The sequence below is a fragment of the Melitaea cinxia genome, chromosome 11 (genome assembly GCF_905220565.1).
Source record: "Melitaea cinxia chromosome 11, ilMelCinx1.1, whole genome shotgun sequence".
NCBI lineage: Eukaryota > Metazoa > Arthropoda > Insecta > Lepidoptera > Nymphalidae > Melitaea > Melitaea cinxia.
The window spans coordinates 9,486,373-9,630,551 of NC_059404.1; the positions used below are offsets into that span (position 1 = coordinate 9,486,373).

The 144,179-nt window shown below is 32.5% G+C and overlaps 3 protein-coding genes, 1 long non-coding RNA gene and 1 pseudogene across 4 annotated transcripts in view; 3 read left to right on the forward strand and 2 right to left on the reverse strand.

The window, feature by feature from the left end:
* Positions 1-643: 643 nt before the first annotated feature.
* LOC123658060 (piggyBac transposable element-derived protein 2-like) lies at positions 644-2,831 on the forward strand. Its single transcript, XM_045593543.1, has 2 exons — positions 644-679; positions 1,329-2,831. Exons 1-2 carry the CDS (start codon positions 644-646, stop codon positions 2,829-2,831), a joined length of 1,539 nt encoding a protein of 512 aa, XP_045449499.1.
* Positions 2,832-24,939: 22,108 nt separating this feature from the next.
* Positions 24,940-115,834, reverse strand: LOC123658062 (lachesin-like). Its single transcript, XM_045593544.1, has 8 exons — positions 115,771-115,834; positions 111,174-111,295; positions 63,442-63,627; positions 62,235-62,424; positions 27,546-27,677; positions 27,194-27,313; positions 25,907-26,086; positions 24,940-25,124 (listed from the first exon to the last, which is right to left on the reverse strand). The coding sequence occupies exons 1-8, from the start codon at positions 115,832-115,834 to the stop codon at positions 24,940-24,942; spliced, it is 1,179 nt and encodes a 392-aa protein (XP_045449500.1).
* On the forward strand, positions 71,444-72,631 carry LOC123657785. Its single transcript, XR_006743766.1, has 2 exons — positions 71,444-71,788; positions 72,018-72,631. It is a non-coding gene; the product is annotated as an uncharacterized LOC123657785 (long non-coding RNA).
* Positions 115,835-140,793: 24,959 nt separating the features above from the next.
* Positions 140,794-140,914, reverse strand: LOC123658128 (annotated as a pseudogene).
* Positions 140,915-143,309: 2,395 nt separating this feature from the next.
* The window catches only part of LOC123658063, a 1,929-nt gene continuing 1,059 nt past the window's right edge, over positions 143,310-144,179 (forward strand). The window contains exon 1 of the mRNA XM_045593545.1: positions 143,310-144,179. This exon is cut by the window's right edge and continues 1,059 nt beyond it. Within this exon, the coding sequence (XP_045449501.1) occupies positions 143,310-144,179 (870 nt within the window).

The following is a 144,179-nucleotide window of genomic DNA, read 5'->3' on the forward strand; positions in this document are numbered from 1 at the left end:
ATGGAAGATAAGACGATTTTAAAAACTAAGAAACATAAAACATTTTTGTATACACACTACTCTTACACGATGAGGAAAACAGTAACAAGAACCGTTTTCAGCAGAACGACCTCTTCGAATTATATGGCTGTTAGAGTCATATTACTGAATATCATTCCATAAAAAGGTCGAATTCGAAAGAGGCGAAAGTAAACGTGCATGCATTTTTGTGGTTTATTGGCGTGGGGACAGGTGTCGCCTCCATTATCAAATACGTTGAACGATCGCTACTTATCGTTCCGCTGTCACTTTAACCAATTTATTGCTGTTCCATTTGAGCCGAAAGATTATTGAACATTTTATATTACTTACGAAAATGGCCTCTTTGACTTAAAGGTTATTATGTATTAAATTCATTCCAGATTTATAAGACACAAGATTCAGGCTCAATTTTATTCACTTAGAGTCTGCGGATTTAGTTTTCTTTAACCCTATTCTTGACACTGTGTACAATTTGATACGTTCAACTTTTAGAAAATCCCGAGAATTTCTCAAACAAGTTTTTAAAACTTTTATTGTTTAATATGGTAGAAAATACACTTATATTTCCACCAAAAATAACATTTAAGTGCTTGCAACACCAAAATCAGCCATTGAACGCAAGATGGCGGACCGATCGACTGCGTCTACGCATCGCAAGGTAAGAATAATCAATATTTTTTATATTTTGTTCAAATTGTTTCCAAAAGTAGTCCAATTGCCAAAGCTTATTATATACTCTAATCATTAACGCTATTTTCTCGTACCTAAATGAATTGTAAGTGCGTGTAATCTTTTGTGTTTTTTAAGTGTAGCAAATATGATACATTGCCAGATGGCGAACATTCTAGACTATTTTTGCTATGTATCAGATATGTAACATTGCCTGATTTGTATAGATACTACTTGGGTTTGCTTTCCAAGCCACGCTTCTAACTAGGCTACGATTGGATTGGCCATTGTGGCCAGAATGTGGTCAAGATGACAATTTTATTACAATTACTAGCTGACCCGGCGAACTTCGTATCGCCTAACACAAACTTTATCGTATGGTATTAAAGTTCAAATTGACTTTTAAGTATTATCACAAATCTTTTGTATGGGAGTATAGAAAAGTGTTGTTTTTAGACTTTTTCAGGAAATTTAATTTTTTTTTTGAATTTTTCTCTCCGTAAGAACCATCCTCGTACTTCAAGGAATATTTTAAAAAAAGAATTAGCGAAATCGGTCCAACCGTTCTCGAGTTTTGCGCTTAGCAACACATTCAGCGACTCATTTTTATATTATAGATTTCTTATTTTCATTCGCAGGTACTTTCTCACCTTAGTATGCAACAACAAAGAAGAGCTCGGCAACTCGTAGCTCTTGTTCCGAAACCGGGAGCAAAATCAGATTTGGACGAAAGCGAATCGTCTGAGGATGAAGTTCAATACTACACGCGCCTTGTACACTCTGACAGCAGTTCACCACCTCCATCATTGCCATCTTCAATAGAAAACCTAAACCTTCTCTCCGATGATGATATTGAGGTTAACCAAGTGGTTGCTTCAAAGTCTTTGGTACAGTCATATAGTCAAGAGTCATCACCATTGATCAACCCTTGTTCCCCGTCAATTTTATCGCCTAATCTATCAGCAACTGAAACTAGACCTTGGTGTCCGATACCATCACCCTCATCTCCATCTATACTGGGTACTCCCTCACAGGTACCTTCACCACGAGTTAGTGACTTGAAGCGACATCATCAGTCACCACCGCCGTCGCCATTATTTGCATATTTTCCTTCAACAGCTACTCGTTCAAAGAGACCTACACTTGTCGCAGTGAAACGCAAAGTAATACCACCTAAAAGGTTAGAACCTAATTGGGGTCGCTTCAAGTTTACTGGTTGTGCGGAAGTGGATGATATCGCGTTTGAGCCAAGTGAAGAGAAAAGTCCAATTGAATACTTTAGGCTGTTCTTTTCTAATGACATCATTTCTCTTATAGTGCAACAAACAAATTTATATAGCACACAATTAAAGGGCAATTCAATAAATATTACAGAAGATGATATCAAAGATTTTCTGGCAATTCTTGTATATATGGGTGTCAATAAATTGCCATCTTATACAGATTATTGGGCTAAACTTACGCGATGCGACAAAGTAGCTGATATAATGACCCTCAAGAAGTTTCAATTACTGAGGCGTTATTTGCATTTTAACGATAACTTAAAAGACGATGGTGATAGATATTTCAAAGTGAGGCCAGTCCTTCAAATAATACGTGATAATTGTTTAAGAGTACCAGAAGAATCACATTTCAGCATCGACGAAATGATGGTTCCACATAAAGGAACAAGAGCAGGCAGCCGTAAACAGTATGTAAAAAATAAACCGAAAAAATGGGGTTATAAAATATTTGTTCGTGCTGGTGTCTCTGGGATAGTTTATGACTTCTTGATCTATGGAGGTGATGACACGTTTAGGTTTCACTCCTTTAAGGATGAAGAAATTAGTATGGGTCTTGGATCAAAAGTAGTTTTAGCGTTAGCAAAATCTATTCGACAACCTGCTTGCAAAGTCCTGTGTTTCGATAACTTTTTTACGTCTATTGAGCTGTTACAATATTTACGCAATGAAATCGGCATTTTTGCAATGGGTACAATCCGAGCAAACAGGCTCCGAGGAGCGGAGAAAAAACTACCCACGGATAAAAATCTAAAAAAAAAGGTAGAGGATCTCATGCACAAGTCGTATGCAATAAAAATAAGATTGCTGTTGTTAAATGGTTTGATAACAAATGTGTCACTGTTGCAAGTACCTTTGTAGATGCGTATCCTACCCAGACTGTGGTTCGTTACAAGAAAGAACAAGGTAGAAAAATACCAGTGACTTGCCCCAATTTAATAAAAAAATATAACACTTACATGGGCGGTGTTGATCTCGCCGATATGTTAGTCGCTCTATATCGTACACCATTCCGAGGCCATCGTTGGCATTTACCAATATTTTCTCAAATGCTCGACATCTGTATAAACAATTCTTGGCTTCTATATCGGCGTGATAGAAAAGCCAGGATGGATAACAAAAAACAAAAAACCCTGAAAACCTTTAGAATTGAAATTTTTGAAAGCCTACGGAGATTTGAAAGAACTGATATGAGCGATATCAGCAGGCCTGGTATGAAATCAACCAAGACTATTCAGAATCCAGTAGCTGAAAGACCGCCTGATGCTGTTAGATATGATCAAGTTGCTCATTATCCAACTGTAATAACCAGCAGAGGAAGGTGTATGTATTGCACAAAAGGGTTAACTAAATTTTTTTGTCAAAAATGCAAATTGAGGTTGTGCTTATTGCCAGAACGTAATTGTTTCGTAAAATATCATACCAAAAAATAATACTTCATAAATATTATTATAAGGAACCTAACTTTAAGACTGATTTTTGACTTGATTTTAATGATTGATCTCAATTTACCAAAAATTTAGATTTATAATATACAAAGGCTGTTTTTATATTAATTTTTATATTTATGTAGAAGTATAAAATAATTGTGTTTTATATTTTGTTATTTCACAGAGAATATTGACATTATAGGTTTTATTTTGTTACAATTATTATGTTTAAAACTCATTTATTAGCTTTACTCAAAGACTGGCAGTGTAGCAAATTGGATACGTAGACTTTATAGTGTTGATTGTTAAGGGCTTGGCAATGTATCTAATATGATACACTCAATAAATGTTGAATTACTTATATTATATTTTTTTTATTTTTTTTTATCCCTTCAATAACCACATATAAACATGTTTTATTAAAAAAAATTTAATATTTCTAAAATATTTTTTCTTGCCAAGTATAGGGTTAAAAAATAATTTGAGATTTTTATAAATATGTATATCGTCAAAGGATGTAAACTCTGTTTATTCTTAAAAAAAAAAAATATTTTGCTTTTATTTATATGTACACACATAAACATGCATGATGAACTTATTTATATTTTTTATTTACTCTCTTATAACTAACCTTTCGAAACATTCTGTAGTGTATGCAAATACAGTCTCAAAGTTTTTTATAAAAAATTTCAGGTCCTACTCGATTCATTTAGGATTTTCTTATTAGTTAAGGACTTACTAATTTATTACATTTCGATGTTTTTTTTTTCATTTTAAACTTATTTGTATAAAGATCTAATAAAGCTTTTAAAGCAGTATCTAGATTGAACAATTTGAAACAACTTACGATTAAAGAACGTTAGTTCACATACGTATATCTTTGTCTTATAACACATTTTAAAACACCTGCACCCTCTAGTTTTGAGAAATACAAAGAACAAACACTGCTTTTTATTCTTAGTCGTATTTAGCTTAGTTCAAAGTCACTTAAAATAAAAGGAACACGTTCTAAAGAGTGTAAATAACTATTTCAGTTTGTTCTACCAACTGTACAGTATGAAAATTTGTAATTCCAATCGTCTTACATTTGTAAACTACACACGTCTTGGCACACCTTTGTATGGTACTTTAAACTTCACAATATAGTAAAGTTTCTTAACTTGAAGCTAGAAGTATAAGACAGATCAGTTTAACACTAGTTGCCACAGAATGGGCTAAAGTTTAAATGTTGTGATTTGTTAAGGGATTCAGTTAGTGAATATTAAATTTAAAAAAAAGAAAAAAAAAACGCCTCACACTCTATGGCCTCCAGTAGGATTTTCTCCTGTGTGGGGGTTCGGAATCTCCTGTTTTTATCCGCAGTTTTCATACTTGTTAATTGAAACTTTAAAATGTTCTATAGATTTATTATTTATTTTTTTATTAAACATAATTATGTAGTATTGATTGTAAAATGTTTATAACTTTAACATTATTAACTTTTACATAATTTGTTTAAAATATGCCTTTTGTTATGAGATAAAATAACTTTTCAAACTTCCGACATTCTGTAAATTGAGACCCCAAACGGATATGAACACAGGGTTGGATCAAAGAGTGACATAAATAACCTACTTTAGTGGTAAAACTACGAACAACAGGGGGTATTTAATTAACATAAAATCTTTTAGTTTGGCATAATACAAGCATCTCTTGATAATATCAAGTTACAAAATTAATATGCGTGATATTATATATTTGTACGTTTCCATTTATAGACCTTCGTCATTTTATAAAAGTTGAAAGTTTCTCACCACATTTTCCCAACACATGTTGTAGCAATAGGCAAATATGAAGTTTAACTCGTTAGTGGCTTTAGCTGATACCAGGTATTATAGGCCAAGTACAAAATTGCTTAGCGCTCAGTATGAGTTCAGTAGGAGTCTCGTTAAACGCTTAGTGTGTGTGAGTATCACGGCCAACAACCACAATTGCCCGGCGCTTGGCCTCAATCCCAAAAATTCCAAAAGCAGAAGAAATCTACCATTGATTGCTGCTGCTTCAGTCTGTAATATCCCACTGCTGGACATAGGTTTCTTTACCTATGTAAGAAAAGGATCAGAGCTTAATCCACCACGCTGCTCTAATATGAGTCGACGGATATATTCCTTACTATGAGTAACGATCGCTATCAGGTGTGCATGATAACAACCAGGACCGACAGACTAACGTGTTCTCCGAGGCACGGTGGGGAGACCTACAAAGACTAACAACCAGAACGGAAATAAATATTAGTATAAACACAAATATCCTCTCCGCGACCGTCGGTGTTTAGGTGCCGCCAACACGGCATACGCACTATTATTCGGTCCGGTATAGCAGTCGTTATTGATTACTTAGCCCCACAAAAATTGCAGGAATTCTGAATGGAGTAAGAGACAACAGCAACCATGGCGACCGCTTCATTATAATGAGTGAAATTCGCGTAAACATAAGAAAATATAAAAATAGTTAAAAGTCAGAGCTAACGGAAAACTGATAATAACATATATAGAAAGGTTTTACGCGATAAAATCAGAACATAATGTTATAAAGGTTAATTATCGAAGTATTATTGTCAGCGAGTTTTCAGTGTGTATTTGATAATGTAGGCGACACCTGTCTCCGTGGCAATAAACCACAATAACGCATGTCGTTTAGCTTTTATGTCTGCTGAGAAGCAATATGACGACCCTTTCCAAGAGAAAATGACGCGTCAGGCGTTCACCTTGATATTGCTCTTCTAAATATTTTTCTCATAACTTTTCTATTACTTTTCAGAATGTGATTAGAGAAAAAAGCATTATATTAAGTAAGATACGAGTTGAAACGCAAACGGTTTTTTTGTTTTTTTCTACATTATAATATTTTTAAAATTTTTATCATTGTGTTGGAACAATTGTAAAGAATTCATAGTACCATCATATATAAAATTACATTTTAGTTCTTAATGGAAATAATAACATAATATAATAGACCGCCTTTACGGATTTTTGCTTTCGTTAAATTGATCTGAATAATTGGAAATTATTTGTTATTTTAAAGTTCCTTTTTTAATCTAGTTAACGACATTTCTATCTAACACTAATTACGATAATTATCTCTGGGAGTAGCAGCGTATTGTAATGATTTTGTAAAGTTTATTCGATAAGAAACTATTTAAAGTCCCTGCTATCATAAAATATGGGGAATGAAATCGTGTGAAACAACTGCCGCGTGACAGTGAAACTTCACAGCGCATTTAGCAGTGTAAGACGAGTTCAGAAGATGTGTGAACCAAACAACTGTTGCCATAAGACTACTTAATTAAAATAAAAAAAAAATGTTGCAATAGTTATAGTATTTATACATAATTATGAATACATATTCATAGTACAAACTGTTCATATGTTCATAAAAGAAAAAAAATCCATTATTAAATATGTATTTTTTTGTATATATAAATATCTTACAATACTCAAGAATAACAAAGCCAAATATTCTCACTTAAAATACAATTTTGTGCGGTTTTTACAAATCAATTCATTTGACCGTTTTTCGTTATTTCTACATTTGGTGGTCTATTTTTAACTACTGTATATGGACCTAAATACATAGAACTTAACTTATTACCTGTTTTATTTTTTACTAAGACTAATTCATTTACATTATAGCATACAGGGTTAGTATATTTATCATATTTAATTTTCCTATTCTATTTTATTATTATATTATTATTTCCTATACCTGTATCATCCTTCTCACTCCTGCATGACCACTTCTAGGCAACAGATGGAACATTCCTATCATCTTTGTCATATATTATTTATTATCCACACGCGTCTACCGGTCCTATCTTTTATAGATTTAACTTCTTCTATTAGTTTCTTCATAAATTCTTTATTACCATCCTTTTCGATTATATATATTTAATTAACGTTTATAAACTTACAAAACTCACCTAGTTCTCTTACAAATTCATGTAGCGCCCTTCGATAGTCAAAGCTTATTTAATAAAAATTATCTTTTTCCTTTCATCATAACAAAACATGTTACTTTCTTTATTGATATTTTTTTTAACCGACTTCCAAAAAAGGAGGAGGTTCTCAATTGGACTGTATTTTTTTTTCTATTTTTTTTAATGTATGTATGTTATGTTACATCAGAACTTTTGACCGGGTGAACCGATTTCGACAAATTTTGTTTTAATCGAAAGGTGGTGTGTGCCAATTGGTCCCATTTAAATTTATTTGAGATCTAACAACTACTTTTCGAGTTATATCTAATAATGCGTTTTTACTTGACGCTTTTTTCGTCGACCTACGTTGTATTATACCGCATAACTTTCTACTGGATGTACCGATTTTGATAATTCTTTTTTTTTGGAAAGGCGATATCCCTAGTTTAGTACCGTGATAAGGAAACCAGGATCTGATGATGGGATCCCAGAGAAATCGAGGGAAACTCTCGAAAATCCGTAATAACTTTTTACTGGGTGTACTGATTTTGATAATTTTTAATTTAATCGAAAGCTGATGTTTATCATGTGGTCAAATATAAATTTTATCGAGATCTGATAACTACTTTTTGAGTAATCTTTGATAACGCGTAGTTACTTGACTATTTTTTCGTCGATCTACGTTGTATTACTTGTCGATGTAATTGAAGTCGGTTTTTTTTTTCGTTTGCGAGCAAACACAATTATTTTTTCAAACTTTGTATTTATAATCTTTATTTTATTATTGTGTTGTTCTCATCTTTGTATACAGACTGGTTGCATTTATGTTTTCGCTATCTGAACGCAAAGTCTGACTATGTAACAATAAACTAATTTTTGGGGAAGACACTGTGGCCTGTAACACAGCTTTTTTTAACTAGCACGGGTCGCAGGGCTTCTAAATAATGTAAACAACATAATTTGAGCAAAATAAAAACATTTTTTTTTAATCTGGGACCCGTTTATATTAAACGTACTTCGATTATTTGACGCGTTGACTGTCACTTTCCTTGAGTCCTGATGTACTGCCCTTGATATAAAACATTCAAGTGTGTATATAGATTTGTTATAAAAATTCCAAGGGTTATGAAAATTTCTTTTGTATATACCTCTCCAGCTGTTGGTGATCTTAATCTCTTCATTTTGGACTGGTTTTTTAGCGTCTATCAGGGAGCTATAATTTCGTAAGCTATTGATAAACTATTTGATAGCTTGTTTTTTAACCGACTTCAAAAAAGGAGGAGGTTCTCAATTTAACTGTATTTTTTATGTATGTCTGTGTTATGTAATATTATTTGTAAAATGTTTATAAACCTAACATTAAAAAGAAAATCAATTCAGGAATTCAAAATGGCCAATAATTTGTTTAAAAATTCTGAGGTAACCTCAGAACTTTTTACTGGGTGAACCGAATTCGATGATTCGCTTTTAATCGAAAGGTGGTGCTTGTCATGTGGTACCATTTAAATTTAATCGATTCGACACAACATCGATCGATTTGACAAATACTTTATGAGTTATCCTAATAATGGTCCAGTCATAATCCCAAAGGTTATCTGGAAGAAATCGCTATTTAGCGATAAGATCGCCTTTGTACATCTTCTATTGTATCTTTCTTTATATGTGTCTGTATTTCAATGTACATTAAGAATAAATAAATAAATAAATAAATAATATTATAGACGCGAAAGTTTGTATATATGGATGTATAGATGTATGTATGTTTGTTCCTTTTTCACGCAAAAACTACCGAATAGATTTTAATGAAAGTTTAAAATAATATAGCTTGCACATTGGAATAACATATAGGTTAATTTTTTTAAAGATAGTATATGTATTGTCCAAAATATAACGATAATTGTCAAGTAAGTCGGAAAAAATATACCATCTGCGAGCTATTCTGGCGTACGCTGCAAAAACAGTAGAGTTACACGTATATAATGTATAAGAAAAATGTTTATCATTTTTTATAATGACGACATATATCTAAGCCATTATTTCCAAAACAGTGAACCATAAATACACTAAAAATTCACAATATATTTCTAATGCACATTTGGTAGTAACAAATTGATTTTTATATCGCAGAATAAATTTTGATGAATTTTGGTATAAAGATATTGAAAACATAATAAGCTACTCGAAGTACTTACTAATCCTGTGCAGACGAAGTCGCGTTTACCAGCTAGTATCTAATAATGCGTATTAACTTGACTATTTTTTCGTCGCCCTACGTTGTGTTATACCTTATAACTTTCTGCTGGGTGCACCGAATTTGATACTTCTTGTATGAATCAAAAGCTAATACTTGTCGTGTGGTTGCATTAAAATATTTTTTTGAGATATAATGAATAATTATATCTTTGATGAAGTGGATTTACGTGACGGTGCGGGGTCGTGCCTGTGGTAATGTTCAATACTTGGTCACGACGGCATCTGTTGGAATATAATGAGTACTTCTTAAGTAATCTTTGACGTGAATTTACTATTTTTCGTCTACTTGCGTTGTTGTACTGGTCGGTGTAATTGTAGTTGTTTTTTTTTCGTTTGTAAGCAAACTGAATTATGTTTCTAGGCTTTAAAATACTATAAGCTGTTGTCGTTGGCCTGCGATATCGTAAGGTCCAGGCAAGTACGGCAAACAATTCTGTTATTTGTTTCCCATAGTTACAAATAGACATTTCATTTTGTCCTGAGTTTTTATAATTTATTTTAAACTAGCTGACCCGGCGAACTTCGTATCGCCTAACAGTGACTTTTAAGTATTATCACAAATCTTTTGTATGGGAGTATAGAAAAGTGTTGTTTTTAGACTTTTTCAGGAAATTTAAAATTTTTTTTTTTTTAATTTTTCTCTCCGTAAGAACCATCCTCGTACTTTGAGGAATATTTAAAAAAAAAGAATTAGCGAAATCGGTCCAACCGTTCTCGAGTTTTGCGCTTAGCAACACATTCAGCGACTAATTTTTATATTATAGATTACACTTGCACTTGCTTGCTTGCTTGAGCCTAATTTTCAATATATTTCCTGTACATCTTAAAACCGAACCGAGTATTCGATTTTTATTAATGTTCTAACTTCTTTTAATTGCTCAAATAATTGTTCTAAAGAAATGATCATAACTTACCACCAAAGGTATATTATGTTTTTAGTATATTTTTTAACATTTGAAATGCAGAAGCATTGAATAATTTAATGTCCGATTAATATATTTACACTAATAAAATCGTTTCATTACGAGTGTACAAAAATTAAAATCGTCAGAAAGCGCCTAATATGACATTTTTGTAAGTGCTATACCTATAGTACTAGTACTACACGAAACTGAATAATCCAGTAAAAGAGATTGAGTGATTCTTCCAATCTTTTATGTAGAAACGCATGATCGGGTAAAGTAAGCTTATTTAAATCTCTTTATATCAGAAGAGGGCGATTTACTTCTTGAGATAGGATCGTATAAAACAGTCACGTATTTTTAGTGTCAGTGGCTTCGACGCTTCTCGGTTTAACAATATCATAACTAACCTGGCAATACAGGCACTCGCGTCTGAACGAAAAGTACCTACACAATAAAAGTGACGGCTATGAACTATTTCCATGCGTTGATCGGCATTTATTTACTATTTAAAAATAAATTATTCTAAAACTAAATAAAAAAAGGAATAAAATATTAGTTGCCAAATTACTTAAAAATAAATGCTTTTGGGTATGTTTCATTGAAACGCCCTTTAGTTTTGTTATTTTTTTTTAATGAAATACTTTATAATACATAATGTACAGACTCTGATGTAATTACTTTCGGTACTGTATGTATTTTTAGCTTAAATTACAATAAAATTTACATCTATTGGAACCCGAAGTAACAAATTTATTCTCTAAGAACCTTCCAAAATCGTTTTTATTTGTTAAAGTTGACTTTAATAAATGGGTTTGACATATTTTGTCCTTGTCGGTCTTCGCAGAACTGTTCAAAATTTTATTTTAGGTTTTTGTAACGGTTTAATAAATAATAAATTACAAATGGAATCATATCGCTTGTCGTTTACGTTCGCTAGCATTCCATGTACCTACACAACAATTTCTTGGTGACGATTACATGAATCATGGGATGTTTTACGATGCAACTGAATACATATACGAGTACGTTCTCTATTATTTGTTTGCTCGATTCTATGCTTGTTAAATTATTAAATGCACTTTTTGCCAACAAGTGGTACACGTAGTGATGATAATTAGTAGTAATACTCTGGTTTATCGGTTGCTCACTAGCAGTGACTCTCTCGGAACGCAATTTTATACCAAGTTGTATCATAATAATTGTTTATTGATTTTGTCGTCAAAATTCTTTGTATTTTGTTTAGATATAAGATACAGTTAAAATCAATATATTTTGAAAGACTATAAAATAATGTGTAATATTGAAGGTTCATTTAATAACGAGCTATGAGCGAATACCCATCAAGGCAATGAGTCGTCGAGTCATCTCTTTTAGGATTTTTCGTGCACTGCTACTCCGAGGTCCAAGTGTGTCGACTGCGAATGGCACAAATATATAAACTGGATTTAGTAACGAATATTTATTCCATTTAGTGATTTCTTTTGTAGCGGCTCCCGCTCTTAGGGCTGTTCTCATATATGACTAGGTCGGCAAACAAGCGTACGGCCCACTTAATGCTAAGCTGTTATTGTAGCCTATACACGCCTGTAATACCAGAATACCCTATCCCTGACCCTTCCCAGGAGCTCTGTCCATTTTACTCACCACAGGAACACAACACTCGCTTTAAATGTTTTTTTAAATATTATTTTGTGATATGCATTTGTGTACATATGTTGTATATGTATGTATATATCTATGTATGTAGGTGTGTATGTATGTATTTGGGTGTGTGTTGTAAGTATTAAATATGTGTACCTATATTCTTACGTATGGTTTATGTAAATTAATTTATTCTCATGATTTTGTATGTTTATTTTTATTCTTTTCATTTCATTATTTTTATTTTTTATTTTTATTCGTTTCATATATTTATAATTATATTTATATTTACCTACTTTTACGCAATCCCGCACTTTGTTATTTATAATCTCCTTTTACCTGGAGTTGTCTGAAAGAGATTGCTTAAAGCAATAAGACCGCCTTTGCATGCTGTCATTGTGACAACTTCTTGTTTAATTTTATTTCTGTACTGCTATTTTTTCCTTTTCTTTACTATGCAAAAATGTTTGACTATATTTATGCAAGAATAAATATTAACACTAGTTGTGAGCTTGTATTATTTAGCTGTGATCTTGTGTTATTAGTGTGTGATGTGACGTACTTCCCCAGACAGGCTGCACCAGATATTGAACAGGATATATCTGATGTGCCCTATCTTAATAAAATGTTTCTCTTACATTGGACAGAGCTAGTGTGTCAACCTAGTTTGTGAATAAAAGTGTACTTTTCATCTTTCAATTTTTCTTGTCTTCCCAACTACTAGTAGGCTTGATAATTATATATATTATAAATTACTGATGGCGGCAAAAGAGCCGAACTCTTACCTGAACTATTCTTGCCTCCTCAATCAACATCTTTTCCGCACATGTGTTCCAGGAACAGTATTATTCGAATCGTTGTAATATTTTAATCCAAAATTGTACATACTTCTTTTTACCATACTAAGACTAAGTTTTGTGATTAATTATAGTTATTAATACTAAATTTACTCAATAACTATAAGTTATTTCGATTTAAAGCTTAAAACTTTTAAATTATTATTTAAATAACGTTATCGTCGAAAAATCATTAAATGTGTTTTTTAAACACTTTGACGTAAATAATCATAATTTGAGTAAATTTTCATAGTTTATTTTTGTTAAAACAAAAACTGAACAAAAATAGATGAAAATATTTCACGATTTCATAACGTGAACGTAACATATAAAACAATCGTGTTTAGAAAGAGTGATATCGCGTCGCTTTTTAGCAATATCATAACCGTCCTGCCGCCATTGGGAAAGGGTGGCGATGCTTATTGAATTCCTACGTGAAAAGGGTTCGAGATTTGTGAATGCCTATTTCGATGTTTAAACAGACGATGCAATCTTATGTACTGCTGATTTTTTTCTGGTGTCTACGTTAAAAATATAATTTGTGAAACAACTTTTTCGGATTTAATTTTGGAACAATAGCATTTTATTTTTTAATAAACCGCGATAAAATGTAACTAATTCGCGTAAACATTAGAAAATAATATAATTTGTTATTTCTCGTATAAATTATTTAAGTATTTTGGTTTTACATCAATTATTGAAACAAATCATATCATCAATTTTTTATTGTAAGCATTTGTAGTAATTGATAACAAAAAGTACTTTTTAAATTCATAATTTAGTCTTGAGTTGTAGATCTACAGTAACCGGAAATTATTGTCTACTCTAGAGAAAATATAAAAAAAACTTGAACAAAATGCGGATTGCAATTTTAATCTATAATCTATAATATATATAAAAGCGAAAGGTCACTCACTCATCACGAAATCTCCGAAACTATAACACCTACAAACTTGAAATTTGGCAGGTAGGCTCCTTATAAGACGTAGACATCCGCTAAGAACGGATTTTACGAAACTCGACCCCTAAGGGGGTAATACAGGGGTTGCAAGTTTGTATGAAAGTCTTATATTTTTGAAGTAAGAGACTTGAAATTTAAAATGTTCGCTCTTTAGATGGTGAGAAGGTGTCCAAATAATGTATCTTTAGAAATCAACTCCCTTTTGGGGTATAAACTGGGGATGGTAGGTTGACTCCCTCATCACAAAATCTCCGAAACTATAACAGCTACAAACTTGAAATTTGGCAAGTAGGTTTCTTATAGGACGTAAACGTCCGCTAAGAGCTGATTTACGAAAATCGACCCCTAAGGGGATAAAACGGGGGTTGGAATTTTGTATGAAAGTCTTATGTTTTTGAAGTAAGAGACTTGAAATTTAAAATGTTCGCTCTTTAGATGGTGAGAAGGTGTCCAAATAATGTATCTTTAGAAAGCAACTCCCTTTTGGGGTTAAAACGGGGGATGGTAGATTGATTCACTCATCACGAAATCTCCGGAACTATAACAGCTACAAACTTGAAATGTAGCAGGTAGGTTTCTTATAGAGCTTAAACGTTTGCTATGAATTGATTTTACGAAACTCGGCCCCTAAAGGGATCAAACGGGGGTTGGAAGTTTGAATGGAAGTCCTATGTTTTTGAAGTAAGAGACTTAAAATTTAAAACGTACGCTCTTTAGATGGTGAGAAGGTGTCCAAATAATGTATCTTTAGAAATCAACTCCCCTTTGGGGTTAAAACTGGGGATGGTAGGTTGACTCCCTCATCACAAAATCTCCGAAATTATAACAGCTACAAACTTGAAATTTGGCAAGTAGGTTTCTTATAGGACGTAAACGTTCGCTAAGAGCTGATTTTACGAAAATCGACCCCTAAGGGGATAAAACGGGGGTTGGAATTTTGTATGAAAGTCTTATGTTTTTGAAGTAAGAGACTTGAAATTTAAAATGTTCGCTCTTTAGATGGTGAGAAGGTGTCCAAATAATGTATCTTTAGAAAGCAACTCCCTTTTGGGGTTAAAACGGGGGATGGTAGATTGATTCACTCATCACGAAATCTCCGGAACTATAACAGCTACAAACTTGAAATGTAGCAGGTAGGTTTCTTATAGAGCTTAAACGTTTGCTATGAATTGATTTTACGAAACTCGGCCCCTAAAGGGATCAAACGGGGGTTGGAAGTTTGAATGGAAGTCCTATGTTTTTGAAGTAAGAGACTTAAAATTTAAAACGTACGCTCTTTAGATGGTGAGAAGGTGTCCAAATAATGTATCTTTAGAAATCAACTCCCCTTTGGGGTTAAAACTGGGGATGGTAGGTTGACTCCCTCACCACAAAATCTCCGAAACTATAACAGCTACAAACTTGAAATTTGGCAAGTAGGTTTCTTATAGGACGTAAACGTCCGCTAAGAGCTGATTTTACGAAAATCGACCCCTAAGGGGATAAAACGGGGGTTGGAATTTTGTATGAAAGTCTTATGTTTTTGAAGTAAGAGACTTGAAATTTAAAATGTTCGCTCTTTAGATGGTGAGAAGGTGTCCAAATAATGTATCTTTAGAAAGCAACTCCCTTTTGGGGTTAAAACGGGGGATGGTAGATTGATTCACTCATCACGAAATCTCCAGAACTATAACAGCTACAAACTTGAAATGTAGCAGGTAGGTTTCTTATAGAGCTTAAACGTTTGCTATGAATTGATTTTACGAAACTCGGCCCCTAAAGGGATCAAACGGGGGTTGGAAGTTTGAATGGAAGTCCTATGTTTTTGAAGTAAGAGACTTAAAATTTAAAACGTACGCTCTTTAGATGGTGAGAAGGTGTCCAAATAATGTATCTTTAGAAATCAACTCCCCTTTGGGGTTAAAACTGGGGATGGTAGGTTGACTCCCTCATCACAAAATCTCCGAAACTATAACAGCTACAAACTTGAAATTTGGCAAGTAGGTTTCTTATAGAACGTAAACGTCCGCTAAGAGCTGATTTTACGAAAATCGACCCCTAAGGGGATAAAACGGGGGTTGGAAGTTTGTATGAAAGTCTTATGTTTTTGAAGTAAGATACTTTAAATTTAAAATATATGCTCTATAGATGGTGAGGAGGTGTCCAAATAATGCATCGTAATCTATATATCTAAAAGAGAAAGGTCACTAACTCACTCATCACGAGAACTCAAAAACCTCTGGATGGTCTATCCATCCAGGTTGAACCAACATAAAATTTGGCAGGGAGGTAGATTATAGTTAGTAAACTTCCGCTAAGAACGAATTTTGTGATATTCCACCGCTAAGGGGGTTAAATTGGGGTTGATAGTTTGTATGAAACATATACATTTGTATGTTATTTATACTGCAGCCTAAAAATAAAACTAAAGATGTGGTGTATAGAGAGGTTTTATTAATATAACTATTAAATTATACTAAATTGTGGCTTTTAAAAAGTTACCCAGTGTGTAAGCATTTCAAGTGACTGAAATAAAAAAATAATTTGCGTTTAACATCTTAATAGTAATGCATATCTTCATAACCGAGCGAACGTAGTCGCGGGCAACAGTTAGTGTATTATAAAACAAAGTCCCCAAAAGTGTATGTGATCGATTCCCTCAAAATCTATTGAACAGATTTACATGCGGTTTCACCAATGGAGAGAGGGCTTCAAGAGGAAGGTTTACGGAACGGCTAAGCCAATTTTGATAATAGTTTCACTGGAAGTTTACCGGGAAAACTTTGTGACACACTGATTTCAACGCGGGCGAAGCCGCGGGCACAGCTAGTTTTCCTATAAAGGAGTTTAAAGCTACGAGTAGCTCAAAGGTAATGAAGATAATTTTCAGAGTCATAGTTGAAGTCTTGTCTATCCCTTGTCGTTCAGGAAATGTTTAGCTTTTTTTTTAATTATTCCGTCTGTCTATTGACTCGAATACTTTAATTGCACGGATAATTAACGTATGGTTTTAATTTTCTTTATTTAGTAAGAAGAAATAAAGTTTTCTTTTACCGTTAAGTTAACTATAACTACATAATTATAATTATTAATGTATAACTAAGTCATTTAACTACATTAATAGTCTATATTTAAAAATATATTTTCTACAATAAGTGAGCATATTAAACAAATCCAAATAAATATTTCTATATTTTTCAATTATTTTATTCTAATATATAAAATTCTCGTGTCGCGGTGTTTGTAGTTAAACTCCTCCGAAACGGCTTGAACGATTCACATGTTGAGGTCTGAGAATCGAACAACATCTATTTTTCATCCCCCTAAGTGTTAAGGGTAGTCCACCACAATTTTTTTTTTAATTTTTAGTTCATTTTTTTTATAATACAGCATTAAAAAATACACACAACCCTAAATTTTCAACCATCTACGATCAACCCCTATATTTGTTACTTTAATAAAGTTTAATTTATTAAACTAAAAAAAGGCACTTCATTGTCTACAACGCTTTCGATTATAAGTAAATACCCGCGCACTTATAGTGAATAGTTTATTGGCAAAACAACGTATGCCGGGTCAGCTAGTATATTATAGTGACAGCAAATATGATTAAAAATAAGTATTGATGTAAATAAATACCACTAGCTCAATCGCGTTCTCAATAAAATTGTAAAAGTGTTAGAGAAAAAAATTAGTGTTACGTAAATAATAATTTATCATTCATTTTCACACCTTGCGTCGTACATTATTGAGTGAGAGCCGCAGCGATCCAATATTTCCGTTGTCCATCGATGTCAGTCCTGTTACGAGGATAGATTGATCACCGTCTGATGTCCCCAGATCCCGGTAAGTCTACGATACGCTTCTATAATATTATTACTTTATTTACTACGAGAACTAGTCCGGTGTTAATGGACAATTTTTGTGAAACTATATTCAAACAAAACTTTATTTTGTTTTGTATAATGCGTGGAATACACGTTATTTCTATGAATATCCTCTAAAACATAACTTTTTAATGGTTAGTATCACTTTGCTTATACCATTGTATACGTTTTCGTGTATAACAGTTTTTTCTATTTCATATTTTCAATACACATTTTTTGATAAACACATACACACATCTGTTTTCGTATATTTATATTTTAAAATAATAAATTGTGTGACGTGAACTCAAACATTATGTTTTAACAATATTATAAACATCCAAATTAAAATAAAATAAAGTTTAATGCCCTAATTGTGGTCGTATCTGTATGAAACCAGTGTTGCTTGTAATTAGTGGAGCGATTGTCTTAAAATAATCTAATACAAAATGTATAATTGTAACATATAAAAAAAACCTATCAAACTATTTAACACTAGTATTGTAATAATAACATAAATAAGAATGACTCCTACAAAATATATCTCTTATATGCAGAGAAAACTGTGATTTGCGGTATTTCGCTTCGTGCATTCGTCTGCATGGACAGCTCTGTCATGTGGCAGTAATTCTTTAAAACGTTCCTGACAGCTTCGCCATCAGGTACGTCAGCGTTTGAAAGGATTTACTGCGTCAGGAACGGAAATATTTCATTTAGACTGAAAATGGACTCGTAGTTATTATTAGAAAAATATGAATTATATTGTAGTACGTTTTTTTTGAAGTGAAACATCTTTAGCATGTGGGTAAAATTTTTACGGATAAAACGGCTACGTTTTGATTGTCGAACGGCGAAAATCTAAAGCTTTAGATTTGTATAAATATAAACGAGAATAAAATTAGTTTGCCAAAAAATTTTCACTTCTGACGTGTGTATTTTGTACGCACACACTTTTTTTTTCAGAAGCTTGTGGTTTTAAAGTCCTATAAAAGTTATATAATTGAGTTTTCTTAAGAAACTATATGCCCATGGTATAAAAATGTAGAAGTAGAAGAAGGTATGAAAAAATATGGGGATTGAAATGGTGTGAAACAGTAATTCTGAGCAGTGACGCTGACAGTGCCATTTTACCACACAACGTCTCTTGCGCACCTTTGAATTTGGAATCACTATACATTTTTAAATATCACGGTAATCGTTCTTAACGAGCAAACCTTAGTCGTGTGTTGGGGAGTTAGCTGGTGAATGCGTGACGAGAAAGTTACGAAAAGTGTGATCGGGCGAGACGAACGGAAGTTGAGAGGGAGATATATGTTAATGGAAATAGAAAGAGAGAGAGTTTCGTAAGTTTTACTTCAATCGTGTGGTCTAAAGCGCACTCGTTTTTTCTCGTTATAATTAAAATTAAATCAAGAATTATATATAGTAGTATTAGTACGTAGAAGTGACTAAGATTATGAAAATACTCATTGAAAATACTTTTAATTAATTCTTAACTTGTTTGATATATTTAATTAGAATGTAATATAAATAAATAGATTCTAGTCAGTTTAGGTATTCTACAGGAATAGTTACGTTTGGCATTCGATGACTTTATTAAACTTCGGCGCATCTTTGTTGGGGTGACGCTAAAAAACTACGTGACTGAATTGTACAATTGACATTTCTCCTCTGAAAAATCATCCAAGCCAAACCCGGGCCTACGAGTGAATAAAATAAAAATTACAGTAGCTCTCCCCCGGGACACTTACCGCATAAGTAACCTACATAAATTATACGAATAGAAGTTTTCGCTTCTGTATTAATATTGCACGTGCGTCACGCAAAATTCAGTAAATTCTCCCCGATATAAAGTGGCTGTACTGGTTGAGTGGTATTTTTAGTAATTTAAGTATTTTATTTAGTACGTTATCGAATTTTAATACTTTTGGTTTTGTAGGTGGTAATTTTTAGAACATTTTTATCGAAACGATATCAAATAGATATGGCGTATCGGAACCTGTTTTTTTAAGTACTCAAAGAATATAAGTTCAAATGTTTTTTATAAAATTTTGCTAAACCTTAGACAATAAATACCTCCTTTTCAATAAACTAACACAGTTTAAAGTATAAATTGCTTTTTATAATGTGTTTTGACTATGTATTACAAAATCAATCAAAAAATATTCTGAAACCGTCGTGCGTTCTGAAGTTACAGTATTATTAATTAAATATTAATATCTTATAAGATACCACATCATGACTACTAAGTAAGTTGATAACTACAAAGGAATAAAAGTAGCTCTTAATTTTACTTCATATAGCATTGAATATACTGATTAATCTTTGTTAAATCTGCGTCCGTTTTTTTAATATCCTAACTAGTTTTTCATAAAAATGAAGAGTAAATATGGGTATTAAATGAGGAATTGATTTGTAAAAAAAATCGGTTTATTCAGCAAAGTTCTGCAGAGACGTGGCATGATTAAGAATAAGACATCAATCGGAAATCAAACTTCACTGATTTTGATTCGTAATTTCTAGATTACAGATTCATCGTGTCGTATTTCTTTGACTTTTTTTGTTAAGATGAATTCTACCAAATAATATATACTCGTATTTTATGTTTTTATGTGATCCGAAATATTCGTAAAACTTTTGTATTGTAAAGATTGAAAAAATAAGTTATTCTTTCTTTTTATAGAGCGTAATTAATTCTTAAAAAATGGTCACCAGAATAAAACGTTGACGCATTAATTCAAGTGCAACACGAAAAATGCATTAGTGGGCGATGGCTATTTGTCATTGTCCTCGCTTTCTTTTGGACTACGCTAACCTACAGAATATTGCCGTGGACGTTAAAAATCCATTGTGACTACCAATTTTTCAAAGAATTGTAAATGTACACTAATCAACTTAGAAGTTATTGTAATTGTATATGTTGTTCTTTTTGGTGTTTAAAAAATCGATATTGTTTATTTCAAGTGAATCAACTTTTCACTGAAGCAATACTCGGTTCTTTAAGTTTTTTTTAGGTAAGAAGCTTAAACAATTCATTAAAATTGTCTGAATTTAAATAGCTTGAGATCCTTTACTACCATTTTTATTTCGAAAATAATTATAATTTTATACAGAGTATTTATGAGTGATATAATAAGAAATAGTGTGCTATCTGTCAAACCGTTAAATTCTCTAGTGTGCGCGGTTTTAAGTAAAATGAATGCAAATCTATTGCCGACTGAAAAAGCTGACCATGCAAAATGTTTATGGAGTATGTACTTTTAAATGGCTTTGTTTCACTTGTAAAATATGTTCAAATTAGTATATTAAAAGACATACGAATCAATTAGTAAGAAAATAGTTAATAATTTTATGCTCTCCGACTGTCTTTTTGTTGTTCGCTAAAAATAGTATTTGTACTTCGTAAGCAACGTACGCTGTTTAACTTGGCGTTGACAAATAATCTTCTTATTATGAGCAACGATCGTTGATGGGTGTCTATGATAAAACCAAGACTGATGGGTTTACGTTCTCCTAACCTTAAAGCGTACGTCCCTGGATGTATGTCCTAGCAAGGGAGTACAGCTAGGTCAAAAACAATTTTTGCACTAGTACAGTAGGGAGCGGGGTGCAGATGGCTATGTTTTTCGTATCTTGGCTATGAGAGCTATTTTTTAAACATTTGCGTACAATGCAACATTACTGATCGATTTTGACTATCGATTTTTAATAAAATTTTGGTCAAACCTGTGAAGAACTCTTGTAAAAACGACCTAGAATATAAAGTGACGAGTGCCATAATTAACCTCGTGATTGGTGTTAGTTGTAACAGACTTAGGGTAAATTTTAACAGTAGGAATTGAAAACCAGTTTTATATTTTTCAAAGATTTATTTAACATTTGATGCTTTAGAATACTTAGCCTTTTCAATTTTATTCTTAATTTGATAGAAAAACATTAAAAAGTCATCTAAAACGTGTTGTTTCTAAATAACTCCCGTTGGGTAATGTTGAGTTTACTTAAGGTTATTCCGGTTTCTCTGGGTTTACGGCATAAGTTTTTTGACCAATTTTTGAAACCAATTTTTGAACCAATCAGCAAGCAGTTACGCACATATTTTAACTTCCTCTTCCTCTTTAAGAACTAATCTGGGTTTGATATGATATTTGATTTGTCACTCTCCTTTTTTTATACATAATACAAATGAAAATATTTTGCAGCTTTTCGTGCTGTACTTTTTTTCTAGTCTTCAAGAAAAGCGAATTTGTATACATCTCGGCTTTAGAAAGCACGTGTCGTTTTTTTAGTTGTCTCATTTTGAAAGAGATAGCACTAATTAAAAAAGTACTAAAAATACGTTTTTTACCCTTCTCCTCATGAAAGTGTTATCTCAATGCTAAGTTTTTTGAAATAATTGCTAAAAAATATAGTTCTCATTTAAAAAGAAATTGTAAAATCACAGTTAATATAATAATATCATATTAATATTTATCGCATTTGAATCGATCGACAGCAGCTAAATTACTGAAGTCAACTATAATAAATTTTGCATAAACGAAAAAAGTTCCATTAGCTCGCCTTTTCGGAGCGCCTGGTCACCACTCTGTCAACTGAACCGGCAAAGTACGCTCATATGATTGAATAGATTTTAAATAATATATCGAGCTACAAATTAAAAATTTTGTATTATCAAAGTAAAAAATGCATTTGATATTTGTTCTGAGCGGGAATCGAACCCGCCCGGCGTTTAAGGCGTGATATTTATCGGTCTGCTTCGATTTTTATTTTTTAGGGGATTTATTCAAAAAACAGAGTGAAAGTAGCAGTCTTCTTGTTGTTTTAAGTAATGTTTTTTGTTGGTTTTAGTATTAGGTATGAATTAAAAAAAAAATTTTTTTGTTGTATTTTATTTCAAATTTACACCAGTTTTTTTTATTACACATTTATTGTCAAAGTCAACGTAACATTACTAGCGCAAGAGTTAAAAGTTTGAAATAACCATACAATAACATTTAAGAGTATACATATTATGTTTCAGAGCTTTAGTGCTTTGTATAACACATCCAGTAACATCAACACTTGAGAAATAGCGACATTTATTAGAGCTATATCGATAATGACTTCCATAATTTTTTTTCTTTTTTTTTTAGTTCCAAGAGTTATATTAGGAAACCAATTAGTTTCCTTACTTTATGTAGGTTATTACACAAAGATGACGGCCATAAATATTGTAAAGCCTCTCTTAATATACATACATTTCTTTTTTGTGTCCAATTGATTCAGCCTGTAACATCTCACGGCTGGGTATAGGCCTTTTTCCTCATGTGAAAAACCAGAAGGGTCTGCATTAATTAAAATGTAAGTAAATTTTTAGCTACATATCACAATAAGTATGTATATTAAAATGAAATATGTAACTAACATTTTAACATTGGTTACAAATCTATTTCGTAACTTCGTTTAATAAAAAAATATGATGTGAAGGTATTCAAATCAAGTCATTTGGTATTGCGTTAAAATTCTTTAAGTTTTTATTAAACATTAACAATATTCACGTATATTTTCACATAAAATCCAGTACCCTTTCTAAAATTTAGATTAAAAAGAATATTAGTTATATGAAAGTTTTGACCCTTATTTTTAATATGTATATTTTATATAATGCAGAATTTTTTTACCTTAAGTGGGTATATAATAATGTTGACTGTCTTTTGGAATTAGATCATTATTTTATTTGTTACTAAAAATGTTATTAATTATATTACTATCTTATTATATATTCTGTTGACACGTTTATATTTTTATATTTGTTTAATACCTAAATACGAGTACTAAGGCAACGTACAAACCACGTCATATTCGTTTAATATTTAGGAGTTTACTGATTTATAATAAAGTTTCAAATATTATAATAACAAATAAACTTTTTTTTTATTATAATATTTAATTTATAAAGTTATTATAATATATAATTTTGTTATTATAAACTTAAAGTACTGTTATTTAAATTTACTTTCTGATTTTTTTAAATACATTTTTTATTCACGAAATTTTGTGATCAATAAAAATATCGCCGTCTGAACGTTGCCTAAACAAGTGTCTTTTTAGTTTATAAATTTCATAATGTTTTATATAAATGTACATAGCGCTACGAATATTTTTGTTTTTGGATGGAAAATCTAGGTTACTTTTAAATATACGTCGTACATATTTACATAAACGCAAAACGAAGGAAATAACAAAGGGAATAAAATGGAGTAATTTTTTATCAATTAATTAAGACAGTAAACAGAATGCATATACAGTATACAATAAAAGGAACTTTTGTAGAAAAAGGTTAAACCTTGGAATAAAGCATAAATTTTATTGTTAGACTTATTTTTAATGAGGCATAATTCAGAGGAATTTTTTGTATGATTGATTACGTAATGCGAATTTTACTAGAAAATAAAATAAAAAACGACTTAATCAACTTTTTTTTCATTTCTTAGTACAGTAATTATTAGAAGATACTAAGGCTACCATCTATTTAGTATTTTTGTCTTACATTGAAAAGCATCCAGAGACCGTCTGGACGTTTGAGTGTTGATGATGTTTTTATTTTAGGGTTACCCCGTTACCCGAATTAAATGAAATATATTACGATGAAAACCATTTTTTATATAAATTTGTATTCTAAAATTAATTCGTACTTCTTATTTTGTCCTTGGATAAAATTCAATTTTACCCAAATGTTTTGGGTTTACACAGGTATGTTGGGGATCACTAATTTAAGTGATAGTAGCCCTAGGGGAAATGTTCTATAAAACTTTGGTAACACGTATTCGACAGGTAAAATCAAAGTACATATTTGTAGTGTCTTTTGGCATGAAAATAAATTGTGACAAAAATATACGAGTATAAATAAGCAAAACTTTACAATTGTTTTCAATTCACTGGACAGCATAAATATTATTGACTTGTACATACGTTTATCTATAATAACAACAAAAACTTATTACGTTTCTTTATAAATAAAATACCAACAATTGTAAACATATAAACAATTTAAAAACCGTACTAATAATTCGGTTTAGATTAAAATGTAAAATAAAGTAGGAAAAATTGTTGTGATTGCTGCATAGCATCATTATATTTATACACATATATTTTATATTTATAATTTTAAATAGTATGAATATATCGAAGGGTTGTTAAAAGGATAGCGTATAGTTGTGGTGGAAGATGTTTCAGATATTGGTGCGCGTGTGACGCCGCTGGTCGCGTGGCCGGCAAGTTGCGCGCTCGCTGCCACGCCGCTCCCGACACCATTGGCTCGTCTGCGTATCCGTTCATGCTGAGCTGTAGTTCTAATTAAACCAAAGAACAAAAACTGTTATTTTCAAAATATCTTTATTTATATCAACGAAATTTGCATTAAACCGTGCTACCTGTTCTGGAGGTTGTATTTATTTATGTGCTATTTATATTGTATATCCAATTCAGCCTATCGCAGTCAACAGCTGGACATAGGCCACCCCAAGTTCATGCCAAAAATGGCGGAAACTCGTGTGTTTTGACTATAGTCACCACGCTGGGCAGGCGGGTTGGCGGTTGAATAAAATAAATGATGTTTATGTTACGAGTGCTCCACTGCGTCTAATTTATTAGGTATTAATTTTATCGTTAGTGTTACAGCTGAACTGAAATTAAAAGTAGAACAATAGCGAGGCTTCTTATGACATAAAGTAAAATATAAAACGTAGGTTATTTAACCGTACAGTTTTTTTTCTCTTTGTAATTATGTGCTGCTTTTATAAGTTTCCTACTTTATTGACTTTATTACGTTTGCTGTTTTTAATTACTGTCGTATTTATTTGTCATTATTTTAAAATTTCAGGACGGTATTGTATTATTCATAATTTTATCAGATTGCTTTGTTTGTATTTAATAAACAAAAGGTTCGTACAATATACTACAGGAAAGAATAAGAAAAAATACAATAAACTGGGTTTTACGAATTTCACACAATTAAAGGAACAGCATATTTATTTGCTAAAAAAAAATGAGTAAACAACATTACCAAACAATAACACTTATATTTTTTTAACTTCGTTTTTCGTGTTATTAAGGCGTTATATATTTAACTTACTGTGTAGGCTAACTTGGCTCTCCATCTTCCCCAGCGCGTTGACTGAAGCGCACACGTAAGTCCCAAAATCTCCTGGCGCTAGAGACTTTATCGTGAGGTTCATCCACAAGGAATACTCGTTCACGATGGTCTCCATGATGCGAAATTTCGGATTTTCCATCAATTTGTCACTTACTAAAGCTGTGAAATTACAGAAAATTTGTCACTGTCTAAATCAAATGACTTATATAAAGTAAAGTACCCGTAATGTAATGTACCTGTAAGGTACCTAAAGTATTTTTATATGCATCGATATAATTCTTTTTTTTATTTAGCAAATCATTAGTCAGAAAATTTCAAACCACATACATGTTAAAACAAGCAAGAAAATAAATTCTATTTAGTAAATGAAAATCTATCGGTTTCTATGATATATGAAAAATAAATTTGATATAATATTGTAGTGTAAGATTACTACTAGGGAACAGAAGGTACGTAAATACAATAAATAATTTCATAACAAGCTAATTACTTTATAAAAATAATGTTTAATAGACATAAATAATATTAGTGCATTCAATTACTTGCATGACGACAAAATAAAGTAAAACTCTTGTACGTGGGCATAGGTCACGGGCATAGGTAAAATTTTAAATAAAAAATAAAAATATCGATTTATTGAAGATTTAGAACATTAGGTAAAAGAAAGGTGCTCGAATATTCAATAGACTAGACGTTAATGTTGTTCGAGTAATCTGTCTGCCCATTTTCTGGCGGTACTCCAAGTTCATTTTGGGTGAATATTTAATAAAGCTATTACGCACTACATATGTTGTTCAAAGAAGGGAATATCATTAATTACATAGATTTTGCTTTGTTACGTGAATAATCGCCTGCCTCTTATGTAATCGTATGCCCTCGCTTTAAGTAAAGCCATCTATTCTTGTTTATCTGATTTCCTCACGTTAATAAATCTCGGGATGGTATACTTAAATTGTCATTGATACAGTAATAAGTTAACTGTCAGAATATAATAATATATACAGTCATAAAAACGGATGATGTTAACATATTTAATTTATATCTACGGTATTATTTAATTAAAATAAACAAGTCATTTCTTACACAACACACAGTTCTACGGTTACCGTAAAAATGAGTAGCATTCATATGTACTAATTAGTACATACGAATTTACGTATCTATAAATTAGTGATCAGTCGAAATCAATATTTTGCCTTCTTTTCTTTAAATATTTAACTAACTAATATATCTATACCAATAATACCTAAACTAACTATAACATACCATCCTCACGATACCAAGAGTTCATAGCTTTAGGGGATGCTTCTATATAACACTGGAGTGTCACATTGCTTCCAAGAGGCGCACCAACCAATTGATTCGTAACCTTTACTTGTGGAATAACTGTAGAAAGAATTTTAAGATTAATGTTATTATTAATATTGAATAAGATTAGATAATTCAATTAATATATTTATTATTATTTGTTGTATAGCAATAAGTAATAGTGTATACAGTCGATATTTAAACAGCGTTATATTGCATAGTTTGTAATTTGCTTTATTAATAGTCTACGATGTAGCCTGCACGAATTTCGTAAATACATCGAAGCAGTCTGCCATAATGGATGACTTACAATGCACTTGCACGTGATATCGGCGACTGACGGTGGGCGGCACCCCGTTGCTCGCAATGCAGTAATACACACCCATGTCTTGTCTTTGCACGTGGGATAGCTCAAGGCTCTCTCCTTTGTAATTTTCCACCACTATTGAAAGAAAATAATAAGTGATAATTGTGTTAATCACTACTGAGATATATTTTGAAATTCATCTGTATATTTTCATTTTTCATAAACATCTTAACAGACAACATAGCTGAAAATATTACGTCTGGCATAATAATAACGTTAGTAATTACGTACGTATATAAGACGTATTTTTGTGATTGGTGTACAAAGAAATGAAGAAAAACATTTAAAGTAATTCAACTTTATTTTGAAATCATTTCAAAATAAGTCTATTTTTAAACCAAGAGTGTTGTGTAGGTATAATTACTTTTAACCTACATTAGAGAGGTAACCCTTTTTTATATAAAATATTAAGGTTCTCATCCAACGCGTATCCCAAAATAAAGCACTAGAATATTTTATATGGTTAATGGTGCTTTTATTATTCAGAGTAATTTATCAATACACGAGAATACTCTCATAATGGTTTTATTTTTACTGTTAAAATTCCGAATAATACCTTGAGCTGGTCCAATTTAATTAAATTTACTAAATATTTAACAGGTTCGTACTTTTCAATAACATCATGTAGGACAAATCAATATTTGTTTTAAGACAAAAGGTAACATGTGACAAGCGTAATATTTTTTAAATTGTAAATGATAATAAAAATCTTTTTTTGTTAACTGAAATTAAAAGTTGTAAAAACTTTTTTTCTTACTCCATATATAATACCGATACTATACTCGTATATATAATTGTTTTTGCTCGCAAATGAAAAAAAGCGACTTCAATTACAAAATTAGTAATAAGATATCGATCAAATTTAAATACACAGCCACAGCAAGCATCAGCTTCGATTAAAATAAGAATCATCAAAATTGGTTGAAAAGTTATGCGGTATAATACAAACGTTGATCGACAAAATAATAGTCAAGCAAATACGCATTATTAGATATAGCTTGAAAAGTACTTGTTAGGTCTCAATTAAATTTAAATAAGACCACCTGACACGCACCACCTATCGATTAAAAAAGAATCATCGAATCGATCCACTCAGAAAAAAGTTATGAGGTAACACATTTAAAAAAATACAAACGAATCCAGAACCTCCTCCTTTTTTGGAAGTCCGTTAACAACGGTAGGAAACGTCCTTATAAACGGTAGCCATTTCATTTACTCATATACATTTCTTATTTCTAATTACTGCGGGACTTTCCGAAAATAAATTTACTAGAAAATTAAAACGCTGCTTCTAAATGACGAAAATAACGTATAAACTTTTGTGTAGATAGCTCTGTGCTCGTTTAAGCCCGACAGTATTTAAGTAATCGACATTTTGTTTGTGTGATGTTTTCACCGCTCCAATGCCGAAATTCTTATTCAGTGAAGCGTGAAAAAATATTCGGACTAAGGGAAATAGATGTAGCCACGAGATGTCGACTGTGGCTTTTAACATTCAATAGAAATATAGTCCTTTTAGAAATCGCTTTCAATATAATTCCTTTATTATGCTAACACGGTTCATTTAACGCGACATTGAGTGAATTTGTCGAACATCGTGTAAAAAACGAGACGAAGAACAAGATACTTATTATGATCGTTTGGAACTTTATATTATTATATATACTAGCTGACTCGGCAAACGTTGTCTTGCCGCTAAACGCTATTTAAAAATAAGGGTTGGTGCTAGAAGGGTGAAAATTCAGGGTTGTATGTATTTTTCAGCGCCAAATCATAATAAAATAAAAAATAAATAATATCTAAAAATTAAAAAAAAACTTAGCGGTGGACTACCCTTAACATTTAGGGGGATGAAAAATAGATGTTTTTCGATTCTCAGACCTTCTCAATATGCACACAAAATTTCATGAGAGCTGGTCAAGCCGTTTCGGAGGAGTTTAACTACAAACACCGCCACACGAGAATTTTATATATTAGATTAGCACTCGCATTGAAATACACAACCTAAATTTTTAGACGTACATTGCGTTCGTTTTATACGAATTTGGTATGGTTTTAGGCATATAAAAATCTAACCACTATTTGATGAACATAATTCGCGAATGAAGTTCATATTTTACCTGAAATTTAAATTAAACTGGCGATCAATGCTAAATTTTGATCCGCAGTGGTAAACCACTAGCAAATAGTGTTACTGATAAACCTAATTTTGATATTCGTAATGTTACCATATGTAAATTCTAAAACGGATAAACAACATTATATTATTTAAAAAATTTAATTCAAGCTACATGAACTGCATGGAATGCATTTATTAAATGTAATAAAAAGATATAATAAATGGAACTTATAAAGGTGACTGATGGCGGGATAGCCATCCAACTGCTGGCTTTGAAATACACAAGCCGAAGACAGGCAGCAGGGTCTTAGGTGCCACAAAGCCAGCCCTGTGGTCACCAACCCGCCTGCTCAGCGTGATGACTATGGGCAAAACACATGAGTTCACGCCATTTTTGGCGCGGACTTGTGGAATCCTATGTTCGGCAGAGGACTGCAATAGGCTGAGGTGATGACACTTTAACATACAGTAACCATTTTAAATAAAACTTTAAGTATATATAAGTTATAATTAATAATTTTCGATCTCGACGGATGATTTAATCTTACATATTTTTGTCGCATTTTCTCCAATTAAACCATAGACCACGTTCAAAATGGCGTAATTAATATGATATATGCATGCGATGGTATTAAAGACGAAAACAACCAAATTGGTATATTACAGTAGCCACTGTTGTAATAAAGATATTTTAAAGACAAAAGCGGTCATTAATAAACACTGCTATATATATTTAACGAAGTGATAATCAGACGTTACAAATTGGTCACAGATAAACATTGAGCAGTATATTTATAATGTCAACTCCATTGTTAATAAGCTCTGTTATATACAAACTGAAATAGACGATTAACATAAACACGGTATAATTATGCTATATTATCTAACAGTTCAATAGTAATTTATTAAAAAAAACACACTAACACACACATTTCAGGCTATCGCAGTCCACTACGGAACATATGCCTCCACAAGTTCAATTTATTACAAAATCATTATTATTATTATTTGGTGCCTGCATGGTCTTATACTACAGCAGTGTAAATGAAAATATGTAGTTATAATGTGTAAAGGTAAACAAACACTTTACACCGCTGTGAAAATCTGCTCAAGAATAATATTTAAGATTTTGGCCTTATTCGTAAGGTAGTAAGTTAAGTAGTCGTAAGTAATGTGTCGCTTATCAATTAAAAGTTCTTGAATAAATCTCTTTCTTTTTATAAGTATTATATAAATTTACAAGGCCGTATAGAAATTAATCCTGTTTCGAAATCTACTAGCCAAGATAATGGTGATATATGTGTAGGACAATACTCACCACATAACAGAGAATGTTACTGAAACTATTAAAATTCGAAATTGTGGGTCTAGATGCTGTAGTGCAAAGGAGCTGATTTGGTATTTAAAAACTATACAACTGTTATAAAAAATAAAAAAATAAAAAAAACAGTCACTGTCAAATGATTTATTGGTGAATCTTGAATATAATTTACATTTACGGCTTGTGCTCTCATAAGATACAATTTCTTTGCAGCAATTCAGCTGCTACTGACGTTTTAATCCAAAAAAAGAGACAATTCCAGCCGACTATAAAGTCGTACGTGACTAAAATAAAACAATGATGTTAGTCTGATTCGTATATTTTCAGAGTTTGATAAAATCTTGAACGCGGATGACGCAAATTAAAATTTACTTGTGGTTTTATAACAATGATCAATAAGTTAGAGTAAATTTAAAAAATGAATATGCCTTTTAACTATTTTCTATTTGTAAAAAAATACTTTTAATATACTTTTTATGAGCCTTTTAAGAGGTAAAACGTAACAAAAAAGTAATTAAGGTCGATTCCTACCTAAGACATAAAATGAATGAAATTGCTGGAAGAAAATCCTACTTAACTATGTTGGGTCCTCTGTTTTCTTACACAGTGACTTAAACTTATTCTCATGTATAGCTTAACAACAAATTTTGACATCATTATATTTTTATTACAAGCATAGATTGAAATTTAAGCTTATGGTTTAAAGAAATATCGTCAATATAATATACAATATATAAAGACAACTTGTCAAAAAAAAAAAAAAAAAAAAACATAAATGAAAAAGTATTATGTGGATATTTTTTTATATAGAAAGATGGATTTGTCCGTGGTCCATGGATAGATAAAGTATAGTTTTTGCCGCTTTGTGTTCCCGTCCACCCGTCAATCATTCTGTCATCGAGGCAAAACTTTCACACATTTGATGCACACCGGAAAAACAAACACAAAGTTTCGCGGCTCGCAACGATACCGGCAAACGATGTTTTAATTATACCAAGCAAAAAATAGTTTTATGGACCTTTTTCAGTCAGGAAATAGTGTATATTTCTTTTTCGGTTATACTGGCGTTGCCAGAAAATTACTTTCGACATCCATACTATTTCAAATGGCTCTAAATGATGTTTGCCTTTATTCATTAATAACAAAACGAATATATTATATAATTATAATAGTATTACGGCATTGAAAGTTTTTTTTAACCGACTTCCAAAAAAGGAGGAGGTTTTTAATTCGTTTTTTTTTTTTTTTTTTTTTTTTTTTTTTTTTTTTTTTTTTATGTATGTTACATCAGAACTTTTGCCCGTGTGGACCGATTTCGACGAATTTTGTTTTAATCGAAAGGTGGTGTGTGCCAATTGGTCCCATTTAAATTTATTTGAGATCTAACAACTACTTTTCGAGTTATATCTAATAATGTGTTTTTACTTGACGCTTTTTTCGTCGACCTACGTTGTATTATACCGCATAACTTTCTACTGGATATACCGATTTTGATAATTCTTTTTTTGTTAGAAATATTAATAATAATAATAATGAATATTTCTAGTTTGGTACCGTGATAAGGAAACTAGGATCTGATGATGGGATCCCAGAGGAATCGAGGGAAACTCTCGAAAATCCGTAATAACTTTTTACTGGGTGTACCGATTTTGATAATTTTTAATTTAATCGAAAGCTGATGTTTATCATGTGGTCACATATAAATTTTATCGAGATCTGATAACTACTTTTTGAGTAATCTTTAATAACGCGTAGTTGCTTAACTATTTTTTCGTCGATCTACGTTGTACTATTACTTGTCGATGTAATTGAAGTCGGTTTTTTTTTTCGTTTGCGAGCAAACACAATTATATTATTGATAGTAAATATTATAATATCTATACATATAACAAAATGGTAGGAAAGTCAAAACTGTACATTGAATATTTTTTTAAAAGAATACTTGGGGTGTGATCTACAATCAATACGGAAGCCAAAAATATAGTTTTTAGAATTTTTGTCTGTTTGTCTGTATGTATGTCCGGGACAAACTCAAAAAGTACCGCATGGATTTACTTCAAATTTGGCACGAAAATAATATTATTAAGAAGTCGGGTCAACATATAGGCTACATATTATCATGCTATCACCTACCGGGAACGAGCAGTGAACCTTTATTTCCTCAACGCATTCTGTAACAACGTGTAATCTAAGGACGCATATTTGAATGTTGTTGTTATTATGTTAATAACCATGCTATATAAGCTAGCTTCACACTATAAAAATCACGCAATATAAGTAACTAAGCCGATAAACATAATTAAATGAATATAAGTAGACAAGACAATTTTAAATCAGCGCCATCTATGAGATTTTTCTGTAGATATGAAATGTAAAGAAGTAACGGGTAAATGAATGTTATTATAAAAGATATAATCGTAGGTATTTTTGGTGCTGTATAGCGTTCATGCAGACGACGTCGCGGGCAGCAGCTAGTAAGTAAATATAAATATCTATAACACACACAGTCGTCTGTTCCTGAAGTAGGCAACTTACTGCTTCTGATATAGGAAACAGCCGAAAGATTTTTTTTTTTCGATAAATACATACAATAAATACTTAAATAAGTATATATATTACTCCCAAATACGACTCGAAAATCGAACCGACAACTTCCAGAGCAGAAACAGGGTTTCTGGTAACTGCACCAACGGGCTAGTAAAAGACGCAACTGGAGTTTACTGCCAAGACTATATTTAAAAAAATGTTTGTTCCTCGCAAGAGACGTTGCACGGTAAAACGTTACTCTCGTCGTCATAGCACAGTATTAGGTACTACTTATTACAATTTCACTGCCCATGTTATTTTCATACCAAGGGCCAATCATTTTCAGAAGTAAACTACAACAAATTATAAATTGAATAAATTTACGAACATAAGAAACAATTTTTGCCCCTGTAAAATTCCTTCTAATTTGTCTCTGACTTGTACAATCAAGGTCACTATCTAAACTATTATTAAATAGTTTATAGTTAGAAAAACATAGGATACGCGCCAGCATTATACGCTATTCCATGAATATTACATTAAATGCCGAAGGAGACCTTACGCATAAAATAAATTATAGTAGAAAATTCGAACGACAGGAAGCCAAAGTGTACGCGATCTTATCGCGCCGGCATCGCGGTTATGACATTATTAAACTAGACCGTACATATCTACAGACTCTAAAAAATACGTGACCGTTTTACTCGATTTTTCTACGTTGAAAAACAGCGCTCACAAATTTAAGACCCGTACTGACAGCCGCGAATAAATTATGTTAATGAACGGTTTGAAAGTGCATCCGTTGATTCGGACGGTGGTGTGGCGCTTTTTCCAAAATTTACATACTCAATTACCGACTGTATTCTGTGAATGTGGTTGCATTGTTATTTAGGAGCGAGCGGTAAATTCTTAGAAATTATACAAACTCACCTTATTTTACCGTACGGTACAATGAAACCGTACTGTAGTACAGGAAAAGGTAGTTTGTTTATTATGAAGTGTTGTATTAACGTTTTCATTCTTGTGTCTTTTTGTATGAGTTGGTATATTCAATGGTTCAAAAATAAAAAGATGAAGATACGTACGATTATTTTGTATGATAATTATTTGATGTACTTTAGTTTATCTTAATTTTTTATCACATCGGAGCGAGATATATTGGAGCTAGTTTCCTGGAAACGTACGGTAACCTAAATGCATTTTACACGCTAAATCCATTAGGATTATGTTCATAAGTGAATAGTCATGTATGCGCCCGACCGTGGATATATAGCTGTTTTTTGTAACAGTACCTTTTCCACTACGAAGCACGCATGTACATTGATGATTTTTTTAGAAATCATCAATATTTTTAGTACAAATCAATATTTATGTACAATAACAAATAAAACAATACAGAAAAAGTAAAAAGTCATTAGATGCAAGTTATAAAAATAAACCTAGCGTATTTAATTTACTAAAATTGATTAAGGAGCCTTAAACAATTTTACAGATACTCAATTACACCTGCAATTACATAAAAAAGTATACACACCTAGTAAACAAAGAGTTATACATTTACATAATATAACATAAAAAAGGTCACATTAATAATTTATCTATACAAACATATTTTATTAAATAAATATTATGTGGTGTCATGGGACACCAGGTAGGAACGAAGTTCCTTCGGATAGTATAGAACAACACAATTTGAATAAAAAAGTTGAATTTTATATATATTTTCTAGTTCTTGATTTTTTTTTAAATTTTTTGATTGGTTTCTAATTAAGTACATAAAAGTTTTTAGGAAATTTAGTATTTTAGAAAATAACAAACACCGTAAAATAAAATAAATCAAACAAAATAATAATAATAACAATTCAAACTATTAAGTGAAATAAAAAAAAAACATGTCTTTATTTATTTTTGTTGACAGTATAAAATTAAATAAATAATTTAAAAAAAGTTTACGAGTAATATTTTAGTTTTACAAACGTCATATTATACAGTCGTGTGACTGATATTACGTCACTTCCGTTATATATTTTTCTAACGGTTTTAGTATCACATTTTTTTCAGTTCGGTCGCCCAGCCAAATGTCAAGCCTGCCGTAAGGAACTTCGTTCCAAAAGTGTAAAATCATTTTCGGTTATGTAAGCTTTTTGATTAGAACAGCCTTAGTTTTTAATTTTTTCCCTTTAAATACTACTCAAACTTAATATTTCAGAAATTTATCATAAGTTCAGTTAATCCTAGTGATAATCATTTATATTCAAAACTCAATAATACAGTAATCATGTTATTTTAAATACATAAAACTGCGTACACTGTATAATATATGTTTAGGTCACTGAGATAGATATAAAAAATATAGATGATAAAAAAAACAGTCAAGTGCGAGTTGGACTCGGGTACCGAGGGTTCCGTATAAACAAAATTACTAAAAAATTTTTATTATATGATGTAACTAAAAATATTTTTCCATTATCTGTGCTATAAGACGTTGCATCGTACTAAATTTCAAGATTCTGAGTTAACGGGAAGTTGTTTTGATTTCCTTGTAACTGTCGTAAATTTGCAGCATAAACGGCTGTATCTTTTGATTGTGTTCGCTTAGAAGTTTGATTTTTTCACATCTACAAGGGACAGTAAACCTGAGTATCTGATATGAATTTTAGCTCGAAACCGTTACTGAGAAAAAGGGTCTTAACAGACAGACGGACAACAAAAGTTATCTTATATTAATAGTTCCGGTTTTTTCAATTGAGGTACGGAACCCTAAAAAACAAAGATAGGTATTTTTCATATATATATTTAATTTAATTTAATCTACCTTTTTTGTTCTATTTTGTAATAAAACTGACGAAACATTTATTTTATTTTATTAGAACACTTAAGTATTGATCACGTTTAAGCTCAATATTGTTAAATCAACTGGTTGAAGTGATTTTATATCAACTCATTAAAATTAGATATACAGTTGATCGTGGGATTGGTCGTGGTGTAATTGTGTTGAGTGTTTCCGGACCCCTAAACATACGGATCCTAATGGCCGTTTAATGTGAAGCATTTATTATTATTGCTTTTAATACAATGTTTAAAGAGCGACGTACATTTTTACAATTTATATGAAATCGAGTTTTTGTTTATTTATTTATTTTCAAAAGCACACTTACAACATACATATAAAAAAAATTAAAATTACAAATATATAATAACAAAGTATCTGATATGCATGTCACTTACAAGTGTACATAACATTTTGGAATACCATGTTTAAAAGCACAAAAAATCACAAATAATTAAAATATTTGAACTTTAAATATACCTACATTAATATAGTTCAACACTTACAATATTCAAAAAAAAAGAGTGACATCTCATCATCATCATCACAACCAAAATAATCAAAATCAAAAATAAAAATAAAAAACATATTATTATCATATACATGTATAAAATTAAACAATTGGACAATTTAATCAAAATAACGATTAGAAACAAATTATCATTATCATTTTGTTGTTTTAGAATATTAAACTTTTTCTAAAAATGACTAACACAGTATTAAATTAAACTATTATTATTATTATAGCAGTTAGATACTTCATTTCTTTTAATAGGTTAGGACAGTGTACAGTTGTTACTTGTTGAAAATTCATATTATTATTTTCCACATAAAAGAAAGCAAAATTAAATGAAATTGTTTATAAGTGTTTAACTGGTCACTCCACTGTTAAAATTACATATATCTAACAGCCGAGAGAGGCTATTGTGGCGAATACCAATTTTATAAGTTAGATTACTGTGCGAATGTCACCGCAGTAACCATAACGTTTTAGTGCTCGTTTACCCCTCGTTGGAACACTCCGTATTTTTAATATAAAAAAAGTTATATAGTTTTCTTGGAACTAAGAATAGTAGAAGAATAACGCCTTGGTATTTTTAATTTTTAAAATTAAATTGCTCTTAACAATTACTAAAGGAGGTCATAAAAAAATTTACGGTTCGAATTATTTCTTTTGAAACGGTCGGTTGTAGGTAGGTCGGTCCTTTGAAATGGAAATTTTATTTTATTTCAAGTAACATTGACGTAAATTATATTATATCTAAATATGCAGATAATTTATGAAAGTGACCTGTCTTTTTATATGTCGATATAATTTCATGGTCTTTTGCTCTTAAATTAAATATAAATTATGTTAAAACGTCATAAATAAGAAATAACTGTATTAACACTTATCACGCTTATATATAACAATATTGCTACATTTGTTAGTTGATGGCAATCTGTTGCAAAGGGCTCTAAAATTGCTCGTAAACCACCTCATATAACGATAAAAAAATTAGATAAAAGCTAGCAATTAAACTACTCATTACTTTGTCAGAATAAAGCACATGATTTAGAGGTTGTCCGATTTAATTTATACTAGTAGTCGCCCAGTGGTCACCCAGTGGTCGAAATTTGACCATAATTAATTTAAATTATAAGTTTGAACATTTTTGAGGTTCGGTTGTCAAAGACTATATATACTTCCAGAATAATAAACAAAAGAGTATATGCGTCTGTCAAATACGTGGTGGTGTGTGTAATGTTTTTATTTATTGATTTAATTTATTGTTTATGGATAATTAAAAAAAAAGCATTTTGCACTCCTGCTCTATATAAATTGACTAGTCCGTTGGCGCAGTTTGTAGTGAGCCTGCTTTCTGCTCTGAGAGTGTGGGTTCGACTCCCATCCCGAGTCTGGGTGAAATTTATATATTAATACTATTAAGCGAGCAATTCTTGTTGTGTATATATATAGATATATATCTTTAGAATCTGAATCTCGGAAACGGCTTCAATGATTTTCATGAAATTTAGTATGCAGAGGATTTCGGGGAAGATAAATAAATCTAGCTAGGATTCATTTTTAGAAAATAACGTTTTACCCCAGTTTTTAGACAGTAAAAAAAATGGCTACAATATCGTAAGAATACGAAGGTAAATTTCGCACTTGTCAATAAAGTTGTAAAAGCTCAGGTGGGAAATCGGCCGCTCGCGATCGACCGAAAAGTCCACGATTCAAGTCCTCAAATTGTCAGATCGATTAGTATTTTTTTTTTTTCTAATTTCACTCGTTATTTTTTATTGAAATAACCAGTTATTATTTTTTATTATTTTGTCGGTAAAATCGAAAAATATTATTTATAATTTATCATTATTATTATTTATTTATTTTTGATTTTTTATATTTACTTATATTTTTTATTATTGTTGGTAAAAAAAAAAATATTATTCATATTTTATAAATATGTAGGTAATTCGTATTTAAACATGATTTCCATAAAACACGATTTACTAAAAATACCGAGCTAATATTATTTATATGTATGTTTATTGAAAAAAATCTAGCTATACCAGTCGGCTGTTACCTATAACACACGCAATAATTTGTTTATTTTAGGAAAAGATGACCGTGTGTATGTTGTACCTAAATATCTATTTATTTATTATTATTTTATATATAAACTATAAGTGTGTGAAATTTTACACAATTATACACGGTACAAAGTTTTTGCTTCAAGTAATAATACATATATAGATAAAAATCCATTGAATTTGCTTAAGCCTTAAAATAAATTGTTCATAACTCTGTGTGGGTTACGTGTAGGTGTATACTTTCTACTAAGTCTACCCCTTACTGTATTTTAATCTAGAAATAATCTGGCGATTTCATAGGTCTTGATAGAGAACCTCACAATTTTATTTAATTAATAGAATATGATAAAAGCGGGTAACAAAGAAATATTTTCTTTAAAAAAATTCTAAGAAAACACTAACTAAATTGTCGAAGTCTGGACCTGAATACTTATTAAATTAAATTGAAGGTTAAAATATCAATCATCACCTATTTCTTTTTAGGGATGGGCATTTTATTTGAAAAAAAAAAAAGAAAAACTGAATGATTCGGTATATAATACATGTCTTCACGGCAATATTAAAAGCCATGTAATTTCAATAATTGTGAAAATAATGTAGAAGCTAGTCGACACCGGCTTATATTACGCTCAAAAGAGAAATATTGCTATTTATTAAAAGGGGCTGAAGCGTGGAATGATAGTGAGGGGAGCGTGAGCTCCTCGCGCCTTCAAGCTTTGTTCAAGATTTTTTTACGTTTTATGCTTATTAACTAAAATGTTAGCCACTATATGTTTAGAACAGCTTTTTTTAATTATGAAATTTTTTCTACACTTTTTTAGGGTTATTAGGGTAAGGTAAAGTATTTTTTTTTTTGATAATAGTAATATTACAGAAGAGGACAAAAGAATTCGACATATATTTTTAAATGTTTATTTCATATCAAGTAACCTAGACTTATTTTTGTTGGTAGCAGTTTAACTTCACAATTATGTCAGTATTTGACCCCAGCTACTTTGATGTGCAACCTTACACCTTCATTCCATTATATATAGGGCATAAATGAATAACATATTAAATACTATATAGCTTCGGAATAGATTACGATATCCGGTTGCTAATGATATATAAGATACAAAGGACATTATGATTAGAAAGGCAACGTTAAAGTAATCAATAATAATAATATAAAATGTGTATTAAATTTATCGGTAATGTTCATAGCACTTCACTACGTTTGACCCGCGCTCTAAGCTTCACCTACTACAAATAGAGAATAGTGGTTTCAGTAATAATGGCGTACAGACTGCTCGTCGAGCGTTAAATTCTTATTAAAACGTTCTGCTCCGATCTACAAACAAAGTCGGCCATCTTTAAGCGACCACAGTCTACCTCGAGATACACCAAAACATTACATTAAGTTTAAAATAAAATAAAAATGTAATCAAATTATCAACATTTAAAAAAATTTCGTTATTAAATTTTACTATTTAAATAGTACTGTACAAGTTATAAAACAAAATCCTCGTCACGTATGTCAGTATAATCGTCGCGATAAACTCAAGATTGACTTGACAGATAGCCAGATACAGATACGGTTTTCGCCATTATATAGAACTTTAGATAGAGACCAGGACGTATATAATTTGTTAAGGTTCGTGAATTGATTGTAATATGACGATAGATGTTACTAGGGGTCGGAATAAATTATTTTGTCTTGTTGCCTTTAATCGAAAACGCTGTACCTCTTAAATATAACAAAACAATATATGGTCGAATTCTTCTTCATTATCGCGGATTTTCTATGAAGAAAACAATACTCCAAAAAAATTATACGATGGCTTATATCTATCTTTTATGAATAGCGTTCTATATCCTTTCGAATTTCTAAATAAGCAGTCACGTATAATGCGACCTGTTACTTTACGAGTACCTTAAACATTTCCAGAATAATATATAAAATTTTATACTACTCAATTTAAATGAATATCATAGGAGTTACCGTTTAATAAAATAAAAAAATCCCGGGAAAATAAATTCGATTGTTTGCCTCACACGGGACTCGCTTGAGGCGACCACCCTGCGCCGCGCCTTCTCTGTCCCACTAGGTGTCACACTGATTAATATATTATACACTAACTGTACTATAAATAGCACACTAGTAAAAAATGAATATAAAAAGTCGTGCCGACTTGTTCTTCCAAACGAAACGTATATTTGCGAGATGTATGCGATGATAGATTGCGAAGAAGAAGAAGAAGACTAATAATATCAAAATTTTAAGTTGACGACTTCTTATGCTAACTGATAATTACTGGATAGGGTAGATAAAAATCAATCTTATAATTCGTTGAGTTTCATTGACATCCTTTTGACTAGAGTAAATCTTTTATAATATATTTAACGTGATTGAGTTGTTTTGATCTTTGATTGAGCTTTTAAGCTGAATAGCGTACTTTTAGAAAATCAGTGCTAAAAGTTAGCAAAGTGTTTCAATAAACGTTTTAAATCGCTGCCAGCAAAGCGAATATTTTGAAGTTTACGAATTTACTAAAATATCCGACTCGAAGCTGGTAATAATTTATGCGTATTTTAAAACTTGGTCCTTGAAACCATAATTTTCTACGATTTTAAAACTGTAGCTTTAATTGTGCTATTGGAAAGAATTTTTGATATAACGGCGTAATTTTGTAGGAAATAAGTCATTTGTTAAGTTTTATTGTTCGAGTTTATTATTTTATAAAGTGAGTTATCATAAATTTAATAAAACGATAATACGGTTAATTTTTATAGAAATATTATAACGTTGCGATGTGATATAATGGGCAGCAATTATTCTAAGTATGGGTTTTAGAGTAACTTTTATTAATATTACACCCCTCATACCCTTCTAGGTAAAATATAAATACCTGTAATTAAATGAAGCTGACGAAATTTGATTTTTAAGGTCTCAATCATTACCGAATTTATCTAATGAATTTTTATTATTGCGTATGTTTGAGTATTATTAAACTTCACTTAAAAATATAAAAGATTAAGTTAACCATAAACATGAATTGTTTGCCAAAACTCAATCCCTGACGTGGGTAAATTGGACGTATTATATGACATTAAGGTACACGTTTTGATAAGCCTGTATACGTTCGACGTGACAGGAATGTAATATTGTATTATGTATAATTTTACGGTATATTATATGATCAAATTTAATATCATAAGCTGAGAATGTAATGTCTGTCAAGATAACACATCACTCAAGCCATGGTTTATTTCTGTAACAATCAGGTAACACAATAGCAAGGCCCTAATGACTACGACTCGAGAATAGGAAACTTGATTCTTTGTATAGACTTGTTATATGAGAAATTTTAACTTTAAAGATGACAGTAATAAGAAATTCATAATTGTATCTTAAATAAACAAGTGATGAATTTTTGGTTTTAGTTGAAACAAAAATAAAGTCCAATATTTACATTTAACTGGATCTAGTTTGTTAGTATTGTGTTTAACATACTAACATGTCTCATGAGATCATCAGCACAAGATTTTCCCTGCTGCCAGTACGGCTTTTATATTAAAACATCCACCACCTATCTTCTTCTCTTATCTGATCTTATAGTATGTAATATTTGTAAATGGAAAGTGACCACTGATTAAAACGTTGGTCAAATGACGCATCGCCTCACACTGTGGAGAATGTTACCGAAATGTCATAGCAGTTTTCTTTGAAAGAATGATTTTGAATTTTTACGTCAACAAGTATAATGTTGTGTTTTTGTCATAAGTAAGATGACTAGAGCTCTAGGGGTGAAATTAGGAGTGTATATGTACTGCAGGCATCTGTAAGATACGGTAATCGCTTAACATCAGGTAAGTCAACCAAATGAGTAATGAGAAAAATCAACTAACTAGATTTCATTGACCGCCAGTATTGCGGAATTATTTGGTGAAATTGCTTACCTGAACACCGATGTAATGAATTAAACAGATGATTCAGTAAATTCGCTATTTGGTTTATACTTATTTTGGCTAAGCTTTAGACTAGGAAAAGCCGAATTTTGGGGTTTTTAGGGATGGAGGGTGGAGGGTGTAGGGGAAGTTATACAAGGTAAGACTGCCACACTTCGAAGCTCCATGGTTATGGAGATATCCATGGTTAAAGTTTTGAGATTAGAGGAAGAATTTAAAGCTATTATAATACCTTTGAGCTGCGCGTCTGACTTCACCTTAGCTCCGGCGCTGCGGGCAGTGCAATCCATACGCCGTTTTGCTTTCACAAGTTATTGTTTTCACACGGTTTTTTAACAAACGATACAACTGATGTTTAATGACTGAGATATAGATGCTTTAAAAAAAAAGACGCGCCACTTATAGTTTCGCTCCAAAGCAATGAAAGCATAAACTCCCTAATATATCTGACTTCAGAAAGGGGCCGTTTCTAGGCATAATTCCGTTACAAAAAAACCCTAACTAACTAATTTAAAAATTTCACCGTTTATCGACAGTTTTGTTACAAAAAAATAAAATAAAAATAACCCTAACCTAACTAATTTAAAAATTACAGCGTTTATCGACATAGTTTTGTTACAAAAAAAAAATAACCCTAACCTATCTAATTTAAAAATTACACCGTTTATCGGCGTAATTTTATAGCAGTAAATAAATAAAAATAAAATATATTTAATTAAAAAACATAACATGAATCAAGGCTGTATGGTCTTAGACCTTTGCCTTTACAATTATTTAAACAAAAACAATGAATTTATGCTTACATTGCTTTGGAGCGAAACGATAAGTGGCTTGTTATTTTTTATTAAAACATCTATCTCGCAGTTGTTAAACATCAGTTGTATCGTTTGTTACAAAACCGTGTGAAAACGTTAAATTAATGTGTGAAATGTTAAAATCATGTGCGAAATGTGAAAATAACATGCGAAACTACGGAACGGAGCATGAGTAACGTAAGTTGTATCGTTTGTTGATCTTGGAGTCGAGATCGTTTTTACGTACTCCTGTTTGAAAATAACTTATGAAACGTGAAAATAACGTGTGAAATGTGAAAATAACGTGTAAAATGTGAAAATAACGTGTGAAATGTAAAAAACGCTTGTGAAATGTGAAAATAACGTGTGAAAGCTACGAAATTCTTCTACTGACCTCAAAACTTTAACCATGGATATCTCCATAACCATGGGGTTTCGAAGTGTGACAGTGGTACCAGGGGTAGCGTTCCCCACCTTCCTCCCCCATTCCCCCCACGATCCGAATTTCGCTTTTTCCTAATCTAAAGCTTTACCCTTATTTTTTCCACTACAAAGCGTCTAGACACCGTAAGTAATGGCAACTTCAAAGATTTGTTAAGGAGTTGATTTTTAGTACCTTCATACAAACGCTTAAAAATATCTCTGATAAACACTGAATAGCTTTGACAGGATTCGTATTTATATCACTGAGTATCTGGGAATTTCCCAGCAAGCATTTACTAACTTATCTATTCACTGGTCAATATGCAATCTAGTCAGTCACTCGCTTAAGTCAGCTCAATTTGTAAATAAATTTATACGACTACCTACGTGCTTGGATATATTTATGAAATCGTCCATTAATTTGTTGTATAAATTTGTAACTAATCAGAATGACAAAAGTTTTAAAATTATTTCGACACTTCTTATATAAAATAATAAATGACTGAAATACAAGTAAAAATTTACACTGATTATATTATAGTACCAGCCGTGTCCGCATCTTCGTCCGCGTGGTATTAAAAAAATCTTGCTCAGCTAGCAGAGTTACAAAATAAAAATATTTCTAAAATAAAAGTAGCCTCAGTTACTCTTTATTACATCAGCCATCTGCCAGTGAAAGTCCCGTCAAACTCGGTCAAGCCGTTTCAGAGATTAGCCGGAACAAACAGACAGACAGATAGAAAGCCAAAAATTTAGAAAAAAACCATTTTAGTATATGTACCATGTATACATTAAAGCGATATAGTAAAAAGCGATTATTTTAATATTACAAACAGACACTCCAATTTTATTTATTTCTATAGATGTATAAATTTGTCATTATGTTTGAATTGTAAAGCGTTTAAATATAACAAAAACTTAAGGTGTCTTTGGTTGGACGCACTAATTACGGTATCTCCAGTCCTTGCATTTCGAAAATGCAGATTATCGGCTGTATTACGATTTCAAGGAGCTTTTAATCATTTTCTTTTATCTGTTATTTTAGTTCCCTTGAAACATCGTGTCATTTTCTTCTTGTATTTTGTAATTAACTTCATTTATTCGGATGAAATATAAGCAAATTTGAACTAAATTGAAGAAGCCAAAGTAAATCAATCAAAGTAATTGTTCCCTTATTGGGTGGCGAACCATCTGAAATTTAGTAGAGGATAGAACCATCGTTTGCCACGCTGTTTAGTTACAAGTTGACTAAAAATTTCCCTACCACGAATAATTAAGGTAAGATATCGCTGTATTTGATAACAAATACGACGAACGGCTTTACTTACAAGTATGTTCTGGTTGTTATCGTAAATACCTGATAGCGATCGTTACTTTTAGTAGGGAACAACATATCCGCCAACCCAAAGTGCAGCAGTGAGGTGGACTAAGCTCCAGTCCTTCTCCTACATGGAGAAAGAAGCCTATGCCCAGCAATGGGATGCTACAGACTGAATCGTATCGTTAAGTTTCTATACGTTCTTTTGGGTCTTCCTACCGTGTCTCAGAGAGCACCTAGAAATCGCGTCGGAACTTAGTCATTATAGTAATATCATGATTATTCCTTAATTACAACTGCTACGATATTTGTAATATTTGTTTTTAATATGAGATTGATAACTAGGAATGGGAAAGCATTTAATGGAAAACGAAGCTTTAATATGATTAAGTCATTGGAAAACCGAAATGTACCTTCAAGACACCGCCGCTAAATTAACCTAGTAATAAAAAAAATAGAAAGTTTATGCGTTCCTTTTTAATTGCAGATACAAATTTAATCAACGTTCAAATAAATGCGAGGTACCCAAATACAAAACAAACAAGCAAATTACAATTTACAAATTGCGAAACAACGCATTTACATTAAGGCAACCAATGATATCCGTTGCTTCTGTTACGTGAAATTTCCATTTGGTATTTGGCAGTTTGCAGAGTGAAATTATTAGGCAATTGTTTGTTTAGCGGTTCGGCTATAGCCTAAACAACATCGTTATATGTGCATCGTTGCGATAATGAGTTCTATGCGCATGTTGTCATGGAACTGGAATGTTAATACGACGCCCGGGGTAGAGGCACTAAAGAATGTGTTATTGCAAATTTTGCACTTACGTATTCACCTAAATAGTTATATTAAATATCGCGAAATTTTGTTTTTGTAAAACCGTAATATATTTTTAAAAATAAATAAAAATGACTTACCCAACTCAAAAATAATTCAGTTAATTTGTAAAAAAAAATATTAAAATTTTCTCGTAAACTAAATTGCTCTTACAATTTCTATAAAGAGGTCATTACTCCTGTTGTCTACGGTACCGTAACTTCAGGTGCAATTTTAAAGAAACAAACAAAAAATTCATAAAAATTCCGTGGAGAGCGCAGTTGTTCTTTTTGGTCCTCCCGTGAACGGCCCGACGTAAAAGAGTCTGACAGAAAGTTGTTCGTAGAAGTCGATTTAAGTTACGAAGAATGATAAATTACATTTCATGAAATAATGTTTAGGAAAGAAGACACAAATTTTTAAGAAATTTCTGCCAGAAAAATTAGGTTATCTTTATTCTGGATTTTATATTCGATTTTCTGAAATGCAAGATGTAATAAAATTATTTATCAACTAGCTGTACCCCGTGGTTTCACTGGTGTTAATTTAAGGAAAAGATAGCCTATAAGCCTTCCTCGGTAAATGTCCAACACAAAAGAGGTTTTTAATTTGAATCAGTATTTCCTGAGATTAGCGCGTTGAAACAAAAAATTAAACTTTTCAGATTTATAGTATTAGTATAGTGTGTATAGGTTTGCTCACAAATACTGTCGCTTTCAACTGACAGGCAATAAAATTACAATTAACAAAAAAGTATTTTGCACGTATTTACCTTGTTAAACAAGCATAAAAACATTTATTTTTCAATAAGTAAACTGATAATTAGTGTTAGGATACAAAAAAAAAAAAAGAAATAATATAACTGGAATATATTATTCTATGTATTATAATATGTATCGTATATATGTATGTGTGTATTATAGGTAAGAGTATCATAATTATTATTTGTATCTACGTGTGTATACATTATTATATATGTATGCATTTTGTATAGTTCTGTATTTATTATATATTATATTATTATTCTCAATATCCTGAGATTGTACACGCTAATTTTGTGACTGTTTTATAATTTTCCTGTGGCAGGACTACTGGAAGAGATTCCATCATGGGTTAAGTAGTGCCTTTGTACCAGCATTGTTTATAAGGGATATTTCCTATTGCTATCCTAGTGTACATAAATTGTTAAATAAGTAAATAAATAATAATGAGGTTCGAATTACCTTCGAATATAAATGATATAGGTTATATAATGAAGTACTAATGCACATATATATGTATAAGCTTTTTACTGTGTTTATATAAATTGAGGCAGGGCACAGCAGGAATTTCCTGCTCAAAATCTGGAGCAGCCCGACTGGGGTAGTACCTCGACCTTACAGAAGATCAACTCACTAACTAACTCAACTGGCTCAGTGACCCGAAGTGAGTCTTGGCCTCCGAAACAAGATTTCTCCACTTTGCACGATCTTGCGCGATTTCCCGCCAATTATTGGCTTGGATCTCACTCAAGTCTGCTTCAACCATGTCCCTCCAGCGGTACCTGGGGCGACCCACTGGTCTACGTCCAATTGGTCGACCCAGATACGCTCTCTTAACTGCTCGATCCTCCCCCATGCGTTCGACATGACCGAGCCACCGCAACCGATGGGATTTGGTAACTCCAATGATGTTTGGTTCAGACACCAGGTTTGCAATTTCTTACAGAAGATCACAGCTAAATAATACTTTATAATAATTGGGGATTGGGTCGGTAACGCGCTTGCGATGCTTCTGGTGTTGCAGGTGTCTATAAGCTACGGTAATCTCATACCACCAGGTGAGCCGTACGCTTGTTTGCCGACCTAGTGATATTAAAGAAAAAAAAACTTCATTTTATTTTTATATTTTTTGAAAATATTTTTTAATACACGTCAAAAAATTATATTTTACATTTAATTATTATTATTTATACATATACCTATTTACTTTAAGTTGTTTTACTCTAAAATAAAAAGTTCATAATTCATTACATCTGCAGTAAAAGCTTTCCGTTTGCATCAATAATGCCAATCTATCAAAAACATGGCAACTTGCACATTATTGCTTTGAAATTTTCTTTAAATGAATTTTAAATTTTCTTTCAAACGAATACTCTCTCTCGACTTCTCTCGATTGGGATAAATAGCCAGCCGGGAGACAACTCAACTAGTTTATTAGGAACCAAAAACCTGATGTAGTTGCTTGCACGTTGCTTAAAATGCAAAATAAAAAGGCCAATTATAATCTAATTGCAGACTGGTAAATTAGAAAAAGAATTTAAATTGTACATTTTTTTTATAAAGAGCTTGAAAATCCTTTTCGTTAAAATTGTCTTCAACAAATATTAAATATTCGAAGCATCACAATCGAGTTGCGAGTATTATTATTTACACTTTTAACAAAGTATTACGCAAATAAAACCCAACGATGACTATAAAGTCCGCAAATTATTCGAATCATTTCAAAGGAATCCTACTAAAAGGAACGGAGAGTAACTCAAAGCTTTTATATCTCGTTTTGAACCGCCTTATTGTCTTCTACGATATATGTATTAGAGCTTGTTTTCTCTTGCGTAAATAAAATCCATTGGAGATAAAAGTGCTTAGGACAAGTGCAAGGGGGGCAGGCGGCAATCGGCTAGGTGTAATGCTTCATGTGAGTATCGAGGACAATGCAAAGTAGATTGAATTGAAAAAAAAAGAGATATTCAGACATTATGTTCACTGGGAAAATAGAAACTCATAGTAAGGGGTTAACAATAGAAAGAAAATCCGTTAGATAACCTAATCCTAATTTAGATGGTACGAGAGCAGCTTTTATTTAATAAGCCGCTTTTATACTTAATCCGTTCATTAAACAATGTTTTTCAGAAACATTTAATGTTCGCTAGCAAATAAAATTGCTCTATAAAGTAGTACTATTTTTTTTTTTTTTTTAACTGCTTAACTAATTTCTAAATTTAAATCCAGTAATATTTTAATTCTTAGGTACAATATTATCACACAAGTAAGACGTAAGACGCAAAAAGAGTAAATCATGACTTAAAAAAGTGCTAACGACGTTATTCCCACAGGTGCTAACTCAAGACGTTGTTCTCACTATCCGCCCCATAAGTACCATAAATATTCATGTTAAAATACTCAAACAACAGCGACAAACACGTTCCGTAAAACAGCCACAACTTGCAAAACTCACATTGTTACATAAGACTTTTGTTTTAAACACAAGAAGAGAGAACACGTCTCGCGTCACTTTTTAATAGAATAGAGAGACAAATTAATAAATAATAGCTTATATTAAATCATTATTGGTAAAAATATAGAATTTAAGTACATATACGTTTAAACCACGTAAAATACAAGAAAAACAAAGGCGACAAAAATACAGTAATATATTTTTAACCGACTTCCAAAAAAGGAGGAGGTTCTCAATTCGACTGTATTTTTTTTTTTTTATTTATGTTACATCAGAACTTTTGACCCGGTAGACCGATTTCGACAAATTTTATTTTAATCGAAAGGTGGTGTGTGCCAATTGGTCCCATTTAAATTTATTTGAGATCTAACAACTACTTTTCGAGTTATATCTAATAATGCGTTTTTACTTGACGCTTTTTTCGTCGACCTACGTTGTATTATACCACATAACTTTCTACTGGATGTACCGATTTTGATAATTCTTTTTTTGTTCGAAAGGGGATATCCCTAGTTTGGTACCATGATAAGAAAACCAGGATCTGATGATGGGATCCAAGATAAATCGAGGGAAACTCTCGAAAATCCGCAATAACTTTTTACTGGGTGTACCGATTTTGATAATTTTTAATTTAATCGAAAGCTGATGTTTATCATGTGGTCACATATAAATTTTATCGAGATATGATAACTACTTTTTGAGTAATCTTTGATAACGCGTAGTTGCTTGACTATTTTTTTGTCGATCTACGTTGTATTACTTGTCGATGTAATTGAAGTCGGTTTTTTTTCGTTTGCAAGCAAACACAATTATTTAGTTTCCTTATGAATATACATGCTTTTATGATTATTATTTAAAGTTAAGAACATTAAGAAGAAGCAGTAGAACAATTTTATGCGATAGAAATGGCACGGTTGCTAGAAAAATGAATATATTTTCAAAGTGAAGTTAGTTAATTCCAGTGTTGAGGATTAGTTCTCTTGGAAGAGTAATCTCCTTAAAGGGAGATTAATTTGTATTCAGGTCATAGTAAATGTAGTTCTAACAAATTATTTTCAGATAAAATAAATAAAACATGCAAGAAAATTATGAGGTTACTAATAAAGCATTTTTAATTGTTAATTTATGTTATGTATAATATAATGTGTCCTCCTATATACATTAGATGGTACGTTCAACATTGCGATAGTATTATCTCAGTGACTTTGCTCAGAACGGAACTATGCTTAAGATATATTTATTTATATTTTAGACTAGCTGTGCGCACGACTTCGTCCGCGTGGAATTAAAAAAGATATTCTTCAGTTCGCAGAGTTACAAAATAAACAAATTTCTAAAATAAAAGTAGCCTATGTTACTCTTTAGCCGGAACAAACAGACAGACAGACACATAGACAGACAAAAATTGTAAAAATATTGTTAGCATAATCTCGATTATTTTAATACGTTTCGTGAAGTCATGCAACAGTGTTAATAAAAATAATTCCCTACCCGCTAATACGTTTTGTAACGTCATGCAACAACGTCAATAAAAGCAGTCCCTACCCGTTCAGAGGGCTCTTTTGCTTCTCGGCTTTCGGAACGATAGGTCGTTGTTTCATGACGAGTGCGTTGATCATTTTTATATTCAAAGTAACAGTTGTTTGCTTGGTTTATTTAAATTGTAATTCTCGGTCATTATTTTCGATTAAGTGAGTGGTTAAGGTTAATTTTTGTGATAATTGTTATATTTGTAAAAATGAGTAATACATAGAAGTTAAGTGTTCGGTTTTCTGTCTTTTTTTTTAAATAAATAAGTTTGTTTCTCCTAAAATCAGAAGTGGGATTGCTCCTTACGACACCACTGCATAAGCAAACAGCTGTTAATTTGAAATCGTCATGCCGCGTTCACGATCGTGCGGTTCGTGTTTACATAGTCGATCAGGTAGGACTCCTAGCCGTGAAAATAGGCAGTCCCGCGGTAAATCTATAAGGAACGAACAAACGCGCAATAGGCCGTCACGGGTAAATCGCCGTCGTCATAGATCGCGAAGTGAATCTGACGATGAAAGGTTATCTCAGGTGTGTGCAATCGTAGCGAGTGGGCGTCGTGTCAACTTACTGAACGTTCCATGCGACCACACAGGCTGTGTTCGGAGAATCGCGAACGGTTATCACGCAGTAGCAGTGAGTATTCGTTACTTTGGGTAGATCTCGTTCGCGCAGATGTAGTAGTTCGATTACGATATACGATAGATGCGATTATGACTCGTCTGTCTACTATCGAACAATCGACAGTCAACTCATCACGAAATTCATTGCTTAAACCAAGCCGCAGAGTTATTATGTCTCCAATTTTGATCCGGCTGTGCACGATTTTGGAGTGTGGAAGTAAATAGAACGAAGTGAATTAATAATTGGGACGATTTAGTGCGTATCGCGAGTCACTAATTGTTTTAAGGGCGATGCCAAAATTTGATTAAACGAGAGGACCAGTAATGATCGTTCGTCGTTTAATTTCTGTCGCGAGTTTAGGTCGTGTGGCTAGTTGTTTACGGGATGAAGCCCAGTCGTGGTTAAATGATTGTGTGATGCACGATAGAACGTGAAGCAGCTTTAAGTAGAGTATCTTTTTAGAAACAGGTAGAATATCTTGGTTGATTAATTTACCAAGGTCAGGTGAGGCCGAGCTTTAGTAAAATTGAGGCACTTATTCAGTCACCGAAGCCTACCAACGCAAGACAGGTTAACCAATTTCTAGGTCTTACAGGCTATATCTGTATTGCCAAATTATTAAGAAACGGCGAATCTTTGCTGTAGAGGACCTTGTCTTTGTGATTAAAATCTAGCAAGCACTTACAGTGTGCTTAGCGCACTCCCGCATAACCGATACGAGTTGGAGTTACTAGCAGGCTCCTATGGTAAGACGATACGAGCAGCTTCTGAACACATGGTTCAGTGGCTCGGCGAGTGGACGCCGGACACGTGCTTCGTATTCTTCGATAGCGGTTGGTATACACCGCCATGGTAGCAGTACGGGTAAGCAAACGTGGAGCCTCTGCTGTCATTATCATTACAGCCTATACAGTCCACTGTTGGGCATGGGCCTCCATAAGTTTGCGCCAAGCGTGGCGTGAACTTGTATGTTTTGTCCGTGGTCGCCACGCTGGAGAGACGGGTTCGTGGCCGCGGGGCTGGCTTTGTCACGCCGGGGACTCTGCTGCCCATCTTCGGCCTGTATATTTCGGGGCCAGTGGTTGGATGGTTGTCCCGCCACCGGTCGGCTTTTTGGGTTCCATGGTGGTGGCGGAACTGTGTTGTCCCTTGGTCGCCTCTTACGACACCCGCGGGAAGAGAGGGGGTGGCTATGTTCCTTAGTACCGTAGCCACACAGTACTATATTTACACTGCTATATTTTTCATGAATTAGCAAGCTAACCAATTGCCGTATTTTACAGCAATGTACATGAATAGTGTGATATGTGAGATGCCTTCACGTGTGGTCACGCATGTCGGCGTAGTCATGTGTGTGGTGGCTCCGTATAGGGGTGCGGTGTGGTGCGGAGCTGTACACGTGCGATGGCACCTGCACGTTGCTGGCACGACGTCACAAAATAACCGTTTTGTTATTTGAGACAAGCGTAATACTGCCTCTGTATACTTTCTGTGATGGGTATTGCATAATACTGCCTCTGCCCAAGGGATATCGCGTAATACTGCCTCTGTCCCTGGATCACATAGTGGGTATCGCGTAATACTGCCTCTGCCCGTAAGGTAAAGTAAATGTTGTGTGATGGGTATTGCTTAATACAGCCTCTGCCCAAGGGATATCGCGTAATACTGCCTCTGTCCCTGGATCACATCGTGGGTATCGCGTAATACTGCCTCTGCCCGTCAGGTAAAGTAAATTTTGTGTGATGGGTATTGCGTAATACAGCCTCTGCCCAAGGGATATCGCGTAATACTGCCTCTGTCCCTGGATCACATCGTGGGTATCGCGTAATACTGCCTCTGCCCGTAAGGTAAAGTAAATGTTGTGTGATGGGTATTGCGTAATACAGCCTCTGCCCAAAGGATATCGCGTAATACTGCCTCTGTCCCTGGATCACATCGTGGGTATCGCGTAATACTGCCTCTGCCCGTAAGGTAAAGTAAATGTTGTGTGATGGGTATTGCGTAATACAGCCTCTGCCCAAGGGATATCGCGTAATACTGCTTCTGTCCGTTGATCACATAGTGGATGTTGCGTAATACTGCCTCTGTCCGTTGATCACATAGTGGATATCGCGTAATACTGCCTCTGTCCCTGGATCACATGATGGATATCGCATTATGGATGGATATTACACCTAAACTGTCTACATATATACCATTTCCTTTACCCAAAGGTTGCCTGGAAGAGATCGCTCATTAGCGATAAGGCCGCCTTTTGTACTTAACTCCTGTTTTTATTTTTGTATTTTTGCTCACTTTTGGTGTACAATAAAGAGTTTTTATTATTATTATTATTATTATTATTATATCGCGTAATACTGCCTCTGTCCGTTGATCACATAGTGGATATCGCGTAATACTGCCTCTGTCCGTTGATTACATAGTAGATATCGCGTAATACTGCCTCTGTCCTTGGATCGAATAGTGGATATCGCGTAATACTGCCTCTGTCCCTGGATCACATGATGGATATCGCGTAATACTGCCTCTGTCCGTTGATCACATAAGTCTGCTACAGACGACGAATGTGACAATGCTCAGCTTGGGCCTTCGACGGCTCCCGCTACTACTTCCCCAGGAGTTCTCCCTGGAGACGGCGAGCTCGAGTCCTTATCAGCGTCCACTGACTAGCCAGCGCTCGTGGTGAAAATGTGCACCGGGGACGGCGCACGGTCAGGAGAGGCCGTGTTAACATAATCTCGATTATTTTAATACGTTTCGTGAAGTCATGCAACAGTGTTAATAAAAATAATTCCCTACCCGCTAATACGTTTTGTAACGTCATGCAACAACGTCAATAAAAGCAGTCCCTACCCGTTCAGAGGGCTCTTTTGCTTCTCGGCTTTCGGAACGATAGGTCGTTGTTTCATGACGAGTGCGTTGATCATTTTTATATTCAAAGTAACAGTTGTTTGCTTGGTTTATTTAAATTGTAATTCTCGGTCATTATTTTCGATTAAGTTAGTGGTTAAGGTTAATTTTTGTGATAATTGTTATATTTGTAAAAATGAGTAATAAATAGAAGTTAAGTGTTCGGTTTTCTGTCTTTTTTTTTAAATAAATAAGTTTGTTTCTCCTAAAAATATTATTTTGGTATATGTACCGTGTTTAAATCCATTTGGATTTAGTAAATAATGGTTATTATAATATTATAAACAGACACTCCAATTTTATTTATTTGTATAGATTACAATGTCTTAACGATGTTCAGAAAGACCTTCTGTCATTTCGTTTACCATAAGTCTGTGTTAAAGGGATTTTTACTTCATGCCGATTAGTGAATCGTATACATCTCTAGTATAAATAAAAACTAAATAATACAGTTTCAAGTCTAGCTGCTAGTAAAAACATTCTTCAACGCTAAAATGTTATCAGAAACTGCAAAACATCTCCCATAAGTTATAGGACAGCAGCTGTAACAATTTTTTTTAACCGATTTAGCACGAGTCGAAATCATTGCAGGCGAAGCACGTGGAACGACCTATATGGAACATCTTGAGTTAATTGCTAACTATATTTACAAAAGTTTGCATGTAACTCTGTTGGAAAAGCACTAAGATGATTATTTTCCGTCTTATAAACGTAACGAAAATTTAAGTATGAATAATAATAAAATCAAAATAAGCTTAAAGTCGCTTGTAGCTGCTTGACTCGGGTTAGGTATCCTAGATATCTGACTTAACCTATCTATTTGATTAATTTACTGATTTACTAAAGAGACTAGGGAGATGGAATGAAATTCGAAATACTAAGAATTATAATTATTAAATATAAATAAATTACAAAAATTAAATTTCAACAATACGACAGTTAGTTAAGGTTAAATCTATTCGGTGTAGAAAATGAAGTGCGTAGTGCTGATGTGGTGTGAGGTCCTTTTATAGTCCCTGTCGCTCTTCAGTATGGTGTCCAGTGTAGTGGGAGATCAGGTGATCCTCGTGAACACTTGCCACTTTGACGTCACTCGCTTGAGTAGGGTTACGAGACAATAGCGCGGACATGGAGGTGGAGCGAAGAACAAAAGGCGCAGGCGCATCTATCTTGCTTGAAGGCGGGTGCACGTGCACTATCGTATGATCATCGTATGATTTGCATGCTTGGCCCAATATTATAAACGGCAGCGGAAGCGGTAGCGAATTGGGACATTACACGCTCAACGTGCAATGGAACGGGCTATGCTTAGGATTTTTCTTAAAGATATGATTAGAAATGAGTCTATTCGCGAGAGAACGAAAGTAACCGACATAGCCCACAGAATAAGCAAGATGAAGTGGCAGTGGGCTGGGCACCTGTGTCGCGGATCGATGGCCGTTGGAGCAGAAGTTTCCTGCAGTGGAGACCGCGTCTCGGCAAACGCAGTATGGTATGTCTTCCGGCCCGCTGGACCGACGATGTACGTAAGATTGCCGGTGTAGGCTGGATGAAGGTTGCGGAAAACCGAATTGTCTGGCGCGAATTTGGGGATGCCTATGTCCAGCAGTGGACTGCGAAAGGCTGAATTAGTGTGAGTGAAGAATAAAATAATTTTGCAAACAATACAATAACTGTAAATTGTTACCGCTGTGAATATTTTAAGTTTTTTGATGTTATTAATTTTCATTATTTATCGTTGTGTCCATTTGTTATAAGTATTCTTTGACGGTTCGCAGGAAAGTGGACATAAGGTGCCAATCAAACCACTAATTGCAAATTCATGCGACGTTTCGATCCTTTATTGGATCATCATCAGGCATCTACAATTTGTAGTTAGTTATTGTAGATGCCTGAGTGGTTTGATTGGCACCTTATGTCCACTTTCCTGCGAACCGTTAAAGAATAGTTATTAATTTTTTAAATAATTTATGACAAAAACTATTTTTAACGATGTTGCTAGTTACTATTTATAAACGTGTCATTTTATTTTAGCTGCTTGTTAAACTTGTATTAAATAAGCTACAATAAAGTTAGATACATTTTAAAATAAACGTTTTCATTGTCAACAACAAGGAAAAAGGGAAAAAGGCGTTGACAACTTGACATAAATAACTTTCTTTCTTTGTGCGGTCTCTACAGACAATTTTATTCTACTTCGCTATAAAATACTATAGAAACATTTTACTCCCAAACTAGAATAGATACGAATATAAGAAAGTACCTAAAAATATTTAAAAAATATACAAGTGATAAATTTTATGCGTTTTATTTATACGTCTCACTAGAAAGCTTGTGTTAATTTCCCTAGGAAGTTTTAAAGTGTGCACTTAACTGAATAACTATTTTGAAAATATGCAGTAATGAAGGAGTTGAATTGAAAATTCTTTTCATAACGGAGTAACTAGTGGAACAATGGAACAGAACGTTTAAATTAATGAGCTTTATAGTGATTTTATAAGACGAATTATTATTGATATTAAATATGTAAGAATAAATGAAAATAAAGGGTGATGGGTATGAAAGAGTTCTGGGTACGTTTAGGGACGAGAGAGTGAATGACAATGGGAAAAGCCTGCTTGAAGTATACTTGGAATGGAATCTTTGCGTGGCCAATACAATGTTTGACCACAAAAAGATCCATTTGAATACAAGAGATGAGGGTGAGTCCAGAAGTATGATTGATTTTATAATAGTGGATGAAAGACTGAGGAAGAAAGTGCTAGACACTCGGGCATACAGCGGTGTAGGCCTCGACACAGACCACTTCCTGGTCGTAGCCCGAATACGTGGCCTCTTTAAGCGATGGCGACACCGAAGGGCCGAGCCTACGAGTGTTTTGGACAGAGTGAAAGTGGAAAACCTACAAGAAAAGGAAAAGAATGACGAGTATGTAGAGAAACTGAAAGAAAGTTTTAAAGGCATAGAAGAGATAGGTGTGATTGAAGATTTGTGGGATAAATTTAAGAAAGGGGTCGTGAATGTTGTTATTGAGGTATACGGGGTAGCTAAATGAAGGAAAAGAAGAAAGAACTATAATGTGTGGATCGAGAAAGCATGGTTGGATTGGTTAGCGACAAAAGCTAACCAAAAAGTTCAAAAGGCAACGTATGACGAGATAAAGGAAGCAAGAACGAAGTATAAATGATTGAAATTAGCGGCGAAAGAAGTTGTGTAGAAAGAAAGAAGAACGAAAGAATGATTTTGATAGAGGGTTCACTGAAGATTTCCAGTCAAACATCAAGTTTTTCTGGAAATCAATCAAAACCACCCGAGGAAAAACCTCTACTTCGGAACTGAGTACAATCAGGAGTCAAGATGGGAGCATTATAAAAGGAGAAGAATGTGTGTTAAAGAGATGGAAAGAGTATTTCGAAAGTTTGTTCGAAAGAGAGGAAGTGCAGGTACAACATACGGCACCTTCCATGGAAGAGAGTATAAATGGTGATGAAAGTGAGATAAGCATGATGAAATAGTGAAAGCGTTGAAAAGTATGAGATTAGGTAAGGCTGTAGGGTATGACAGGACTACCGTCGAAATGTTGTAGGCTGGACATGGCATAGTGGCTAGCCAGCTGTACCTTTTCAATTTGAGCTGGCAAAATGGGCAAGTACCAGGAGACTGGTGCAAAGCCGTAATCGTCCCATTGTACGAGAAAAAAGGGTCACGGCAGGACTGCAGGAATTACCGTGGTATAAGCCTCCTCAGCGTCGTTGGTAAACTGTATGCAAAAGTGTTGATTGAAAGGGTTGTGCATGAAACAGACTAAAAAGTATGGGATGCACAAGCGGGATTTAGAAAGGGAATGGGATGTACGGATCAGGTCTTTTCTTTGCGGTACATAGCCGAAAAGTGTTTGCCCAAAAACAAAAAAGTCTATCGCGCGTTCGTGGATTTAGAAGAGGCCTATGATAGAGTGATAAGGAATGAATTGTGGTCAGCATTGTCCGTGAAAGATGTGAGCAGTGTCCTCATACGAGCATTGCAATCTCTTTATAGGGATTCTAGTACTTGTGTGAGGATAAACGGGGCATACACTGAATGGTTTAATATCGAAAAAGGTGTTAGACAGGGATGTGTAGCGTCACCTTGGCTGTCTAATCTGTCTTTAATGTCTGTTGATGGCCATTGTTTAAACAGATTTAAATGAGAATGAAAGTGGGTTGAGAATGAATGAGTTAAACTCGTCAAATGACTTCTCTATGCTGGTGACCAAGTATTACTTGCGTCTTCGGCCGAGGAGTTGCAGGAGATGGTAACTGCTATGAGTGGAGCTTTTGTAAGAAAGGGAATGAAGATGAATGTAAAGAAGACGAAAGTGATGGTGTTTGAAAGAGATGAGGCAGTGACAGACTGCAATATCGTGATTGGAGATGAACAAATTGAACAGGTGAATGAGTTTATGTATCTGGGTTCAAAGTTTACAAGAGATGAAAAGCGTGAGAGTGATATTGAAAGAAGAGTGAATGCAGGAAACAGGGTGAATGGGGCTTTGCAATCCTTTATCGTTGGCTCGTTTAGATGTGCATGAGGGGGTGTTGGTTCCGATACTCATGTACGGAAGTGAAAGTTGGGTATGGCAGAAGAAACATGAAAGCAGAATAAATGCAGTTGAGATGAGAGCATTAAGAAGTATGATAGGAGTTAAACTGAGTGACAGGATAAGAAATAGTGAGATAAGGAAACGTTGTGGTCTGAAAGAAGATCTAGTGACAAAAATTGAGAAAGGTATGCTCAGATAGTTTGGCCATGTCGAGAGAATGAGTGAAGAACGATTGACGAAAAGAGTGTATAAGGTGAGTGTGAATGGAAGGGTTGGAAGGTGTAGACCTAGGCGGACGTTCCGAGACCAAATAAAACCGTCTTGAAAAAAAGCCAGGCTAAGAGTACCCTAAACCGAAGAGCAGTATGAAGGGAATAATGAAAGTGGACGAAGCGAATGAAGTATGTAAGGATTGTAGCAAGTGGAAAGAAGTGGTCTCTGCCTACCCCTACGGGAAAGAGGCGTGATTATATGTATTTATGTATATGTAAATGAAAATATTGCCAGTTTACAGTTTTTTTATAAATATCGTCAAGAAAAACAATGAATAAATGCTAATCGAGTAAATATTTACCATTTACTTATGGCCATAATTAATTAATAAAAAAATATTATATCTGAATATCTACTGTTGTTTTACGAGGTTTTATAGTATTATGTTTACGAAAGCCTTTGTTGATATTTTTCTTACAATGAAATAACTTCTACTTATACTAAAATGGTATTTTTTATTTATTTATCGATTATGAACAGATCTTTCTCGTAATATTTGTAAAAAAAATTATTTTCAATTTACTGAAGTGTTTTCTGGAGCTAATAAAAAATCTGCTCGCTTGTTTTAGTTTATAAATAAAATATACATAATTATACCTTTTTTTTTAGTAAATTACTAAACATTTTGGGTTTTTGACGGTTGCAGATACCTATTATTTTAACTCTAATTTTTTTTGTATATTAATTGGATGAGTTAATAATTAAGTACACATGATTTACATTATGTATAGTAACTACGCACGTAATGCGGCTTCAACTGCAATAAAATGAGAAACTAGCCATTTAAAGGCCTTTGCTGCGCTGCTGTGCCTCGTAAAGTGAAATTTTAAACGGTAATCTTCCTCATTAAAGAGAATAAATAAACCGAAGATACCTTATCTTGTAAACAATGAAAATTTTATTAATTACATTTTATTTTATTTAGCTTTATATCATAGATTTCAACATTGTCACATAAAGATTTTTTTGTACATGTAAATGTATTAAACGATACGCCTAATAAAATAAAATATAAAATAAAGTAATGCTAAATAAAAAAAAAAAACAAATCCAAATATTGAGTTAGTAATTCATAGCATTTCATTTAGTTATATAAATAGTAACCTATGTAATATATTATTAAAAATAAATCATAACTAACGAAGAGGAAAGCCAAACTTAATTTTATTTATTAGTCTTCATGTGCCATTTTAAAGAATTTGGAACAATAAACAAGGCAGAAACAATCTGTAATATTTTTCAACCTTCCTTCTAAGACGGAACAAATCGTTACTCTCTGTCTTTGTTAGAATTTTCTCTACATTAGATACTTACAATCGCAGGCGACGACTCATTAACAATCGGAAATAGTAGTTTGGACATATTGTTTATGGATGGGTGGTTGAACAAAAACAATTGTCGGAATAATAATACATATCTGATCGTTAAAGCTATAATGTTATTCTTATAGAAAGTTCTCATAAAGTAGTAATCTTTATTCGGTTTGTAACATCCAAATACTGGGCATAGGCCAATTTCTCCATTAATAAGAAGGGTCAGTGCATGATCTACTACTTTTTTTCAATCATTATATTTTAATTATAATACCCTAGAAGTTTCTACATTCACCTACCGTCTCTTAGTGTATGACATCACACTTGCGTAAATATGCCAAAATTTGGCTTGATCAAACGACAGCAAGTAATCGAAAATTGATTGGAAATTGTGAAGAGAAACACACAAATATCGATTTAAATTCCAATCTGAAAACTACGTATACATATAATTAAGTAAATTATTATACCACTACATTCAATAAAATGCTAAAACTTTGTAAACGAATAAATAACATTATATGGATAAAAATGAATATTAAACACAAGATAAAAAGAAGCTTAAGTTCTCTTTAGATGCAATACTGAAATAACAATGTAGCTGCCGTAAACGATAACAACTTTACATAAATCTGAGCTATAAGTACAGTGCACGCTATAATGAAATGAGTGCCCCAAGAAACTTTTAAGTTTCAATAAGACTAAATACATTCACGATTGAAATAGAATATTTTTGTACAGTAATTTTAAAGATTATTTATCGTCGTTAAGATAACTGATAAAATTGTTACTGAGGTAAGGCACTGCAGAAAATATCCTGATCAAAATTTGAAGCAGCCCAGTGGTGACCAAAGCGCCTAGGGGGGATTAGGGGTAGGATAGGCAACGCGCTTGCGATGCTTCTGGTGTTATAGGCGTCTATAAGCTACGGTAATCGCTTATTATTAGGTTAGCCATACGCTTGTTGGCCAACCTACTACGATAATAGTACTGAGTTGGTATGGCAAAAAAAAATAGTTTTGAAATAATATTATAGTTGGTATTTCTTAATAGGACAAAAATGTACTAGAATTTCACCAAAATTATTTATTTATTTACAGAAAAAAAAAAAACAATTTATGTAATAAACAGTGTAGCGAAAACCATTAAAAGGGTAACGGTGCACTGTGTTTCTAAAGTAATACTAATATATAAAAGATATTAGAAACTATTATGAAAATATGGCATTAAAGTAAAAAATAATAATAAGCTTGTATTTCTATTTTATTTGTATCTTTTTTTACCATACCATATAAGAATATTCACATGTGGTCATTTCATTTTTCTTTCTATAATGTTAATCAAAAAAAAAAATCTAAAAGGAGGAGGTTTACAATTAGACTTTTCTCATGTGTCTCATAACTTTTTACTGGGTCGCTTCAGCTTGTGATATCCCACTGCTGGAGGCTATATATATAGATGTAAGCATAGAATATTAATAAATTTTTTCACATTGAGACATCAACTTACCTTTTTTTTCTCTCCCACCGTCGTACCTAAATACAATAGGCTTATAATTCTCCCTCCGCCAGAGCACGGTAGGTGGTGGGACACCAGTTGCACTACATGTCAAACGAACGCTACCACCTTCTCTCGCAGAACTGCCTTCGGTTACAGAGTCTACTATATCAGGAGGAATAACCACCGATAGGTGACCCATCTGGAATAAAATACGATCGTCAAACTTTACCGATACGATAAATTGTAAGATTATTTAAATGTTGTATTTCTAAGCAAACGTAATCGCAGATTTTTATTGTTGAAATAAGTAACGTTGAGCTATTTAAGTTCAAGAAGTGGTAGTCTAAAGTCAAAAACAAAAGGAATTAAGTGGTGTAAAATCGTCAAAAAATGAATTTTTATATGGTAATCTACATATTAAGAATCTTAAAAAGGCACCACCAATCCAATTAACCAAATTAACCAATTTTTTGTTCTTAAAATAAAAATTATCGTATGCTATATTATTCACAGTGCCAGTTAAAATTTCTGTGACGTTGATGTATTATTAAAGCAAATTGTTGTGGCCTATCAGATTAATTGAGACGGTCTCAACGTTAAATTCTATTAACTGTCAATTCCAGATCACAAACGTTGGGTTCTGAAAGCCATAGTAATTACGCTTGGAACCCTTTAATGTTTTTACTTAAAGCTAAAGACATTTTAAGCAATTCTTATAAATAAAATAGAATGAACAAAACATTTTTATTTGTGTCCATACTAAATTTTCAATTTGTTCGTTTTTGTTTTAGGGATCAATAAAATGGGAGAATATATAAAAGAGGAAAAAAATATTTTTAAGAAAATTATCTTAAATACAATAAATTCGTAAAGTAGTAACTATTAGTAAAAATAATTTAGATGAGTTAAATAAAAAAAAAACCAAAAAAAAAGTATCGGTTCAGTTTGATGAAGATAAATATGATCGTACAAAAAAAAAGACGAAATAAGCTGCTTTATTAAGATATTATAATTTTTCGGTGGTGCCTTCAAATGAACTAATTTAATTGCTAGATTATTACAGGGTAAATAAAAGAAAAAATTTGAGATTTGAGAGGAACAATAAAGGCCGTTTAGCTTAACAAATTTAATAAAGATTAAAATTTAAGGTATGATACTAATTATAACAAAAATTATTATTTTAAATAATATAATTAATGAAACAAATAGGGGTTACCTGACTCTTCATCGGATCAGTATTGACTTGACACATATAAGTGCCGGAGTCATTTGCTTGGACGTTACTGACGCGTAGCTTCCAAGTGTTGTGGTTATTGTAAGTGACAGACAGTCGAGGATTTAATGCCACCATGTTTGTGTGAATTGCAAGGATTGCTTTGGAATCCGATTTAATCCACGCTACCTGGAATCAAAATGATGCTAAATTCACTGGTACTAGTAGATTATTTAACTGTAGTGACCTAGTAACCGTTAAACAAATTATTGAAGTGAAAACTTTTTTTGGCGCATCGCACACACATTTTTTCGTAGGTAGTAAGTTAGACTGATCCGTCACGCTCTGAAGTGAAATCTCGATCGCGTGAACTCAGGACCGCCGAGTGTACCGAGCGAGAAAGATACAATCAAATGCTCTCCGCTGTTGTGTCGCTGTTTTAGTATATTCAATTAATACATAATAATGTTCATTATCAATTTTATAATTATTATTATATTATAAATTGATTGCGATTGCTAATGAAGTTTTTAATTCTGCCGTGCAGTCTTACGGATAATTGTTTTTTAACAAAATCACTGAAACGTTTACACGCAGTGATGTACAATGTACATATTACCATTATATTGTCAACCGTTCTAGTTTTATGAGTCATAGACAGGTAAATAATTTATTCACCAGTATGATACGGGTTGTTTGAGTTTATTTCATTGCGACGCTTATAGAAGTGAAAAAAGGAAATTGGTGTTATTAATCGCTGCACAGTGGTCTTTTAAAATGTTAAGAAAAAAGTGTTCGTAGTTTATTCATCACGCTGCTTCATTATCAGTTTGCGGAAATAAATGTCTTAAAATTTCACTAAATCGAATGTTTCCTGTGTATTCCGTCGAAACACCGTATTTAAGAAACCGTATTTCAAGACAATTTTAATGTGACAATGTCTTGTTCAGAACAATATAAACCATGTGCTTATATGCAATTCTTAAGAAGAAAGAAGTAATTTCTATTCTAAGAACTTTTTTAATTGAAGCAATTAGTTCCTTTGTTGTTGTTCTGATTCTAATTTAAGGATGTGATTAGAATCAGTGTCGGCAAAACAAACCGCCCGGGATTGCATACGAGCGTGAAATTTCATTTAATGTCTGGGATTAATGTCATAAATTGCTCGCAATTTTCTCGGTGCTTCTCCAAGTTTTAAATCGTTTGTATTGTTCAATGTAAGAGGCAAAACGTAATATGACTTCAACTCTATAGCGATGGCGAGCAGTAAAAGTGAGGGTGTGACATATAAAATTGTACCGTGTTTCTACCAAGGAATGTATGGCGTCTCATCCAGCCGCCTCCACGTATTTTTCATGTGACATCTCCCTTTGTTGCGGTTGGAAAATAAATTAGTAACAATTTCATTGTTTGCGGAAATTATTTCAGACTAGCGTTGAAGCACACATTTCTAGCAGTGTTCTCGTGAACGTTATTATGAACGGGTTCTGTTTGTATATTGTCACGACAAAGTCATTATTTTGTTGCTTCGCTTAAAGTATTATTTTACTTAACGGCGTCATTTGACTTCAGGTTGTAAAAATGAATTTGTTTACTATTCAAGTTTTTGTTGCAGTTTTTGTTATTGTTAAAATAATAACATTTAATTGTTGGAAAAATAATTAAAATTTCGTCTATTCGCTCTCGTGAATAAGTAAGTTTCAGTAACGTTTAATTAACGATAATTTGTTTTATCAATAAAAAATAAGTAACTCAAAGAACAACTTAATATACTATAAATATATGGACCATGTATGAAATAATATTTTCTTAAACCTCTATATTTGGTTCATTCATAATGCAAAATTGTATTGCTAAAGATCACCAAACTTACTGCTTTCATTAGTTGAAAGAAGGTGGATTCAGTTTCAACAGAATGCTTTTATATCTTCTCTTGCCGGGTTTAAAGTATTACATCGAGGAAGCTACTGAGCTGTTGTTACTTTTGCATAGAGCTTGTTGCTTAAAAAAGTATTATGTTAATGAAACACTGTGTTGTAACACTTGCTGTTTATAGTTAATAGAAAATTAAAACATGCATTGAAATCGATTGTAGTCATTTTACTTTTTATTGGAAATATTTTAAAGTAGCTTAATTAAAGAAATAACTTAGAAATTAACAAAACATTCGACACGGATTCAACTACCTCTAGTATCGTAATTTGTCAGACTGTTTGATATTTAGAAAGAAAACTCCATCTTATGAGCCATTATGTCGCAGTTACTATATTTTTTTTCTCCATAAATTCAAAGAAAAGAAAATATCTTTTTAGGTTCATCGGTCTTTCGTGCCCCGGAGAGCACGTTAAGCCGTCAGTCCCGGTTGTTATTATAAATACCTGATAGCAATCAATACTCACAGTAGGGAACATATCCGCAAATCCGCAGTGGAGCAGCGTGGTGGATAAGGCTCCAATCCTTCTCCTACATGGAGAAATAGGCCTATGCCCAGCATTGAGATAGTAATTTAACTTAAATCTAAAAACACTACGTAGGTAATTAGAATTACGTCATTACAAATCCAATGGTTACATACATATACAAATTAAAAGACGGTTACAATATGCGTGAAACCTGTTTATAGGTATGAATGAAGACAAGTCTGATGTCTATAAAGGCTTAACGCGTGATAGATGTGTGTGGACTCGTAACGATGCACAATAATTTATTTTATTGAACAAATCTACACATTCATTTTTATTATGACAAATGTCAAAAAGCAACATAGCCCTGCAGAATATATAACAGATCCTGCTGACTAAGCCTATATTTACCAAACAGCTCTGAATATGATATACGTTTACAATAATTCAACAACACAAGTGAATTCGCCGCAAGATATTTTTTTAATAGATTTATTGCTTTTCGTAAAGCGAGTTCCATATCGCTACCCCAGCTGCGGCCTAATAACTGACTAGTACAAGTAAATAAAAGCGGAAGACTTTCTAAACTCTAAAGCAGATCTCATAACGAAGTCATATGTATATTTTGTAAGCCTTAGAAATCATATTATCGATGTGTATGTTAAAGTAATTAACTTAAGCTAACTTTTTCCAGATCAGCATTGCACAGCGAATAGGAATGGTTACTCACATTTCTACATATATTTGATACTACTAATATTCTAGATTGTAGTTCATTCTACGACGCAAGGGGCTAGACTTTATACTTTTTATTCCAAATGCCGTAATCCAATTATTTTTACATGAAATAACATTTAAAATTTTGTCTCATAAATATACTGATAGTAAAATTCATCACAATTTGTTATTTTATTTTATATTTGCACATTACGAGATATTGTTGCAATATTTAAGCCTTTTTTCATATTATTTAACATTTGTTTCTATTTCTCACGTAAAAGTTATTTTCCTATCATAATTTCTATTTATTTTATAGAAGAACGTCATTACGAAGAAGACATTAAATTGTGCCATGAGAGAGATTAATTACACCACATTAATAAGTTTATGACTCTGTCCCGGTGAAAAAGCTTGCAATTAACGTGACACGCAATAAAGTTTATTCCTTGCAGAAGAAAATTAAAATTTTGATTACGTATTGTTTAGTTTAGATGAAAGTTTAACGTCTTGATAGAAACTCAGGAGTACTAAATTGAAAGTTGCAATGTTTTTGGATAAAATTTGTTCTTTTAAAAATTGAACACGGAGAAAAACTTTTAAAAGTTATATTCAGTGTATACGACTTGTGGTATATGAACGATAGAAATATAAAATAACTAGTTAAATACGAATATTGTCTATTGTCTGTCTTTCTGTTTTTTTTTGGTCCAATCGTCGGAACAGCTAAACCAATTTTTGTGGGACTTTCACTGGAAGATAGAAGAGGTTGTGCAATAAATAGGCAACTTTTTATCCCGGAATTGCCTCAAACCCGCGTTTACCGCGAGTAAGTACTTACCTACCGCCCATATAGATATGAAATAACCAAATACTTTTCAATTGATTTATTAAATATGACAATTTTTGAGCACAAAAACAACTATAATCCCGAAAGGCTTAAGTTGTAAAAAATATAGTAAAAAACAAATAAAATTAAAATACTACATTCTGCATACTAAAATTTTACTACGGTTTGTTAGGTATTTATAGTTTACTAGCTTTTATCTCAACAGTCAGGATTTTATAAGCGAAGAGTATCTAGATAGAATAAACAGACTACATGATTTTCAGAGTTTCGGTTTAAAATATTACAGTAAAATTGTTAAGTCACTATTAAATGTTAAAATAATAAACGTTAAAATAATACTCTATAAAATTTGTCAAATATTATGACTGACTGTCAATATGAAGAATGGCTTAATGTTGAAGTACGTCATACTACTATCACAGTATTTTTTTTTATGTCACTAGGTCGGCAAACAAGCGTACGGCTCACCTGATGGTAAGCGATTACCGTAGCTTATAGACGTCTGCAACACCAGAAGCATCGCAAGTGCGTTACCGACCCAATCCCCAATCCCCCCATCAGCTCTGGTCACCTTACTCACCAACAGGAACACAATACTGCTTGAAAACAGTATTATTTTGCTGTGATCTTCTGTAAGGTCCAGGTACTACCCCAGTCGGGCTGCTCCATATTTTGAGCAGGAAATTCCAGCTGTGCCCTTCCTCAGTTAATCATAATAATAAATAGTTTATTTATTTATCTAATCAAATAAATGAACTTGGAATGTCTGTTTGTAACATTAAAATAACCGCTTTTTACTATAGTCGTTACAAAACAAGAGGCCCGTTTGGACATTTGACAAATACCCTAGAACGTAAATTAGTACGAAACTGTAAGAAACTATAAAAGAATTATTATTAACATAAAGTGTTTTTAAAACATACGTAAATATTTTGGCGCGTTAAATAATATGATAGAATATATTGGGAGTATTCTTTTCGCTTACTTTATAGCATGCAATTTCTCATTATTACGAAATGTCTCAAAAACAGTTACGGTCTAAGTCTTTTTTTTTTTAAACTAGTGCTGTAACTAATTAATTATTGAATTTAACCAGCTTCATTCGATTTTAATCGTAAATAAATGTTGTGTCGTGATCTTTACTGAAAAAAAGAGCTTGGCGCTCAAAGTCGTAAATAAAATTTTGATTTGGCTAATAAACCGCGATAATATCCGAAAAAATAATTTCATTATAATGATTAAAATTCGTGTAAATAATAGAAAACAATATAAAAATATAAAATAAAGACAAATTGACCTTTTGTACCATTGTATTATTTCAAATTTCCTATAATATTAAAGTTTAAGTTAAATTTTCGAAACAAAATTTTAATCAAATGCACTTTACATTACATAATCAAATCGACCAAATACTCATACATCGATTGATGAATCGATTACTAATAAAATACTTAATACTCATGAATCGATTTATCATGAGTATCGAATACAGAGTTGTATTCGATACTCACGATAAATCGACTACTTATGTACTTCGCTATTTACGTCCCGATGACATACGTCCAAACGGATCTATTATTTTGTGACGCCTATAAATGGCTTTGGATATATACACGGTATATATACCAAAATAACTCACTTTTGTGCAAAGAAAATATTCACTTTTGTGCAAGAACTGCGAAGATGAATACCAAGAGTCCTCGTCCGAGATCAATATTGGTGAAGTTTAGTAGTCCTAGGCTGCGTGACGAGTTCCTAGCAGCAACTATTAAATATAACAAAAATAATAGTAGTGATAAGCTTACTACTGGTCATTTGGGAATTGCAAGTGATAAGAAAACTCCGATATATGTTGTGGAAAATCTCACGCCTGAAGCGAAAATTCTTCATGCTGCAACTCGTCGTAAGGCTAAGGAAGTTAGGTTTCCAGTTTGTATGGATTCGTGATGGAAAGATTTTTGCCCGAAAATCTGACGGATCAAACTACGTACATATACGGAATCATGACACTAAATAATTTGTCATAGACTAGCGCTAAATTTTGTTAACGTTATTACTATTGGGCCCATTACAAAATAATATTTCTATTTACTACCAAAATGTTCGTGGTTTAAGGACAAAGACAATTGATTTATTTAATAATGTGGTTTGTAACTCTTATGATATTGTAATAATGACCGAAACGTGGTTGAATGCGGGCGTCTTCGATTCTGAGATTTTTGATGATCGATATATTGTTTACCGACGTGATCGGGAGAGTAGCGGATTTCACGCCTCGAGTAACGGCGGAGGTGTGCTCATAGCAGTGTCTAAGCAATTTGAGTCTGCAAGGTTTTTAAATTTTGAATCTGAGTGTGAGGATCTTTGGGTTTGCATGACTGTAAGCGATATAAATGGAAAGCGTAAAAGGCTTTATATATGTGCTGTTTATATCCCCCCACCGGTACAAAAACATATCTTTAAAAATTTCATTGATAATTCCTGTCGAGTATTGGAGTCGCTCAATGATAGCGTACTTATTGCCGGCGATTTCAATATGAGTAGTATTACATGGTCGCGGGGATCACATGGGCATAGTCTTCGTGCTGAGCTCTCCAACAGCTATTTACAAAATCTATTAACTGATTTCCTCTCATACAATGACATGTACCAGTTTAACCACATAAAGAACATTAAAAATAATATTCTTGATCTCATTTTGTCAAATATTGAAATTGAAGATGTTCTCGCATGTCCTGACGCTCTGTCGTGTATTGATCCTTTTCACCCACCACTGGTTTTTTCCATTAATTTTGTTGATACAGGTTCACTAGTCCCTAATTCCGCGTTTGCAAAATTTTGTTTTCACAAGGCTGATTATGGAAATATAATAAGGTGTCTTGATGGAATTGACTGGAGGGAGATTTTGAGTCATTGCCCTTGTGTTGATGCGATGGTAACATTATTCTATGACCGGGTTCGTGAATTAATACGTACATATGTTCCCATCAGGAAACCTCGCAGTCAAAAGTACCCTATTTGGTTTTCATCGAGTCTTATTAAGTGCATTAAGGAAAAATATAAATATAGGATAAGGGTTCGCAAATACGACAATCCTCGTGATAAACTTGCTTTTGAACTGTTAAAGAAAAGGTGCGACAGATTGCTAAAGCTCTCTTATTATAAATATATAGAACGACTCGAGCTTTCTTTAAAGTCTAATCCAAAGTTAATTTGGTCATTCATAAAGCAAAAGAAAGGCAGAAGCTCTTATCCTTCGAGACTAAGGGGTAGTGATGGATTTACTGCCGATGGGACGCACATCTGTAATATTCTTGCTGACCATTTTTCATCAGTATATGTCGGAAAAGGTAAAAATGATGCTGTTGGTCATGGCAATAGTAATAATAGAAAGAAAGAAAGAAAGAAAGAAACACGTTTATTCGGAGCATCACTCAAAAACGCAGACAGTTTTTACACAAAAAAAGACACACTTAAATAGACATAATAATAATTAATCAATAACTAAGTACATATAGAAAAAAGAAATTTACATGACCAGTAATATAGACTACAAAAAACTATAACATCAAAAAAAAAAAAAGTAAAAAAAAATGTACATAAAAAATTCCAAAGAAGTTATGAAAAAAAAAGACGAATAAACAAGAAATGTGAAAATGTGTGATTATATGACCAAATAATACCGCCTGCGGCTAAGTGCTGTGCCCCAAAAAGGTATATCACTCAGCTTGGTGTTGGCTTTCATAAAAAACAAAAACCAACGCTGATTTTCAGTGATACCCCTGTTTTGACTAGCGCGACAAGTATCATTCCTTTCTTCTAGCAATATAATTATATACGCATACATACACCACACACACATACATACACATACACACACACATAAACATATAATACACATACACACATATACATATCCGTACATGTATATAACAAATATTATAAATAAACATGTAAAATGGAGCAAAATAAATAAATAAGTAACAACAGAGAAGATATATTTTGCATAAATAAATAAATAGTAGTGAAATTATGTGATGTTACGTCGTCGGGTGCACGGAATGCAGGTAAGCTCAGACCACCGCACGCGCCGGACATGGGAAGACGTAAGCCCGACGACGCACGCTTCCATTATACTCGTATAATATATAAAAGGAGCAAAGCTACGAATGAGGCTATTTATTAAGGTAAGATCATATTTCTTTAAAATCGTTCCCGTGCCTAATTTATCTTACACAACCCTGCATTTACAGGCTATAAAAAAAAAAAAAGAGACGATGGCATACATAAAATAAAAACAAATGACGTCAACGTCGACGAGGCTGTCACCGAAGCACGTGCTGAACCAACCTACCGCCCGCGACGAAGTCAGTTCAATTAGGTACTGAGAATTTCTTATGTATTTGCCTTGTTTTACAAATATGCACAATGAATTAAAAAAAAATAATCATATATTATTAGTAATTATATTAACGTACCTATACACAAATTTAAAAATGACTATACATTCCTATTCCTTATTCTACTTTCTAGATGGTCTGTGACGATTGAAGTTGTAAATTATATAAATGCATTTTGTATTTGTAACGAAAAGTATTCTTGGTTTTCAGGATCCGAATCGGAGGCGGCAAGTTGTTCCAACACTTCGTCGCTGCATAGCGGAAACTACCATGGAACGCTGCAGATCGATGCATGGGTATATTGAGCATGTAAGACGATGCTCGTGTAGGGTAATTCCTGTTACATTCCTTTGCCCAGGTTAATTTATCGTACAAGTACACAGGGGCTTTACTTTGGATCACGTCGAATAGTAAGGTCGCAAGATGCAATTGCCTACGATGTTCCATCCTAATCATTCGTGCATCATTAATATAAGGAGAAATATGCGCGCAACGTGGTATATTAAAACAGTACCGCATGCATGCATTTTGTACCCGTTGTATAAGTTTTTTTGTACGTGCAAGTAGCCTAGGTTCAATTACAATATCAGCATAGTTGAATTTTGAAAGAACCAGCGTTTCACACAACTTCACTCGCATATCCTTACTGAGAACGTTTCTTATCTGATACAAGACTTTTAACCTATAAAAACAATTACGAGCTGTATTCATGGTATGTCTTTCAAACCTTAACCCCTCATCAATCACTAAGCCTAAATTACGCACCTCTGTCACTCTTTCAATCCTTTCACCCCTTATGTGAATAAATGGATTTAAACTACTGATTTTTTGTATTTGATTTTTTGTGCCTAGTATCATATATTTCGTTTTTCCCGGATTCAACGCAAGACCATGATCTTCTGACCACTTGGAGATGCGGCCGAGATCGTCATTTAACTTCTGTATAGCCACACTAGCTTCTGATTGATTAAACGAAATGTACATCTGTATATCGTCAGCATATATGTGATATTTACAATTTTTGATATGAGTTATTATGTCGGCACAGTACAGCGCAAAAATTATGGGTCCTAAGATCGATCCTTGTGGTACGCCTCTACTTACCGAACAACAGTCCGATCGGTTTCTGGACCCATCATCATTGATGATTTCAACTATCTGTTTCCTATGTTGTAGGTAACTAGCGAACCATTTTACAGTTTTAGCGTTAAATGCGTAGTATTTTAATTTAGCCAGAAACAGTTGCCTGTTGATTGTATCAAACGCTCGAGAAAAATCCAGCAGTACAAGAATTGTGCCTTCTCCAACGTCCTGAGCGCACAATATATTGTCTACAACATCCAGCAACGCCGTAGTCGTGCTGTGATATTTCCTAAAACCAGATTGCTTCTCTGGTAAAATTTTATTAGTGTCTAAAAATTTTGTTAATTGATTACATACAATCCTCTCTAAAACTTTTGATATACAAGGCAGTATACTAACAGGTCGTAGATCTTTAATTTCATTTACGTTTTCCTTTTTGGGGATCGGTCTCACCAAAGCTATCTGCCACATCTCAGGAAATGTATTTGTTAAAATCGATTTATTAACAATTCCGGTTATGGTGGTCAACGTACTAGGTAACGTTAACAATACCATATCCAGAGAGATCTCGTCAATGCCAGTTGCATTTGACTTTAAGGAGTGAATTATTTTTGAAATTTCTAATTCACTCGCAGGCTGTAAACTAAATTCCACTGAACAGCCTTTACGAGACTCATAAAAATTAATAGTTTCAATTGGGACACAGTTCACGCCCGGCACATCGAGAAAATTTGTGTTAATTATTTGAGGGTCTTTAAGATGTTCAGGCACACCATGATTATATTTCTGCTTTATATTAATTACTTTTTTTAGATGTTTCCATAATACTTTAGAGTTTTTAAAATTAGAATTAATATGAAAATTAAAATAAGCAGACTTTTCTCTAGATATAGCTTGTGCAACCTCTGATTTTAGATTTTTATAGTAATCTATATGTACATCCGAGTTTGACTGCCTTGCCCTACTGTGAGCCTCATCCCTACGACGCATCAGCAATTTAATGTTATAAGTAATCCAAGGATAATAATTTTCTTTGAACGAAGCGGTCTTATATGGAGCGACCTCGTCAAATACCCATAGCATATCCGCGGTGAACACAGCCACCATGGTATTTATATCATCAAACTCCAAGACTCTTTTCCAATCAATTAGATCTGTTTTGGTTGCCAACTGTTCCGTATCTATATTTTTTAATGGTCGGTACCTAATTTTGGTCTTCGGTGTTTTATATTTGACAATATTTAATTCGCCAAATACGAATGCATGTCCGCCGAACCCCGCCACGCATTCCACGTTAACACAGTCCATCCTTACATTAATAATGAGTATAATCTTGCGATTCCAAGTAGTAATTTGTACCTTGACAACATAAGCTTTACAGTGGATCAAGTTTACAATGTTTTAAAAATTCTTGACATAAATAAAGGCCCAGGTGCAGATGGCGTTCCATCGGTGTTTGTCCGGAACTGCGCTGGTTCACTGGCTTTACCACTTACATTAATTTTTAATAAATCTCTTGCTACTGGTACATATCCAACATTGTGGAAAGAGGCTCTTGTGCTGCCCTTATTTAAAGCAGGTGATAGAGAAGAAGCCAAAAACTATCGACCCATTTCCATTGTTTCGGTTTTTGCAAAAGTATTTGAGTTGCTTATTTATCCCGTTGTTTCATGGCACTTTAAGCAATTCGTGGCTCTAGAACAGCATGGGTTTGTGAAAGCTCGATCGACGGTCACTAATCTCGTTTCCTTTGTTGAAGACATTACTGAAATTCTTGATAGTGGTAATTCCGTTGACACAATTTATACAGACTTCAGTAAGGCCTTTGACAAAGTTAATCACGGTATCTTGATCAAAAAGCTTGAGGTGATAGGTGTGGCGGGTCCATTGCTGGATTGGCTAAAGTCATATCTTACTATGCGATCTTCTACGGTCGTCGTTGATGGTTATGCATCTGACCCGTTTTATGCTGTTTCAGGAGTACCCCGGGGCTCACATCTTGGGCCCTTGCTGTTTAACATATTCATCAACGATGTCAGTAGTTGCATTAAATATTCAAAATATTATCTGTTTGCTGATGATCTTAAAATATTTCGACAAGTTACCTCAGATTTTGATGCTGAATTACTCCAAGCGGATTTGAATAGCTTGATTTTATGGTGTCGTGATAACGGGATGGTTTTGAACATTGATAAATGTCGCGTTATAAGATATTCTAGGAAAAAAACATCAATCTCGAGAACGTATTTTATTGGTAGTAGTGCACTGTCGGAAGTCTCTTACATACGTGATCTAGGAGTTACACTTGATAGTAAACTCCGTTTCAATATTCATGTTGATAACATTGTCAGCAGTAGTTTTAAGGCACTTGGTTTCCTCTTGCGTAATTGTAAGCAATTCAGGGATTCTCACACTAAAATAATTATTTATTCGGCCTTGGTACGAAGTATTTTGGAATACTGCAGCGTTGTTTGGAATCCCCACTTTAATGTTTATTCGCAGAGAATAGAAAGAATCCAAAAAACATTTATTTGGCACCTCTCATACGAAAATAGGGTACTTAAAGATCTTAGACATTATGAGGATAAGCTTGAGTACTTTCAACTCCAGTCACTTTCGGGTCGGAGACGACTTCTCGATCTTACATTCTTGCACAAATTAATGAATGGCGCCATCGACTGTCCCAACTTACTAGCTCAATTAAATATTCGTGCCCAAACTAGAACTATAAGACCGTCAGCTTTTACACCTTTCGTGGAAAAACGTACACGCTCACGTCAGGGCCGATATTCTCCGATTAATAGGTTAATGTTGAGTTACAACTCCGTTTATAAATCAATTCAGCGGAATGGTTTTCGTGCATCAACTCAGTGATCAACAAAAAAACACAAAAGCGGATATCGATATTTTTTCAGACAATCTTTTTAAATTTAAGTACAATTTGTTAAATTTTTATAATTTTAATGATTCTTGATTATGATGTTTGTATTGTGGTTCCTTTATGCTATATGATTAAGTATGATGATGATTTTTATTGTTATTATCTATTATGTGTGTGAATGAATGTTGATTTAATTAATAGTAATATTGTGATTAATAATTAATGTCCTTGGAATTCCTTATAAATTTTTCAATATTTTGTGATAAATTTTAATGTTAAATTTAATTGTTTTATATTTTTTATGATTTTTATAGTCGATTTTTTTCTGTGATTGAATTTGATATGAATTTGTTACATATAACTTTATTTGTATATTGTGCGTCTGTTTTCTTTTTGCGAATTGTGTGTAACACCTATAATTAAGGCAACACTTATACTTAATATTGTAAAAATTTATTCTTTTTTGTTCTTGTTAGTGTATGTCTTGTTGGTGTTAATGTTAAATAAATAAATAAATAACATTTTTTACAATTTTTGTCTGTCTGTCTATCTGTTTGTTTTTTTCCGGCTAATCTCTAAAATTGCTGAACCGATTTTTAAGTGACTTTCACTGGCAGATAGCTGACATAATAAGGAGTAGCTTAGGCTACTTTTTTTTTATAAAATTATTTATTTTATAACTCTACGAACTGTACAATAAATTTTTTGTTAAATTTCACGCGGACGAAGTCGCGAGCGCAGGTAGTTAATTATATAATAATCGTTACACATCTATCGGTTAAACGCTGTATGTACTGTATAGACCGACCAACCAGTTTATTTAATTCAGTTATATTTTTTATTTCAATTTGAGATTTAGTGTGCATTTTAATAATAAAAAAAATTTTAGGTGTCTTTTTATGTTTTATTTTTATTTTGTCAAAGATTCCCGTAAAGCTAAGGCAAGTTCTTTTATAAGATGTGGCTGTGGATGTGGATTATATAGCTTAATTTTCTTTTACAGTACAAGGTATTGTATTTCGGTAACAGTAACAATGCACTTCGCCCATGACTATTAAAAACGTCGGATGTGAAAAACAGCAACTTTACAGGAGAGCGATTCAAAGTGTAAAAGGCGTGTATCTATTTACTCATTTTAAGCAGGATTATGAAATTTTAGAGTAATGCTATACAGGCTATTTATATTTTGGATAATATTATTACTAGCCGGTATTTAATGTGTTAATATGAGAAAAGTCACTTGTTACATTTTTAACGGGTTAAGACTAATACTGATTTGTCAGAAGTACCACAACCGACATTGTTGCTTGTACGAAATTGATGATTGCTTGTCGGAAATGCCATGTACGTCATTGTTCATTGTTAGTATTTATAACAAATGTATGTCGTATGTAAATATTACTAAAAAACAAACACCAAAAATTTAAAAAAGTGAATATATTTATTGAGAAATAACAAAGAAAAGTTTGTTGAATAAAGGCAATCGTCAAAATAAATACAAAATGTTTCTTTTGACTTAAATAACTCAACCACCCTCTCACCCTAGCCCTCTTCCCGAGGGTGTCGTAAGAGGCGACTAAGGGATAACACAGTTCCACTACTACCTTGGAACTAACAAAGCCGACCGATGGCGGGATAACCATCCAACTGCTGGCTTTGAAATACACAGGCCGAAGATGGGCAGCAGCGTCTTCGGTGCGACAAAGCCAGGCCTGCGGTCACCAACTCCCTGCCCAGCGTGGTGACTATGGGCAAAACACACGAGTTCACGCCATTTTTGGCGTGAACTTATGGAAGCCTATGTCCAGCAGTGGACTGTGATCGGCTGAAATGATAAAATAACTCAGCAAATAATTACAGCTTTTATTTTTTTTAAACTAATATTCAGATTAACTAAATCAAATCAATCTTCTTATTGACAATCAACAATTGGTGGCATAACTAAAATCTACTAAACAAAACACAAAATCTTCTATAATCATTATCTGGATTTAATAAGACACTTGGGTATTAATCAAAGATTTGGTTAAATCTAAGACTATATATATAAATATGTAATAGATAATGTAATAATATGTTTTAGATTAATCAATGAAAATCAGTCTTCTTCACCCAAGAAGATTCCTTCCGATACATTATAGAATTCTAATAAAAATTGTGATATCTTTTGGGGATTAGTCACTTGAATGCGTCCTAAAATTATATTCATATTAAATTATGTCAAAACTGTGTCATAACTGTTACATATTTCATATGTGTCCGGTGTAATTAATATAATTCAAAGCAAGGACTTAAAATCCAATATTTCTGGAGTTGTCATCACTTTAACTTCATAAGGTTCACCTTCAGCTTTGGCCCAGCGAACGAGGAAGCACCATTCCTCTGGTATATAATATAGCATCTTGCGTTCACTACGCGCTCGATGGTTGAATGCACACTATCCCCTTCATTTTGAGTATGACCCTTCTCCATGAAACAGTGAGTAATCGTGACTCTAAATTCTTTTACTGCAAGCAAGTATAGAGAAAAAACCTTCCTTCCGTTCCTGTTCTGACCCGGGCTTATAGTCGGACCAAAATTTCTGCCTAGACTATATGCGTTTTCTTATATATATATATATATATATATATTGATAAAGTCAACCTAAAACTTCATTTGTACAACGTTTAGCAATAGCTTCGTGGCACATAAAACATGTAGCTATTTTGTTAGACAAATTATAGAACGTAAAGTTTAAGGTAGACAATTTCATTTGGTAGTAAAACACGCTTACTTGCTTTATATGTGGTGTTATCAAAACTTTTTCAAAATCAAAAGTAGCTGCTAATACTTCTTCATTCGACTTAGCTTCATCTTTATCTACTGTTAACTTTTCATTTGTAGGTAATTCTTTACTTTCGTATATGTGTGACAAGTATCATAGAGATCTTTTTTTAGGCTTATGAAAGCCATTATTAAAATTTGCGTTAAGTATATTCCTATTTATTTGCTTTGTCACTATATTTTTTTTTAGAATCAAACCATTCCGTGTATATGCTATACATTCGAGAAGCACTATCCACACCTTCTAAATATAGTTTCTTTGAATTTTTGCTGACACAATATGATACTATCAATGAAAACGATTTGACATCATCACACACACCTCTCGGCATCTCTTTATCTATAATTCAGTTCTTGCGCTAATATTTGCCACGTTGATCTACTAAAACTGAAATTCGTTCTTCAAATTTTTTCCATTATGTAGTGAGATGATGCGCTTACCTGCAGATATTGTAGTTAAAAACATTACACACTATAACTTTTTATGGTCTGGATGGAAATAGTAAAATTTTATGACTATACTTAGTATTTATTGAGGTAGGGCACAGCAAGAAATATCCTGCTCAAAATATGGAGCAGCCCGACTGGGGTAGTACCTCGACCTTACAGAGGTCAAAGCTAAATAACGCTGCTTTCAAGCAGTTTTGTGTTCCTGTTAGTGAGTAGGTTGCAGACGTCTTTAAGCTACGGTAATCGCTTACCACCAAGTGAGCCTTACGCTTGTTGGGTGATCTAGTTACCTATATATAAAAAAAAATTGAGTTCACTCATCTTGAAAAGTTCTCGGTATTAGAAACTCAATAGGAAATAATAATAAAAAAAAACAACAGTTAAAATTAACTATTTTATATGTTTGGGTGTTATATTTGGTATAAGACATTTTAAGTCATTTGCATAACCTTAAAGAACTTCAAATGTAATATATCCGACATTTAATTAATTTAAAAAAAAACGTTAAAAACGTCGGACATGGTACTACCGACATTGAACCCATTCGATAAACCGATAAACAACGTCAGATGTGGTACTAATGACATTTAACTCATGTTAAAAACCGATTAACAACGTCGGATATGGTACTAACGACATTTAACTCCTTTCAAAAACCGGTTAACAAAGTTGAATGAGGTACATCCTACAATTTTATATTACTTACTGTAAATGGCTCGTGTAATTTCTATTATCTATTATTAAATTTGCAATAGTATTAAACTATGAACTTAATTGTTAGAAATCGTAAAAGTAATATAATAAGTCAAAATTAATACCTGTTTCTCACTAGGTTTTGCTTTGCTGGAAATGTTTTCATCGGCATTTTTAATTCTATTACTATGTTTATCTTTACAACGTCCAGTAGTTAGTCCGATTATACGTGCTTATCTACTAGATATTGTGAACGTTGTCATAAAGTAAAGGATTAACAATAAAATGTCCTAAAAACGAGTGTCAAAGCAACATCAGTTAATTCCGCTAACATAGTCTGAAGTGGGAGATCGTGCGCATTCACGCGCTCCTGCGCACCGCTAACAACGTTGGGAGTTATTATCTGACATTGTTAGCGAGCTAGCCAGGTAATATCCGACATTTTTAAATTAGGTAATTCAAGAAACTATGCATAAAATAAAAAATTTCTCTTCAGCTGATGATAGACTTGGTCATTTGGGAACGTTTTATGAAATAAATAAAAAAATGCGATTTTGCAGTTCCGACTATGTTAATAGTCACTAGCGACTTTATTGTACACCAAAACAGAAATAATACATATCAGATTGATTTTAACAAAGTAGGTACCAAAAGGTGCAAAGGGAGGCCTTATCGCTGAAAAGCGATTACTTCAGGCAACCTAGGCGCAGAGGAGATGGTATTGTGTCGGTGTAGGTTACGAATTGTGACATAAACGTTTGAATATATTTTCTAAATACCAGTGTCTTTGTTGGCTCAGTTATAGTGATGATAGAAAAAAAATAATTCAATTTTCTTAAGTATAGTATACAAAATTTTTTGCATAGTTATCATTTACTTTTCTAAATTACATAAATAAGAAATACAGGTATATTATTATGATTTTCAAATTGTAGTAAATATAGACAAATTAAATAAAATAAAAAATTGTTTGTAACAACAATGTAATGGCTACGGTACTAAAGAATGTAGCCACTCCCTCTCTTCCCGTGGGTGTCGTAAGAGGCGACTAAGGGATAACACAGTTCCACTACCACATTGGAACTTAAAAAGCCGACCGGTGGTGGGATAACCATTCAACTGCTAGCTTTGAAATACACAGGCCGAAGACGGGCAGCAGCGTCTTCGGTGCGACAAAGCCAGCACTGCGGTCACCAACCCGCCTGCCCAGCGTGGTGACTATGGGCAAAACACATGAGTTCACGCTATTTTTGGCGTAAACTTATGGAGGCCTATGTCCAGCAGTGGACTGTGATAGGCTGTAATGATGATGATAATGATGAACAATGTAATAACAAAAACATACTATCTATATGAATATTCTTATTTCATGCTAGGAAGGTAAAAAAAATGTTAATAATTGTTTAAAAATTATCATATCATAAATTATATTGAAAAATTGTTTTTACATTAGAATAAAAAAAAATAGTAATTGAGTTTATAATTCACTTTGATTAACTTTTAGTTAAATTATTATAATTTTTTGAAAATTATACATATTTATTTATTTATACTTTGTTGCATACTTACACTACTAACTTTTATGCACAGTAAAGCATGTTTCTTCTTCTTGTTCTACAATATGAACATTAAAAGGAAGAGAAAAAACATACTGAATAAAGTGCAAAGGCGGTCTTATCACTGACAGTGATTTCTTATTTAATTTACTTATTTTATGTAATTTTAAGTAGGTACTTACGTTACTTTGACGCTAATATTACTAAAAATACCTTTATTTACTCAAAATTTATATTTAACAAGTCATTATAATTAACAATGCTAAACGAAATAGGTAGATAATGTATGACATAGTTAATGTTTTTATATGTGTTTTCTTTCAATTTTGTGTCAACAAACTACTACCGAAAATTACAAGTTTAGAATGGTAATTTATGATTAACATATGTGATATATGTCCCAAGAAAACAGACAAAAGTGAATAACACATACGTTTTTTAACCGACTTCCAAAAAAGGACGAGGTTCTCAATTCGACTGAATTTTTTTTTTATGTAGTTACATCAGAACTTTTGACCGGGTGGGCCGATTTCGACAATTTTTTTTAATCGAAAGGTGGTGTGTGTCAATTGGTCCCATTTCAATTTATTTGAGATCTAACAACTACTTTTCGAGTTATATCTAATAATGCGTTTTTACTTGACGCTTTTTTCGTCGACCTACGTTGTATTATACCGCATAACTTTCTACTGGATGTACCGATTTTGATAATTCTTTTTTTGTTGGAAAGGGGATATTCCTAGTTTAGTACCGTGATAAGGAAACCAGGATCTGATGATGGGATCCCAGAGAAATCGAGGGAAACTCTCGAAAATCTGCAATAACTTTTTACTGGGTGTACCGGTTTTGATAATTTTTAATTTAATCGAAAGCTGATGTTTATCATGTGGTCACATATAAATTTTATCAAGATCTGATAACTACTTTTTGAGTAATCTTTGATAACGCGTACTTACTTGACTATTTTTTCGTCGATCTACGTTGTATTACTCGTCGATGAAATTGAAGTCGGTTTTTTTTTTCGTTTGTGAGCAAACACAATTATTCTTTTCATCTAACCATTATATACATTTAAAAAAAACTATATTGAACACCAATTCAAAGTTGTTAAAGTACTTATATAATTCTCGTTGTTATTTAAATAATATTTAAACTTATATAAACTATTTTTGCTAATTTTAGTTGAGATCTTCGACTTTCACAGGTAGAAAGTACGGATGTCCATGTTCAAGCAATAATAAAACTTTACATTAAAGAGAAAAAGGGTCGGAAGAAAGTTTGAAAAAGGTAATTCTAAGAAATGTAAGTATTAAAGATAAGTTTTTTTTTTTTTAATTTATATTAGAAATAACAAAAATGTATGGTAGACTTTTTATAATTACTCTTTTAACAGTAAAAAAACAACGAAAGACATTTATTTCGCTTCATCAATTGCAATGTTGTTCTATTTTAATACCTATTAGGTAAAACAATTTTCATTCGATTAACATGTACTTTTTATCTTATTGATAGGTATTGACTGAGTTATCGATGCAAAAGTGAAACAGTCATCAATGCGAAGAGTCGACAGTAGTGCAGCATTGTTGCTCGTCAAAACAGTAATCGGATCATGGGTATTTCATTTTATATAAAATTTCCTCTTTTAAATCTTCCCGTAAATATAACACATAACTAAGGGTTGTGGGTTCGATTCCCGCCTGAGTCTAGGTATATTATTTGTATTTATTTATATGTGTATCTATTATTTCTATGTATCGTATTCAGCCTGTAATGTATCACTGCTGGGTATAGGCCTCTTTTTCCATGTAGGACAGGGATTGGAGCGTAATCCACCACGCTGCTCCAATGTGAAAAATGGATATATTCCCTACTATGAGTAACGATCGCTATCAGGTGTACTTGATAACAACCGGGACCGACGGCTTAACGTGCTCTCCGAAGCACGGTGGGGAGACACACAAGGACAGACATGCAAACCGAAGGCAATATTAGTACAAATACAAATATGCATCCCAAGAAGGAATAGAACCCACAAACCGTTGGTGTTTCAGACGACTACTCGCACCACTACATCAGAACGGTTGTCAATACGTATATTTATTGAAATAAAAACCATGTCAGTCAGCTGTTACCTATAACACAAGCGTTAAGTTGCTTACTTTAGGAACAGATGTCCGTGCGTGCGTGCGTGCGTGCGTGTGTATGTGTATATGTGTGTGTGTGTGTGTATGTGTGTGTCAAAGCTGTTTATTTATATAAAACCGTTGTCATTAACTCATCACGAAATCTCAAAAAGTGCTGGACGCATAAAGATTAAATTCAGCAGGGAGGTAATTTTTAGTTAGATTATAGAATAGACCTCCGCTTAGAACGGATTTTTCAATAGGGCCGGATTAATATGGTGTAAGGGCTCTCACAGGTTTGTACGAAAGTCACTTTTTGGAAAACAAACTTGAAATTTGACAGAAAGATATTTAGTAGACGCCTAAATAGATTTCGCGACTAGGAGATCATTAAAAAAGTCCAGGGCTTATAATTTTACAGAGACAACCAAAGGGCTTTTTTTACGCTTGTAACATCCCACTGCTGGGCATAGGCCTCTTTCTCTACGTAGTAAAAATATTGGAGCTTAATCCACCATCCTACTCCACTATGAGTTATGCGCTGTCATATTGGAAGTAAAAATTTTAGAAGCATGAAATTTTTAGCCACTTGATTGCGTATATCATAAATAAGTATTCAAACGTTTGCGAAAACTTTGTGTGGTAATAGGTATAATTATGTTGTGTCCTATATTGCTATAATTTCATTACTATACACGACTTTAGCCCCTCTATGTAAATATTATCAACTTCTACACGAGCGAAGGCGTGAGCAACTTGTTAGTAAGAAATAAAGACAATGACATCAGCTACAATAATTCGAAATTTAAATTATACGCCAACGATCTGAAACTATCTATAGACGGTCTATAGTACCGTATGCATGGATATGTCCGTGTAAACATTAGAAAACAATAAAAGTAAATATCTATAAAATATAAAATAATGACGTAATAAAACGAAATGATAATACTTATGCTTATATACAGCCTCTTTAGAGCATACTGCACCTCGTTGTATACGCGTAGTTTGTAGGCTGACTATACAAAAAAAAGATGCAGTGACCTCCGCGTCTTCTACAATAATGTATTCAGTATATTGTTGGGGCTACCCCGATGCTGCAGCGCCCCAGTTATTTTTGTAGATGCAAGAACCGACTGCTTTCACATCACCATGCGTAAGCGATGCGCATCTTTTGTGCGTAGAGTAAGGGGCAGCCCAAACAGTGTGCTGAAGATGATCGCGGAGCGTTTTGACTGCTTCTACCTCCGGCATTGCTACGATAGACACCTTACGACACAAATGCCGAAGCGAAAGCTTTAAATATTGATAATGTTATTAACTTATTATTCATATTTGGCATTGTGTTGTTGTAATTAGTTGTTTTAGTTTTAATATAATGAAATTATTGTTGAAATTATTATTTATTTGTATTTGGTATTATTTATTATTATTGTTTTTATTATTGTACTATTGTGTTGAAAATTGCCGTTACATTCATTAATTTTTTAGTTTTATTTGTGAATATTGTAAGAAAAACTGTTTTATGGGTCATTTGTTACTTGAAATAAAGAATTATTATTATTATATAACTTATCTACCTTTATCGCACAATAAAAAGCGCGAAAAAACGCGAAAGTGTAACGAAACTTGTTAGGAGTGGGTTTTAAAATTTTAATTGGAATTCAAATATATGTATAAGTTGTATTATTGAGGATTTTCGTAATTAAGCACAAATTGTTTCTCTGAATTTATTTAACACACTTAATTTTACAATGTTACGAAAAACTATGACAATTACACTTTTATCTCACCTGAAAATATAAAGAAACGACATTAAAGTTCACTAATATCGCCTCCTCGACTATATCCTTTCATTTATCTTTCTACAAGTTTTTTATAACAATAAAATCATATTAAAATAATTTGCACATCATCCTCAATTGAAATGCGTGTCACTCCGATACGGCCTCTACTCACTTCTAGAGACAACCTAATACACGCGCGAAGCGCGGCAAATTCAATTTAATGAAATGTCACTTCATTACATATACATGTATGAAATTCAAACATAGTTATATGTTATATACCTATATATATATATTATAATGTAGCAACGTTTAAAAAAAAACAAATTCGACCTTATACAACTCAAATAACAAACAAAAAAAAATTAAGCGACCCGTAAATCACATTCCACAATGTAAAATGCATTTTAAACAGTTATTTTTTTCAGAGACGTGTTATATGAATAACAGTATTTAGTTCGTGTTGTGCATACAGAGAGAGAAAAAAAAACTTCTAGCCTCTTCTTCAGACCTTTTAATCATTACGTTAAATCTTAATCCTACTCAATGATTTCGTAGGGACAATATTTGTTGTAATAATTATTAGTATTTAATAATGTATACATTTTATTAAATAAATTTATAAGGGCAAAAACGGGAGCCTATTACTAAGACTTCGCTGTCTGTTCGTCTACGTCTGTCTGTCATCAGGCTGTATCTTAAGAACCGCGATAGCTAGACACTTGAAATTTTTACAAATTATGTAATTCTGTTGCCGCTATAACAATAAATACTAAAAATAAAATAGATTAGATATTTAAGGGCTCTTATACAAAAAACGCCATTTTTGCATATTTTTGCTCGATATCAATAAATGGTAACAGGCAGGCACTTGAAATATTCACAAAATAATTAGTTGTATATTTAATTTAATAATTAATAACAAAATTAAAATTGAAAAATGGGGAGAGGGGGGCTCTCATACAGGAAAAGTGACTTTTTTGCCGCTTTTTGCCTGATATTCAAATTAATGTACCTACTGTTGTTTACCTAGTCAATAGTACGGAACCCTTTCGATTCGATGCCGCGTTGGCGCAACGGTTACAGCCATGGATTGTATCTGTTGCGCTGGCGGTTGCGGGTTCGATCCCCGCACATGACAAACATTTGTATTGGCCATACAGGTATTTGCCGTGGTCTGGGTGTTTGTGCAGTCCTAGTGGGTCTCCCCACCGTGCCTCGGAGAGCACGTTAAGCCGTCGGTCCCGGTTGTTATCGTGTACACTTGATAGCGATCGTTACTCATAGTAGGGAATATATCCGCCAACCCGCATTGGAGCAGCGTGGTGAATTAAGCTCTGATCCTTCTCCTACATGGGGGAAGAGGCCTATGCGTAGTAGTGGGATATTACAGGCTGAAGCGTACTAGCGCTTATCATTTATTATTACTTCTATTCATTATATTTATGTTTTTATGTAAAAACTATCTGCGATATGTATGATGCCCCGAATAACCGTGTTTCTTTCTTTCTTCTTATGTCTAACTAGCGACCCGCCCCGGCTTCGCACGGGTGCAATGAATGTCTTTATTTATAGTATGAAGCTAGCTTATAACATGGTTATTAACATAATAACAACATTCAATTATGCGTCGTTAGATTACACGTTGTTACAGAATGCGTTGAAGAAATAAAGGTTCACTGCTCGTTCCCCGTAGGTGATAGCATGATAATTTGTAGTCTATATGTTGACCCGACTTCTTAATAATATTCGTGCCAAATTTAAAGTAAATCCATGCAGTACTTTTTGAGTTTATCCAGGACATACGTACAGACAAACAGACAAACAGAAAAAATTGTAAAAACTATATTTTTGGCTTCGGTATCGATTAAAGATCACACCCTAAGTATTCTTTTAAAAAATATTCAATGTACAGTTTTGACTTTCCTACCATTTTATTATATGTATATAGATAATGTTTATAATAACCAGAATTCAATTCTTGAGTTAAAAAATCCGATATGTTCTAACAAGAATTGGTCCGATTGGAATGAAACAACAAAAATAACCTATGAAATAAAACAAGTTCCTGCTATAATAGACAACACGAGAGATAATTAAAATACATGCATAATTAACATTTTACACAAACATGATATAAGCTCATATCTAACAAAAGACTTTTTCGTGAGAAAAGGTCTCATATCTTAGATTATAGAAACTTTTGTGAATTAAATTAATAATATTGATTTTTTTAAAGGTACAATGAAAAATATCGAGGTTTCGTGTAATTACGAAGTAGTGAGAGGTATTGAAAATTCAGATGAAACAGATACTGGCACTGACCAGCCAGGGCTGTCACTGTGGAATTTATCTAGACAGGTAGTTCAAGAAATTTTTAGTTTTAAACTGGCTTCTAAAGAAGGGGAGGTTCTCAGTGTTACTGTATTTTTTTAAATTGTTACCTCAGAAATTTTTACTTACTATATTAATATATTATTTCGATGATTCTTTTTAATCGAAAAGTTGGGCATTTCATATGGACCCATTTTAATTTTATCGAGAATTGATGGGTACTTTTTGAGTTATCTCTAAAAATTCGTATTTTCTTGACTGATTCGACTGTCGTATTATACCTAACTTTTTGGAGTTTACTCCTTATGAATCAATTTTCATATAAGGCCCCCGGTATGAAAAAAATATGAGGATTAAAAGCTACTAAACGAATGACGTCGTTACGTTTCTCGTAACGCCATCTACCGGAAAGATCGTCGTCTATCGAAACACGGGTCGATATCGGGTTCCGATAGATAACGACGTTTTCTAATAACGCCATCGATCGATCAACAGATGGCGTTATTTGATTCATTTATTTACTATTGTATTAATCTTTTTCTTAGACTAGTAAGCCTATTAAGGGCTATTTAGCCGGTTGGTCTACAGAAGTAAGCTCCAGTTATGCGGTGGAGCTGTCACACGCACTTTAATTACGCAATTTAATTGGGTGTACTTTGTTGGGGTAATTGAACAAAAAATTCAGTAAATAAGAAAAGATTAAAATATAATATCAAAATGGTTAATAAACTAGCGCCATCTATCGCTATTAGAAAACAATTTATTAGTCTTTCGACGTTGTTCATTTAGTCTTATTTTAGTCTATCGACGACGTTTTCTCGTTTTTTGATAGATGGCGTTGGAGAAACATATTATTTATTATTTGGTTCTGTAATTTAAAATAATAAATACACGATATTATTACGATTTTATTCATCGCCGTAGGCGCCCGCTGCCGTAACTCGTAAGCCGCTGTTGCGCGGGGGGACAATTGGACACTGCGCATCATGTAATGTACCGCGCATTGCATGACCGTTTTATTGTTTTTTCATCTATACGATGCCGCGCGGTTCATTCGCGCGGTCGGCTCCCTATATAGCAGACGTCGACGAAATTGAAACACAACAATTGCATCACAAAGATAATAATTAACGCCCAACGGAGTAGGCACGGATTGGCTAGTATTTCAATAAAAAGAAAACGTTTGAGCATATGGAATTAAAATGTTATTATTAATAAACTGTGTTACTTTGCTGTGTTGTTACGGTAGTAAAGAATATAGCCACCGTCTCTCTTCCCGTGGGTGTCCTAAGAGGCGACTAGGGGATAACATAGTTCCACTACCACCTTGGAACTTAAAAAGTCGACCGAAGGCCGACCATCCAACTGCTGGCTTTGAAATACACAAGCCGAAGATGGGCAGCAGCGTCTTCGGTGCGACAAACCCAGTCCTACGGTCACCAGCCCGCCTGCCCAGCGTGGCAAAACACATGAGTTCACGCCTTTTTTGGCGTGAACTTGTGGAGGCCTATGTCCAGCAGTAGACTGCGATAGGCTGAAGTGACGTTTTACTTTGAAAATCATTCTTATTGTGTTGGTAATAAATTTTAGAGCAATATTCAAGAACTATTTATTTGTTTGAATTCTGAATATAGTTTATTTTTTAAATTTGTGTAACAAAACCTACATTATAATGGACTATGTAGTTGTGGACCTCGTATAAGTTTTGAATTTTTTAGGTGTTAATATCTAGTACAATGTGGACTTTGTACTTTATTTATGGACTTCAATTAGGCGCTCCTACAGTATTTATACCACAACTGCAAAAAGAAGCAAATTCATCCTCGATTATTGGCGATGATCTTGATTCTTGGTTATGTAAGTCAATGTTCTAAATACATTTACAGGTAGTATTTATTTATTTGAAGAACGGTACAGAAACAATTACAGAATAACAGCGTAGCATAAAACAGAAAAAATAGATACAAATTGTTCCCTCTATGTCTCACTAAGAACATAGGGATAAGATTTACAGCAAGGACAGTAATGATGATTAGTTATTACTATTAATAGTCTAGAGCTAATGAAAACACTAAGGCAACTAATTGATCTAAGTAAATAACTTCCTAACTTTAGTTTTAAAAAGATGTACTTTGAAAACTTACACTGAAATATTTACAACAGTATAACATCCTAGTCTGGCCCGAGAAATATTTAGCGATAAATATTTAAATATATATATATATAATGAAAACTGGGCATAAGTCTCTTTATTGTAGTGCGGGTTGGCGAATATATGAACTACTATAAATAACAACCGCCATCCGATGTCTATGATAACAACGATGACCGACATTTTACGTGATCTCCGAAGAACAGTGGTGAGACCCACAAAGGACAGACACCCAAACCGGAAAATTATTTCCTACAAATACAAATATCCAAAATGCAATCCACCCATCTATCAATCTATCCATCCATCCTTAAGAGTTCACTGCTGGATATAAGCCTCCCCTAATGTCGCCACTCCGTCCGGTTTTGCGCTCTCTGAATCTAGATGCTTTCCGCTGTTTTCTACAATCTACAATATAAAACTATTATTTATCTAAACAGTATTATATCAATTAGTATTTTCCCGTATCTAATCATTAATCTCTCTTAGTTCGGATTTTCATGTGCCTTTTCTATTACTTAATAACTATAACGTTAATTTAAAATATGAATTACTCGAAGAAGGATAGTCCAAAAATTACAAATTGGTTTTTATTATTGGTTCCGTAAAAGTCTTATTATTGAGTCGAAGCCTTCCACCTTTATAAAAGAGAAGGTCTGTAGTTAGATGTTCTGCGTTGATAATAATCGAAACACGAGTTTGGGGATAAATTAGAATTAGCTTAGGGATATATTAGAGTTTAATCTGAAACGCGAACGTCTCTTCCTTTCTTCTTCCGTCCTTCCTGCTTAATAACTCATCTTTACTAGCCCTGAACATTTTTAACGATTTCTTCTTTTTTAAATTATTACTTGGTAATATTTCTTGTTTAATATAGCTAAACATTTCTTTTTTATTTTCAGCTTCTATGTTCTCAGTTGGTGCCTTACCTTGGGCAGTTATATTACCAATTGTCGGATATAAAGTTGGTCGAAAGAAAACATACATTTTAATTTGTTTTATTGGATTTATCGGAGCCATAACTATTTATTTTAGCCAAACTGTTACACAAATTCTTATTGGCGAATTTGTTATGAGCATAATACTAGGTGCTCATAATACTATCTCACCTTTTATAATCGCTGAATATTCCTCATTAAAATATCGTGGCTTGTTTTTGACAATTAAATCAGCATCTGGACTTTGGGGTATATGGGTCGCAAATGCCATCGGAACATACTGGCATTGGAAAAATATATATTTACTAATATTTTTGTGCAACGTTTATACGTTGACCGTTTTTGTTTGGCCCGAATCACCTTACTGGTTAGCTAAGCAGAGACGTTTTACAGAATGCGCAAAAACTTTTAGATCATTAAAGGGAATTTCTGAAGAGGCCAAAAAAGAACTCGAACATATAATTGGTAACTTTGAATTCAATGAATATAATGTGGAAAATTCCGACTCAAAATCATGTAAAAGCTTCTTCAGTTTGGTGTTTAAATTATTAACAAACAAGACTTATTATTGTCCGTTACTTCTTTCTGTATTATTAATCATGCAATATCACATGATGGGAAAGTTAATTTATAGTATATACGCTATACAAATTTTAAAGAAAATTACAAAAAATGATGCTGTGGCTTACAAAAGTATGTTGATTCTAGATGGTGTAACTGTTTTTAGTGTGTATTGCGGCTGTATTGTGTCAAGATTTTGCAAAAGAAGAAAAATGTTATTCACAACTTCATTTTTAACTGTTACGTTTCTTTATATCTTTTCTTTATACTTATTTTTAATTCATGAAAAAATCGTATCAGAAAATAGCATAATTTCAATAGCGCTGTTGGCTTTTTTTTCTATTACGGTAAGCAGTGGTCCGATGATATTATTAACATCTATTTATGGAGAACTCGTATCATTTAAATATCACCGATCAAGTACAATGATTTATGGCGTTATTAATACTACAGTAATGGCTGGATCTTTAAAATCCTCACTCTTTCTGTTAAAAGAATTAACTTTATCTGGCTTATTTTTATTTTTTGCAATTATATCTTCAATCACAACTTCTATTTTATACTTATATTTACCAGAGACAAAGAACAAAAGCTCTTATGATATTGAAAACTATTTCAAAAAATATTCTGACCAAAAAACAAAACGAAGGACCATATTGCATTCTGATGTGTAACTACAACTTTTTAGGATTTAGTTTTTATTGAAGTTACGGTAGTGCTTAACCTGTTAATATAAAAATAAAAATCGAGTTATAAACTTTATCTTTTTTTATTATTTTAAGATCCTCTTAAGATATTTACAAAAGTTATTTACGACTATTCTTCAAACATACGACACTTACAAAAATAATTAAATAAATAATCGCTTAGAATAATAGCTTCAAATATTCATTGCAAAAAAGAACTGTTATATTGACAACTTACTCTAGTTTTTAATTAGTTTTTAGATCTATACAAATGAATAAAAATTAGAGTGTCTGTTTGTTATATAAAAATAGCCGCTTTTAACTAAATTCATATTATGTATTATGTATACACGGTACAAATACCAAAATAACATTTTTTACAATTTTTGTCTGTCTGTCTGTCGGTTTGTTCGTTCCGGCTAATCTCTGAAATGGCTGAACCGATTTTGACGGGACTTTCACTGGCAGATAATATGATGTGATAAGGAGTAACTTAAGCTACTTTTAATTTAGAATTTTATTTATTTTATAACTGCAAACTGAACAATAGCTTTTCCACGCGGACGAAGTCACGGGCACAGCTAGTTTATAAAATAAATTTCATTAATTACAGGTATATTTAAAATAGCTATATATCCACCTTAATTTTAAGGCGGTAATGAATAAATTCTACAACTTAGAACAACGTAACTTATATAAAATTGCGATTGATTGCGTATTACTAGTGATTGCGAGTGCAAATTAAATTGATTAGAACATAAAATTAACATCTACATAATTATACAATACAATACAATACAATACAAATACTCTTTATTGTACACTATCAGAGAAAAAAATTTTTACACCGTAAAAGAAAATATAGACATGTAAAAAAGGCGGTCTTATCACTAAAAGAGCGATATCTTCCAGACAACCTCTAGCATGAAAAGGACATGACTAAAGAATTAGACGGCATGGAGGTGTACATACATAATATATACTTAAAATACTTAAATATACGTAATTATATTATTTACATAGATAAAGGTTCTTATTCTGACATTTTTATTTCGTTTTTATAATCGAGTTTGCTCGCAAACGAAAAAAAGAACATACTTCAATATTCATTGACAAGTAGAGCAACGTAGGTAGTCGAAAAATTAATCATTTAAATACCCATCAATAGAGATAAGATAAAAAGTACTTGTCAGATCTCAATCAAATTTAAATGGAACTACATGACAACCACCAATTTTCACTTAAAAAAAGACCCATCAATTCAACACCCGTTTGAAAGTTAGGAGAAAAAAAATTATAGTTTTTTTTTATTTTATTTTATAAAAATTACTTTGTTAAAAACCGAAGTATTAACATATCGAAGTCAAAAACCTGTCAAGAGTGAGATGATGACGGTGATGGTGGTAGCCGTCTTATAAAATGAATATAGACAATTATGGTATGATCGAGCGACACGTACTCGTACAAAGACTAAGTTAATATAGAATCGATTTATTTAATTGATCAACCATTATATGTGTATGTACCATTGCTATCTATGCTCTTTTGTCATTTTGTAGGTAGTTCATTAACACCTTTACAAAAAAAAAAACATTCGGACGGGAATCAATAAAGTTTTTGAAGCCGGCTTGGACTGCCCCATCGGACCTGAATTTTTTCCCTTAACGTAAGTCGATTTTTTTCGTTTTCAAACCAACAAAATTATTTCGAATAATGTCGATAATAAACGACTGGACTATCTATAGATACTAATTAACATTTATTTAAATTCTAATGAAACCGGTTTGTAATGCAATTATTTACATTAAGTGGTGCGACCTAGTCCGAGATCATACGAGTTGGATAGTCGCCGTCGTACCACATAACACATGTTGAGATATCCAACTGAATCGGGGTAATTATTTCATAATTGTATAACATGTTATTTTCTTAAGTTTAAATTTCGTATAATTTATTGAGTATTTTTTTATTTATTAATTTTTTAATTAAAAATAGTTACAAATTTTTGCTTACTTTATTAATCCACCTCGCTGCTCTATAGTGGGCTGGTGGAAATATATCTTACTATAATGATCTATTTGTTGTATATGATAACAACCGGAACTAACAGCTCAACATGCTCTCCGAGACACGATGGTGAGACTCACAAGGACAGACATCCAAACTGAAGACGAATATTTATTTTATATTTTTTTTTTTGTATTTAGACGAATATTAATACAAATATCTGAATCGAACCCGCAAACTATCGGTGTTTATGTGCCTCTACGCCTCACGCACCACTACGAGTACACCAGAGCGGCTCAGAGTTTATGCATAATAAAAAATATCGCAATAATATAATCTTTTATGATTATAATGGTACACGTAGTGTAACATATAACTATACAATTAATAATAAGAATTAAAATACTGAAGATTTTAAAGCGTTGATATTTTATGTCTTGTTATACTTTAATTGTATATTACTTTTAACCGACTTCAAAAAAGGAGTTAATGAACCAATTTTACTAATTCTTTTTTTGTTGGAAAGGAGATATCCCTAGTTTGGTACCACGAATAAAACCAGGATCTGACCAAACGAAAATCTGCATAACTTTTTACTGGGTGTACCGATTTTGATAATTCTTTTTTTGTTGGAAAGAAGATATCCCTAGTTTAGTAACATGATAAGGAAACTAGGATCGAAATGTTATCCCACAGAAACACCACTTTAAAGTGGTGAGAATCTATTTTTTACTTCTTAATTTCATATTTGAAATGCCTCTTTTTCATGGTATCAAAACCAGTCAGTTACAAACTTTTTACTATTACTTGTTTATTTGATTATATGTTAATTTTTTTCTATGGTATAGTAAAATTTAATGTTGAAATAATTACTTATAGAAGAAAGTAATATACTTTTATGATCATAAAGAAAGATGCAGGAAAATAATTTACTAGTAGTAAGTTAAGTCATATATCATTAGGTAAAAATATAGCGGTTGCTTACTAAATTTTGTTTTTATATTTATTTATTTAAGGTACGATGAAGACTGTAAAAAATACTTGCCTCTATGAAGACGTGAATAGAAATGATGAATTAAGCGAGACAGACAATAGCTACCATAAGATAGAGTTATCATACGGGAACATGTTTAGACAGGTAAACAGTATATTTTTTTATTATATATTATTCGATAAGCAATGTAGTTTTGTATGTTACTTTTGGCTACCGACTTATAACCGTATTGTAACTATGCTTAGTCTATATACATATATAAAAAATTTGTGTCACGATGTATGTTCCAGATAAACTCCAAAACTACTGAACCAATTTTTATAAAATTTTGTAAGCATCTGTAATTTGGCCAACTTGGGAGAGGGGGTAGTTTTTATCTCACTTGGACCTGGGAGGTGGCGCTCCAATCGGTATGTAAGCAATCAAATTTGGTAGCTATTTTCCGGGCAGGATAACGTCTGCCAGGACCGCTAGTATTATGTACTAAGCTATCCTTGAAAGGCATATGGCACCGCTCTCGGACTTTTTCGTAAATTTGTAAAAAACGAATTATTTTGTAATAAATATAGGATTCCTTTCCTTTTTCCTCATTTCCCTTTTCCCCAGAGTTTTCGATAAAAACTCAATTGTCTTAATTTGTTTTGACATTTTTAACCGTTACCGTTATATTTTAACCAATTTCTATATAAAAGGTCTTTAAGTAGGTACCGACAATATTCATTTTTGGAAAGTACGTGATTATCCGATCTTTAGTTTTTGAGCGGCCAGAACCTTCGTTTTATAATATGTACTGATTTTTTTAATTTAGATTTTAGTAAGTAGCACGATGTGGACTTTATACTTTTTGTTCGGCCTTCTACTTGGAGCTCCAACTGTGATTATTCCACAACTACAAAAAGAAGCAAACTCATCAACAATAATTAGTGAAGATCTTGGCTCTTGGATAAGTAAGATTACATTTTACGGTGCACTTTTTTCATATTTCTAGGTCGACAAAAAAACATACGGCTCACCTGATAGTAAGTGATTACCTTAGTTTATAGATGCTGACACTATCCCCAATTCAACTAAGGACTTTATGCTCAGCAGTAAAAGAAAACAATACGTTAAAACTAAATGTTTCCGAATAAGTTCCGTGCTATGCATGCCTTTATACACACTGTTTTTCTATAAAAAAAAAAAACAAAAAAAACAAAAAAAAATTTATAAGTTATTTAATACAGACCCTTCATTTGTATTTGCTATTTTGTTAATAATCGTAATAGCAATTAGCCGACTCGCTGTAAAGCAGAAAAATAAACCAGCAGAAAAAAATTCTGCGTTCAGTTGTGGGACATATATAGGCTATTATAGTACAGAAAAAATTATTACAATTTTCATTTTAGGAACAAGATTATTTTATTTAAAAAATGACTTATTTTTATTTACAGCGTCCATGTTTCCTGTTGGTGCAGTGCCGTGGACAATAATATTGCCTTTACTTTTGCACTCTTTAGGTGCTAAAAAAACCTCTATTTTTATTTGTTTATTAGCATTTATAGGAAACCTAATTGTTTATTTTAGTGAAACTATACCTCAAATTCTTATTGGTGAATTTGTTTTGGGTATAATATTAGGTAGTCATCACTCAATTTCGCCTCTTATAATTAGTGAATATTCTTCTCCAAAATATCGTGGGGTTTTTTTAACGATTAAGTCAGCTTCAGGCTTTTGGGGTATTTGGGTTGCTAATATAATCGGAACATATTCTCATTGGAAAAATATCTACATAATGGCATTTATTTGTAATATTTATACCTTGACGGTTTTCATTTGGCCGGAGTCACCTTACTGGTTAGCAAAACAAAGACGTTTTGCCGATTGCGAAAAAACTTATATAAAAATAAAGGGAACATCTAAACAATCGAAAAAAGATTTAGAAAATTTAATCAATTCATACAAATTTAATGAAAATGAAGTCAAAGAGTATAATACAGAGTCATCAATGAACTTTTTTACTTCAAAATTGAAATCATTAACGTCTAAAACTTTCTATAGACCATTAATTATAGCAATTTTTTTAGAACTACAATATCATTTGATGGGAAAGTTGATTTGTAGTATGTATGCTATACAAATTTTAAAAAAGATAACACAAAATGATGCTATGGCTTACAAGGCGATGTTAATTTTAGATGGCGTAACTGTGTTCAGTACGTATTGCGGCTGCGTTGCATCTAGATATTGTAAAAGGAGATCATTATTCTTTTCAACCTCATTAGTGTCTATTCTACTTCTGTATGTATTATCCCTGTACTTATTCTTGGTTCAAAAATCTATCATCATAGAAAATAATATAATATCAATATCTATATTATCACTTTTTTCAGTGACTATGTGTTGTGGCCCAATAATATTATATTCATCTATTTACGGAGAACTTATTTCGTTCAGACATCAGCGATTAACTGCGATTATATATGGTACTGTAGGTAGTATATTATTATTTTCTCTACTGAAAACGACACCTTTACTGTTTAAGCAGCTAACCTTATCGGGATCGTTTCTGTTTTTTGCTATTTGTTCTTCAATTTCCACAATAATTCTATTTTTTTATTTGCCGGAAACGAAAAATAAAAGTTGTCATGAAATGGAAAATTATTTCGAGGGACAATTAAAAATAAGCAAAACGTGAAACCATATTGCAGCCTAATACATAACTATGAGTTCGTGTTGCTAATGTACAAAGTTAATATTTTATTTCTGGCATGAAAAAATAAATATTATTCTTTAATGATTAAGTTTTGTATCACCATTTTGCTTTTAGATAAACACAAGCATTATGTACAGTTGTACGCACATAACAGACGATACGTTAGGTTTAGGATTAGGAACAATATTAATATGCTTTAGATACGTATAATATTAATATAAAATGTAATAAATAACAATACGTTTGTAATATGAGGAGTTTTATTTAAAAACCTTATAAATATATTTCCATTGAAATATAAAATATTTGTATATATGATACGTTAACTTGTTCAATTAAAAAATTTGCCTCATTCAAGTTGAATCTGTAAAAAATTATAGATCATTCAAAACACCTTGCTATATGTTTGCCTGTAACTAGAAAAATAAATCTTTTAGGACATTGACGAAGTTATTCTCAAACTAACAACACAAAGTTGATAAAAATTAAGCTTGATATTATGTAGTATACTCTATACAGATTACATATTATGATTATATTCAATTGGATGACTAGCAATTGATATTCCACTATTATTTCAAGAAAAATTCAGACTAATAAACAATCCCACATTACCTGCCAACTGTCTGAAGATTTTCCTCTTCATTCCCAAAAAAAAAGTTATATGAATTTCAACTACCTCCTGTAATTTTTGATGAGGTTAAAAACCCATATAGCAAAATGTGAAGAGACTAGGCGTTATTTTTTAAACAAAATCTATCAAGGGGCCGCAGATATGTGAAGGTTTTAGCTTCGGCTGAATCTCTTAGCAGGCTCTATAATCTTCTCCCTATTCCCATCAAAATTGCTCTTGCACATAGTCTTTTATTACCAAGTCTTGATCTTGATGTTACTGAGGAGCAGCGAGAGCGTTGAGCGTATCCAGAATTTATGTAAACGATTCGTATTTGGACTTCACAAATATGATCATATCTCTGAATTCCGTAAAACACTCAAGTGGATTTTAATTCGCTTTCGCAGGAATACGCATATTCTCAATTTATTTTATTCTATTTAACCCATTTGCACTTGCTTATCTAAAGCAACCATTAAAATTGCTTAGTGATTCCCATGAACGCAGTCTTCGTTCAGAGGATAGCTTACTTTTTGAAACTCCTCTTCCTTTTATAGTAAATATTTTACGATTAAAGCCTCTCGACTTAGAAATTCTTTATTCTTGCATATTAAACATGTACAATGACTTTCTCTTTTTAAAACGACTGGCAGGAAGCATTTTCTTGATATTCAACTTGAATAAAATTATATATATATATGTATGTATTAATGTATGTATGTATGTTTGTGTGTAGGTATGTATGCATGCATGTATGTATGTATTTATATGTGTTAAACACATATACACATATTTGAGTATATTTACACGTTTATGTCTTACTTTAAATGGTATATAACAATTTGTAAACCTACACCGACACAATACCATCTCTTTTGCCCCTAGGTTGCCTGGAAGAGATCGCTTTTCAGCGATAAGGCCGCCCTTTGTACCTTATGATAGATGCTTTGTTAAAATTAATCTGCTATGTATTATTTCTGTTTTGGTGTACAATAAAGTGTATTGTTATGTTTTGTTATACTTTTTATAAAGCTCTTAATTACACGAACATTTAAAATGTAGAATCGATATTTTTTTAGGATTTTAAAATAGAGATATTTGTAAACCTTTATTTAAAACAAATTATTATGTAATTTACCTATTGTCAATATAAGCATAAAATGCATGTGTGTAATGATAAAGTTGTCCGAACATTACTAGACTTTTTGCGCGATGAAATCCTGCAAATTTTTTTACTTTTGCAATTAACAAATTTAAAATTTAACTTATAATGTTATTGTCAGCCTAAGCTGTATGTTTGCTTAACAATATTTGGTACTTATTATTGCCTCCGCTATTAAGTATTGATTTTCTATACTTAATTTTTATAATTATCTTATGCTTATTTTTAATATTGTGGTATGTTGTATGTGTGGTACATTATCCTTCATAAAATGTAGGTATAAAGTACAAAACTAAAAACTGATACCGTTATGTAACACATATAAGACAAAAAACAACAATTTTTAACAATAAATATAATATTTAAAATTGTGCCGAATATGTACGAAATACGAGAAACGTCCTAATACTAATTGATAACCTAAGTATTTACATAATTAAATGCGCAGCCTGAGACCGGCAAGTTGGATAGTTGCCGTCGTAGAGAATAGAAGTATACCTAAAAAAATGGTATGTTTTGTTTGTTTGTTTTGTTTTTATTTTAAAGGAAAAGCCTTTATTTTTTTCTATATTTATGAGTTACATTTCAAATGTTATTAGTAGACTGTCGGTAAAGTTAACATACGATGATTGTATATGTATAATGATTTAAAGAAAGAAAAAAAGCGAAATCTGCCTCAAAATATTCTATGTTGAAACAATCCGACTTAAAACAATGTTGCATAAAATAAGTGACAAAAGTTTTTTTTTTTTTTTAATATACCTAAGTCGGCAAACTATCGTACAGCTTACCTGATGGTATGCGATTACCGTAGCCTATAGCCAGAAGCTATAATATAGGCCTGCAACACCAGAAGGATCGCAAGCGCGTTGCCTACCTTACCCCTGATTCCCACCAGGAGCTCTGGTCACCTTACTCACCAACAGGAATACAACACTGTTTAAAAGCAGTATTATTTAGCTGTGACTTCTGTAAGGTCGAGGCTGTGGGGCTGCTCCATTTTTTGAGCAGGAAATTTCCTGCTGTGCCCTACCACTGTATTTGTGTGTATGTTTTTAGGCTATTTATCCCATGCTTCGAGTATAACAGTGAATATATACATTTTTAAAGGTTGTTTATTTATTCCAGTTACAATGAATACTGTTAAAAATACTTGCAACTATGAAGAAGTGTGTATCAATGAAGACTTAACCGTGACCGATAAAAGTGACGATCAGAAACATTTGTCGTATAAGAACATTATTAGACAGGTATTTCTAGAAAATTTTAATGAGGTTTATAATAATTGATTGTTTATATTTTATAATCAAACTTGGAACTTTAAGACTTAACCAACTACTAAGTTCCTTATGTTCCTTATGTGTTCCGTGTACTTATGGTTACTAGTATACTTCTGTGAGCAGTAGCGTAATGATTTTGTAGTATTTTAATTTAGTAAATAAATCAGCTCTATTTTAGAAATTATTTAACTAATTATAGATCAATTTTAGGCATATATAACTATAAATATGTACTAAACTAATTATTTGAAGTTTTTATCGCTTTTTTGTAAAAGCTTTCAAAGAAAATATTTTGCATTTGAAAGCTCTTTAATCGAACGAGGTTAAAATACACCCCCCCCCTTCCATGGGAATAGAGCTATAGGCATAGGCGTCATCTGACTTGGTCTTAGGCTAAACTAATCTGACTGAACTTTCAGTTCAAATAAGTTTTTTTTTTTTTTTTTTTTATAAATTCTGGAGATTTTTATATATCACTTAATGCTTTATTTTAGGTTTTAGTATGTAGCACGGTTTGGACTTTATACTTTTTTTACGGTCTTCTCCTCGGGGCTCCTACTGTGATCATTCCACAACTACAAAAAGAAGCGAATTCATCAATGATAATTAGTGATGACCTTGGCTCGTGGATAAGTAAGATTGTGTTTATTGGTATATTTTAGTTAAGTTTCATGATTTCTGTCTTGAATTGAGAAGAAAGGACAAAGCGACTTTTTTATTAAGTCAGCTTATAGATTTATTAGGTAATAGAGATGGTGTAACTACCGCGCAGTCTTTAAACTAAAGTGGAATAATTGTATAAAACAACTATTTCGTGGTGCTCTTGATAGCGCCATGACATTTTATCAATAACAAGCTACTATTGAAAACCATTTTAGAATTGCTTATGATTACAATTGAATTTATTTATGTAAATTTCGTCGATAAACTTGATAGAAATTAAAATAACATACCTATATTAAATAGGTATAAAAAACGGTTGTGCAATATTCCATAATTAATTAATTTAAACGTATAATGTAAGGTTATATGAGACCACGTAACACTACTGCTGAATACCCAGAACTATGTTAAACCAACATTCAAAAAAGGAGGATGTTCTCAATTCGTCCGTATTTTTTATTTTTTATGTTACCCCAGAACTTTTTACTGGGTTGACCGATTTCGATTATTATTTTTTTAATCTAAAGATGGTGCGTGTCATGTGGTCCCATTTAAATTTAGTTGAGATCTAACAACCACCTTTTAAGTTATATCTAATAATGCGTATTTGCTTGACTATTTTTTCGTCGATCTATGTTTGTATTGTACCGCATAACTTTTTACTGGGTATACAGATTTTGATGATTTATTATGATGAGTTATTTTAATCGAAAGTTGATGCTCGTCTTATAGTGCCATTTTGATTGAGATCTGATAACTTTTGTAATTAAAGTCGGCTTTTTTTCTTTACAAGCAAACACAATTATTTTAAATTGTAACCAATACTGTAATCTGTAGTCTGATATTTAAAAAAAAATTATAAATATGAATAGTATAATTTCGACTAAATTATATATGTTTTTTATTCCAATAATTCTAGTAATATAGAATATATAATTTTGCTATTTTTTTTTTTTTTTTTTTGAAGTAATACAACATCCGCGTGTTCTTAGTTATTCTTGAACTTTTGGATGCAAAAAATATAATCCATTTCTATGCGAGTCAAGCTGCGGACAACAGCTTGTTTAATAAAATATATTACTTTAAATAATAACTTTTATTAGATGTAGTAATTTTTTACAAGGTTTACCGATTTTAATAATTATATATATTTTTTATCGCCAATAATGTGCATTGCACTATACATGTGAATGTAAAATATAATCCAGTTTTTCTGTCTGAGGACAAACATAATTGGGGCGATTATGGATTACGGAGTGTGGGATGGGGCGCAAAAAGTTACACAATGTTTACACACTCCTATTTTGTCCTCTGTCCAAAGGTTGCCTGTTGCAAGGGATCGCTGTATTCGCGATAAGGCTGTCTGTTGCAACTTATGCAAATACTATTTCTATATATCATTTGTAATACTGTTACAACCTTGTATTGGTGAGCGAAAGTGTTAATAAATAAAACACATAAATAATAGTTATTTACGAATTACACCATTTGAATTAAAAGAGACTTATTTTTATTTGCAGCGTCTATGTTTCCAGTTGGTGCAGTGCCGTGGACATTGGTATTACCGTTTATCATGCACAATTATGGCGGAAAAAAAACGTATATTTTTATTAGTTTAGTAGGGTTATTTGGAAACCTAATTATTTATTTCAGCAAAACTATAACTCACATTCTTATTGGTGAATTTGTTTTGGGTATATTATTAGGTAGTCATCACACAATATCACCCTTCATAATCAGTGAATACTCCTCTCCAAAATATCGTGGAATTTTTTTAACGATTAAATCAGCTTCAGGGTATTGGGGTATTTGGGTTGCCAACATAATTGGAACATATTCTCATTGGAAAAATATTTATATAATGGCTTTTCTTTGTAACATTTATACTTTGACAGTTTTTATTTGGCCCGAGTCACCTTACTGGTTAGCAAAACAAAGACGTTTTGCTGATTGCGAAAAAACTTACCTAAAAATAAAGGGAACATCTAAAAATTCTAAAAAAGATCTGGACGATTTAATTAATTCTTATAAATTTAATGAGGATGAAGTCAAAGAGTATAATACGAAATTATCAATGAACTCTTTGACTTCTTACTTCAAATTATTGACGTCGAAAACTTTCTATGGACCATTATTTACAGCTATTTTTTTAGAATTACAATTTTATTTGTTTGGAAAGTTAATTTGTAGTATTTATGCTATACAAATTTTAAAAAAGATAACACAAAATGATGCCATGGCCTACAAGGCGATGTTAATTTTAGATGGCGTAACTGTGTTCAGTACGTATTGCGGCTGCGTTGCATCTAGATATTGTAAAAGGAGATCATTATTCTTTTCAACCTCATTTGTTTCTAATCTACTTCTGTATGTATTATCCCTGTACTTATTCTTGGTTCACAAATCTATTATTATAGAAAACAATATAATATCAATATCTATACTGTCACTATTTTCAGTGACGGTATGTTGTGGTCCAGCAATATTGTTTTCATCTATTTACGGGGAACTTATTTCGTTCAAGCATCAGCGATCAAGTGCGATTATTTATGGTATTGTAGGTAGTACGTTAATGTTTACTACACTGAAAACCTCACCTTTTCTCTTTAAACAGTTAACCTTACCAGGGTCATTTCTGTTTTTTGCAATTTGTTCTACAATCTCCACAATTATTTTATTTTTATATTTACCGGAAACAAAAAATAAAAGTTGTCATGAAATAGAAAATTATTTTAAGTGAGATCATAACTAAGCGAAATGACCATATAACCCAGGTTACCCAACCCAATCCAAACCCAACTATGGGTTCGATGTGCGTGTTACTTAATACAAACACAAATTTAGCTTTTATTCCTGACAAGAAAAAGGAAAGATTGTTCTATAATTAAGTTTTCAAACATTTTTAAACCCTTTTTTCATTTTTAATATATACAACCAATTTGCACGTATACGACACTGTGCAATTAGGTACCTAAGCTTAGGATAAGTGACAATAATAAAATGTAGTAATTGTGTTTCATTTTAATATAAAATATAATAATTAAAAGTCTGTAATACGAGGCGTTTTATTTAATTACCTTATAAAGACATTTTGTTTGAAATAAATAAATCTTGTAATAATAATAATAATAATAATAATAATAATAATAATAATAATGTATGTCATGTATGTCTGTGAACTGAATCTTTGTAGGTATATGGTATAGTATTTAGAAATTGTTTGGTTAAAAAATATTTTATCAAATGTGAAGTAAAATTTCAAAACTTCAAAATAATTTGACGTTTAAATTAATACCGATCGTTCAACACACACAATCAAATATTTATGTCAATGTCGTAACCATTGTCGAACTCTGTATTGTAGAGACTAATTAATTATGTTTCATTCGATGATTAAAAATTGATATTGAAAATATGTCATTCAGCAAAGAAAAGTTATTTGTGAAAACATGCCTTGTTGTATCATAAAGTATTTTGTAAAATCAACTGGTTACTTTGTCAATTATGCTGCGTGGCTACGGCATTAAAGAATATAGCCACTCCCTCTCTTCCCATGGGTGTCGTAAGAGGCGACTAAGGGATAACACAGTTCCACTACCACCTTGGAACTTAAAAAGCCGACCGGTGACGGGATAACCATCCAACTGCTGGCTTTGAAATACACAGGCCGAAGACGGGCAGTAGCGTCTTCGGTGCGACAAAGTCAGCCCTGCGGGCACCTATCCGCCTGCCCAGCGTAGTGACTATGGGCAACACACGTGAGTACACGCCATTTTTGGCGCGAACTTGTGGAGGCCTTTGTCCAACAGAGAAAAGTTATTATGCATTTGAAATAGGTGATTAGACACTTTAGTTAATGTAACTTACACTAAGCTACAGCAATTTAAATATATTTAAATGATATATTTAAACGACGCGTTGGCGCAACGGTCACAGCACTGGTTTGTGGCTTTTGCGCTGGCGGTTGCGGGTTCCATCCCCGCTCATGACAAACGTTTGTATTGGCCATACAGATGTTTGTCATGGTCTGGGTGTTTTTGCAGTTTTTGCGGGTCTTCCCGCCGTGCCTCGGATCATACGTTAAGCCATCGGTCCCGGTTGTTATCTGATGCACCTTGTTCGATAAACAAGTTTTTGTAGAATGTATTGTAAAATATATATTTTTAAATCATTATAAAATATATAAAACATTCCAATCAAAAGCAAAATACCTATCTCATTATATTACCATGCGATAGCTTTATCTGTTCGTCGCTATTATTTACCTCACATAAATCACCATTGCTATACGAATACACTTCTTCATAGTTGCAAGTATTTTCAATAGAAGATATTCATCGTACCTAAAATCAGAAAATCCGATACAAAAGAAAATACAGAAAACACGATATAAGATTTCGAAAACTTTTCTAAATATAATTATCAAATATAATTACAGTAAAATAACTAACAAGAGTTATCTAAATAATAAAAGTTATATCAAAATATAAATATAAAGTATAAAAATCATATACGAGTATATTATTAACACGCTAAGGTTAAGATGTTTGCGTCCCTTTTTAGAAGAAACCTCACAATTATTGCACATAAATTATATATCATTTTATAGACAATAGCTTGCTCTACCGGCATACACAACTAAAAAATTTAAATAGGATGGTTAGGTATGCTTTATGAAGTAGGAAGGCTACTTTTTTCGTCAAATCAACGCGGTTGAAACCGCGGTGCCCAGCTAGTAATAATTAGGCATTTTGGCTCGCGAATAAGTAATATCGTATATACGTGTTAAATAAATAGACTAGGCAATTTAAATAATAATATTTTTTTAAATATATATTTTACTTTGAATAAAAATAAAAAAAAAAACAATTTTATTTAATCATTTAATATGGTATGAGTGTAGCGTACTCTATATTAAAGTACAATAATTTTTATTTGTTCGTTCACTTGGATTAATTGATTTCAATAGTGCCAGCAATACTTTAATAAAATGACAAATTGGTGCGGTTAGGACTACGTCATCTCATTAACAGATAAAATAAAGTTTTTTTTTTTGTTCTAATTACATACTTAATTAACGTTAAAAGGTATTTTACAATACTTATCTAAGGCGTGATAACCTTGTGTATAATTTCATTAGATAGTCGCGGTTTAGTTGACAATGTTAAGTGGTTAAAATGTTTAGATATTTAGCCCCAAAATTTATTTTGTGCTCAGCGAAGAAGGGAAAGCAACACGAAAAAACTTAAGCTGTAAAAAAATGATATATACTCGTACATACTTCCGTCCCTTATATTAATTACTATGTAATGAAATCATTGTTTCCAAAGGTAGTCACGAAAGCAACCAAAAAACTTCTACACCAGCATAGACGATATTTCCAGTTGGTGCAGTTCCGTTGACATTAATATTGACCTTCATAATGCGGTAAATTGGCAGAAAAAAAAACTTACGTTTTGGTTTGTTTTATAGGATGTATTGGAAACCTAATTATTTATTTATGACGACGCGTTGGCGGAACAGTCACGGCACTGCTTTGTGGCTCCAAACTCCAATATTTTTTTATTTCATGACAACTTTTATTTTTTGTTTCCGGTAAATATAAAAATAAAATAATAGTTGAGATTGTAGAACCAATTGTGAAAAACAGAAACGATCCCAATAAGATTAACTGCGTAAACAGAAAAGGTGAGGTTTTTAGTTTTGTAAACATTAACGTACTATCTACAATACCGAAGTGTTCACTGTAACAAAATAACGATTAATATCCAAAAATATTAAATCTTGAGTTAGTAATATCATTGGTCACTTGACATGTTGAACCTTGACACGACTCAAGCTTTCACGATAATCTTTTTTTATTACCATAAATGATATTTTCACAGTATCGTTAAAAAAAACTAGTCGTTTTTTGGCCCAGTCTAACGTGGACGTCCTGCCCAATTCCACTATAAATGTTTTCGCAATCGTTTTGTCTAGTTTTTTTTCCGAAAACATTTTTCTACATTAACTTTCGGTTTAATGAATTTTACTAAAATTTCGAGCGCAGGTTTTTTGAGGACTGGGCTGAGGAGTTTTAATCATTACTACCCTGTTAGACATTCCATTGACACTCTTGGGTACGGTACCGCTAAAAATTCAACGATAGATTATTAAGAGTTATTTTATTTAAAATTTTCAAATAAAAGATAAACAAATTATAAAAATTGTAACTAATGAATAAGTTGGATCTGGCGCACGAGATTGTCGACATGTGGGATGTGAGGTCCGCTGAAATCATTCCTATCGTAATATCTGCCAAGTAAATTTACTATATCATTTATATAAGTATTTATTATAATATATGTATCTATTATATATTAAGCGAGAGGAGTGACATCCAATCACATAATAATAATAATAATAACAATAATTTTATTTCTTAAAAAGTTTTTTACACAAACCCACTAGTGATTGGAGCCTCTTTTTAAGCATGTTGTTGCCTGCACCAGGAGCCTCCGCTCTTCCATTAGCATAGTAGTATAAATAATCATAATAAAAATAAGAAACAACAGAAACTTATTCGTTTTACAAAATAATGACAATTAGTTTTGTTCTTATTTAAGTTACCTAACTGTAGTGATGTATGTGATGTGTGAGCTGAGGTGTGTGGTGTGAGTTAAGGTTGATGCATTATTATTACGTATATGTATGCTTGTGTAGGATGCGTGTATTATGTATACGGGTATGATGTGTAGTATATATATTTTTGGACATTTAACGTGTATTTCTATTAAACAATCTGAATAAAAGATTCTGTTTCCTTATAACTAAGTGGTTTCAACCATTCTTTAATTTTTTTCGTACACTCATAATATAGCATGGGGTGTACATTTAATATTTTATTTATTTTGTTATACAAAAAGGATGAAAGTGACTCATATTGAATGCTAGCAAATAAATTTCTAGTTTCTGGGTACGTGCTATTATATATTTCCTTCTTTTATTTTCTAATTGTGGGTCATAGGGAAGGGATTTATGCTTTTTCAAAATTATGTGCAACAGATAAAGCTTTCGAACCGTTAGTAAGCAGCTTAGTTCATACAGTTGGTCCGTAGGAAACATTATAATTTAAAAATATATAACCTTAATTAAAGTCCGCTGAGCTCGTTCTAGCGTTAGAAATTTTGTTTTTAGTGCACCTTCCAATGGGAATACAGTAAATCAGAATTGATTGGTCTAGGGCGACGTATATTTCCGTAAGAATGTTTCGTGATGTTAATTTATCATTTTTATCCGGACTTGGAATCAATTTTTCAGGCTGTTTTATTATAGTACTTTCTTACTACTCATCATAGCATGATTTGTTTAGCGGCGTATATTATGTATACGCTAAAGTTTAATAACAATCTATGAGATACGATAAGAGTAAATTGAATAACATTGAAATATTATAATTATCAGTAAAACGTTTAACAAATTTTTCATTTTTAGTACAGCCTTAATAAAAATCACGTAAATGTAAAATTGTTCTGTATTGTTGAAAACTTTATCATATCAATTCGTTTTCAGTTCAGAAAATTCGATTACATTTAAAAATTCGGTTCAGTTTTTAAAAGCGAAAATAAAATTAAAAATTCTTTTATTGGGAGCAGTGTAAAAGGGAGCGATTCCCAGTCGATTCACGAGCATCCCCGCTATCTATGGATACTAATTGACAATTATTTACTTAATTAATGGCGCAAAACAAAAGCAACCAACGCGGCTGAGGGTTGCCGCGCCGCACCGTATCGTGTCGAAATATCCAACTGAATCGAGGGTAATTTATTTTTAATTTTGTAAAAGTTTCTGATTGCTATATTTGGTATAGGATAATTTTATTAGCGTTTGTACTGCTATAAATTAAAAGTCTCATAAAGGATGTAATAAAGATTATGTTTAATTATATTTAAATGACTTTTATTACGGCGGTGGCTTATAAATACCCTTACTTAATATTTAAGTATTTATTTATGATTCTATTAAATATATACATATATATATATATATATATATATATATATATATATCTCAAGCTATTTAATTATTGCACTACCATTACTATTAAATTTCAGTGTGGGGAAGCGCACCAAAAACGAAATTTCTTGCACTAGGAGCAGTCTACGGGCGGTATTAAAAAAGTTAAAGTTATCGATTTCCCACAAGAGCTATTTACTCAATAAATAAACTGTATGAGAGTGGCTATACGTGTTAGCACAAAGATAATATTAAATAAAAATAATAATTTAAACAAGTATTGCTAAAAACTAACTGTGACTTAAAACTACAACGTAATGTCAAACAATTAAAATATATATTACCTAATTAGTCATGTAACAAATATTCGGTTTCGCACATTCGCATTTGCGAATATTCGCGATTCTTCAATATTCGCATTTAAATTCGCGCGAAACGATCCGAATATTAGGATTGGATATATGGATTTTATTTTATGATGATGGATATGGAATTATAATACTACTGATAAGATTTGCCTATATTTGTTATTTACTTATATACTAATAAAACAGCTATTCTGGTGTTGTGGTGTTTGTAAGACACTAGCCGTGAATTTTAGCTGATATTTATACCTATTAATTTGTATGATTTTTTCCCGATGTCTTATCTTTGTGAATTTTCCCCAGAGAAAAAAATATATTTAACTGAGGTAGGGCACAGCAGGAATTTCCTACTCAAAATCTGGAGCAGCCCGACTGGGGTAGTATCTCGACCTTACAGAAGATCACAGCTAAATAATACTGTTTTCAAGCAGTATTGTGTTCCTGTTGGTGAGTAAGGTGACCAGCGCTCCTGGGCGCGATTGGGGATAGGGTCGGCAACGCGCTTGCGATGCTTCTGGTGTTGCAGGCGTCTATAAGCTACGGTAATTGCTTACCATCAGGTGAGCCGTACGCTTGTTTGCCGACCTAATGACATTAAAAAAAACCCGCCTGCCCAGCGTGGTGACTATGGGCAACACACATGAGTTCACGCATTTTTGGCTCGAACTAGTAGAGGTCATGTCCAGCAGTGGACTGCAAAAGGCTGGAATGATGATTCCAGGTAGTCACCACACAATCTCACATTTAATCATCATAGAATATTCCTTTCTAAGTCATATGGCTTATTGATGACAATTAAAGTGGTTTTAACTTTTTGCTTTTTGGTTACTTTTATTTTAATTTTACACACATGCTGGACATAGGCCTCCACAAGTTCGCGCCAAAATGCGATGCTTCTATTGTTCACCAGAAAACAATTAAGATTATGTTAGAATTATTATTATACACTTAGTGCGATCACTAAACTATATTTTTTTCTGCTATTTATTCAATAGGAACATGAGAAGTTCACTGCCATGTCTACCTGCTTTGAGGTAGGGCACAGCAGGATATCCTGCAAATCTGAACTAGCCCGTCTGGGCTATCTTATGGAAATACCTCAACCGTACAGCAGATCATAGCAAAATAATACTGATTTAATGAAACAACTTTTTTCGGATTTTATCGCGGGAGGACTCCTCCGTGACCTCCCGTGACCATGGTTGCTGTAAAGTATCCGAAACGTCGGAAATCAAAAGTTAATAATAAACCGCGATAAAATCCGAAAAAAGTTGTTTCATTAAATGAGTAAAATTCGCGTAAACATTAGAAAACAAAATAATACTGCTCCCAACTAGTGTTGCGTGCCTGTGGTGAGTAAATTGACTTAATCTCGTCGAGAGGGTCAGGGTCGGCAACGCACTTGCAATGCTTCTGATGTTGCAGACGTCCAATCGCTTATCATCAGGTTGGCCGTAAGACCAGGCGTACGCCAGTTTAACGAACTAGTCGTATGTGAAAAAAATGTCTAAGAAAAACTTTAACTTACCCTATAATTGGAGAGATGATTGACGACACAAGTGAAGTGAATGTCTCTTCCTTGTATTACAGTGTGATTTTCGAGCGCTTGTAAAAATTCGGGTTCTACCTCTGCTTGAATCGGCATTTCCCCTGTAATATGAGATGCATTGGACAATCTGTAACATTTCTTAAACTAAACTTTAAAAAAACATTTCCAATTATTTTGAAATCATATAAAAAAATAGCACTAATTCTAAACGCTACGAACACTTTTATTTATTAGTAATGTTTGCCATCTACAAACAATTGAGAAAATAAAATGGGAAGCAAAAATTTTAATAGCATAGATATCATTATATTTATGCTATAAAAATCAAGTTTATAAATTTTATTGATTGAACTTGATTTGTGTCTTTTTTGTTTCTAAAAACGCAAAATGAAGGCTAAAGGAACTAGCAGAACAAATTATAAAAGATTTTCTTATAAATTAATATTCAATTTTACTCAGCAAATCCTGAGTCTTAACTTGTCGATGTCGGGAATTGTGAAATGATTACTCGAATATTCAGTTTAACTTCACAGGTAAAATTTTGAGCCTATTAAACATAATGTAAATAAAATGTCAAAATAACTGCTATAAAATATGCATCTATATTGAATCGTGTATATTAATACGCTAAGGTTAAGAATGTTTGCATCCCTTTTTAGAAAAAAAAATCTCACAATTACTCCACATAAATTATATATCGTTTTAGAGATCATTGTTTGCTCTATCGGCATCCACAATTTTAAAAAATATTATTGCTTCTGTTTTTGTAAATTAATTAATTATTAAAAACCATCGTATTATGGGATTTTGGGGGTCTAATTTTGAGCTTAGATGGTTTATTTATTTATTTTAAATTGAATTCATGTCATGTTTTTTACTTCAATATATATTTTTATTTTTAGACAGAAATAACGCATTTATGCTTACATTGCTTTGGAGCGAAACGCTAAGTGGCGCGCCATTTTTTTTAAAGTATCTATCTCTCAGTTGTTAAACATCAGTTGTATCGTTTGTTAATACAACGTGTGAAAACGTTAAAATAAGGTGTGAAATGTGAAACTAACGTGTGAAATGTGAAAATAACTTGTTAAAGCTGCGGGACGGAGCTTGAGTGGCACTTCCCGCAGCGCCGAAGCTAAGGTAGAGTCAGACGCGGAGCCCGAAGGTATTATAATACCTTTAAATTCTTCTTTTAATCTCAAAACTTTAACTATGGATATCTCCATAATATTTTCATAACCATTGGTTTCCGAAGGGTGGCAGTGTTACCTAGTGTGGCTCCCCCTCCACCCTCCACCCCTCACCCCCTAAAATCCCACAAGTCGATGGTTCTTAAATTAAAGTCTAGCCAAATTATATATGACGGCTTTAATTTTGAAACAACGTCAACATGATTGATGGTCGGTAAATTTTTACTTATTTAGTGTGAACAATCCGCATGGGCTAATATAGAATAATATTCATAGCTATTTACGATTCAGCCTGTAATATCCTACTGCTGAGCACAGGCCAATTTTCCCATGTAGGAGAAGGATCAGAGCTTAACCCACCACGCCGCTCCAATGTGGGTTGGCGGATATAGTTAATAATTTTATTTATTTATTTTGCCAGAATATGGTATACAGGTTATCAAATTTAAAAGTTTAGCCAACATATTCTACCGATTTTCGGTGTGCATATATTAGTTTTATTTAACACAAATAATTTATTTAAATTTATAAACTGTCAAATAATCATGTAAATAAGAAAAAAAAATGAATAATAATTAATTGATAACAAAATCCATGTCAAATATGGTCATTTAAGTAGTTATTAACATTATAATGTAATTTATTCAACAAAATTTCATAAAACACTTTCATAGAATTTACTCACATAGAATACTACCAGTGGTTAATCCTTAAAAGAGCCTGGTATTTTTATTATATATTGGAATTGACATACAGTAAGCATTCTTTTTATATATGGCCAGCTTTTGTATTGGCATATATAGCTCATGTTTACTTCGAGAATTGGTCCGAAGTACACTATCATTAGTACGCACTAAATACGCCTGTTTCGTAAATGTCCTAGCAAGGAAAGGGAAGGACGCGGAGCGAGTTAAGAAGTGGCTTACAGCTGTCCAGGCAACCAGCTCCACATAATGATCTCAAACTTTTTTTTTAAGTTATTTAATTTTTAAAAAAATATTATTGTTTTCTGACGTTAAATAAAAATCTCTAATTGTTCTCAGATATAACCACACAATAAATTTTTAAGAGCGGAAAATTAGATGAAATTTAAGCTACAGCTTTAATAGCCTTATAGCCTCAACTCTTCCTCACACTCATACATGACTTCTAGTGAAAATTGGAAATTAATACACTGATATCAATACATACATACCAGAGATTCAGTTCTACTTTGTTAAAAATAATAATTAAAGACAAATATATTTTACGAATTTATATTACAAGTTAATTTATTATACAATTATTTTCGGAACAAAGAGATAATAAATTTCATCTGATTGTTATAATTGAATGTAATAAGTAGCATTTGTAATTGTATACTCACTGACACTAAAATATGTCTAGTAGTTATTAGATGTAAGCATGTTATATATTGTTCATGTTATATATACCGAAAATAAATTTTATGTAAGGCAAATTCTTATTTATTTTTTTAAAATAAAAAGTACAATACAATACTATCCTTATAATTTCAAATTTCTGGATGAAGTAATTTCCACAACAAACGTTTCTCAGAATTTCTTCCTAAACATTTAGGCTTTCTCAGAATTATTTAGTGCGATAACAAGATGAATAAACTGAACGGTGTTATCTCAATTTGTACTTACAAACGTTACATTACTTTCTACGTTTTATTAATGTTTATTATAATACGGAATTTTAAGCCATCTTGACTCTTATATTACTTAGTGGTATAACTTAAACTCTTAGTTTAAATTAAATAGATAGCATATATATGACTTATACGGTCCCATTAGGAATTATTGTATGGCAGGTTTTTGATTTTTCAAGCGTTTGGTATGAGTGAGGATAGAACCCACAACCGAGAAAAAGAGAGTAATAACGCAAATTATTTTACAAGGTCATATATGGCGTAGCTGGGGGGAGGGGTATCGTGTACTGGGCGCTACTCACAAAGGTGCGGAATAGTCCGCAAAACAAAAAATTGTTGGATAATTTTTATTTTTACTATAATTGATTTTTGAAAAACATATTTAAAACTTAGTGTCAGTGTAATATAATAAATATTAATTCGTAAATAAAAAGAAAAAAAAGGTATTGTGCCCCGGGTGCGAGTTAAGCTCGCTACGCCACTACATATATTGTATATTGCGCGTACATTAAGAAGAAGAAGAAGAAGAAATATACTTTATTGTGCATATTACAAGCTAACATAAAATACATCTTTAAAAAATAAAATTTGCAAAACAATATTATGCACAAAGGCGGTCTTATCGCTAGGTAAGCGATTTCTTCCAGACAACCTTGGGGTAGAGGAGATTTTAAAATAAAAAGAGTAGGGTTATCAAAAGGCAAAACAGAAAATTAAAAACAAAGTAGATCCTACAATCTAATAATACAATAATATATACATATATACATTAATTTCATTAAATCGTTTTCACAAAAGATAGCAAGTAAAATGTTATTAATTATATTTGTATAATATTAGATTGGGCTTGTCTATTAATATCGACTGTTAAATTGATTATGTAGACCTCCCTACCAAATTAAAAATTACCTATCTATTACCTACTCCTAATGGATTACTGTATCCCTTAGTAGGTAGTAGTTTTACATTTTAATTACATAAAAAAATACAAAATATGTAATGTTAGCTTAAGAATGATATGATACATCAAGAAAAAGGGATACCGGACAGTCGAAAACAGAAATAGCCGCGAACATATACACGAATAAACTTCAATTTAAAATATAAACGTTACTTTACTTAGGAAAAAAAAAACTTAAAACAGATTAATAGAGTATTCAATTATACTTGGAATATCATTTTTTCATTTTAAATAATTTGGCAGTCCACCATTTTGTTTATCATTTGTCAATAATTCTCCTTGTGTTAAGGTGTTAATATTTGTTTTTTTTTTTTGAAGTGAAATTTTTATAGGCGCATGAGGGTAAAATTTTTACGTATGAAACGGCAACGTTTTTATCGATGGTGCTGGAACGGAAATCTAAAGCTTTAGATTTGTATAAATATAAAAAAGACTTACAAATTAGTTAGATAATGAAGTTTCACTTCTGACACATGTATTTTAATCTGCTTATGGCTTGTATTGGGTTTTTGTTTAATTTGTGGTATTATAGTTATTTTCCCCTTAATGAAAATTCTTCGGATACATTGCTTAAGATTACTCAGACAGAAATTCTTTTCCTCGTAATTTTAAGTGAATTAGTTGCAGTAAATTAAAACGAACAATAATAATAACTACATCGCTCTTTTCTTCTAGTTAAGAAAAATCACTAACTCTAACATGCTACTACCTCTCGAGGGATACTATAAACATAAAAATATCAGCAACATATTATTTTGTGATATATTGTACCTGTGACAAAAACACTCAGAAACGTCATCAGCCAGCAGGCCGCCTTTGTCGACGGTGAAAGCATGTGTTTGTCGATAAAATATCTGAAACAGAAAAATAAAATACTAGTGCATTTCCTTAACCTATGTGTTAAATTCTCGTTAAAATACTTTCCAGTAGTCGAAGAAGACAAATTGCTGAAACACGAACGCTGCACTTAAGCTAGGTAAATAATTTAACGGCGTTAGTTACGTACTTGTATTTACACTTTTAAGCAGTATTCAATTTTCAATACAATTTTTTATTCTTTTAGCTTAAATCAGGTTTATAATGAAACTTGTTTTTGAGAGTTGAACTTTTAAAGGAATATTTAAGCTAAATAAAATAATTTTATTTGCAGTTTCACTCACGTTAATTTTTCCGCACTTTGAAGTTGATAAGCGTTAATGGACTCTGGTGGTTATTGCTGCGCCCTTTCTCTTACCAGGAAATTTTTGTGGTCTCTCTTTATAAAAATAAATGAAACCAGAGATCCAATTCTATACATTGATGTTCTTGTAAGGCCATTCTATGCAGATTGCATTTATTTAATTAGGAAAATATGCTATGAGCTATGGATGGTATATTTCGATGAAAGTTCAGAGGAGAAAAAGTATTTGGTACAAGATGATCCAACCACAGCCATCTAGTGGGCCGTGGATTGGTCGTATGAAAAGGACCGATATAACTCTTATGATGCGTCTTCGTTCCGGGCATATTTCGCTGAATAGGTTCGCAAACTTCATTAAAAAGTTGATTCGCCAAATTGCAATACTTGTAATGCTATAAAAGATGTTATACATATTATAGCGGAATGTGCTCGGAACGAAAGTTACAAACGACAATGTTCTAAAGACTGTTCTACTTATATTAGATATTTTAATAGTATAATAGCTAATCCATACTCTGTTGAGTCTAGGCGTATATTGCGACTGGTGGGGATTGGCACTGGGAACAGATGATTACTACAGCCTGTCTCTTCCTTTTATAAACAACAAAGCGACATGTGCTGTGTGGCTACGGCACTAAAGAATTTAGCCACCCCCTCTCTTCCCGTGGGTGTCGTAAGAAGCGACTAAGGGATGACAAGGTTCCACAACCACCTTGGAACTTAAGAAGCCGACCGATGGCGGGATAACCATCCAACTGCTGGCTTTGAAATACACAGGCCGAAGACGGGCAGCAGCGTCTTCGGTGCGACAAAGCCAGTACTGCGGTCACCAACCCGCCTGCCCAGCGTGGTGACTATGGGCAAAACACATGAGTTCACGTTATTTTTGGCGTGAACTTGTGGAGGCCTATGTCCAGCAGTGGACTGTATAGGCTGTAATGATGATGATGAAAGCGACATAGCCAGAAATAGCTGGGAAAGCACTTACAATATAGATTAAAAAAAAATTTTGTATTTTTATGTTTATTAAAAAAAATACTGACTTCTGTTGTCGATACAAAAACTATAACTTAGCATATTTTATTTTTATTAGACCATTTGTGTATATGTTTGTATCATGTATGCGTGCCGCGCTGAAATAAGATGTAATCATACTTCATACTATACTGCTAAGACACTGGATATTTTTCATCCCGAAAATCAGTTTGATTCTTTTGGAAGAGAAGTGTTAATAAACAAGTAAATTAAGTATCTTGACGTTCAAACTAAGTAAATATGAGTACTTAAATTTTTATTCATTGCTGGATACGTTTCACATAATCTCATTTTCACGTATTCTCAGCAAGTCCTTTCATTTGATACCCATATTGTAGAAAAGAATTAAAAATTTAGTCCAGCATCCTAAGAAGTTTGCCATATTGGATTTACAGTGACGTTACTTTCTTGTTCGAGTTCATCTTAGCAAAATCATTCATTTGATACCCATAATTATTGTAGGAGTGCATTAAAAATTACTAGTCCGTCATTTTGGGTGTTCCGTCATGTTGGATTTAGAATGTCACATTGCTTACTATGCACTGTCATCTAAAGTAAACGTTTATACAAAATTTCAGATCAATCGCTTTGTGATATATGCTTCGAAATTGAGTTACTCCCTTACACACATACAACATGTATAAATGCATTATAAGTTAAATAAAAGCTTTAAGAATAGAGAAATCCGTAATAGGAAGGAAGTAACTGGCGTAATTCTTAACAATTCGATGTTGAAATTACCAGATGGGAGGCATATAGTTCAAAATTACGTATTATTATTTATAAATGCATCTCTGGCAAACACTCGCTAAGAAAACAGACAAAAGGAGGACGGGTAAAAGAAGTTACGGGTTGTCTTTGTCATGTGAGTCCAGTACTCATCAAAAAAAAAAAAAAAAATGAAATAGAACAGCTTTAACTGTCTCATAATATTTGATAGCAAACTGCGTAAATATTTTATACACAAATTAATATTTTATCATGAAATCCAATTTAATACGAAAAAATATATTTAATTAAAATATAGTTTGTCACGAATGAAATAAATATATACAAAACTATCATCCGTTGGAATCATTATACAAATAATATGATTAATTTCGCCAATCCGGCTTACATAACTCGATTACGTGTATAATTAGAGGCTATAGAAAATCAATCAATGTGTAGCAAATCACGAGCGTCTGTAGTTTCATTTGATCTCCACGGTAAAATATTTAGCTCCTTAGAATAAAAAAGTGCAAAACTGGTAACTTTAAAAACAATAAAATAAATATTGTATATGAGCTGACGTTTTCATCAGTCGCAAATGATCGGCTACTGTCGGACATAGGCCACAAGCCTTGGAATACTAAGCACTTACGATTTTAATTTTTTTTTAATGTAACTAGATCGTCGACAAACAAGCGTAAGGCTCACCTTATGGTAAGCGATTACTATGGTAATGCTATGCAAATGATAGAAATACACACACACATATATATATACCCAGTCACGGAGCGAGAATCAAACGCATACCCTACAGAGCAGACAGCGCACTGCTCCAACGGGGTAGTCAAAAGTAGGTATATATACAAAGTTGATGTCATTACCAAAACTATCAGCTCTGTGATAAAATCGACTAAGAAATAAATATCCCTAGCGGGTACAACCCTTGGGAACTAATTGCAGCCCTATCTGTATTGATGGCACAAACGAACGGGTATCAATGTAAATTATCCAAGCTGATCCACAGAATGCCATTACCGTATATCACTACAACATTTTATGTGTTAAATTCCGAATCTATACATCACATAGCTATATTTAAGGGTGCATACTGGAATTTCGCTAACGTGAGAGGTATATCAACTCCCGTGTAATTTATTCCAAAGAAGAAACAAAAATGTAATGATTTATATCATTACAATTTTTTTTATATATGCCCTGAGGTTCTACTCGTACTCTCGTTTAATTTCAAATCTTTTTTAGAGATTAGTACAAAGAACAGTAGTTCTTTTTATACATACATTCCCTGAATATAGAATGCAACTAGAATAATCGTATTAGTAATTGAGAAGCCAACCGATGGCGGGATAACCATCTAACCGCTGGCTTTGAAAGACACACGCCGAAGACGGACAGCAGCGTCTTAGGTGCGACAAAGCCAGCCCTGCGGGCACCAACCCGCCTGCCCAGCGTGGTGACTATGGGCAAAACACATGAGGTCACGTTATTTTTGGCGTAAACTTGTGGAGGCCTATGTCCAGCAGTGGACTGTATAGACTGTAATGATGAATAATTAAACAAGAACACAAAATCTGTATTAAACTAAAATTTTAAAAACAAAAAAACCATAAATAACTTAAGGCTCCAAAGTGAAAATGACCTTACGTTATTTTTTTAGACAACTATTGATTGTTGCTTTAGTCTGTAAAATCCCACAGGCATATTTATTCATGTAGTAGGATGGTGGGAGCATGACATATTTTGACAATATAATATGAATTTTGTTTCTGTTTACCTAATTAAGGCAACGGCAGCTGAAACTAAGAAATAATTTTTGTTTATTCAAAAACGACTTTTAACATCTATCTTCAGGATCACAACTATGAAAACTGTATTCAAATTCATATACTAAAAATAGATTAATTTTATATATATAATAAACACACAGACAGATCGATGGATAAAAATTCTAATATAGAAATTTTTTTGGCTTCTTATTATATAAAGACCAGTGTTCGTCATTTTTCTAAAATATCTTTCATATAAAAACGAAAGCTGGTTACACTTTTATTATAACTATGTCAACATAAAGATAAAAATCTAGGGTCCTTTAGGTATTTAACTATACCTTATAGTTTTGGATTTAGCCATTCATATAAAAATTATTGTATTTTTTTTGAATAGATAACAACTAATTTTAAGATATACTCATATCCGCGGTATCACTTATTTAATATGCTTAAAAGTTGATAAAATATTTAATTTATTGATTATTTCGTTGTAATACATAGTTAACTATTGATTTGTAATAGATGATCTTAAAACTGCAAAATAGCACAAGGACAGACAACCAGACCAGAAATAAATATTTGTATAAACATAAATATCAACTCCGAGCGGGAATCGAACCCGCGACCGCCCATGTTAAGGTGCCAGCGATGCGGTACACGCTCCATTACATCAGAGCGTTTTAAGAAATTTAATTTTACTTGCAGGTTATAGGGAGTGTGAAGTAAGCACCCACGCTTACACAACTGGTTGTAGCGTGAAGACCCCGGAGTCAACTTGTGCTGGCCCCAACCCTAAGCCTTAAGGAGACCGGGATTCCATCATTGATTACCCTGACTTTTACCGCGACCCGCCCACTGTCAGACAAACCGACACCAAAAAATGTGTTTCTCTGGAATTATGTCTGTAAAAGTGAAGAATAAGATCGCCCTTGTTACGTTACAATAAAATAATTGTAATCATTTTATTTGTGGTTTTAATTATCCCAGACTAGATTAATAAATAGATGCCAATAAAATTCTTTATATTGGAAAAATGAATAGATTACTCATAATTTATCAAAAAGAAATATATATTAAAATAAAAAGAAGCGCAAGATTGACAAAAAAATTGTCATAGGATGACATAAAGGAAAAAAATGCATAAATTATACATTTTGACATATTACTCAACCACCTTGAGTGCAACGGCTGGTAACCACATAGTATAATAACAATAACTGATATAAATTAAAATTTAAATAATAATAAAATGTCGAGTTAAATCACATGCTTTCTTTACTTATATTGTTAAGAAGTAAAATTGATTGTACTTTGTCAGTAGAATTGTTTACAATAATTTAGTGAAATAAGCTGGAAAAGCTACATGGCATGGTGTTTCTATCTCATATTCAATCACAGCTTGTTAAACTTCGATTATAATTTTTGAACCTTTACCATACTTTGTTTGTTCAAAGATTAGAGAAACAAATCAAAATGAAGTTAAAATAAAAATAAAAACGATTGACTGTGATTTATTTTTAAAAAAAATCATCCATTTTTGTCTAACTTGTCAATTTCTAAATGAATTTGATATTATTTAAACTGAATATTTTATGTTTTAATTTTAATATGTTGTCTTTTATCGAATAAAATTTTATTGACGTCGTTGAAAAAAATTATAATTTATTTTTTCTTTGGCTGTATAATATGTATCTATTTAACCGCCTTCAAAAAAGGAGAAAGATCTGAATTAGACAATATTTTTATGTATTACCCCTCAACTTCTACTTTACTGCGTGTACCGATTTTGATGATTATTTTTAATCGACCTTTATTGTATTATACTTTATAATTTTTTAGTGGTTATATCGATTTTGACGATTCCTTTTTAATCAACAGCTGATGCTTACCTTATAGTCTCATTTAATTTTTTTGAGTTTTGACGACCACCACCGAATTCACGATGTTTAAGCCATATTTACATTTGTCTGATTTCTTTCACTATTTGGAAATGAAAAAGGGTTCCCTAATAGATGGGCGCCTTGTGGCAGTCGCTTGCCTGTCTCTGGCAAAATAAATTTATAATATAAAGCAGAAAAAACGAATTGCAGCGGAGATAAAATAATATTCACACATTTTTAATACCTACAAACCTACTATATTTACTTGAACGGACTTGTACGAATTATATATAGACTACACAGATATTCCACTTATAATAATAACTTATTAAATACAATTACAGCGTTTTGGTATTAATATAATATGATTTCGTTTTAGATAAGGAAATTGTACACAACACAAATCCAATCACATGGTCACAAGCCATGCGTGATAGCGCAATAATTATAATATGAGATTACTTATGTTTTCCTAATTAAATTGCGAGATATACATGTCTATATATAAGCATATATCTCCATTATTATATTATATTCTTCAACAAAACAATTCAGAGTTATAAGTTTTAATATTAATCAGTACAAAATAATGGATACTATTAAATATGGTTGTCTTGTATACGGACTGTCCGATTTCCTGGACTGGGACTCCATTTGAATTTGAGATGTAATTAGTATTATTCAGGGAGCAAATATAATTATCGTAATTTACGTAATATTTGACAGTTTTATTAGCACTACAAACTTTCCATTTCAATATTTAGTATTACAAAGAAAAAACTTGAAGTAAAATTAAAGTTTATGATTAACATACTATATAATTAGGTAAAATACACATGAACTAATTATTAAAACCACAATTTTCCCAACTAAGTTTTGTAGTCGAATAAAGAGAAGCATCTTGAATATGCTAATACAATTTAAACAAGGAGCACACGCGACTCAGGCAGTCAACTCCTGCCTCAATACAGTAAGCTTGTACAGAATGTTAGATGCTGTAGTGTATTTTAATGCTTGGCCGACGAGTAGGTAATATACGAGACAGATATTCAAGTATAATTGATGGTATTTTCTAGAGTTATAGTCAGGAAACGTGCCGTCCTGGTCACTGGTGACCAGTCAAAGTGTTAATCAATCACCGTCGTTCATTGACTTCTATAGCATCAGAGTAGTTATAAATGTGTTCTGACTAAAATAAAAATATAAATTGCTAAGTAGTAATAAAAAAATTAAATAAAATTAAGAAAACTTTTTTCGTTTATCCGTATATGTACTAAGGCTCATTACTCGTACTTGGCTCATTTTACGGGCCAAATGCGATATTGTTTGTTTATTTATGTTAACTTGCACATTGAGTTCGTGGTGTAATTTCATGAGTGTGTTTATCTGCAATAAACAGAAGAATTCTACATTCGTTTTTTTAATAGTGAATTTAATCGAAATTCGTGCACGATGCAGTACAATTCGGAAGCTATTAAGTCGGATACAGTATTAATACTTATCCATTAAATACGTTAGTTTCTTTAAGCATTTCATGTTCATTATAATATTCCTTTATATTACTTATGGCGACTAAGAGATAACATAGTTCCACTAACACCTTGGAACGTAAAAAGTCGACCGATGGCGGGATAACCATCCAACTGCTGGCTTTGAAATACACCGGCCGAAGACGGGTAGCTGCGTCTCAGGTACGACAAAGCCAGCCCTGCGGTCACCAACCTGCCTGCCCAGCGTGGTGATTATGGGCAAAACACGAGTTCTTGCCATTTTTGGCGCGAACTTGTGGAGGCAGACAGCCATTAATATGTGACCATATATACGATAACGATATTTGATTTTTATTTTATTATTTATTTTATATATTACTATGTCAGCTAACAAGCGTACGGTTCACCTGATGGTAAGCAAATACCGTAGATTATAGATACCTGCAACACCAGAAGTTCATCCTACCCAATAGCTCTGGTCACCCTATTCACCACAAGAACCCAACACTGCTTAAAAGCAATGTTATTTAGTTGTGATTTTCTTTAAGGACGAGGTACTTCCCCAATCGGGCTGCTCCAGATTCTGAGCAGGATATTTCCTGCTGCGTTCTACGTCAATTAACTTATGAATACGATTAATAATAATTTGTCATAGAATAATACTATACCTAGCTGTTGTGCCATTATATTTGTAGAATTATACAATGTTGATGGTATCAGAAATGCTTTACAGAATTTATGTTTTAAAAGTTAGACTGTAAACCGGTGAGTTTGCAAGCTTACTTTAAAAGTTACTAAATTCCAATTAAACTGTAAGTTTCCAGCTTATGTACTCCAAAAGTATAGATTTCTTTTAGGAAACTTGAAATGATATTGAAAAATTTTGTAAAAGACAGAATGTCATTACATTTTATAAATAAATAAATAAATAGGGTTTTAAATTACTGTGTTGCACTTTAGATATAAACCAGTGGGTATATATATATATTTGCTATTGTTTACGAGAATTTTACTCATTATAATGAAACATACTTTATAGTCACGATCCTCTCGTGACCATGTTTGCTGTAAAGTATCCGAAACGTCAGGCATCTAAATAAATCTTAATAAAGCGCAATAAAATCCGAAAAATTTCTTCATTTTAATCAATGTATATTTTTTAATTAACTGAGATAGTTGAGATAATGAGTATAGATATAGAGAAGTTTCTTTCATTTGGCTAAAGTTATTGTAATTTCTTTTTTAATTCCATCAATTTTATTCGTGAGTATTAAACTTGTTACAAGAACGATTTCTTTTTCTTAGCACAAAGGCTAATAAATTATTTCCTAGAATACCTTAATAAATCCAGTTTGAGTCAGGATCTGTAACCATAAATTGTCAAATAAATCGAGCAACAAGGCCCAGGCCATTGTCGTTTGCTCGACATCGAGTCATAATTCGAAGGTCGGTAGATTATCGCTTGTTCTCGTTGTTCATACTCTACTAGCAATAAGGTTCTACTAAAATTACGGCTACGTGCAGTTTATTTTAACCAAACATGTAGGAAAAAGAAATAAAGTGGAATCAAGGAAAGTCACTTCTACAAGAATTTTAATTTACATTAGCGCTTTTGGTTTAAGTTTACGCTGTAATATTTAAGAAAAATTATAGAAAACTTTTTTTTTTTTGAGAAATCTTTCGCTTTTCACGACACTGTTATGTACATTGTACATGTTACAAGGCTATAAATTTTAATTCGACAATATTTGTTTACTGAAATTGTTTGGTCACCGTAATTTACTTAACTACTATAAAAGTACCTAGTGTATTCCTTTTTTAACTAAGGTTTTCCTTATTAATAAAATAGTTTAGATTAACCCGTTACGTAGTTTAGTTCGTTACACCCAACCTCTGGATATAATTATGTGTTACTTTACTTTTCTCTATAAGCAGTAAACTCGAAAATTATCTAAAAAGATTTAAAAATCAATACATCTTTAGAAAGCTATGTCATCCACATCAACTATTGGCACATAAGCCATAAATGTTAAAACAGGTGAACCCACATGGAACGTCTTATCGCAACAGTAATCTTACGTTCTAAATTTTGATAAGGTAAATGTCATATACACGGAAGATATATACCACCCATTATGTTACACATCCGCATACATTGAGGTGTCTCGAATCTACGACGTGGTATTTTAAAAGTTAAATAAACAAAGGTTAAACATACAGTTCCTAAAGGTCGAACCCGTTCCAAGTATCCGCCGAAATGTCATCCGCCTTCATTAGTCATAACAACAATTTTCCATGTGTCACATACACACAACCATAAATGATAAATTAGTTTTGACTAACTGACACCTGTTTAATGTACTTCCAAAAATAATTCGTGTTAAAATATATTTAAAAGTTATCGTAAGTCGTTATCGTAATTATTATTTTTATTTTATAGTAAAATAATATTAAAATTATTATTATTTATAGTTTTTATTTATTTAAAATAAATAAAATATAATTGTATCTCTAAAACATAAACATCAAAATATATATAATATAATATCATCTTCGAACTTATCGACTACAAACGAATATTTCTACTTTTAAATGTTAAAATTAAAATATAACAAAATATGAAGTGAATTTTTTTTAAACAAATTACTAGATATGCGTGTAAGTAAATAAAATCATATCATATCTATATTTTTCAATATGTTGAAAGTAATCACTTTAATATAATCATAAAATATGTACAATAAAATATGACGTAATTTAAAATTTTTAGATTTTTTCTTATCTTCAGGCCAAATTATTCTTTTTGCAAGCAGTCACTTCATCATAAACTTCCTGACGCGAGATTATTACAAAACTTCAGTAATGTCTATTGCGTGTTTTTGAGAATAACATTTCAGGCCTTTGGGAGATCTTGTTAAAAAATAATAAGTGTATAAAAATACGGTCATTTAATATGACGAACAGTAGACTTGAGTAACTTTTAAAGATATATTAAGTAAGCAGTGAATTTTCAGTAAGGTCGTTGATAGCACAAATTTATCATTGAATATACAAACAATAATTTCCGTTTCAGTTTGTACCATGAAACATATTTCCTTTTTTTTCGCGGGGAAATGTTTTTACGCACCCCGCCGACGAGGCCGGCGGGAGTGTGGGACTCCTGGCCAACCCAGACTACCCACTAAAACCCAGCGGTACCCTCATCGCCATAGCGGGGCGCCACGGGATCGCTTTCACTCGCTACCGCGACGCCCCGACGATTGGCCCGCCATGTGCAGGCCGCCTTCGTCTATAGAGCGCCCACGGGCACTGTGAGTGCTCTATCACACCGGCGGCGAGTGGGAGGAATAGTGGTGCCCTTCTTCCACTCTATTGCGAAGGGTGAAGGAGCGCATAACGGCGTCTCCTTCCCCCTGGTCGTCTCCTGCCTCGCGCTGTCGCTCCGCAATGAAACATATTACCTATGTTAACGTTTTGTTATAAATAAATTAAATACTGAAAATCGTTTAATAAAACACCGAACGCTACACAATACGACTTAATCCACCTCAATAGCACATCAATTATACTTGTTTCCCATATAATCAAATATGCAATTACTGAATGTAATTAGTATTTAATGTGAGGTTTAGACTGTGGCGGGATTCCCATAATTAATGAACATTTGGGTTGCAAATCAGTGGCCACGTTCGCTGAGTTGACTGTCGGGAAATACGTAGGATAAGATTTCGAACGAAATTATCTAGGTTTGCTTTTAAACGAGACTAAACTTCTAAGCTAGGTTTAGATAAAGTTTCTGCTCCTTTTAAGTAGAAAATCGAGCTTCATTGCATTAAAAGTTATTATGTTAATATCTGTATTACAAAAAAAAAAAAACATTTGAATTATTAAAGTTTTATATTTAAAAAAAGTATTTTATCAGTTACAAATAAACAGGTAGATACAATTAGCACTTTTACAATTAAAGTGGTGAAAATAAATATATTTTTAATTAAAGTGCACTTGTTATTTAAAATAATTAGATGACTGTATCTCAGAATAATAGGGTTCTCCCCTCTGGGAATCTACATTTAATTTACAAATTAGACGCGAAGTATGATACAGGGCAAAAATTGATAACAAAGTAAAATATCCTTGTGTTCATGTATTTCCGTGTGTTTGTATGTGCATGTGTGTGGATTTGAGAGAAAGAGAATATATGTATATGTGTCCATCTGTAATAGTGATATAAAATTAAGTTATATCTGCCTTAAGCAACATTTTCGTTTCGTAATAATACATTTGTTAAAGTAAACTAAAAACTTTATTCTTACAATGCCCTTTGGTAAGCGAATATCCATATGTTTAATATATTCGTTATGTCATAAACCTCAAGCCATTTATATAAAAGTGCAGCGCCAGCTTAGTTCTGTGCTTTTCGACAGCACATACCAGATCGGTTTTCCTTTTTATAAGGAAACGGTTAAAGGTCCTGCTGTTGTGGTCTGTTATGCAATGCTTGCGTATTACAGTTATCTGAACAAAAAGCCGCCGAACCGTTAGACTTTACACTCTTCATACAAGTCATTGGTAAGGTATCTAAACGGCTTACCAGTCAGAAGATTCACTACCAACCTATGTGCTCTTTCCACCCGTAGCATAGATGTCTTAAAGCTACTATCCCATAAAGTATATAACATAGTATAGTAAATCCAAGAAGCGATGTATTATCACACTAAAACTGTTTTCGTTTACTATTACACATAACGTAATAAAACAACTTAATGAGGTAGTAGGCGAAAATATTTAAATGTAACATAATCAGTTAATTTTATTTTTCTAAAGGACTGTAGTCTGTAAAATATAAGTTCAATACAAATCCATGCTGGCCAGGGGTATTTTTAACTGTCTAGAGTAAAGTTTTTAGACACAACTAATTTTAGCGTATGTACATATATTTTTGAAATTTCTAGAAATATAAATATCCATAGTGTGTCCTATGAATATTAAACACAGACTTAAAATTGGAAACCTAGTAGTTATTGCTGCGATGAGAACGCTTTAATCTATAAGATCTACATAATTCATGTACTTGAATATTTTTACACATTTAATTAGTTAGAGCAAATTTTAAATACCTACCTTATATATCAAAATATTTAGAATTAAATTTAACAAGGAATCAAGAAATTAACGATGAATTCGAAATATTTTAAAGGCATTCCTACAATTTGTTGAAATCAACAAGGAAATTACGACACCTCGGAAGAGTGACTTAATTAACCGACAAACAAACAGGATAAACGAACTTTTATACGTTAATAGGAGCTTGCTCGAAGAATCCGATCAAACCATTGTTTTCTTTGAAAAATAGCTACATTAAAAGAAAAGTTATAATTATTCAATTTTAATCAAACATAAATAATGTGGCTCATTTTGATAAAAAGTATAATAATAAAATTAGAGTGCCTATTTTTGTAAAAACTACTTTACTAACCGACTTCCGAAAAAGAAAGAGATTCTCAATTCTATTGTATTTTTTTATGTATGTTACTTCAAAGCTGGTTGGACCGATTTCCATGATTTTTTTATAATCGAAAGGTGTTGCGTGTCATTAGGTCCTATTTTAATTTAAATAATATCTGACAAGTACTTTTTGAGTTATATCTAATAATGCGTATTCTAGCTAATACTTGCCATCTGGTCCTATTTAAATATAATAGAGATATAATCAGTACTTTTCGAGTAATATTTGATGACGCGTATTTATGAGACTGAAGCTTTACAATACAAGCATGATAAGGTATCAAGCGAAACAGTTATCAGTTATTTGCCTGAACGGCAACTAATCTTCGAATTATTAACATCATATGATGAGTATTTGAACTAGCAAGTCACGCTGTGCGTGTTGTTACTGCGGGTTCCGCGTATTCTACTCATGTTGGATAATTCGGTATGGAACAAAATATTCGATATAGGGTATCCATTGAAGGTAATCTGTTCACAATTATTATTTAAGTCATTAAGTCTTCGTGTGATATCTTTCATCTGAGTAATAGCAATTATTTCAACGAATTATTTGATATACAACCCCACTATTGATTAGAAAATACAAATTTAATATTAGAAACAATAGAACACAATCAAGTTATAATAAAATTATTTTCACTTTAAAATTTCTCTAAGTTTGCCTCATAACTCTGGTACTTTATAATCATTTTCTCGTAAACAATAAATATTTATTCAAAAATCACCCACCAATAATAAAGGAGAAAATTAACGAAATCACATAGATGGCGTAAAATATAATGTGATCCGTATAATTATTGCGCAAACTGCGTAAAATTAAACCTAATGACATGTATATTAAAATTAACCACGCCATGGTGTTATAATAGCTTAACCTCATTGAAACTGCATTAAAACAAAATGTATAATCATATATTAAACTAGCTGTGCCCCGCATATCCATCCGCGTTAATTTGAGAAAAAACTAAAAAGATATGAGGTACCAATACAACAAAAAAATAATTTTTCATTTCGAACCAGTAGTTTCTGAGATTACCGTGTTCAAATAAGCAAACAAGCAAGCTCTTAGCTTTAGAATTTTAATATTAAATACTAAATAAATAATATTTTTAAATAATAATATGATTTTATAAATTTTTATAATAATTCTATTATGTTTAAAATTTGAAATATCAGTTTTATCAGCTATAAACTATTAAGGTTGATTTAAAACTTGTATTTTAAACGGTAAGAAATAAAAGCACAACGTACAATAACTAAATCTAATAAGCAAAACAAATAAGAGTTGGAAAAAACCAAAATATTCCGTATTGGTCCTTTATATTTATTGCAATGAACCGATGATACCGTCATTGCCTAAATAAACTAATGATTTTAATACGATTAAATGTATTTAAATGAAATATATTTAAGAATTCGTTTAAAAAATTATCATGTTAAATAGTAAAAGAAAAACGAATATATAAAGGAAGTAAGAAATAATTTAGTAGCGTCCAGAGTATCATAGACGTATAAACATATACACACATCTGACTTAAAACATCTGTATTTTGCTAGAGTTTAAATATCTGACAACAATTTAAAGCTATTTAGCTAGCTTCATACTAAATAGCCTACAATGAAAGTAACAAAGGATAACTTACATACCTAGAAAATCAAACCAAATTTATATTTAAAAGTTCAACTGTTCAGCCAATGACAACTTTGGTTCGTACATCTACGTCTTACAAGTCTTATTTGAACTGCAGAACTCACGACAGGTGACGGCAAAATGGACTCTGTTATTCGTTGTGTCATTTCTGTCACTGTCGCGACTTTTTTGTTTAACGCCACAAACTTCAACTATTATATGGCTCTATCTAAACTAGTTATGCTATTTCAAAGCTAGCTATAAGAATTTCTGTCATTCATAGTTGAACAAAATTAAAGTATTGAGATTACTGTTCTTTCTAGAAAATTTAAGAATATTTTAAATTTGTAAATATACGCATTACTAGAGATAACTCAAAAAGAACTCGACAGACCTCGATTAAATTGAAATGGGATCATATTTATGACAAGCATCAGCTTTTGATCGACGGAGTCGAAGGCTTTCTCGTAGTCCACAAATGCCATACACAGCGGTTGATTATATTCTTTTGTCTTTTGAATAATCTGCCGAACAGTATGGATGTGGTCCACGGTGCTGTAGCCATTTCGAAACCCAGCCTGCTCTGGTGGTTGGAATCCGTCGATCTTTTGGCGAGACGATTCGTAACAACTCTCGAAAACAGCTTATAGACGTGGCTCAGAAGTGAGATCGGTCTGTAATTCTTCAACAGAGACTTATCGCCTCTCTAAAAGAACAGCACTACCACTCTCCTGGACCATGCCTCCGGCGAGTCTCGGTCTACCTAGTAAAAAGTTATAAGGGGGCGTCCATAAATTACGTAAGGTGTTTTTTAATTTTCTGTCCCTTTCCCCCCTGGTGGTGTGTGTGTGTATGTGTGTGTACTTTTTGAGTCATCCCTACTAAAGCGTATATGATTAAGAATTTTTTCGATTACCTATTACTTATCAAAGTATATTGCAGTCGAGTTTTTTCGTTAAGAGCAAGCACAATTATTTCTAATATTATTGAAAAACAAAATGTATAGCAAACTGCTTGTTGGTAAAATGGTATTTTACTGACTCGATTTAATTTTAACGACAAAGTTTCCTTACCTTGTTACCGTGTTTTAAATATGTCTATGTGACTATTTTTACAAATGAAAAAACTTTATTAACAAATAGTATAAGTAAAAAGTTCTAAATAGCGGCACATATCCATTGAATAATCGACCTAATATACATCTTACAATATAGCAACCAACATATTCGCTTTTTTACACAAACGTTTCCCCTTTACATTCACGGCTACCGAACGCAAAGCGGCTTTTCAATGTTACTTTATCGGATTCTATTCAATTTTATTCTATTTTGGTATATTACATTCGAATATGTAAATATTTTACGAAAACCAAATTTTGTTCAAAGCGAAAAGTTTTAATTCTAATTTAAATTGATATTTTTGGGAGCTTAAATAAACGTACAGTTAATTTTTATTCAGATCTAAAGAGAGATATTAATATTTTCATATGTAAATAATGGATAAGGTAACAACGACATTTCTGAAGACGTTCGAATAAACTCCTTACTCATTAAATCCAACAATTAATTAATTAAATTATTAATTTGAAACACTGGCCTTAATTGTGTACGTGATCTTATGTCTTATTTTAAAATTAATATTTACTCAAAAGTGGATCAAAGCTAAATAAAAATGCTAATAAATGTTTCTGTTATGACTAAGGTAACCAGAGCTTCTGGGGAGGTTTGGGGATAGGGTTAGCAAAGCGCTTCATGTCGTCCAGAAAGCTACGGTAGCTGCTTATCATCAGACGGACTGGCTGCTTGCTTGCCAATTTATTATATAAAATTTTTAATGACTTAAATATGTGTTAAAAATACTATAAGTATTTTATAATTGTTAATGAATATCTGTAAAGTAATCTACGAAAATGAAGGAAGAGATAAAGATAATAACAAACTTTTGCTTCAGAAATAATTTTTACATATTTGTTTTCCCGCAACTTTTTACATATTTTTTACTTACGTTATATATAAATTACCTTTGTCGGCGAGTTTATTAAGCCTGACTTAACATATTTAGTGACAAAACTCTTGCTGTTTTAGAAACATTAACATTTCTGATTTCATTAATACTATTAGGAGCAAAGTTATCTTAATAGTATTTCAACTTCGAGTACCCTTTGTTCAAAACTTTATGCAATTTGTAGGTATTCTCACCTAATAACTTAAGAGTAATATAATTCTCAAACAGCTTATGCTATTATGAATTCTGAATAATTAAGTTCAACAAGACGTGTCCCACTGTATTTATTTGTTATTATATTAATTACTAGCTGTGCCCGCGGCTTCGCCCGCGTTGAAATTAGTGTGTCACAAAGTTTTGCCGGCAAACTTCCAGTGAAACTCTCATCAAAATCGGCTTAGCCGTTCCGTAAACCTTCCTCTTGCCAATGGTGGAGCCCTCTACAATGGTGAAACCGCATGAAAATCCGTTTTTGAAATTTTGAGCGAATCGATCACATACACTTTTGGGGACTTTGTTTATAATACACTAACTGTGTCCCGCGATTACGTCCTCGTGGTTATGAAGATATGTATTACTATTAAGATGTTTAACGCAAATTATTTTTTTATTTCAGTCACTTGAAATGCTTATCAAACTGAGTAACTTTTTAAAAGGCACAATTTAATAGTTATTTTTATAAAACCTCTCTATACATCACATATTTGGTTTTATTTTCAGGCTGTATATGTTTCATACAAACCATCAACCCCAATTAAACCCCCTTAGCGATGGAATATCGTAAAATCCGTTCTTAGCGGACGTCTGCTAACTATAATCTACATCCCTGCCAAACTTTATCTTTGTCCAACCTGGATGGATAGACCATCCAGCGGTTTTTGAGTTCTCGTGATGAGTGAGTCAGTGACCTTTCTCTTTTATATATATATACATTGCTATGCATTATTTAGACAACTCCTCACCATCTGTAGAGCATACATTTTAAATTTCAAGTTTCTTACTTCAAAAACATAGGACATTCATACAAACTTGCAACCCCCGTTTTACCCCCTTAGGGGTCGAGTTTCGTAAAATCAGCTCTTAGCGGATGTTTACACCCTATAAGGAACCTACCTACCAAATTTCAAGTTTTTAACTGTTATAGTTTCGAAGATTTCGTAATGAGGGAGTCAACCTACCATTCCCCGTTTTAACCCCAAAAAGGAGTTAACTTCTAAAGATACATTATTTGGACACCTTCTCACTATCTAAAGAGCGTACATTTTAAATTTCAAGTCTCTTACTTCAAAAACATAGGACTTTCATACAAACTTCCAACCCCTTTTTTACCCCCTTAGAGGTCGAATTTCGTAAAACCCATTCTCAGCGAATGTTTACGCCATAAAAGCAGCCTATTTGCCAAATTTCAAGTTTGTAGGTGTTATAGTTTCGGAGATTTCGTGATGAGTGAGTAAACCTACCATCCCCCGTTTTAACCCCAAAAGGGAGTTGATTTCTAAAGACACATTATTTGGACACCTTCTCATCATCTATAAGGCATACATTTTAAATTTCAAGTCTCTTACTTCAAAAACATGGGACTTTCACACAAACTTTCAACCCCCTTTTAACCCCTTTAAGTGTCGAATTTTGTAAAATCCGTTCTTAGCGGATACCTACGTCTTATAAGGAGCCTTCCTGCCAAATTTCAAGTTTGTAGCTATTATAATTTCGGAGATTTCGCGATGAGTGAGTCAGCCTACCATCCCCCGTTTTAACCCCAAAAGGGAGTTAATTTCTAAAGATACATTATTTGGACAACTTTTCACCATCTATAGAGCTTACATTTTAAATTTCAAGTCTCTTACTCCAAAAACATAGGACTTTCATACAAACTTCCAACCCCCGTTTTACCCCCTTAGGGGTCGAGTTTCGTAAAATCCGTTCTTAGCGGATGCCTACATCTTATAAGGAACCTACCTGCCAAATTTCAAGTTTGTAGGTGTTATAGTTTCGGAGATTTCGTGATGAGTGAGTGACCTTTCGCTTTTATATATATTATAGATTTAATATTTACTTCTTATAAACCGAATTATGTTTATAAAATTCTTAGTTTTTACTTACAACTTACAAAGTGTCAAATGTGACTTACGAATGACAAATAACGATCGCTAATCTGTATAATATAATTTATATAATAGTATTTTCACTGTAGGCATATAAATGGCTAATGATGTTCCTCATAAAGAAGCTAAAAGATAAGGCTGTTTCTCCAGCAATGATACTCAGGCACCTAGAGTGTTTATAGAATTTTGACGACACGTTAGCGCAGCGGTCACCGCACTGGGGTCCCCCCTGTCATCCCCGCTAACGACAGACATTTGTATCGGTCATATAGATGTTTGTCGTGGTCTGTGCGTTTGTGATTTGTATATTGTGTGTTTCCGGACCCCCGACACAGGAGAAAATCCTACTGGGGGCCGTTGAGTGTGAAGCATTTATTTATTTATAATTTATCTGAGACATAAGTATATCTTGTATAATATCTCGCCATGTTATAATACATGTTTTATAGATTTAATTTAAGATAATTATGTGAGAGTGATTTAAGATAATTATGTGAGTTTTCAAGCCACCGTTGACTCGATATATCTTATATTTAAAATTCTCGTGTCACAGTGCTAGTTTCCAAATTCTTCCGAAACGGCTGGACCGATTTTTATGAAATTTTGTGTTCATATCGGGCAGATCTGAGAATCGGCCAACACTTTCATACCTCTAATTATAAGGAGGGAAGGGGTATTAAGAAGGTTAATAACATATATGTGGAAAAACAACTTTTACGGGGTTAGTATGTCTATATATAATTAGGTTCATACATTTGTTGTAAAAGAAAACCTTACCAATAAAAAAGTAGTACACAAAAAATTACGATATACCCCTTACGGAACCCTAAAACATGCAGAAAACCGTCAAGCCTTATTTTCCTTTACATATAGTAACGTGGATATTAAACAATTTTTGTTCACATTCCGTAAAACAAATCTAAATCCATTCCTCTCAGAACCGCTCGTTGTGGCGTTTATTTGAATTTCTCCATTTCTATTTCAGACCGTAAAGGATTCGAGAGCATCGCATATCAGTATCGCAACATAAATATTCTGTGTCTATCACGGGAATTATAATATTTAAAGCGCTGTTTCGAAATGGCACTGTACACATATGGGCGACTTATATAACACTTTTTTATAAAGTTTTTCTGGAATAATGATCTGCTTTTTTATTTATGACGGTGCAACGGACCTGACGTCATAAGTTAACTGGCCATCGAATGATATAATAGGGAGTATTATATCTAATACTATTAAACGAGCTCTGAATCTCGGAAACGGCTTCAATGATTTTCATAAAATTTAGTATATAGGAGGTTTCAGGGGTGATTAATCCATCTAGCTAGGGTTCATCTTTAGAAAATGTCGTTTAATCCCTGTTTTTAGGGAGTGAAAAAAATATCGTTAGAATACGAAGGTAAATTTCGCAATTATTAATTTAGTTGCAATAGCTCGGTGGTAAATCGGCCAGTCGGGATCAACCGAGAAGATCGTGGTTCAAATCCCCATGTGACTGATCAATTATTTTTTCTTTTTTTTCTAATCGCACTCGTTATTTTTTATTTAAATAGGCAGTTCTTATTTTTTATTATTATGTCGGTAAAATCGAAAAATATTATTCATATTTTTCATTATTATTTTTTAATTATTTTTTATTTTTGATTTTTTATATTTTTTTATATATTTTATTATTGTTGGTAAAAAAATATTATTCATATTTTATAAATATGTAATTCGTATTTAAATATGATTTTTGAAAAAAAACACAATTTGTTGAAGCGCCTATCAGTTTTTGAGAAGCAATAACTCTCAATCAATTTTTAATTTATCGTTATTTTTTATTTTTATTTTGCGTTAATTCATTATTTATAATTGTGTTTGCAGGCAAATGAAAAAAAAAATCGACTTCAATTACATCGACAAGTAATACAATGTAGGTACACGAAAAATAGTCAAGAAATACGCATTATCAAAGATTACTCCAAAAGTTGTAATCAGATCTCGATGAAATATGACCACATGAACATCGGCTTTCGATTAAGTTAAAAATCATCAAAATCGGTACACCAGTAAAAAGTTATGCGGATTTTCGAGAGTTTCCCTCGATTTCTCTGGAATCCCATCATCAGATCCTGGTTTCCTTATCACGATACCACACCAGGGATATCTCCTTCCCAACAAAAAAAAAAGAATTATCAAAATCTTTTCATAAACGATGAAGTTATCCCCGAACATACATTACAATATATATATATATATATATATATATATATATATATATATATATATATATTGAGTAACCTCCTCCTAACCTCCTCCTTTTTTGTCGGTTAAAAAAGACTGGCAGCGAATGATTTTAGCTCTCTCTTGTACTACTAATCCTTCACGATTTACTAAAAATACCGAGCTGAGCTCGGTCACCCAGGTGCTATAATATAGCAAACGGTTTGTGGTCACAACAACTAAGCGCCTTACGGTAACGATTTATTTGTTCACCGTTATTCGAGCAATACATCCGCTACTTGATGAGAAACAAACACTGCCTTATGCTTATATATGAAAAAAATATGTAATGATCACGATTTTTCTAAGCCTTTTCCTAATAAATAAATCCAGTAACACTTACCTATATTAAATAAAAACTTCAAATTAAATGTCTAATCAAATTATAAATTAGCCATATTTTTTTATATCACAAAAGCTATTCAAGTCTAAAATAGTCCTAAATAATATTCTTATAATTTAAAAGGAATGTGCGTGTTTACAAGAATTTGCTTTATGAATGAGTTTATAAGTAGACTCAATGTTGTTAGGGTACCCTCGACATACTGTTCTGCTGTGAGTTAGTTGATACATTCGAAAGTAATTGACATTGTTGGAAATTATCTACGAAATATATAAGTAACAGGACTATCAACAATTATTTGTAATTCCGATAGAACAATCTTTACACTGCGACACAAAATGTTTAATCAAATTAGACAACCAATCCATACATATATTGTAGTAGAGACAGAAAAAAGAAAAGTTTATTTAATACTCATGTATATGGCACAAAAATTTGATTACATAATATAAAACTGTCTAAATATAGTCCATCATCCATTTTACAAGACTGATTGACGCAACGTCTATTGATTTAACCCGAAACAGTTCAATGGGTGGTCAGCTTAATCCAGAGGAATATGTAAACAGAAGCATCGTGGATGCTCAGTCGGGTCAGAAGTTGATGCGTCACGCAATATGAAAATGATTGATGAGAGGACAGTCGCTTTAATCCCGGGTGACCACAGCTTTGTGCCATTTGATACACTACGCTCAGATTAGTTTGTTAACGACAGGGCACATGTGTAAAGGAAAATATATGCTTTCAAAACCGTGGGATGTAATCAAATGGCTTGGGCAGTTAGAGGGTTTATATAATATGAGAATTGCCGCTGGCTGTTATTAAAACTGTCGTTAAACATTGTACAGAAAGTTCGAAATCATTTTGTAACAACACGTTATTTGTATTAAATTAAACACACATGTTCTTGGCACTTGTACTAAATTTTAACACAAAAATATTGACTATTTTTTGTAATTTTTTAAAGATCAATTTCAGTTTAGATACGAAGCGATATCTTCAAAAGATACTGAAAGTCATTGAAACGAAACTAAAAATGCAATACAAAATCGGCTAGTTGCTTTCATAGGTCTCAAAACGTACATATATAGCGGTTGTGCCACGCAATATCGCAATGATTGATAGGAGTCTGCTGTCAGTTTGGAACACTTTGCTTTTCAAATATTCTGATATATTTTTATGTCACTAAATAAAAACAGTAACTTTTGACAAAAGTCAAAAGTATTGAAATAAAGAAGCTCAAAAAGGTAAAACTTGCACCAGACTATAGCACAGAATAAATGAAACGAGACAATACGTTGCAATACAATGCAATGAAAAGACGCGGTCCGTGTGTTCCAGTTCTGAACAAGAGGAATGGGAACTCACAGGTGCATACAACAATGCATTGGATACAACAATGTATGCTATTGCTACGCGATTGCGCCACGCCACTCAACAGGAAAGACTAAAATTTTGGCACGGTTAAGATTACTCTGTTTTAAATCACATTATATCTAAAGCGGAACGAAGAATATGCAGCGACTCCAGAAATCGTGGTAAAATATATAAATGGTGGAATCGAGGTAATTATAAAATTTGCACAAAAGAGGATAAATCATATTATGAGGGGGATATGTATTGATAAGGAAAATTGAAATTACCCGCAAAATAAAAACAATTTTGAATCAACACCAAATTTGTTGTATACCTGAGGCGATGCATATCAATGCTGAACTTACAATTGCACTTCAATATAAGTTTTTTATTACCACTGCAAAGTGTTCTTTCAAAATTTGTAAATTGTTGTCTTTTTAATTAGCATTTATTGTGATTGACTAAATTCATACACATACTTGAACAAAAGAGACATACTAAATAACTGAAGTTTTGATAATTTTTTGTAGAAAACGATTTTAACCCATTAATAAGATCCACCTAATAAACTAACACTAAAAAAATACCAAAGAATTCCTGTGGATGCACATAAAAATAAGAAGGCATAAAACTTATAAAAAAATAAACAAGAGTAAGACTAAAATAGCTATATGTCCCTGTCGCATGTAATTTTAGGAGATAAGCTTATTAATACACTAATTACGCACTAAATATTTAGATTAAACTTCGTTTGTAAAGTATAATTTTGTTTAATATTACATGTTGTCCCTTTCAAAAATGCACGCGTCCCTTTCAATATAGCATATTTATGAAAGGGCCAAACCCACATTTTTTTAAGGCAAATAAGTATGAAAGAATTAATGAAGATAAATCACAACATTGTTTTTTGTTATATAACGAAGGTTTTATTTTTATGTTATTTTATTATAAGATTCTATCAACTTAAAAATTGTCGTTTTAATTTTCTAGGGCATGTAGAAGGAAATGTCCCTTTCATATTATGAACTCTCCCCTACATATAATACCTAATTATGTCATAAGAGTCTTAAAAACATAACAATGTCATTTCAACAAAATGCCTAAAAATGTATTTAGTTCATAAAAGATTGACGACAGTCAAACACATAAAATAACCCATTTACTGCTATTGCTACTACAACAATGCTATTATTATTTCAAGACAATATTATTTATTTCGTTTTTCAACATAAAAATTATTATAAAACAAACAAATAGCGATGAAACTAAAACAAATGATGTAGAAAATTGTTTTAAACAAGACGATTCAAAGTTACAAAGATTATTCTTGAGGTATTTAAGCCATTTCAACTAAGCTTAAGACTAAGAATGCCTGCGCGACCTTTATAATCCATCAAAAGTGAACTATTAAAGTAAACGTTCGAGATTAATAGACATATTTAGAAATATAGAAAAGTTAATTTTTTTTTTATATAGAATTACATATTTTTAATAAATATTAGCAACTTTTAAGTAAAAACTAAAAAGTTTTTAAAAGGACTGCAGATATTTTTAATTCGTACTCATTAATACTAGTATAGGTACTAATATTATGCATATGGGCAGTCTAAGGCCTATTTTTACGTGGGGAAAATCCATCATGGATACCCTCCAGCGGCGCCAGAGGGTTATGTCAGACTTCTACTGACTAAAAAACCACCACGTATGAGCATTCGTCCGCCTGGGTGGGGTGAGATGGGGTCGTGCTAGCATTCGCCACCTCAAAGACCCATAAGGGGAAATCCACAAGGACTGCACAAACACCCAGACCACGACAAACACCTGTATGACCAATACAAATGTTTGCCATGTGCGGGGATCGAACCCGCAACCGCCAGCGTAACAGGTACAATCCGTAGCTGTAACCGTTGCGCCAACACGGCGTAGTATATTTGTACTATGTTTAAAATCCATACAATGAAGTACACAATATAATTATAATATCTGATATTTGTAGATCACAAAAAAAAATATTGAATATAACTAAAAACTAACAGTTAAACTTGGGAAATGGCATTTGGAATACAAAAAAAATTTTTAGATATTTTTTTTTATTACTATGGGTGAAAACAAGTACCTGCACGCTTAATGGTTCGCGGTCATCGTAGCCTATGAATTGTCAATTTTACACTCACTCTCACTACATCACATCACCAGGGGCTGTGGCTCTTTACCTTTACTCGCCAAACGAACCCAACACTACTCGAGAGCTGTAAGGTTGAGATACTTTCCCATTTTTCGTTTTAGAGTATGCGCACGATATTTCTTGTTGTACGCTCCCACATAAAATTGTGACAATTTTGGTTTAAGGAACCTTTATTGAAGGTCATACTCTAACTTTGGTTTAGACATCTATACCTACATATAAATAAACTTAAAAATGTCAGAAGTGAAATTTCTTTGGAAAAATAATTTAAAAAAAGTTAATAAAAAACAGAATTGAAAAAAACAAACAAAAAGCCAACATCACGCGATGTTTCCAGGCGGTCACCCATCCAAGTACTGACCGCGCCCAACGTTGCTTAAATTCGGTGATCTGACGAGAACCGGTGTATTCAACGTGGTATGTGGATGTATACACGGTACATATAGCAAAATAACATTTTTACAATTTTTGTCTGTCTGTATGTCTGTCTGTTCCGGCTAATCTTTGAAACGGCTGGACCGATTTTGACGGGACTTTCACTGGGATGTAGTAATGAGTAGCTTAGGCTACTTTTAGTTTAGAAATTATTTATTTTATAACTGTAAACTGAACAATAGCTTTTTTGTTAAATTCCACGCGGACGTAATCGCGGGCACAGCTAGTTGAAAATAAAATGAAAAGAACGCTACGGGACTCGAAAAGATGGCGTCGATGAAAAAAAGAAGATGAAAATGGTGACGAAAAATGTTTAAGAGCAAAACGGTGAATTACTGTATTTGATTTAATTTTTCGTTGCAATAATCAGGTGAGTGTTTTATTTTTATTTCGACTGAGATGTCAAACGGTCTTTTGTCAAATTTACATTTATAACAAGAAATAGATATTTTTCCGACAATTTTTTAAACATAACAGTATTCGAATGAATTATTTTAATTGGTAAATTTTCACTGGATAATGCGAGCATCGCGCTGAATGCACACAGAACACGTGACTGTAAATACTCCATGAAAAAAATTATTGTGTGCTAGCAGTTGCCTGTGGCTTCGCTCGCATACACAGTAAAGTGAAATTACACTACTGGGAAATTTTTTAATGTCATTATTGTTTTGTCTTCCGAACAAACTTTTTTTCGTCTAACATGTTACGTACAGTTTCTATATTAACTGTTGTAAAAGTTAAGCGAGTCGAGGTAATAAATAAATTGATTTTTGCGTTTTTCACCTGAATGAGATGCTTAAAACATTTTAAACAAACACAGTTTATTAAAATTCAAGCAAGCGTAGCAAGCACATGAAAAGATAGTTATTAACTAACTTTTCATGTACTTGCTTTGGGGTCTTAAGTTGGCCTTTACGTACCGATATTACGAAATAAAAAATGATAATCATCAACTAGCAAATATTTTTCAGACAAGGTCAAGTTGTTTCAAATTAAATTGAAAGTATTTTTTTGAAAACGAAAAAAATAGTACCTAATACACCGTATGTAGTCGAAAAAATAAACAATTACCTACCTAAATAAGCACTATTAGATGGCGAATTCGTCTGTATTAATTTGACTAGCCCGTTGGCACAGTTTGTAGTGACCCTGCTTTCAGTTCCGCGGGTTGCGGGTTCGATTCCCACCTGAGTCTGGATGTAATATTTGTGTTTATATATGTATTGTTGCTATGTATATTTATAAAAAATAAATGAATTTGCTGGCAAACGAAAAACAACCGACTTCAATTACATCGACAAGTAATACAACGTAGTAGGTATTATCAAAACCGATACACCCAGTAAAAAGTTATGAGGTAATACAAATAAAAGAATACAGTGGACTATACTACCACTCTTTGTTGAAGTCAGTGAAAACATTTTAAGTAATATAATGTATCAAAATAATATAATAATTTATATTAAAACTTACGGAACGTTCGTTCGTTCGTTTACGTACGTTAAAACGTTCGGAACTCTGTTAAGAATAACTGGCAAGAAAGTCAATAGTTGCTCGTTTAGGAATTGTCAAAAACTCGTTCTAAGATTGTAGTTTTAGTCCTTATACGTTTTATATTAAGAAAGTCAATTTATATAATATTGTTCTACCGAATAAATATACTATATTTTAAATTTAATCAAAGATTTATTATGTACCTTTAAAATTTATTAATTGGCGAAAAATGAATAAATTTTACATCGCTTGAATTTAACGTATTTCTATTAAATTATATTAATTATTAAGGGGAATTTTATTTGCATATTATATTGCAAACAAAAAAGTTCAGAATATAAATTTTCAAAAATTCTTTTTTTATTACATAATAAGGTATTATTTTTAAATAAAAACCCAACCAAATGAATTGTTGCCAATTACCAGGTATTAATATAGAGTAGTTTCGGGTATTATGGCCTAGCCGGCTAATATGGCCTGCCTTACTTTTTCTAAAACTAAACAACACTAGCGCCGTATGTATCTGTTGAATAGTCGTGGTTCTTCCCTTGACCCCCTCAGTTGATCGCTGCGTTGCGGCGAGTGCGCGTGTGACGATCAAAAATTATCGAATTTGTTGTTATTTTTTTGGTAAGTTTTACTCATTATATTTCGTCAAATAATCGTCGTTTTTATATAAGTAGTGCATAGTTTTGAAGGTAAACTTTTAGTCTATAATGTGGTGAAATTTTTGAAGCACCTTATTAGTTACTTTTTAGGTTAAATGTTTTATTAATCAAAAACATCCCTGCGGCCATTATGGCTCACTAGGCAGTTGGCCAATATGGACTACCAGGCCATATTGGCCTGTCGTAACGTTATTTTCTACATGTTGTTTTTTTATTTCTTTTAGGACAATGGCTCCACGAAAACCAATTTCGCAAAGACAACGGCAAACCTGGTGCAAAGAGTCAATGAAAAAAGCGATCGAAGATGTTCGAAGTAAGAAAATGGGCTCTTTAAAAGCTTCCAAACTGTACAAAGTACCCCGAACAACTCTAAGACGTTTGGCTGCTAAAGTAGATGTACCAGCAGAGGAAGCGGCTTGTGCGAAACTAGGAAGAAGACCAACATTACCACAAGAACTAGAGAAACAATTAGTTAAGTATGTGTTAGCAATGGAAGCTAAGTTGTTCGGCTTAGTACGCAAGGACGTCATGAGCTTAGCCTATCAGTTGGCTATAAAAAATAATATCACTCATACCTTCTCGGCAAAAAATGAAAGTGCTGGTAAAGATTGGCTGAAATCTTTTTTAGAAAGATATCCAGAACTTTCTTTTCGCCGTCCAACAGGAACATCATTTGCCAGAGCAAAGGGATTCAATAAAGAAAGTGTGAACCATTTCTTTGATATTTACGAGAAATTGATGGATGAATACAAGTTCCCACCCGGAAAAATTTTCAATGTGGACGAGACTGGCATTAGTGTTGTTCCATCCCAACTGCCCCAAGTTCTAAGTCAAAAGGGAAAACGGCAAGTTGGTGCTTTGACATCTGCTGAAAGGGGTTCTTTAATAACTTGCGTGATAAGTATGAGCGCTGGAGGCTCTTTCGTTCCACCCATGATTATATTCCCCAGAAAGAGAAGTCACCCGCTTTTAATGAAAGGTGCACCTCCTGGTGCCATACACGAATGTCATCCTTCTGGTTGGATTCAAACCAACCTATTTACAAAATGGTTTCAACATTTTATTCAGCACGTGAAACCCACTGAAGAATCTCCGGTA

Bases quoted from the DNA above. Each gene is read 5' to 3' on its own strand.
- LOC123658060 (XM_045593543.1), top strand. From the start codon at position 644: ATGGCGGACCGATCGACTGCGTCTACGCATCGCAAG. The intron at 680-1,328 runs GTAAGAATAATC...TTTCATTCGCAG, and splicing joins CTGCGTCTACGCATCGCAAG to GTACTTTCTCACCTTAGTAT.
- LOC123658062 (XM_045593544.1), bottom strand. From the start codon at position 115,834: ATGCTTTCACCGTCGACAAAGGCGGCCTGCTGGCTGATGACGTTTCTG. The intron at 62,425-63,441 runs GTAACCCCTATT...ATTTTATTCCAG, and splicing joins CTGATCCGATGAAGAGTCAG to ATGGGTCACCTATCGGTGGT. The intron at 27,678-62,234 runs GTAAGTTGATGT...TTCTTTCAATAG, and splicing joins CGGTGGGAGAGAAAAAAAAG to TGGTGGAAAATTACAAAGGA.